Source organism: Bos javanicus, chromosome 7 (assembly GCF_032452875.1).
Source record: "Bos javanicus breed banteng chromosome 7, ARS-OSU_banteng_1.0, whole genome shotgun sequence".
Taxonomy (NCBI): domain Eukaryota; kingdom Metazoa; phylum Chordata; class Mammalia; order Artiodactyla; family Bovidae; genus Bos; species Bos javanicus.
In genome coordinates, this window is record NC_083874.1 from 5470278 (window position 1) to 5599447 (window position 129170).

Sequence of the window (129170 nt, forward strand, 5' to 3'; positions counted from 1 at the left end):
GGCACAGAGGGAGACACATTACCGAGAGAGACCGGGAGCCAGAGAGGAGAACAGAGAGACAGAGGCAAAGAGACAGAGAAATAGAGATACTCAGAAAGAGCAGAGAGACAGCCAAGATCTTGAGGTTGAGGGCTAAAGGAGAAACGAAAACACGTAGAATCAGAAGGGAATCTGCGTGGTGGCCGCCCTCAGCCCCCACCTGCTCCGGCCCTTTAAACCCCACCCCCACCCCTCGAGCTCGCTGCGCCCTCGCCCCATCAGGCGTCCGTGGGCTCCGCCCGCCAGGCTCACATCAGCACCACGTCAGGAGCTGTCCGCGCCCCCGGTGCTGAACCAAGATGGCCGGCGGCGGAGGCCGGGCCCCGGCGTGAGCTGAGCGAGCGCGGGCTGCAGCCCCCGCCATGCCCCACCCCAGCGGCAGCTAAACCTGACCTGACAGAGCCGGCCCGCCGGCGACTCTGGAGACATGTCTCTGCTTTGCGTTGGAGGTAGGAGGCGAGGCTGCGGGACGGGGAGCGATGTGGACCCTAACTGGGCTCGGGGTCCGTGTGGATGCGGCTGGGCTCCTGAGGGGGTGACCCGCGTACACGCGGCTGGACTTATGAGGGGGTGGCCCTTGTAGAGAAGTCAGGGTGCCTGAGAAGGTGATCCATGTAGACACAGCTGGGCCCTCAAGGGGTGCTGGTTGCCCCTGTTGGGGTCGTGTGGACATGGCTGAACGCGGAGGCCCGTGTGGACGCGGGCAGGGGTTCGGGGCTCCATCTGGAAACGGTCTAGTCTGGGTTGTCTGTGTTGAACAAGTTATTATAGGGTTCGTGTGGAAGGAGCTGTAGTTCGAATGAATCCTGCAGGGTCCTTGGAAGGAGTCTTGGACTGTAGGCTGGGCTGCGGACCCGCCTCGGAATTCGGAGGAGTGCAGGGGGAGCGGTCTCCAAGCCCTGGGCGTGTAAGATTTGGGTAGAGGGGCTTGACTGTTAGGACTACCGGTGCGCTCTAGGCACTCCTCACCCTGGGAGTGGAGCGGACTTGGGGAGGAGGCCGGGGAGACCCCTTCCAGCATCCTAAGAGAGCTGTGATGGAGGGGTCTGGAGGCGCTTTTCCAGTTACCTCTTTGGTTTCCCTAGTGGGGGCTGGGGGAGTCGCCTGAGGGCCTCACCCTCTCAGCCCTCTTTGGCCCCACGGAACAAACACCTATCCGACCTTCTCCGCAGGGAGCCGACCCCTTGGAAGTACAGTAGCCCCCTGCACCCCTCACAGCCCATCCTCACCTCACCCACTTTGCGCTGGAGGGAGGGAGGAAGGGAGAGGTGGGGTGGAGCTATTTTGGGGCCAGAACGCCATCTGCACCGAGGCCCACGCCCAGGCCCACGCTCTGCGTTTGGGTGGGTGGAGTGAGAGATTCCGGAGGGCCATGACTCCTTCCGCCCCCCCCCCCCCCCCAACCCGCCGCCGCACCCCTGAGGCAGGGTAGGGGAGAAGCCAGCCCACCTGGACCAAGGCGCCTGGGGCACTCCTGAGTTCTCAGCAGGGGGCCTTGGCGGCGGGGGTGGTGGCCCAACCAGGGTTCAAGGCTTATAGAGAGCTCAATCTTGGGTTTTAAGTACCGAGGTCCACCTCCCCTCACTTCTACTCCCTTCCAGAAGGCTGAGGTGGAAGAAGAGGTGTATTGGCCAAGCCTGAGCCAGCAGGCTTCAGGACACCTTAGGCAGCCCGGAGTGTGATGTGTGTGTGTGTGTGTGTGTGTGTGTGTGTGTGTGTGTGAAAGAGAATGAGAGAGAGAAATCTAGAGATGGGGAGAGAGAGAGAGAGAAGGATGATGAACCCCGGCCTTCTGGACCCTGGTGGGAAGGCCCAGGAGCCGGGAACCGCCCCCGCTGCCCTCCCCCTTTCTCCCCTCCCCCTGTGCTGTGACTCTCCATTCACAAACCCAGCCCCGCCCGCCCGCTCCCCGCCGCGGTGGCTTCCCGTGTACTGCTAGCGCGGGGCTGTGCTGGCGTGGACGCGGGTGTTCTTAAAGGGACAGGTGCCTCCTTTCCTTGAACTCATTCCTGACGGGCGGGGCTGGTGGTGGGCGAAGGGCCGGTAAAATCAAAAGTCAACTCGTTCAGCCCTTAACCTAAGGAGTTAGGAGAGTCGAGAGGCGGAGCAGACCACCATGCATCCCTCACAGTCTAGGCCCAAGGGGAGGGGGAGGTGAACATCCAAACCCCCTACTGGCCCCTCTCCCCTCCTCTGAACTGCCTAACACTTGAGAGGGGATAGCCCTGGAGGAGGGGGTCAATGGGGGTTCCTGGCTGACTCCTCCAAGCTCACTCTCCTCTGCCCCCTAGCCCCATCTCTTCTCTGAAATCTCACCCTTAACTCTGATGCAAACTGGAGTCTTGGCTACAGGGGTGGTGTGAAGCGGAGGCAATAAGAGGGGTGAGAAAGAATTGTATTGGATGACTTTGTGGAACTTATAGGGAAGGAGTCAGCAGAGTAGAGGGGGCTCGCTGGGAGGAGTAAGAAAGGGGATAAGGTGGGAAGTAGAGCCCTGAGGTGTAACACGAACAGCTGATGCTGGGAAAGGCTGTGTGTGTGGGGGGGGGGGGGGAGTGGGGGGGTGACAGGGAGAAGCAGGGAGAGAAAGAATTGCTGAATGGAGTGGGGGTGATGCCCAGAGTGGGACGTCTTGAAGGCTGAGGGGGAAGGGGGAAGGATCAGGGCTTTCCTTGGATCTGAGTTCATCCTCAGAGTTGAGGAAATACCTGCCCCTGACCCAGGGACCCACCCATGTTTGCCCACACCGGCACACACTGGGGCCAGTACATCCATGCTCAGGCTTGCCTGCCTTGTGTGAACAGAAGTGCTTAGGATTCACCAAGTCTCTATGAAGACCATGTGCCTGTGACTGTGCATTCATGGACACATGTGCAGATTTGCATGCCTATTGACACACACATACATATACACTGGACACAGTCTGTGCCACGGACATGGTCCCCATGATACAGGCATGTGTATCTGTACACACACACACACACACAGATATATCCACACATGTTTGATGCATGTTTATAGTATCCATGTCACCTAAATATCAACACATGCCCTAACACTCAGTCCTGTACCTATGTATACCTGTTAGGGCCCAAATCACAAAAGACACACATGTACACAAGAGTACATGCCAAGGCCATATATGTACACACATGATAACCCTTCCCTGGACTTTCAAAGCTGTCACTTTGAGCAGGTGGCTGATGCTGCACGCACACACACACTAGTATATGTAGCTTCAGAGGAGTCTGCACGTGTATGCAAGTAAACAAAAATACACATGCTATACAATTGCATAGTGCATACACACACACACACAACAGGTGTTTGTATTTAAGATATCACTCAAAAGCCTACACATACCTAAGCTCACACCAGCATGTCCCACATACAGCCACACCCCACTCCACAGCACATATGTGCAGGCCCTCACCTGCACTCAGATGGTGCACATGTGTAATTATCCCACCACACATGTACACACACACACTCATGTACACTCACTTGCCTGCCCTGGTAACGAGCAAATACACATTCAAGCACACACAATGCAATTCTTGTGTGCATATCCTGAACTTACATATGGGAGACTACCCTGTATAGACCTGGCCTCTGTCCCCTCTCATTTCATTATGTAGAGCCCCATTGCCCCTCCCCAACCTTAATTCACTTTCTAAGTCTTGGCAGAGTCCCGAGGCTGCTAATAGCAAGTGCCACTTAACTCCTTTGTGAATTTATTCATATATTTACTCAGCAAGCGTTGAGTACCCACTATATGCCAGGCACTGGTCCTGGCTCTTAGAACCTGGCCTTACTCCTGGCCTCATGCTGGTGGAGTCAGATTGGGAGGGATGGGGAGCTAAGGAGAAGGGTTTCCATGGCCCTTTTCCTCTGGCAAGCCTACCCCATTCCTATCATCACCATCTGCCTGTGTCTCAGAAGATGAGGGGAAACTGAGAAGAGAGATCTTGCTCTAGGTGGAGGGCATATGCAAAAACATGATGGTAGTACTTTGGTTCCAGACCTCCCTATATGCCTTGTGGCATTTTGTTAGGCCACTCAGTGTTTAAAAGGCTTCATAAATATTTGATGACTGAATGTTGCATATAAATTAACAATGCATTTGAAGGTGAGTTTGCCTCACAACTGATAATGATATCTACAACAAGTTCCACCTATCCAGCATTCCACAGGCATAGTTTTTAGGACTTTTATGCCCATTCCCCACTTTAATCCTCAGAGCAACCCATATTACAGATGAGGAAAACTGAGGCTCATGGAAGTTCAACAACTTGCCTGGTGCCACAGAGTCAGAGGTGTAGCTGCCTGACTCCACAGTCTACTAGGAGTGAAGGGTGAAGGTCAAGGCTACCCTCAGCCTTCAGGACCTGGAGACACCTAAGTCCTTGCCATGGGGTGAGAATCTGTCTCAGGTTCATCCTTTTCCTTCATCCACTCAGTAAACAGACACATCATGATTTCCCCATTCATCATGGCTGTTCCCCTGCCTCTCTCCCAGGAAGCCTTCACAAATCTCTCTGCCTCTTGCTGCCCTGTTTCTGATACCATCCAGCCAGGGGGTGGGGGAACTGCATCTGGGTATTTGCTTCTACACCCTCTTAGGCTGCCTCTGGGTTTGGCTCTGATTCATCTTCAGGGCTGCAATCTCAGCTATCTACCTATCTTGCACCTCACTTTCCTCCTGCATACAATGGGTTTCCTCTGTGAATTTATTTTATTTTTAGATTTATCAACTTACCTGTGAGGTGCCGACCAGGACATCCTGAGTCCAGAAGGCCTGGGTTTGAATCCCCAAATCCACCACTTCCTGGAAAGTCCCATAACTTTTTCATTCCTCAGTGTGTCTATCTGTAGAATGGGCACACTAATAGCGTACACTGCCTAGATTTACTGGAACTCTCCAGTCAGATGAGGCATGGAGAGATACCGGCATGATGCATGGCTTCTGGAAAGTTTCAATAAGTGTGAGCCAAAGGCAGGAAAAATCAATGACGGTGTTTTTATTAATGGGGACTAAAAGCTCCGTGAGTGTAGGACATTTCCTGAGAGCTCACTGCGTTCTCAGGCCTGAGGATGGCTCAGTGATACACAGAGGGGGCAAAAGAAGTACCAATTCTTGGAAGTACTTGGGTAGGGATGAAAAGTTCAGCACCACGGACAGTTCAGAGAGGAGCCATAGATTTCAGCACCGTGGACAGCACGGTTCCGCGTCACTGGACCCGCTCTCAGTGCTGGACTGCTGGAGGAGGCAATGACGTCATTCTTTCAATGACCAGTATTTAATAAGCACCTACTATATGCCAGACATAGTTCTAAGTGGTGCTTGGTAAGCAACACTGACTATCTGTCAAGGTTCTTGGTGTGTTTTTTTCACCTATGGCTTCAATTGGGTTCTGGCTTATTTCTGTCCATGGATGATGAGAGTCCTCATTTATTCTCTCCCAGATGCCAAGTCAGAGGGACCAATGTCCTCATCACAAAGCCCATGTCTGCTACAAACATTGCATATTAAATACCAGACTTCCTAGAATCTAGTTTTGAATTCTCTATGCTTCCCTTCTACCATGTGTAGTGTCTTCTGACACCCAATAAGCACCTCCTGTGGGTGGGCTTTTGGAAAGTGAAAGTCGCTCAGTTGTGTCTGACTCTTTGCGACCCCATGGACTATACAGTCCATGGAATTCCTCTGGCCAGAATACTGGAGTGGGTAGCCTTTCCCTTCCTTAGGGGATCATTCCAACCTAGGGGATCGAACCAGGGTCTCCTGCATTGCAGGTGGATTCTTTACCAACTAAGCTATCAGGGAAGAACCTCCTGTGGGTGGGCTTTTAGCCGCTTCCATTGATGGCTGGAACTCTCTATTCCTCCACTCCCACCACCAGGCCTGGCAGGTTAATGGACCCCAAGGACTGGAGTCTATCTCAATTAGAATCCAGAGTCATCTAGGCCAGTGCGTTCTCAGGCCTGAGGATGGCTCAGTGATACACAGAACCTGTGCATCTGACTACCCACCCCTCCATTCCCCTCCCCTTTCCTGTGTCCCCTCCCCCATTGTGAGCCGCCTCCAGCTCTCTGAGTCCCCATCCTTTAGTCCCGTACCTTCCTCCTCCTTACCTCATACCCTATTCCCCCGCATCCAGGGTACACTTAAAATTCAACCAAATAATAAAGATACTAGTGATGGTAATAATAATAGGAACAACAGTATAATAATGGTAATGCTAATAATGAAGAAGAAAGGGGAGAAGACAGAAGAGAAAGGAAGAAGAAACTGAGACCAAGCAGGGCCATTTCTAGATACAGAAACTGAGGCCCAGAGCCTGGCAGTGCCAATGCCTTGCTCCCACCGCCACCGGCTCTGCCCCCGGCAACAACTGCCTGTGCAACGACATTAATCAGCCAGCGCCGATGGGCGCTGGGGGGTGGGGTGGGCAGGGACCGAGGAGTCCGCAGGCTGCTGACCTGGCCGTGACGCGGTATCTCCAGCCCGCCTGTCAGTGGGCACCTCCCCCACTCAGCACTCCCCGCGGTCGCGTAGCTCACGCCCTCGGCGCCCACGTTATAAATAGCCCGGTGCTTGTGACCAGGAGCTCGCGAAGGAGGGGCGGCGCTTCCGCCCTGGTGACCCCGATACCGCGGGCAGGAGGAAGGCGGCGGGGCGGAGATGTGATGACAATGACTCGGTTCGCTGGCTGACGGGGAAGAGAGATGGGGAGAGAGCCGTGACTCTTTCTCGGAGCCCCTGCCTCCAAGCCCTCTCTTCCTACAGAGCCCCTCCCCCAGGCTACCCGCCCCTCCATTCCCCTCCCCCTTCCTGTGTCCCCTCCCCCATCGTGAGCCGCCTCCAGCTCTCTGAGCCCCCATCCCTTAGTCCCCTACCTTCCTCCTCCTTACCTCATACCCTATTCCCCCGCCATGAGCTTCCTACTTTGAACCCCCTTCTCTGATTCTCCATTCTTCTCTGAACTCCATCTCCCACCCTGAGTCTGACCCTCCTCCCTCTGAGTCCCCATGATGAACCAACACTGATGTCCTCACCCTGGATTTTCTGAAGGGGCCTGGGGCCCTGCTGTTAGAGCTAGAGCTCTCTGACAATCTTCCACTGCCAGTGGACCCCAGCTGAGCCCTTTACCCTCTGGCCTAGAAAGGATTAGGGAGAAGGGAAGGGAGAGAGACTGAGGGACTAGGAACAAGAGAGACAGAGACAGAGAGAGAAAGGGAAGAAGACAGACAGAAATATGACAGGAGTGGAGAGACACAGAATTGGAAGGAGGGAGCAGGGAGAGACCTTCTTCCTGGAGGAGAGGATGAAGGACAGACCTTGGACAACTTGCTTCCCCTCTGAGATCTGCCCCTCCTAGAACTGCAGGGACCCAGGTTGGGTCAGACACCAGTGAGCTCCTCTGATCCCTCAGGGCCAGGCACCTACCCCACTCTGGTACCTGCTCTCAACTTTTCTTTCCCAACCCTGCCTCTCCTCTCTGCAGCATCTCCCCTGCCCGCCCTCCCTAGTGCAAATCTGTGTGTCTCTTTCTGTCTCTCTGTGTCTCTGTCTGTCTGATTCTCATGTCTTATCGCCCCTCACTTCTTCTCGCTCATTTTCCTTTCTCTCCTGTTGATGCCCCTGTGTGTGCCTTTCTGAGCCTCTGTGTCTCTCCCATCCTTCTCCCTCCCCATCCTCCCCGTGCACCCTCCTCCCCCATTACAGAGTCATTAGGTTTGCCAGCTGAAGCTCCCCCAGGAGGGAGGCCTGGAGCTCCTGCTGGGCACAGTCCTAAGTGCCCCTAAGCCTCACTCAGTCCCAGGGGTGAGGGGCTAGGTGGGTGGGCTCTCTGTAGTCCGGGTGGGGCTGAGGGTATGAGAGGGGGCATGTGGGACAGGGGGAGGGACCTTGTGGGAGAGAGAACTTTGCATGTGCAGTTATGTGCCTCAAGTGGGAAGATTTTGGATGCGGAAGAAAGAGACAGGGAGAGACGGAGATGGAAGCCCATAGAGGGGGTTTCACTTGCCCAGAGTCACACAGCACCATAGTCTGAATCCAGCTCCACCTGACTCCATGCTGAACCAGGGCTCAACTTTCCTAATGCCCAGTCAAGGGCTCTATCTACCTTCTACTTTCCAAAACCAAATCCAGGTATAGTGGGCATTTGCATTTAAAATCTGGGTCTTAGGGTGATGGTGGTGTTGGTATAGGAAGGCGCTCATTCCCTCTTCTGCTCTGCAACTCTGGGGAGCTCACTCAGTGCTTCTGGGCACCAGTTCCCACCCCCACAGTCGATCTGCAATGGGAACAAGTAGTATTTACTGACTAGTGTTTAGAGCCACCCTACTTCCCCAGCCCTTGATGGGAATTCTCTTTTCACTGGCTCCATTCAGGTACTTCTTTGAGAAAGAAATTCAAGTGGTGAGGACAGAGAAATGAAATCCCTATGGGAGATTGAATCCCAGATGGGAGGCCATTGTACTTGCAAGGAAAAAGGCTGAACTTGACTCTCAAAAAAAAAAAAAAAAGGAGAAAGAATAGAAATGCAATTCTGATTGTAGGAATTTATCCTTTAACTTACTTGCACACACTCTTCAAGACATGCAGAGGGTATGAAATGTTACCATTTGTGTAGGAAATAGCACACACATGCACACAACTGCTGATGCATGGACTATCTGTCTCCAGTCCCACGAGGAACAGCTAATGTTGATTGCATCCTGGAGGGATAGTGAGAACTGGGGTAGAAAGAGCCTCATTTTCATCGTATAATCTTTGGGTTGCTTTGGATTTTGTAAAATATGCATGATTGCTTGCTCAAACAAAAATAGTCTCTTGAAAAGTTTAAAGGGAAAAGGAAATACAGAAACCAGGAGTGAGGCCTCAGTTTGGCAGCAGCTTTTGGGTGGGAGTAGAGAGTAATGGTAGAGAAACACATTGAGGGCAGATATAGAATCTGGGAGATATTGAAAGTGAAAGTTTAATACCCTGTAAGAAAGTCCAGTAATGAATGAAATTGCTTTGAATCACTCGGGGCTGTGGGGTTATGTAAAATATGAAGAGACTGGACCACCTGGGACCCTGAGGTATATCTGGCTTGCGCCTTTCACAGTCAAGTAGGGCTGGACAAACTAACAACCTACCTGGCCAGGACTGGGATGTCTCTATGTACACTGCAGCTTCAGCTCTCTGGGTTGATTTTTCTCACTTCTCCCAATCCCTTTTGAATATTGGACTCTAAACCCTGGGAGCATTTGATAGGACACACTGAGCTGGACAGTTAGGGGAGAAGTCTCACTAATCTAACTGGGGGATGGGAATCATTGGAGATTGATTCTCCTTCCTCCTCGACCTCCTTCTCCCCGACTCCCTGGCTCCTTCTAAAGAAATCCTGGAGGGCTTCCTGTAGGAGGTCTCTTCTTTTGAATCTTTGTTCAATTGTGAGTAAAGTCACCACTGGAGGGAGGGAGGGAGCTTTGGGGAAATTTGATGGGGAGGAGGGTGGGACAGAGAATATTCCCAAGGTCCAAACTTCCTTCCGTCACAGGTCTGCCTGTGCTCATCTCTCTGATGACTTCTCTCTCTCCCACTCATCCCTGCCTCCCTCCTCTCCTTATTTCTCTTCCTCTCGTTGTCTCTGCCTCTGTCTTTATTATTCTCTTTTTTTAATCTGGTCTCTTTATCTGCCTCTTTTGCTCTGTTTTTTGCCTCTCTTCTCTCTCTCTTTCTGCGTCTCTCTCTCTATCTCTCTCACTATGTCTCTATTTTCCTGTGTCTCTCTGTCTCTCTCCTCCCCACCACTCTCCCCGTCTCCCTTCCCTATTTCTGTCTCTCTCCACAGTCAAAAAAGCAAAGTTTGATGGTGCCCAAGGTAAGTACCCTCTATTCCTGTCCTGTCCTGTGTTGCCTGTCTGTCTCTTAGAGAGATGAGGGAGGGTGTCTGAGCCAGTGATGGGGAACTTGAGCTGCACGTCTGCGAGCATCACAAAGAGCATTGGAATTGGTCCGGGGTCCCCCAGCAGTCTTTCCGACCATCCCCTGAAAACCCTAATGGGAATAGGGCTCACCCTGAGCCAGTGGTGCTTCCCAGGATCCTAAGAGAGGGCAGGGACTCTTAGATTAGGCTACGGGGAACAAAACTGGGGCTCAGAGAGGCAAAGGAAATTTCTTATGTCCGTGGATATTGGACGTCATCATTTCTAAGCATAAGGATTAGGCATCCCCAAATTCCCAGTCTCCCTGCACCAAGGCCCCACCCTGGTGTGCTCTGAGGCACTGGGGTGGGATTCTGGGGGCTGACCTGGGGGTGGGAGGCACAGAATCACCCCAGTGTATTGGACCTGGGGTGGCCCCCAGGTCTCACAGACCCTTGGGGATCATAGTGGGGTCACTGAGAGCTTGGGAAGGGACACAGGGGGGTGCCTGAGCCCCTGCACTGACATCTGCCTTCACTGCCACAGAGAAATTCAACACCTACGTGACCCTGAAGGTGCAGAATGTCAAAAGCACGACTATCGCTGTCCGAGGCAGCCAGCCCAGCTGGGAGCAGGATTTCATGTTGTGAGTCTGCAGTGACTGGAACCTGCATGGCCTCACCCCCTGGCACAGTCAGGCCTGTCACTGGTCCCACAAGGCACAGCCGGACACTCGGGTGTCGTCTGGGACTCCCCTCCCTCCTCCTTCAGCCCCTTGTCCAGTCATCAGCTTTGCCTCTGAAGCGCTTCTCGAATCCAGTCACTTGCTTTTGTCTCCGAGGCCAGCAGCCAAGTCCCCGCTGCCCGCCAGCCTCCACCCTGGCCTCCTGCTGCCATCCGCCTCCCGCAATCTGTTCTCCTCCAGGCAGCCAGGGGGATATTTTTAAAACTGCAAATCATATCCTGCCACTCTCCAAACTTGCCCCTGGCTTGTGGCTCATCAACCTCGAAACAAAGCCCATATCCCTCCCTGTAGCCCCCTGAGACCTGGTCCTTGTGACCTCACACCAGTATGTGCTCCATTTCTCCTGGCTCACCTGCCCCAGATACACTCACCTCTGCATGGTTCTGCCAACATGTCCAGCTTGTTCCTGCCCGCAGGACCTTTGCTCTTGTCCTCTCCCCATCCCAGCTGGCTCCTTCTGGTCCTTTGGGTCTGAACTGTGTCACCTCCTCAGGGCAGTCCCCTCTGATCACCACCCTCAAACTGTAATTGAAGAGTAGTGTCATGCCTCACCATCAATTGTAATTTTATCCATTTGTGTGACATTTGATACATTTCTGGCCCCTTCCCCTGGACTATGACCTCCAAGAGGGTAACGCCCTATTGGTCTCTGCCCCTGTGACCTCCATGCCAAGCACAGAGGCTGACACATAATAGATGCTCAATAAATATTTGTCTAAGAACTGAATGAATTCATGATCTGGACCCTCTTCTCAACCTGGAGCCACTTACGACCTCCTATTAAGTGAAGTGAAGTCACTTAGTCATGTCCGACTCTTTGTGACCCCATGGACTGTAGCCTACCACGCTCCTCCATCCATGGGATTTTCCAGGCAAGAGTACTCAAGTGGGTTGCCATTTCCTTCTCCAGACCATCTTCCTGACCCAGGGATCGAACCTGGGTCTCCCACATTGTAGGCAGATGCTTTACCATCTGAGCCATCAGGGAAGTCTCTAGGAAGACCTCCTATTACATCCTTCCTACTCTGATGATGGCCAACATCTGCCGTGACCTCTTCCAAGGTGTTGATTAAATCAGTTTTGCCTTATAGCCCTGGGAGAGAGTGTGCTAACACAATCCTCATGTTACAGATGAGGGAACAGAGGACCGGAGGGGCAAAGCCACCTGCTCAGTGTCATATAGCCTCTAGCTGGCAGAGCTGGAATGGGGACCCAGGCAGCCCTCAACCCCTGAGCAGAGGCTGGCTGGAGACTGTGGGAGGCCATGGGAGAATCCAGAGTTGGGATTCTGGAGCAAGGGGTCACTTAGAGAAGGGGAGGAAGGTGCTAGTCCTACAATTTAGGGGAAAGGTGAAGGGAGAGGGAAACAATAGTCCTCAACTTCCCCTAAAGCCAGTTACTGAATGACCAGGTATATTCAAGGAGAACATTCCTTAAGATGAATCTTTGGTAAATTGGTAGATTCAGTGAATTGGACATTCATGAAGATTTTCCCCCCAAATCTCTACATTTCCTGCAGGGAAAGTGCTTAGAGGTGGGATCATTCATATGCTTAAGGGTGTCCCCGTATGATTGGAGAGGGATGACACTGGGAAGGATGAATTGCCCTTATCATGGGAGTAATAGGGAGCCATGGAGGGTGTTGGAGCCTCTTCCTCACTTAACCAGCATTCTCAGGGTCTGAGGGCTAGAGGAAGGGCCAGGTGAATTGAAGGTACATGTAATACTTGTCCCCACTCCTTCTTTCCCAACTTGGAATCCTGATTCTGCTGTGACACCCTAAGCATGTAACTTAGCCCTCTGGCCTCAGTTTCCCTCTGTAGAACAAGAACTACTGTGTCACCTTCCTGGCTGGCACTCATTCAGACCTGGGTTTGCATTCCAGTTGGTCGTGTGTCCAAAGGCTATTGAACTGACTTTTCTGTCCTCTCTCAACAGTGAGATTAATCGCCTGGATTTGGGGCTAACGGTGGAGGTGTGGAACAAGGGTCTCATCTGGGACACGATGGTGGGCACTGTGTGGATCCCCCTGCGGACCATCCGCCAGTCCAATGAAGTGAGTGGTTGGATAGGAGTGCCTGGGAGGGGCCTAGAGGCCAGTGGTCTAAACGAGACAGGCCTCTCTCTCCATCTCCTGACAATGTTCACATAGGCGTTCAGGGTGGCTGTGGCAGCTCCAGTCACCAGGCTGTAAAGTCCTTCCATCTTGTCATTCTGCCTTTCTCCCCACGTGGCTTCCATCTCATGGCCCAAGATGGCTGGCCAAGGATTACCATTGCATCTGCATTCCAGTCAGGGGAGGGAAAGGTGACAAGGGAGGGGGTTTGCACTCCTAGTCAAGGGCCCAAACTGGAAACTGCTCAAGGCACTTCACTCACATGTTATTGTCCAGAACTGGCATGTGGCCCCACCTACCTACAAGGGAATCTGGAGAATACAGTCTTTAGCTGCACAGCCCCACTAGAAATGTATCCCTACGGAAGAGAGGAGAAGGGATATTGTGAGCAACTAGCACTTTGTGCCCAGATGGGCATCCGGGAGGGAGGTTGCAGCCGTCCCAGAGAAGTACTAGAAAATAACCTTGGCCTCCTTCTCTAGCCGCCTGGCCTTAAATCTCACCCCCTCCACTTGACCCCTAGAATCCTATCCTGCCCTCCCTGCCTATCACCCTGGGAGGCCTTCCAGATGGCATCCACCAACTTTGCCAGCCTTATTTCCCCCACACCGCAACCTACACTCCTCACGGGTCCCACAGATGGCTTTTGAGCTTTCTTTCAGATACACTGTTCTCTGGGTTTCAAGTGTCCTCCTTTCCATCACCTTTAAGCCCAGCTCCAATGTCCTCTCCTCCAGGAAGCCCCCCTTGAATCCCTCAGCTCCCCTTCCAGCTTCTGGTCTTCCCATGGCTTTGTGGTGCTGGGAGTGTCTGTGTCAGACTCTGTGACTGTGGGCTTCTCAGGGATTGCCCAGTATGGCCCAGGCTTAGAGCAGGCACCAAGGAGGGTTTATTGTTTAATGAGTGAATGGAAAGGGAAGAAAGGGGTGCAATAGTCCAGGCAAGCGATTCCAAAAGGAAGCCTTGTGGCTGAACCACAATGTCCTCAGTGACCCCTCCCCCCAAGCATGAGGAGGGCCTTGTCATCTGGGACAACTGCGACCTATGGCCGGGGACCCTGGACTGCTCCCCTGACCCCTGCCAGCCTCTCCCTGGGGCTACAGAGCATCAGTCTCCTTTGAGAGATGAAAACTGAGGTTCAGAGTGGACCCCACTGCTCAAGAGCTCATTTCCCTGAACCAAGTGGGACTGGTTCATTCACTCAGGGGGTTTCCTCCCAGGATGGTGGTAAGATCAGGTCTTCTATCTGAAGCTGACCCCTCAGGAAGGATGAGCGCTGTGTGAGGCTGTGACCACCCCTACCTGACCCTGCAGGTCCCTCTCTCTGGGTTCCCCAGACCCACCATGATGCGTTGAATTTGTGACCCTTCTTCTTGGTTTCCTTATCTGAAGTGAGGATGTGGCCCTGTTCTTGGCCTAAGGGTGAGATGAAGGGAGAGAGGCATGGCACGTGAGGGCAGAGGCCTGCTGGCCCATGCACAGCAAGTGTGTGACTCACCTGGCCTCACGCGGGACCCCACCCCCTGTCACCCCACCGCCCCGCAGGAGGGTCCTGGAGAGTGGCTGACCCTGGACTCTCAGGTCATCATGGCGGACAGCGAGATCTGCGGTACTAAGGACCCCACCTTCCACCGCATCCTCCTCGACACCCGCTTTGAGCTGCCCTTAGGTGAGTGTGGTTGGGGAGGCGTTGGGAGGAACACTTGCTCAGCCCCAGGAGAATGACCAGGCCTGGGTGGATCCAGATAACCCTTCATGTCTATAGCCATACCATCCTGAACGTTCCTGATCTCATCAGATGACCCTTCATTCTGAGGATGAGGCTCCCCCTCCCCAGAAGAGAGTCTCCCAGATCATAGTCAGCAGAGATGTGTGCCTGCTGGGTACAGAGCACACTCCAGCTCCTGCAGGTCACGAATGGGCTGCCAGTGCTTTTCAACCTATGGGGCTCAGATATGAGCTGTCCTGGCTGGCCCTTGGTGAGGTCTTAGGCTGCAGCAGTGAGCTGGATATGGAGAAGATACAGACAGAGGCAGAAAGACAGAGAGAATCAGAGAGAGATGTAGAGATAAGCAAAGGCAGAGACACAGAGAAGCCTCTCTACCTTTCCTGGAAGCAGCTCAGTTCTCCCATGTCATCCTTCCAAGAACCCATGGCATCCCCATCCCCTAATGCTAGGGTGCGCCTCCTCTCCTGTCTTCCATTCATTCCCAAGGCAGCTCTGGGTGGCGTGGTGGAGGGGGTGTTTCTGTTTTCCTGTCCTCTCTCCCCACTCACTGGAGACCAGCCCCATAGGCGGGCAGGACACACTGGATGGAGGCTGAGGGGCAGGGAGGGGCTCCCAGGCTCACGGCCAGGCCTCTGCCTCCAGACATCCCGGAAGAGGAGGCCCGTTACTGGGCCAAGAAGCTGGAGCAGCTGAACGCCATGCGGGACCAGGATGAGGTGAGCGTTGGCATCATCTTCCTCTCTTTCCTTCCTCTCTCTCTCCTTGTCTCCCCATGTCCTCCACCCTCTATTTCTCTCTCCACTTGTCTTCCCCTGTGTCTGTGTCTCTAACTCTGTAACCTGCCTAAATTCTGTGATTCACGTGGTCCAGTCTCAAGCCAATGATGGCGTCAAGGAACAGACAGCCCACCAAGGACGTGATGATATCAATGGACTGAGGTTCTATATTTACTAAATACTCTTAAGGAGATGCAGAGGCCCCGTTACAGTTCTTAAAACCCCCTTTCTGCCCCTCACCCCTCAACTCCTCAAGTCACACTTTCAGGTTTTCTTAAAAATTTGCCTTTCCCACCAGCCCTTGCCCCCGTACCTGTTCTTCCCTGCCATCCCCCTTCTTCTGGGCTCTGTATTCTCACAGCTCAAAAACCCAGTGTGGCCCGGAAGACAGTCTTCAGAAGGTAAGGGCAGGGAAGAAAGAGCAGGCAAGTTTAGAACATTCTTTAGTGGGAGGCAGGGGGCAGAGGGAGTATCACTCACTTGTTAGTAATTTTTGTCCAAACTCAGCTCTCACCTTCTCCTTTCTTTAGCTCCCCGCTTCAGGGTTCTCTCTTCTCTCTCTCGTTCCCCTCTGGGTTTTCCCCTCGTCTGTGTTTCTTTTTCTGTTTTTTCTATATCTGTTTCTCACTGTCTTTGTGTATCTCTCTCCCTCTTCCTCTGTGGACAGCTGTATCCTTCTCCAGAGAGAGGGAACTTAAGAGGCAGGGAAAGTCAAGAGGGAAGAGAACAGAGGGCCACGGCTTCTGGCAGCCCACTGAGATGAACCCTCTCTCCTTCCCTCCCCCACAGTATTCATTCCAGGATGAGCAAGACAAGCCTCTTCCTGTTCCCAGCAATCAGTGTTGTAAGTACTTCTCAGCTCCTTCCTGGGCACCAGATGAAACTCTCATCCTTCCTCTACCCCATGACTGTGCTCTGTAATGAATGGGTCACTCCCCTCCAATGATACGGGTCCTAAGAGTGAGCAGAATCCAGTCACAGTGTAGTGGAAAGAGGAAAAGATCTGGCCCTTGGGTTTGAATCTTGCCTTGCCATGTGGCCACTGGCATGCCAGGGTCTTTGTCTGATCCTTAGAGTTCCTGTCTTTGAAACAGGGGCATCTGATAGCCCCCCGCATTCTGATCTTTTTTGGAAGAATGCAGGACATCTAGAGGGTTGAAAAGCATTTTGCAGAGTCTTCAGTTCCGTTCCTTAGGTCCTGGATGAGGACCCATAACTCATTCAACAAACTTTCTTGAGGCCAGCACAGACCCCCAAGCAGCCCACAGTCAGACGATGCAGACAGACAATCCTGCCGACACATGTATAACAGGCTCCTATTTTCTTAGATAAAGAAGTGGAGGTCCAAGAGGAGGGGTGACTTGCCAAGGTCACACACGTGGCAGGAGGCAGAGCCCGGGTTTGAACCCAGGTTCCAGGGACTCCGAGTTGTCTTCTCTTTCCACTCTGCTGTATCTCTTAATGATGATGATGGTCACTGTATTCCTCTACACACTGCTCCTTCACCAAAGGCTGGACTTTTCAAGAGTGTTTATCCTCCTTGGTTGGCCCTGTAGACACTCGGATGCCCCCGGACCAGGTCTTCAAAGATCTAGGAGATGTCTTTCTCCTTAAAGCGCCCTCCAAGTCCTCTGAGATGGGGAAGTGAAAATTATAGTCTCTGGGCAAAACCCAAAGCCATGACACTTTGCCTCCACCCCACCCTTCAACCTCTTTCTCCTCTTCCATCTGCTTCCCCATCCTCCTCTCCTCCCCTCTCATGGTCTCTCCTGTATCCGTCTTCCCCCTGCCCCCCCCCCCATATGCCCAGGATATGTGATGATGGAGATTGGTGGAGGGAGGAGCTGAGCAACTGCAATTGAAGGACCCCATTCCTACACTCGCTTGGGGTGTGAGATGGAGAAGGTCCCTTGATTTCCACACCTGGGAAGGGATCACCACTGCTCTGAAGAAATTATAAGCCCCCTCTCTGGTGAATGGGGTCATTGAAGGATTGTGGTGGGAGCAGGGCCAGGCAAGGTGGGGGCAGGAGCAGATGACAAAGAGTACCTGGGCCGGTGACCTGAAGCCAGAGGTGGGTTCGGTTTAAGAATGGAGACCTACCACCCAGCATTTACTGCCAAGGTCTCCTGGGACTGTTTTATCACACTTATTTCACAAAGGAGGCAGCCGAGTGTCAGAGGAGTCAGAATTCTGGTCCAAGCTGTGTTTCTGAGATGCCAGAAGATGAGCTGAGGGAGTGAAGGTGTAGTTCTCTCCCTGGTTCTGACGCTCGGGCTCTGTGACTTTAGGCTGTTCACTCTGCCTTCCTGAGCGTTGTTTCTTCACTTATAAAATAAGAATCGTTAAAATAAAAACTCACACAACAGGGATGTTTCAAAGCTGAAGATCTCCAGTGCAGTGTTTCCTTCATTATCTGGAGGATGGGGAGGTGGGGGGAGAGGAATGAGGCGTGCTGACCCCAGACTTCAGAGATGGAAAACCCTGGGTCCAAATGGCTTCTTTATCACTTCCTGGCTGAGCTTGTGGTCTTGTCAGACAATGAGGATATGCTCCCTTCTTCCCAAGATGGTGAGTGAAGCTATAACAAAAGTCAGTGGTTACAGTGATACTCGGGAAAGATCCTCAGGGCAAAAGGGCATGGGGTCCTGGGTGGGAGGAGGAGATGGGGAGAATGAGGAGGATGGGGGAGCCCCCCTCCCCATGCCTCCCCCTCTGTCTGCTCCCTTTTATTATCTCTGCCCTTCTCTTTGTAGGCAACTGGAATTATTTTGGCTGGGGTGAGCAGCAGAGTAAGTACTCAGCTTGATGTTCTGGGAGGCCACGGGGAGGTAGGCCCCTTGGAGACCATGAGGCCCCTGCCCCTTCGATCAGGGAAGTGGGGAGCCTGTGGCTGATGCATTGAGGCCAGAGGACCGGCAAGACCACTCTTGTGCCCTCTGCCCCCCCATCACTAACATCTGCTTGAGGGTCATGATCTGTCTCATGGGGAGTGGGTCCCATCATTCGGGTGGGGGGATTCAGCTGGGAGGAGTGGGCATTTAGACAGGAGACCTGCCTGTCTCCAGCTGGGCACTGTGATCTCCCTACCACCTTGCTCCCCATGTATAACCTCATTTCCTCTCCTGTGATTCCTTCCTCTTTTTGTCTCCCCATCTTCCTCCTCCACCCGGAGCCCTCCTCCAGCCCCAGTGTCACTCAGAAGCTGGTGGGTGGAGAGGGGAGAGGGTCTCAGACAGAGCAGCTGGGCAGAGAACCCCCCAGGTAGATAGCACTCTGAAGAACTCAGCTCCCAAAGCCCCCCCACCCCCAACACACACAGCTTCCTCCAAGTTGCCCCCAGGAAAAGGAAACAAGCCACCTCTCCCCAGATTAGAGGACTGTGTTCTCTCTAAGGAATAGCTCCCTTTTCCCCATGCCTTTTCCCCAGAAATCTAGCCCTCTAGTCTGACCATGTATCTACCTCCTGATTTCTACTCCATCAACTGGAGGCTCCTCCACCCCATCCCCACATCCCAATGGGCAAGTTCCACCCCACCCTCCCTTCAGGATCAGGAAAGTGTAAGTTACTCAGTTGTGTCTGACTCTTTGTGACCCCATGGACCATAACCTGCCAGGCTCCTCTGTCCATGGAATTCTCCAGGCAAGAATACTGGAGTAGGCTGCCATTCCCTTCTCCAAGGGATCTTCCTGACCCTGGAATCAGGAAAACTGTTTACAGATACAGCTGACCCTTGGACAACATGGCTTTGAGCTGCACAGGTCTACTTATATGTGGATTTTTTTCAGTAAATACTACTTCAGTGCTACACAATCCCAGTAGGTTGAATCCACGGATGCAGAAGTGTGACTATGGAGGGCCAATTATAAAATCACACGTGAATTTTCGACTGCCCAGAGGGTTGGCGTCCCTAGCCGTTGTATTGTTCAAGGGTCAGCTGTATTTTGACCCAAAAGAATTTGTCAAAGCAAGTTGATCAGAAGCCAGTTTAGCCAAAATAGACATTTGGCAGACAAGAAGGCTTGGTCACAAGCAGTTTCACACAAACAAGCAATACAGTTAAAAAAAAGAAAGAAAAGACATTCTGGATTAAAACCAATTTAGCAAAAGCCTGTAACAATAATTGGGTCAAGAAGAGCAAAGACGATGGGGCCCAAAGCAGATCATTTTGTCAAAACAAAAGTGGCTGAAAATGTCTTATCCAGAAGCAGGCAATTTGGTCAGAAACAATTTGGTAAAGAGCAGAGTCTGGGCAAAAGCAGAAAGAATCCAACAGAGAGCAATCTTCCCCTTAAAAACTGATAATCTGTCGAAAAAAAAATCAGTGTGGTGAACATGCAGAGAGTCTCATGTGATTTGACTGGAAATATTTAAGCCTGGTCAAGGGCAGTTTGGTAGACTCCAAACCCAAATAACTGTGTAGAAAACAAGGTGGTGAGAGGGGCAGTTGGGTAGCCCTGCCACATTGTCCCCAGTCTCAGATGCCCCACTGCAGGCCTGAAGGCCCATCAGTTTCACCCTGACGCTCATACATCTAAGCTGTGGAAATTCACAGCTGTGTCTGCCTCTGACGCCCCGCAGCAGGTGGCGGTGGTCGCACGGCAGGGACAGGATGAAAAGCTCGCCGGTCACAGCGGCCCACATCAGATGAGAGATCGGGAAGCCAGAGCTATGCTGCTAAAGCCAGCACCGCTGCTAAAAAGGACTTTAAGGTTTTTCTGGAGGCAAAATAGGGACTGAATCAGATAGCTAGTTCTAAGCAAAGGATGAAACTAATATTTTAATTGTTTACCATATTAAAAAAATTTGACCTTTTTTTAGTATAAAGAAATAGACTCTATTAGAGGGAAAAGGAATTAGAAAGTTAAAATAATAAAGCAAAAAAAAAAAAATCTAGGAGATGAGAAAAAATGTTTAAAGACATAAAAATAAGTATAAGCCAGGGACTTCCCTGGTGGCCCAGTGGTTAAGACTCTGCACTTCCAATGCAGGGAGTACAGGTTCAGTTGGGGAGCTAAGATTACAGATCGGAAAAAAAAAAAGCAATATTGTATCAAATTCAATAAAGACTTGAAAAATGGTCCACGTTAAAAAAAAAATCTTTAAATAAAAAGTATAACCCACCCTCTTGGTGTTTAAAATCACCAGTAAGTTGGTACCACAGCCTAGTGTACCATGGGGGACCCAATCAGGAAGTTAATTTGGGGCAGGCAGCTCACTTCTTTTCAGCTCAACTATTGCTTTCCAAATAAATTGAGTCTCTCCTGTTCGCACCACAATTTAACATCCTTTGAGACGGTTTCTTTTTTACTGAGAAAGAAAATCTGTTTTGTGTTTACTAAGGAAAGCAAACTGAACTGAAGTACTCTTTAATTCTTACTAAACACTTGGAGTTTGGCAGCCCTACCTTGTTCTATCTGAGCGATAGATTCTGGGCTTGTGATGGTGCTGCCAACCCAATAATCTAATCTTTCTGAGGGAGACAATACCTTGTCAGAGCTCCTCCCTATACATGTGAGTTCAGGTCTGGGTCTGAAGGATATCAAGAAATCTCTGAAGGTTAAAGGGCATTTATACTCTACCTTGTCTTCCTGATCTCCCTCCAACTTCCCCCTAAGTGTCTGGGTGACTCTCATTATGGGAAACTCATTACCTGATGGAAAAACCCATATTGTTTTCAGAGAGCCTGGACTGGTCCATTCTCACATCTGAGCTGAAAGACACCTTCCAATTTGTTCCTGTCCTCTTCACATTGTAGGACCTACCCTCGTCCCCAGACTCTAGGTCCCATTTGACCCACATACAGAAAAGCAGGGTTTCCACCTCCTTTATTCTAAAACCTATACCTCTAGTAATATGACCCAAGATCCTTTATTCATTTTGGTAGATTCCTCTTCTTGGGTTAGCAGTCAATGAAGACCCTCCTAAGTCTGCAAGGCTGTGTTGGCCTCTAAGTCCTGCAAGGCGTGCTCACTCTCTCTCTCTCTCTGCCTCCCTTCCTCGCTCTCTCCCCTCACCTCCTCTCTCTTCCAGATGATGACCCTGACAGCGCAGTGGATGACCGTGACAGTGACTACCGCAGTGAAACAAGCAACAGCATCCCGCCACCCTATTACACTACGTCCCAGCCCAATGCCTCAGTCCACCAGTATTCTGTCCGCCCACCACCCCTGGGTTCCCGGGAATCCTACAGCGACTCCATGCACAGCTATGAGGAGTTCTCCGAGCCGCGGGCCCTCAGGTAGTCACTGTGGGATGGAGGGGGTGTGTGTGTCTGTGTGTCTGTGTGTCTGTGTGTCTGTGTGTCTGTGTGTCTGTGTGTGTGTGTGTGTGTGTCCAACTCTATCTCCTGGAGTGGAGAGAGGAATAGGAGGCTGGAGGGAGCTGGAGGCAAGTGGGTCTAAGGAAGCAGCATCCATGCTTTCTTGTAGGCACGAGAAATTTTCTTTACCCAAAATCTTACCAAGAAAACCCCGCAAGCCTGATAAAAAAAGGGGTTTGCTTTGGTTGAAGGAGGAGAAGGAAGTCACAAATCCCCTAAGAGTTTCCCCTGCAAAATGGGGCTCCTTGGCACTCCAATTCAAAGCCTCTGGTCCCTGTGCACTCTCTAACTGCTTAGGCGAGCAGGTGGATGAAGAGATGGGCATTACCAGGGATGGGGAGGGGATGAGGGTGGTTTGAAACACAGTTGTGCTAGAAAGACACCCAGCAAGTGGGTGGCTCGTGGTCCTGCTCAGCCTTCCTGGTGGCCCCTGACTCTGTGTTCCTGACCAGCAGGCATGGGCACTGCTAGTCAGGCATGGGCATGTGTGCGACTCTTTGAGACCTTATGGACCATAGCCTGCCAAGCTCCTCTGTCCATGCATTCTCCAGGCAAGAAGACTGGAGTGGGTTGCCATGCCCTCCTCCAGGGGATCTTCCTGACCTAGGGATCAAACACGCGTCTCTTACAAATCCTGCATTGGCAGGCAGGCTCTTTACCACTGCGACCCGGGCGTGGTGACTTAGGAGTTACCCCTTCTTAGCCCAGCCACCATCACTACTCTTTTCAAAGTAGGCTGTCCCCAGACCTACCTCATAGATTGGTCCCCTGGCTTACATGGGCATGGCGTGTTGGCCCTTGAGCCCAGGAGACTGAAACGTGTGCCTGCAGCTCCCCTCTTCGCTGACTTGATCTCCCCAGTCCTGGTTTCTTAACAGCAGCAAACATGATATTAAACAGGTTGGATATTTGTAAAGTACTTTGGGTGGCTTCTGAAAGTGCTGTGTAGTGACTGTTAGGTAAATAACACAAATAATAGTATTCGGAGCTAACTGGGTGCCCAGCTCTGGTCCAACTTTTTTCCTTCATCATCTTATTTCATTCTCTGGGTGGGAATATTATTGACTCCATTTCACAGATGGGAAATCAAGGCCCAGAGGGGTTAAGTCACTTGCCTGAAGTCACACAGTTGGTAAATCATCATAAGGACAAGTATTTGTGGTGAACCTACTGGGTGGAAGCAGTGGCTTGGTGAATTACTGGTCGTGGGTCTTCTTCTAAAATGTTTGCTTCCCAGAGAATACATTTCCTTCACTAAAAGATGTGCAGGATGAAAATTTTGAGTGTTCTCTACTCTCTTGTTGAACCTATACTTCTATTAATGCATGTGCGTGCTAAGTTGCTTCAGTTTGTGTCTGACTCTTTGAGACCTCATGGACCGTAGCCTGCCAGGCTCCTCTGTCCATGGGATTCTCCAGACAAGAAGACTGGAGTGGGTTGCCATGCCCTCCTCCAGGGGATCTTCCTGACCCAGGGTTCAAACACACGTCTCTTATAAGTCCTGCATTGGCAGGCGGGTTCTTTACCACTATCACCACCTGGGAAGCCCAATTCTATTAATATGACCCCTCAGATCTCTGTAAGATATTAGATCAGAGACTTCCCTGGTGCTCCAGCAATTAGGACTCTGCACTTCCAATGCAGGGGTTGTGGGTTCTATCCCTGGTCAGGGAGCTAAGATCCCAAATGTCTCATGGCATGTGGCCAAGAAAATTAAAAATAGAACATATAAATAAGTAAATAAATAAGATATTAGGCTCAGTTCACACATACACCAGGGCCTCCAATTTGTGTGAGACTCTGATATAGCAGCGGAGAAGGCGATGGCTTCCCACTCCAGTACTCTTGCCTGGAAAATCCCATGGACGGAGGAGCCTGGTAGGCTGCAGTCCATGGGGTCACGAAGAGTCGGATACAACTGAGTGACTTTACTTTCACTTTTCACTTTCATGCATTGGAGAAGGAAATTGGCAACCCACTCCAGTGTTCTTGCCTGGAGAATCCCAGGGACGGGGGAGCCTGGTGGGCTGCCGCCTATGGGGTCGCACAGAGTCAGACACGACTGAAGTGACTTAGCAGTTGATATAGCAGAGTTGAAGGTTAAACCCTGTAAGATAGGTCCAGGACTAGGCTGGGGCAAGTGTGGTACACTTGAGGTTGCCTCAAGTACAAAATTTAGAGGGTGCCAAAAAACTCAGTCATCAAGATCAATATGTCAATGCAATATTTTAAAAATCAAAATGAGTCCCAAAATAGCCCATGACAAAAAATTCACCAAAATACATCTTCGTAAGAGTGAATTTTGTTGTGTGTAAGTTACACTTCAGTGAATTTTCTAAAAAATCCATGCTGGGGAAAATACACAGTTTAAGTAAAAGCAGGAGCTGAACCTGCACTCGAAGGACTCGGCTGCACCTGCCTCATCCTGTCTTGGTTCTGCCATGTCTATAAGCAAGAAAAATAATGCTGGTTAATTGAACACTTGTTAAGTGCTAGATTTGTTTTGTTTTGTTTTTTTATGAGACTTCCCGGGTGGTCCAGTGGTTAAGAATTCGCCTTGCAGTGCAGGGGATGCAAGTTCGATCCCTGATTAGGGAACTAAGATCCCACATGCCTCAGGGCAGCTGTGGAAAATGAAGCAGAGAGATTAAGTGACTTTCTTAAGATCACACAGCTAGTAAGTGACTGAGCCAGAATTTAAACACTGTCAAGCAGACTTCTGAGTCCATAACCACAGACACAATGCCACACTGCCTATCAGCCCTAAAAAGACACCTGGGAACCCATATGCCGCAAAGTTAGCCTCCCAAGGTCCTACAGCTGGACAGAAGTGCTGTTCTTTGTACATCAGCAGCAAGGACACCCACCAAGGAGATGGTCCATTCTCTCTGCTCCCAGCAGCGTCTTAGAACCACCCCTGGGTTGACCACATTCTGGCTGATTCATGTTGATGTTTGACAGAAAACAAAATTCTGTAAAACAATTATCCTTCAATTAAAAAATTCAGGGACAAACCCTGAATTCAAAAATTCAGGGGCAAACCTGGTATTAAACATAGCCATCCAGCCTCCTGAATGGCAAGACTTCTCAACTCTCGACAAAAACGTTAATGATGCAAACAAGTGTTTACATCCTGGTTGAGATTTGGAGAAACCCTCAGAATCACTTTATTTTGAATAAAGCAGTAAGAAAAGAAATCTTAAATGGTTTCTCTTTGTGCCATCGAAGTAAATGAGCTTTCAGGGTTGTGCCATCCAATACGGCAGCCCCAAGTGGCTTTTTAAAGTTAAATTTTAAATGCTGAGCACTGTGCTTTATCGCTCAGTTGTGTCCAACTCTCTGCGACCCCATGGACTGTAGCCCACCAGGTACTTCTCTCCATGGGGATTCTCCAGGCAAGAATACTGGAGTGGGTTGCCATGCCCTCCTCCAGGGAATCTTCCCAAGCCAGGGACTGAACCCAGGTCTCCCACATTGAAGGTTAATTCTTCACCATCTGAGCCACCAGGGAAGCTCAAATTTTAAATAATAAGTAAAATAAAAGTTCAGTCCCTCCAGCATACTGGAAGCTTTTCAAATGCTCAACAGCCATGCACGTATGGCTACTCTGTTGGATAGTATGGACAGAAAACGTTTCCATTGGACAACACTCTAGAGCGTTTGGGTAGAACATAAGTTGGAGAAAACCTTGATAAGCTCCCTACTCAGTCTTTTTTTCTTAACGTTTATTTTCTTATTTCTGGATTTGCTGGGTCTCCCTTGCTTTGCATAGGCTTTCTCTAGTTTGCAGTGGGTAGGGGCTAGTCTCTTGTAGCTGCGCTCTGGCTTCTCATCGCGTTGGTGTCTCTTGTCACGGAGCACAGGCTGTAGGTGTGAGGGCTTCGGTAGTCGTGGCCTGTGGGCTCTAGAGCGCGGGCTCGGTAGTCGCGGCACGTGGGCTCTAGAGCGCGGGCTCGGTAGTCGCGGCCAGTGGGCTCTAGAGCTCGGGCTCCTTAGTTGTGGCGCAGGGGCCTGGTTGCTGCACTACATGTGGAATCGTCCCAGACCAGGGATCGAACCTGTGTCTCCCGCCTTGCCAGGTGGGTTCTTATCCACTGCACCACCAGGGAAGTCCTCCCTACTCACTCTTTAGCACCATCCAGTACAATGTTTTGTTTTGTTTTTTTTTTTTGCAGGTATTTAAACAAGTTTTATGTTAAACTTTTCTATGTTTTGCACATACCATAGAAAGTTCAGATAGTTTATAGATGACATGTGTTAGAAGGAACTTTTTCCAGAGTATTTTTGGATGCAACTAGGAATTATCATAAGAAGTAAAGTAACTCAGAAGGAGAAAACAAATATTTAATATATGATACCACTTATATGTGAAATCTAAAAGACACTAATGAACTTTATGAAACAGAAAATTTCAGGCATAGAGAAGAAACTTATGGTTGCCAAAGGGGAGGGGTTTGGGGGAGGGATGGGGTGGGAGTTTGGCTTAGCAGATGTAAGTTATTATATATAGAATAAATAAATAACAAGGTCCTACTGTACAGCACAGAGAACTATATTCAATATCTTCTGATAAACCATAATGAAAAAGAATATGAAAAGAATATATATGTATAACTGAATCACTTTGCTGTACAGTAGAAATTAACACAACTTTGTAAATCAACTGGACTTCAAAAAAGAGAAAATGAGATTGAGCATTTAGTCCAACCTCTTTATTTTTTAGGTCCAAGGAAATGAAATGACATACTCAAGGTAAACCGCTTAGTGATATAAGAGGGAGTAGAATTAGTCTTACCCTGGATTTACTCTAGTATCCTTCATTTAACTCCTTTGTGTGTGAGCCATCCTGAAAACAAAGAATTAGATCCCTTTCTGTTTGTATTAGTGACTTCGTTATTCCAAATATCTTCAGAAGCATTCCTGTCTCCCTAACAGCCTCTCCTACCATTTTTTCCACCACTAACATTTGTAAAGCATCATTCACTTGCATATTCAAACTGGCTCAGACTCATGCAATTATTGGAACAAAGTTTCAACATATGGGAAACAGCTGAAAGGAGAGTAAGATATCAAATATAATGAAAATATGAGCTCTTTTAGTAGGTGGAAGAGTCTTCTCTTAGAGGAAAAAAGCAGAAGAGTGCCCTTCTTACAGATAGGGAAACTGAGGCTCAAAGTGTAGGAGCGAGTTGCCTGGGTCTCAAAGCAGGGTGTGCACAGAGCTGGTCCCGGACTGGCTCCCATTCTGTGTTCATGGGCTTGTCTTGTCCTTCTCCAGCCCTGGGTGTACCTGTATGTCCCAGGGAGAGTCTGTTTCTTGTAAGCATTCCTGGGATGGAATGGGGGGTGGGAATGGAAAAGAGGGAGCCCTCTCCACTCTCCCCATGAACAGGTCACACAGCAGAGACTGGGTGCATAGGCAGAACAGCCTGACAGTGACTCAAGACACCATCCTGTGCCACCCTGGTCTTGCTGCCCAGTGTGGGCACTGCGTGTCCCCAGAGGAATAGACATTCCATCCTGCAGGTCAGGGCTTGGCTTAAGGGAGGGACACAACTGGACACCCTGGTGGTGGGAAAGGGCAAGGTGGGCTTCCTGGAGGAAGGTGCCCGGGAGCTAGCCCTCGAAGGATAAATGAGGAGTCTGAGGAGAAGAATTCCAGGCAGAAAAAACAGCTCAGCTAAAGGTAGACTTGGCCAGATCATACAGGGAGGTTCTTGGTGGCTAACTCAATGGGATCCAGGAGAAGCGTCTGGGATCAGAGTTGTGTTGGCTCCCGAATGTCAGAGCTGGGGTGGGAGGAGTCTTGGGCACCATCGGTCCCACCATCTTGTGGCCTGGAGCGATTTACATGGTGCCTGGTGTCACAGGAGGGAATTTCCAGACCTGTGTGGGGACCCCAGTCCTAGGCACACTCCTCACTTGGGAACCCAGAATGTGCCGGAGTGGACTTTGGGAGTATTCACCAGTAGAGGGAGTTGGGAGTCTGTTCCAGCCCAATAATACCTGAGGATTCCTCCATCCTTGCTGTCTATAAGGACAGGCAATGAAAAGCAGTCAACCACACACATAGCTGAGCAAATAAGGATGGGGCGGGGGGTGGGGGTGGGGAGAAACCCCTGTTTGATTCCTAAAGCATCCCAGGGGCTAGTTGAGAAACAGGATCCTAGTCACTGAGAGTGGAGGAAGTGTTTAAGACAAGGAACACTGTTTATTAAGTGTCTGAATGAGTGGTTAGAAGGGGCCTGTGTGTCTGCCCTCACGATGTTTTTTCCTGGTTACATTGAGTGTGATCCAGGGTGCATATAAGGAGCATATAATGTGGATGGGGGTAGGTTTGACCTGACTAGAGGTTGAAGGAGACTCAACTCACCCAAAGAAGTGCTATTTCAGTGGGCACCAAAGGAATTTTCCAGGTAAAGCAGGCAAGGAAGGAGGTTCCTGGGGGAGCACAGCAAGTGCTAGGGCCCAGTTGCTGTTTAGTTGCATTCTGCTCTTTTTGCAACCCCATGGACTGTAATCCGCCAGGCTCCTCTGTCCATGGTATTTCCCGGGCTAGAATACTGGAGTGGGTTGCCACTTCCTTCTATAAGGGACCTTCGTGATCCAGGGATCAAATCTGCTTCTCTTACATCTCCTGCATTGGCAGGCAGGTTCTTTACCACTGGTCCAGAGGTGGGAGCGGTTTAGGGTGTTGGAGGGACAGTCGGGAGGTCAGTGTGGCTGGAGCAGGGGGAGAGAAGGGAGGATGGAGGCGGCTGAGGGTAGGGAAGTTGGAGGGCCTGGGCCACACACAGGTGCAGAGATGGCATGGGGTTTTAGAGAATCTGCCTGCGATGTGGGAGGCCTGGGTTCGATCCCTGCGTCGGGAAGATCCCCAGGAGGAAGAAATGGCAACCCACTCCAGTATTCTTGCCTGGAGAATCCCTTGGACCCAGGAGCCTGGTGGGGTACAGTCCACGGGATCACAAAGAGTTGGACATGACTGAGCGACTAACTTTACTTTTATGGTCGAGTTTGGAACAGAGGAGGTCTGTGATTGGGTTTATGATTCCGATAAACCCATAGTGGCTTTCATGGAAAATGTTAATGTCCAGGAGAGAAGTGGACATTGAGTAAGACAGCATCTAATGGAGATGGCAGAGCCTGGACTAACGTGGGGCCCAGGATGCAAGGAAGTGGATGCATTGCACATATGTCTTTGAGCTGAGGGGGAGTCCTGATGAATGGAGGGGGCTCAGCAGGGGGAGAACCAGGCTGAGGCGGGGGTAGGGGAGACATCAGGAGACAGGGGCAACTATGTTTGTTGCAGGAGGGCTAGGTCTCCAAGGGGGCTGTGGCAGGGACACTCATTCGGGGTCCTCAACATGTGGGTGAATGCCTTACAGCTTCCACAGTGCCTGGATAGGCGTGCAGTAGGGCACTGATTTTGTTGTCAATCTGACTTTATTGCCTGCCCCCCAAGATAGTCAATGACCTAAGAACAGGTGTTTTGTCTCTTTGGTTCATGGCTGTGTTTTCCTGGTGCCCAGAGGTGCTCCACCAATGCTGGGAATAAAGGGAATGACCAACCCAAAGAATGACTGGGTGAGGGAACCTGTGTGACCAGGGCTGGGACAGGCAGCAGCTCTGTGCTCCAGCCCCTGAGCCCTGGCCCAACCCTGTAGCCCCACAGGCAGCAGCCGCTACGCCTCCTCAGGGGAGCTGAGCCAAGGCAGTTCACAGCTGAGTGAGGACTTTGACCCGGATGAGCAGAGCCTGCAGGGGTCTGAGCTAGAAGATGAGCGGGACCGGGACTCCTACCACTCCTGCCACAGCTCGGTCAGCTACCACAAGGACTCGCCGCGCTGGGACCAGGACGAGGACGAATTGGATGAGGAGCTGGATGAAGAGCTGGATGAGGACCTGGAGGACTTCCTGGAGGAGGAGGAGGAGCTACCTGAAGACGAGGAAGAGCTGGAGGAGGAGGAGGAGGTGCCAGATGACATCCGAGGCTATGCCATGCGAGAGGAGGTGGCCGTGGCCGAGCCCAAGGACTTCAAGCGTGTCAGCCTTCCACCTGCCGCCCCCGAGAAAGAGGACCAGGCCCCAGCCATGCCCACTGAGGCCCCCGACATACCCAAGGTGGCCCCTGAGCCAGCCGTGCCTGAGGAAGTGCCTGCATCTGAGCAGGAGCCTGAGGCCCCCAAGGCTGAGGAGAGGTAATGGGAAGGGGTTGAAAGGTATCACAAGGTTACAGGGTCAGTGGTGTCATGGTAGGGTCAGTGCAGACCTGGGGAATAGGGAGGAGGGCTCTCACAGAGTCATGGGTCTAGGATGGGATAGGAGGGTCTCGGTGATCAGAAAGGGCTCAGTGGGGTCAGAGTGGGTCAAGCAGGGTCATGAAGGAGTCTTGGGGGTTGTGAGGGACTGGAGGGCTTTCCAAGGTTGGAGGGGTCACAAAAGTATCAGAAGAATCTTGGGCAGATAGGATTACAAAGTTGCAGAAGGTCCAGGAAGGTGGCAAGGGGACATAGGGGGACCCAAAGGTGTCAGAGAGGTGATGGGCATGTGGGAAGTGGGGAGGGAAACAGGGTGGCCGGAGGGTCGTGGGTGGGTCATTGTATCTCTGAAGTGCCAGGGAGGCCACGGAGGGCCCAGCATCACTTAGACAGTGGAGGGCGAAGAGAGTGCTGGCCCTGGAGCATCATGAAACCCTTTGCCTCAGTTTCAGGCCCCGAGAAGATGAGGAAGGCCAAGAGGGTCAGGACTCCATGTCTAGAGCCAAGGCCAACTGGCTGCGAGCCTTCAACAAAGTGCGGCTGCAGCTGCAGGAGGTGAGTGGCAGCAGTAGCCTGGCCACGCCCACGCCTCATCCACACCCGCGACCAGGCTGGCCACGCCCACGCCCCACCCACACCCGCGACCAGGCTGGCCACGCCCACGCCCCACCCACACCTGTGACCAGGCTGGCCACGCCCACACCCCACCCACACCCGCGACCAGGCTGGCCACGCCCACGCCCCACCCACACCCGCGACCAGGCTGGCCACGCCCACGCCCCACCCATACCTGTGACCAGGCTGGCCACGCCCACACCCCACCCACACCCTCGACCAGGCTGGCCACGCCCACGCATCACCCATACCTGTGACCAGGCTGGCCACGCCTACGCCTCACCCACACCTGTGACCAGGCTGGCCATGCCCGTTTCCCCACTCCTTCCAAGCCCCAATCTACTACTGTGGTCCTTTCCCTGGCCCTGCCCACGCAAGCCCATGCCACCCACTTCCCCCTTCCTTAGCCCCACCCACGCCTGCCCTGGCTCCAGCCCCACCATTCCCAGCTCAGCGCCTGCCCAATCTGACTCCTCCCTGGCCCTACCCATGCCTACCTACTCTCTGGTGCAACCTGCTGCCTCCACCAAGCCCCAGTCCAACTTCCCCAGGGCAGCCCTGGATTTCTAAGTGGGGAAGAAGGAGAGGTGAAGTAGAACCTGGAGCTGAAATTAAGCTGAGAGCATGGCTATGGCCAAGTTCAGGGGCCAGGTTCACGGACGGGGATACAAGCCAGAGATAGGAATGGACACCAGGGTTAGGGCAGCAGCCAAACATTAGTGTTCAGGGTTAGACTTGGTGTTAGGGGAAGAGGTCAGTGCTTGGGGTCATACTGGGTGTCAGTGTTGGGATTAGGGAAAGGTCTGAAGTCTGATCAGTATTGGAAAAGGAATTAGATGAAAAATAGAATTAATGTCAGGGTCAGGATAACTGTTCTAATGGGCAGCAGGAATGAGGCCATTCATTTACTGCTTTATTCATTCAGCCTTCTCTGGGCTGGGGACAGAGCAGTGTTGTTATCCAGAGCGACCTCCCAAACTGGGGTGAGGCTGGCAGGAGGAGGAGATCCTAAACAGACTCCCAAAGTCTCAGACCATCAATTATCAGAGCTACAAAAGTTTCAAGTCAAATTTCTTATCAGTTGTGCAATAGAATTTTCTTTTACTATACACTCCCATGGCTCTAGATTCAAAGAGTAGCAAAGAATATGCTGTGAAAAGGCTATTGACTAACTTTCCCTAAGTCAACAAATGAAATGAAAAAATGCAGCAGCTACCCTTGTAATGAAACTAATAATATGACAAGAAAAAATAAACATGAGTGGGACCTCTGGGTTTCATAGAAGGGGCATAAAGCTAATCTGGCAATTAGGAAAACTTACGGAAGGAGATGATACTTAAAGTGAAGTGATATTCAAAGTACTTTAACAGTATTTCAGGAGAAAGTGCCAGACCATTCTCCCTGCCCTGCCCGTCGCCCCCTCTCCCTGACCCCATGATGCCACCCTTTAGTTGCATGGCGGGAGGTGTTGACTTTGGGTCTAGCTGAGACCTAAATGATAGATGGAGGCTGGTTGAGAATGAAGATGGGAAAGCATACAGAGAGGTAGTGCAGCTTGTACAAAGGCCCTGGGGCATGAGATCAAATAATCAGGTGACATAATCAAATGACAGGCTCTTATGAATGTTGAGCCAGCTTCTAAGAATTCCAGGACTATAGAGCATGAGCTGTTGCTTGAGATGATGCTCAAAAAACCCTCCATTTTCACAGACAAGGGGACTAAAGTTCACTGCAGTTGGTGGCAGAGAGTATCTCCTTTCTTCTCATTTTACAGATGGATAAACTGAGGCCCAGAAAAAGTCAGTGAGCTCCCTAAGGATACACAGTGAGGACTAGGACCCAGGCTTTGTGACACCCAGCGCAAAGGGGAGACGGTTGTGGGTGTGGTACCTGTGCTGCCCTGGGAAGGGGCAACCACACCGACTCTATCTATCTGTCCTGCAGGCCCGGGGAGAAGGAGAAATGTCCAAGTCCCTGTGGTTCAAAGGCGGGTGAGTAATGGATCTTGGTGGGGAGAAAGAGGAAGTTTTGAATCCAGAGCCTGAGGCTGGTTTGCATCATAGCCTCAGCCCAACCAGAGCAGGGAGAGATTCCATTTAGACAGGAGACAGATTGAGCATGAGTGAAATAATGTAGCCACTGTCATAAGACACTCAAGTCCAGCATGAGCCAAAGATAGTAACACATCAAATCCTCACAATGAACCCATGGGGGACCCACTACCCCTATTTTACAGACGAGAAAACCGAGTCCAGAAAGGTCTTGCCCAAGCCACTCATATAATTCAAGACCGTTTCCCCCTAGACAAAATGTAAGGTAAAGAAGAAATCCACTTCCTGCATGATACAGCTGCAACCTTGGAGTGAATTTTTTGCTTCAATTCTGCATTTCTCAGATTTTTGCTACAGTTGCTGGCTGTTTGATGACACTAGTTGTTCTTACATGGAACATTTTTCATGTCTAGTTTCTTAAGTTACTGATTTTCCAGGGTGCTTTTTCAGCATTTGTGCATTCCAGCACAATTCAACCCTTAATGCCTGGGGAGATTAAGCGTGGTTAGAGGATGTGAAAGATGTTTGTAAATTACACTAATATTTTAAATGGCAGCTGGAGGGTTACTACTTTCCCTTGTACAGACTTTGAAGCTGTGACTCCCAGGTGGGCAAGTGTCCCAGGTGGGGAGCCCTGGAAGCAGGGTCTGAAAGTGGGGCTCCTGTGTGCATGATTTATGCAGGAAGCGCTCTCAAGAGTGCTTCCCTCACAGGCAGGGCCAGGCAGGGGAAGCAGCCAAGCAGAGACAGAGTTCAGACGTCTCCAAGCCTCTGTCTGATCCTTCAGGGAGTGCTGGTACCTGAATAGCACCCCAGGGCTTGTCCTGGTGTCAGTGGCCGCAGGCATCACTCTCATTGGCCAGTGGGAACATTCAGGAGAGTAACCACACCTGAATTGTCTCCGGGATTAGTCTCTCAGTAAAGTGAATTTGGACTTGCCGCCAGGCATCTGCCACAGCCCTCATTCCAATTCACCAGCTATGCCAAAGCAGCAGAGAGGAAATAGCACACATATCATTTCCTGTTTCCTCCTTCCCATGGGCTTTGAAGTCCCTTCTTCCAGGATAGACTTTAAATATGCACATACATTTCCAATTTTGAGCATAAAGTTTTCATTGATTTCTTAAATATATTTTTATTTAGATTTGCCTTAATTCGAATTTTCATTAAATGTGGGCAACTGCATCTCCCCATTCCTCAGACCAGGAAGTTGAGGCCCAGTGTCTTTGTTTCTTAGGGCTGCCGTAACAAACTGCCACGGGGCCCTTAAAGCAACAGCATTTATCCTCTTGTGGTTCTTGGAGGCCAGAATTCCAAAACCAGCGTTGGCAAGGGTCATACTGACATCTGTAGGGGAGAATCCTTGCTTTTCTAGCTTCTGGTAGTTAGTTGTTGGAAGTCCCTGGTATTCCTTGGGTGGTAAACGAGTCACTCCAGTCTCTGCCCCTGTTATCACACCACCGTCTCCTCCTCGTGTGTCTCTCTTCTTATAAAGATACCACTTACATTGAATTAGGAATGAATCCTACTCCAGTATGATCTTGCCTTAACTAATTACTCCTGCAATGACTCTGTTTCCAAATAAGGTTCCATCCTGAGATACTGGGGGTTAGGTCTTCAATGTATCTTTCGAGGAGACATAATTCAACCCTTAGTATCTGGGGAGATCAGGTATCCTCCCCAGGGCTAAGATAATGTCTGTTGAAGGAAGGGGGACTTCCCTGGGCCCTTGACATTCCTGGATGTCTTGCAGCCCTGGCGGTGGTCTCATCATCATTGATAGCATGCCGGACATCCGCAAGAGGAAGCCGATCCCACTCGTGAGCGACCTGGTGAGCGCCTGTGCCCTCCCCTCCCCCAACAGAGCAGCCCTGCCTCAGGCAGTGCTCAACCTGTACAACTGCCCATGGCAGACCTGGGGCTAGGGGCTGACCAGGCATTCTCTGAGACTAATGTGATCTGATTTCTATTCTGCGTGCTGCCTGGACACTTCAGGCCATGGTGAGTGACGGTGACCCAGGCCCTTGAATATCCTCCCCAGGCCCCCACCCCGCACTGGGATCTTCCAGCTGGCCCCCAGCACATGGGTTCTGGGGAGGGAGCCTTGCCATGTACTACATACAGTTCACTGGTGGGAAGAAAGCAGGTGACTCCCCACTTTGGTTCATGCTGTGGCTGGTGGTTTTGTTCTGTGGCTGGTGACCACGGCCAAGTGTAGTTCCCTAGTCTGGTCCATTGTGGTGAGGGATGGCTGAGTCAGAGATGTGGAGCTGCTCCCCTTCCAGGGTCTCTTCTAACCTGGAGCTTCTGTTACTTCCCTTTTTTTTTTTTTTTTTTGCCATATTTGCTCTCACTGCTGTGACCTGTTTCCTGTTTGTGGCTGTGACCTGAATCGGTGGTTGGTGGCCTCAAACCGTGGATTCTGCCTGCGGTGATAACCCTGGGTGTCAATGGACCCTTCTGACTCCCTCGGTGACTTCCCTGTTTCCAGTCCCTTGTCCAGTCCAGAAAAGCAGGCATCACCTCCGCCTTGGCATCCAGCACTTTGAACAACGAAGAGCTGGTATGTGGGGCTCTTTTCCCCAGATTGGAGGGTGGACTGGGCTGGGGGCTCCTGGAGGAAAGGAAGTGGGGTGTGGCAGAGACAGGCACTCCTCACTTTACAGAATTCGACAACACAGCAGCATAGTCTATACACAGAAACCGTGGATTCCTACACTGTGGAGGTGGGGGAGGGACGGGGACTTTACCGTACTCAGCAAGCCGAGGAGGTGGAAGGCGGAGAGGGAGAGGGAAGAAGCCAGTGCCCCCAGGTTAGGGCTCTATGTCACATGCCCTGCTTCCCCCGCAGAAAAATCACGTTTACAAGAAGACCCTGCAAGCCTTAATCTACCCCATCTCGTGCACGACGCCACACAACTTCGAGGTGTGGACGGCTACCACACCCACCTATTGCTACGAGTGTGAGGGACTGCTGTGGGGCATCGCGCGGCAGGGCATGCGCTGTACCGAGTGCGGTGTCAAGTGCCACGAGAAGTGCCAGGACCTGCTCAATGCAGACTGTCTGCAGCGTGAGTGCTGGACGCTGGCGGGAGCGGAGCGGAGACCAAGGGGAGGGACTGTTAATGATAGGGGCGGGGCTCTGACGAGTGGCGGGGCGGGGCGGAGCTATGCTGCTGGAAAGTGTTGGGGGGTATTGGGAAGGGAGAAGTGCAGGAGGTCCTAGAGAGGTGGGGCAGGACTCAGGGAGGAGCTAAACGGTACACTATGGAAGGATGAGCGTGCGTGCTCGGTTGTGTCCGACTCTCTGTGACCCCACGAACTGCAGCCCGCCAGGCTCCTCTGCCCATGAAGATTCTCCAGGCAAGAATACTGGAGTAGGCTGCCATGCCCTTCTCCACGTTTGGAAGGAGGGTTCTTTACCACTAGCGCCACCTGGGAAGCGAATAAACTGTACAAGGGGTGGGCTTAATGGGAGGTAGAGGTTTTTTCACGGAGAAAAATGGATTATGGTTAGGGTTAACTCAAAGGACAGAGAGGACTCAAGTTGGGCAGAAGAGTAAGAGAAGGGGGGGTACTGGGCGAGGGCTGGGGTCAGAGCAGGAGGGGACTCCCGCGGAGAGGAGGGGCTAAGACAGAGGGTGGGAACTTTAGAGGGAAAGGCCTGTTTGGGGGAGAATTCAGAGAGCTGGTAGGAGCTCTGGTATCTCTTGAGCGCTTCCCAAGTAGCTCAGTGGTAAAAAAAAATCTGCCTGCCAATGCAGGAGACTGGGGTTCGATCCCTGTGTCTGGAAGATCCGCTGGAGAAGGAAAACGTGGATTGCCACCCACTCCAGTATTCTTGCCTGGGAAATCCCATGGACAGAGGAGCCTGGTGGACTACAGTTCATAGGGTCTCAAAGAGTCGGACACAACTGAGCACGCACTCTAGCTTGGGGGCAGTGACTCACCTGAACCCCGTATCCGTGACAAGGGACGAGGAAGCCCTGGAATGAGAATCAGGGCTGTCGCTTCTGGGAGGGGGTGCACTGTGTAAGGTGACGCCTGTCTGCATCCATCCTCAGGGGCGGCGGAGAAGAGCTCCAAGCACGGGGCGGAGGACCGGACGCAGAACATCATCATGGTGCTCAAGGACCGCATGAAGATCCGGGAGCGCAACAAGCCCGAGATCTTCGAGCTCATCCAGGAGATCTTCGCGGTGACCAAGACTGCACACACGCAACAGATGAAGGCAGTCAAGCAGAGCGTGCTGGACGGAACATCCAAGTGGTCGGCCAAGATCAGCATCACTGGTGAGGCCTCGGAGTGGGGGAGGGGCTGCCACGGGGTTCCATCTTAGCCTCCTGCGGTCCCTCCCACGCTCCTTCCTTCCCTTTGCTACACGTATCTGAGGGTTTCCCTGACTTTCTCATGGCTGTGTGTACGTGTTTGTGCCCACAGTTGGGCATATCTCCAAACGTGTGTGCATGAAACGGTTTCTAGGTGTATCTCGGTTGGTAGACGCTAGAACCAGACCTGAAGAAGAGATGAGGGCAAGCAGTTTATCTGGGAGGTGAACCCAGGAAGCACCCAGGAATACTGGGAAGTGACACCAGGAGGGAATAAGTCCTACAAACTGGCTCTAGTGGTAAAGAACCTGCCTGCCAATGCAGGAGACATAAGAGATGCAAGTTTGATTCCTGGGTCGGGAACACCCCCTAGAGGAGGGCATGACAACCCACTCCAGTATTCTTGCCTGGAGAATCCCATGGACAGAGGGGATGTAGGGCTACAGTCCTGGAGGTCTACAGTCCATAGAGTCGCAGAGTCAGACATGACAAGCGATTTAGCATGCGCGCGGGGTGCCACCTAGCAAGCGATGTAGTGGACGCATGCAACCACTAGGGGAGCAGTACTGAGCTCCCAGACCTGAGAGGTCCTTCCCAGGGGCCGGGGCCTTGTGGTGTTTATCCGTTCCTCATCCTCCTTGGGATTTCCCGGGAAACAGATGACAAGATGAGGATTTCAGGGCAGATGGGTATCCGGGATGCTGTCCCAGAAAGTCCCAGTGGGAGATGGAGACTTGGATGGAGTGGGAGATGCCAGCAGGAAGGATTTAAACAAGTAGTTAAGCAGGACTTCCAGACCCTCCCTCAATTTGGGAGCAGGGAGGTAAGAAGCTCAGAGGAGGATGCCGATCAGGTCATACTGTGGGCAACTGGCGGCTCAGTCCTTCTGGGGACTTTATGGGGGCTGTGTAGAGCATATGCATGAGAATGACCCGCCCCAGGGGTGACCATGGGGCACCTTCACCTTCACCGGGTGAGGTTTCCCCGGGTTGTTAAAGCGCGAGCACGTCGCACATGCGCAGTGGGTATGCTTACAGTTCCTGTGGCCAGAGCAAAGCCGTCAGTCCTCGTCACAGGGGTTCCCTGCGGAGCCTGTGGGCGGGACTGTTCTTGGCCTGCCTACTCCTGGAGCCCACATTTATATTTGTTTTGTGTGTCTTCCAGTGGTCTGTGCCCAGGGGTTGCAGGCAAAGGACAAGACGGGATCCAGTGACCCCTATGTCACCGTCCAGGTTGGGAAGACCAAGAAACGGACAAAAACCATCTATGGAAACCTGAACCCCGTGTGGGAGGAGAACTTTCACTTGTAAGTGTCTGGCTGGGGCCCCCCATACGGAGCTTCCTGTGGGGGCAGCTTAAGGCGGCGGGGATGGAGGGAGGCAGCTTCAAGAATCCTGCCCTGACCTCCTCCTCCCCTCTGCAGTGAATGCCACAACTCCTCAGACCGAATCAAGGTGCGCGTCTGGGATGAGGACGACGATATCAAATCTCGCGTGAAGCAGCGGTTCAAAAGGGAATCCGATGACTTCCTGGGTCAGACGATCATCGAGGTGCGGACACTCAGTGGCGAGATGGACGTGTGGTACAACCTGGGTGAGCAAGGGTGGGGTTCGGTGGGAGGCAGGGGAGGGGGAGTCCCAGCCGAAGTGGGGAGCCTGGCTGGAGGGAAGAGACAGTGTCTGGAGGAGTTAGTCTAGGAGCCCAGTCTAATGAAGGGGGCAGGGTCAGTGGGGCCCCATCTGATGAGGAAGGCAGAGTCTGTGAGCCCAGTCTGATAGGAGCAGGAAGCCCCCAGGCTGAGAGGGTGAGCAGAACCTAGGCGTCTCTTAGTTCAGTTTGGGAGATTGAGGGAGGGGCAGAATCTCCATATCCCATTCTGATGCGGGAGGCACAAACAAGACCAGAGGATCCTAGTGCAAGGAGAGAGGCACAGAGCCAGGCATCTAAACTAAGAAGGGGAATTGAACTTTGAGAATCCAGCATAAGGGAAGAGGGAAGAGGTGGATTTGGGGATTCCTAATCTGAGAGCGGGAGCCATAAACCCAAGAAGTCTAGGAAGATGAGTAGGATCTGTGAGCCCAAACCAAGGGCAGAGGAAGAACCCCAGTCTGAGAGGGGTGAGCAGAGTCTTGGAACTTCTTAGTTTGGTTAGAGGAAATCTAGATCTCCCATTCTGATGGGGGAGCCAGGAAGCAAGACCTGAAGATAGTAGTCTGAGGAAAGAGGCACAGATCCAGGAATCCTGTCTAAGAGGATAAGTAGATTCTGGGGAGCTTGATCTGATGAGGAAGACAGAGTCTGAGAGCTCAGCCTCGGGAAGAAGCAAGGCTCTGAGTATAAAGAAGGAGATGGAGACCAAGGCATTTAATCTGGGAGAGGAAGCAAGATCTGGGATCCTAGTTAGAAGGCAGACACAGGGCTTAAGAATTCTAGTCTAATGGGAGAGACACAAGTCTAGGGAGCCAATCTAAGGAGAAACTCCTAGGTCTCATCAAGGAGTCTGGGAGGCCTGCAGTTATGCATATGTGAAAATAGCCCGGGGCTATAGTTCCGACACTGCCATCATTTCTGCTCTGCAGACAAGCGGACTGACAAATCTGCTGTGTCAGGTGCCATCCGGCTGCACATCAGTGTGGAGATCAAAGGTGAAGAGAAGGTGGCTCCATACCACGTCCAGTACACCTGTTTGCACGAGGTGAGGCCCGCTGCTCCACCTTGCCTTTGGAGTCCACCTTCATCCCCCACGTTCCCTCCGCTCACCACTCCTACCTGCCCCAGCTGCTTCTTCCTCTTTCTGACCACACCACCCACACTCCTCTGGGCCTCTAAGACTGTCCCCCATGCCATTCTTTCTGCTCCGAAAACTCCTCCCCATCAATCAAGTTCCATCTTCAGGCCCCTCTCCTCTGGGAAGGGGAATGGACCCCCACCAGCAAACTCCAGGGCTTCCATCTGTCTCAGCCCTGAACACTCACAGTTAGGTTCTTTGTGCCAAGGTTTGTCTCTTCTAACTGCCTGGGGGTTCCTGGAGAGAACTCAGTTTGTTGATTGAATGGATGAAGGAGTGCTGAGTGGATAAAAAGTGTGTGAAAAGATGAAAGGATGGGTAGATGGATGTGTGGTTGAATTGTTGGAAGTACAGATGAGTTGAATTGGTGAATTGGAGATAGTTGGATAGATAGATGGGTGAGTAGATGGATGGACAGATGGATGATGGATGGAAAGATGGATGGATAAATAAATTGATGGGTGGATAGATGGGATAGATGGTTGAATGGGTTGATAAATTATTAAATGGAGAGATTAAGCTGTGGGTAGTTAGATGGGATAGAAGGATGTGTGGTTGAATTAGAGGAAAGTTTGAGTATAGAGGTGAATTTGGGGGTTGTTGGAATGGTGGGTAGGTAGGTGAGTGGATAGATGAATGAATGGAAGGAAGGGTGGGTGGATGGATGTGTGGTTCAACTACTGGAAGCATAGGTGTGTGGATGGGAGAGTTTTGAGGTAGGTGGGTGGATGTGTAGGTGCACAGACAGGTGAGTGATAGATGGGTGGATTGATGGTTGATGGGTAGAAGGATGAATTTTTGGATGGACAGTGAAGTTGTGGGTAAATGTATGGGATGGATGGATGTGCAGTTGAATTATTGAAAGAGTGGATATGTGAACAGGTGGGTTTTGGGGTCGTTGTATTGATGGGTAAATGAATAGATGGATAGCAAGATGGACGGGTGGGTAGGTGGCTGGATGGACAGACGAACAGATGGATCGGTGTGTAGTTGAACTGTTGGAAGGATGGATGAGGGATAACTGAAATTTGGGGTAGTTGGATGGATGGGTGGGTGGTGGATGAATGAATTAGTGAGTAAACAGATCAGTGAATGAGGTAAGTTGCCCTCTACCTGGGATCCCTGACCCTTTGTGTCCCCTTATACTCTCGATGACACCTTCTCCCTTGTGGTGGCAGAACCTGTTCCACTTCGTGACAGACGTGCAGAACAATGGGGTCGTGAAGATCCCAGATGCCAAGGGTGATGATGCCTGGAAAGTTTACTATGATGAGACAGCCCAGGAGATTGTAGATGAATTTGCCATGCGCTACGGTGTCGAGTCCATCTACCAAGCCATGACGTAAGGCTGCAGACTGAGGTGGACGTGAGGTGCAGGAAACGTGGCGGGGTGGAGGGATGGTTACTAAGAGGCCACTGGCAGGTCTGGGGTGGAAGGGGCTCTTGGGAGGGAAATCCAGGGAGAAGATGAGTGTGGTCGGGGTTCTGTAATTTCCTGGAGGCTAGGGAAGTGTCATTGGTGGGAACCTGAGTGACAAGGATGAGAGCTGGAGATGGAGGCAGAGATAGGGCAGTTCAGAGAAGAGACAGAAACTCAGGGCAGAATCAAGCAGAGGGTAAGGGGATGGTCTGCGAGGTTGGGGGCTGTCTTGGAGGCATTCTGGGGTCTGGACACCAGGCCCAGTGCTTCCCATTCCCTCCTACCAGCCACTTTGCCTGCCTCTCGTCCAAGTATATGTGTCCTGGGGTGCCTGCCGTCATGAGCACCCTGCTTGCCAACATCAACGCCTATTATGCTCACACCACCGCCTCCACCAACGTGTCTGCCTCTGACCGCTTCGCCGCCTCCAACTTTGGGGTCAGTTCCAGGAGCCTAGAGATAAGGGAGAGCTTGACCCTGTGCTGGTCAGACCTCATGTGACTCCCAGATCCCCAGTCTGGACCTCACTTGCTGTGTGACTTTGCACCATTCAGTTCCCCTCTCTGAGCCTAAATTTGCCCCTGTGTTGAATGGAAATGGATGTTATGAGGGGTCAGTTCAACAGTGGATGGGGTGTTTGAGTATATAGCAACCTCTTAGCCAATATGTCAGCCAACTTTGGCTGGTGCGCTTGATCCCCAAGTCCCTGCTTTCGCCCAACCTCCTCCTCCACCTCTGCCTCCTCAGAAAGAGCGCTTTGTGAAGCTCCTGGACCAGCTGCATAACTCCCTGCGGATAGACCTCTCCATGTATCGGGTGAGAAGTGCACGTATGACGATTCACTCAGCATATGCATGTGTGTGCCTGGAGGAGACTGCTGCCAGCAAGCATGCATATCGGAGGGCCCATCTTAACATGTGGAATGTGTTCCTCCAACACATGTGCACATTTGTGGGCAGCACCTGCTCAGCACATTTAGTACATCCAAGAAGATACCCCCAGATACTTCAAGATGTTCTCAATTGCCCCTAACACACCTCTTGAAACTTGGAGGCTCTTGTGTCTCCCCTAAAACATGATCTCCCATCAACCCCTAGCCTTCTTCCATAACCCCACCTCCCTTCCATAGAATAACTTCCCAGCCAGCAGCCCAGAGAGACTCCAGGACCTCAAATCCACTGTGGACCTTCTCACCAGCATCACCTTCTTTCGGATGAAGGTAGGTAAGGGGACCTAGTTCCATTAGCTCTCCGAGAAGGATACTCCAGGACTGTTAGGTCCTAAACAAGTAACATTTCATCTGGAAAGCAGGGCCCTTTCTCAGTGACCCTGTGCTTCCATATTGCTACATCATTTCCTTAAACACAGATCCACCTGTAGCCACTTTCTAGGTACCTCCTGTCCCAATTTTGCACAACCATACCCTTCTCCCTTCCTCCTCCCTCCAGGTACAAGAACTCCAGAGCCCACCCCGAGCCAGCCAGGTGGTGAAGGACTGTGTGAAAGCCTGCCTCAACTCTACTTATGAGTACATCTTCAACAATTGTCATGAACTCTATAGTCGAGAGTACCAGACTGACCCGGTGAGAACCCCAGATGAGGCAGAGGGGACCAGGGGGCTCCAACTAGACCCTGGTCTGAGTCTCACTTCCCAAGTGATTTAACTCTTCTCAACCTCCGTATCTTCCCCTGTAAAATGGAGTCATAAACCCACACCTCAGGACTGAGGAGGAAATTCAATGAGATGCAATCTTTAGATAAAGTATAGTTAAGTACTTAGCATCTGGTACACAGTAGGAGCTCAATCAGTTTGGTTTTAGGGGCTTCCCAGGTAGCTCAGTGGTAAAGAATCTGCCTACCAATTCAGGAGCCGCAGGAGTCAAAAGTTCAAACCCTGGGTTGGGAAGATCCCCTGGAGGAGGAAATGGCAAACCACTCCAGTATTCTTACCTGGGAAATCCCATGGACAGAGGAGCCTGGCAGGCTACAGTCTGTGGGATCACAAAGAACCAGATATGACTGAAGTGTCTGAGCACAAACTTAGTTGAGTCTGGCATAGTACAATGTGCCTGCAGTAGAGTACCTGTTCAATAAATGTTGAGTTGAATTGAATTTCTTCAGTTCAGTCTTGAACTCAATTTATTTGAGTATTTATTTATCTATTTGAGATCTTTCAACACACTGTTTACACATATAATATCCCAGGATTGTCAATGAGGTTTCAAGGAGTTTATAGTCTCTTGGGGGGAAAGTGTATAAATTGGAAATTTACAACCGGAGTTATTAGCATTGGGATGGAGAAATCACAAGAGGCTGTGGGAGCTGAGCCCTTCCATCAGCTTGGGCTTCTGATACGAGATACAGATGCTGAATTCCGCTCAATTTTCTTTTATTCCATTCATTTACATTCAGATGACTTGAGTTGAAATCAAGTAGCTCTTAACTGGGTTGGGATGAAGTAGATTAAACTGGATTTGGTTTAGTTCAATTATTAATATAATAATCAGTTTAGGTCTGTTTATTTCTATTCACTTGACTTAAGTTAAAATTGCTCTAGGCTAATCAGGTGAGCATCACCAAGTTGGACTGAGCTGAGTAAAAATTTATTCATTTCCAGTTAGTTTTATTTGAAATTGTTCTTGACTGGGTTGAATTGGCTTGAGTTAGGATGAGCTTGGCTGTTGGATTAGGTATAGTTGAGTTCAGTTGAGTCGGACTTATTTCAGTTGAGTTTATCTACCAATATTTTCTCGTTTCCATTGATTGACCAAAGTTGGATTGAGTTGGCCTGAGTATGTTAGGCTAAGCAGATGAAGTTGGATTGGGTTGACTTGGTTGAATTGAATTAGATTACTTTAGGTTGGATTGAGTTCAAGTTGGTATATTTCCATTATTTTGATTTAGATTGATGTTGATCTTGGGCACATTGGTTAGGTTCAATCCAATTGGATTCATCTGAGTTTAATTCAATCCTGTTAAGTTTAATTCTATTCATTCAGTGTAACTGGCCCTGTTCCACTGAATTAACTCTGAGAAGTGCCATCTGTTAACCTAAGCAGTCCTGATTTGCATTTATTTCGATTCTGTTTGGTTTAGTGGGCTTGAGTTTGTTCAACTAAATTCAGTTCCACTTATTCTTATGAGTCTAATTAAGCTTCGTGAGCTGTGTGGACATGAGCTCTCTTGAGGCCTGTTTTGTTGTTGCTGTTCAGTCGCTAAGTCGTGTTTGACTCTTTTTGACCCCATGGACTGCTGCATGCCAGGCTTCCCTGTCCTCCACTGTCTTCCAGAGTTTGCTCAAACTCATGTCCATTGAGGCCAGTTTACATGAGTTTAATTCCTTTTTCAAGAAGACCTCCCACCTGAATCATACACATGTTAGTTGGGCCCTTCCTCCCTAACCTCCTGCCCCTCAGTAATGAACTGTCTGAGCTCCCTACCCCTGAACCCTTTGTGACCAACATCCCCACTGTTCTTTCCAGGCCAAGAAGGGGGAAGTTCCCCCAGAGGAACAAGGCCCCAGCATCAAGAACCTCGACTTCTGGTCCAAGCTGATCACTCTCATAGTGTCCATCATTGAGGAAGACAAAAATTCGTACACTCCCTGCCTCAACCAGTGAGTTCTGTGTCTGTGTAATTAATTATCTGGAGGTCGTCATGAATGTGTGTCACAATTTTGTGTCTTGTGTGTAAAGGCAACCCTATCTAATTATATACGAAATGTGTATATGGGGGCAGCTGTGCACGTGGTTGTGCATGGATGAAATACAGCATAATTTGCAAACAGAATTGTGCGTGTATACACAACCACTGGTCTAGTCAGACATGTATTTTCTATGCGTTGATGTGTGTAACAGTGTGTACCTATATATGTATAATTTTATGTGTCTGTAGGTTCATAAATAACAATAGTGTTGCTCGAGTATTCCCTGTGTGTTAGATACTCTGCTAAATCTTTTGCATGTACATTGCATTATCTCTTACATGTGTGAATGTAATTTTCTGTATCATTGCGGTCTGTGGGTTTAATTGTTATTTGTGTACAGTTGTGTACTTTAATATGTGATGTGAATTGGGTAATTATGTATGAATGTGCGCACAGTTTTGGTTTGTGGCTTTACATGTCTGTAGAATTTTCATCTGTGTTAACTGAGTGAGCTATTGTGTTTTCTTGCTCCCTGAGGTGAATGCTAGAAGGGCTCCTGACTCTGGAGTGCCAGCATCTCTTGGTTACTTAAATATTAAGTTAAGATCAGGGATTTTGGATGAATGGACCAAAGGGTGGACAGATGAAGGGATATATGGACAGGTGAATGGAGATGGATAGATGAATAGATGGATATATACACAGGTGGATGAATGGATGGGTGAATGAATAGATGGATGGACAGACAGATGGCTGGATGGATAAACAGATGGATTAATAGGTGGATGGATGAATAGATTGGTGGACAGATGGTTGGGTGAGTAAAGGAATGGATGCAGGAATAGATGGGTGGTGAGATGGGAGGATGGGTGACTAGACAGATGGGTGTGTGAATGGATGGGTAGACAGATGGATGAGTAGGGTAACGAATGAATGGAGGGATGGGTAGGTGGAGGCTCAGAGAGAAGCAGACCTCAGTGCAGAGTCACTTAGCAAGTCAGTGGCTATGAATGAACTTGAATCCAGACCCCTTGCCTGTCCCACACTACCCTCTAGGACTGGGAAGGCCAAAGCAGCCGATCTGCTTCTGTCCGCCAAGGTTTCATACTTTATGACCTTCACTAGGTTTCCCCAGGAGTTGAACGTGGGTAAAATCAGCGCTGAAGTGATGTGGAATCTGTTTGCCCAGGATATGAAGTATGCAATGGAGGGTGAGTGACCCCAACCCCTACATCTCCCAGCCTGGAAACAGCGGTTAGCTTTGCCTCAGTGTCCCTACTAAGGTTGTGAGTTCCCCTGGTCCCTCATATTGGAGGTCAGACCTCAGTGATGGCCAGAGTGGGCACTGCCAAAGCAGAGAGAGGTAGACACCTCCGGCTAAGTTGCCCCCTTGCTTTCCCCACCAGAGCATGATAAGCATCGCCTGTGCAAGAGTGCCGACTACATGAACCTCCACTTCAAGGTCAAATGGCTCTACAATGAGTATGTGGCTGAGCTGCCTGCCTTTAAGGACCGAGTGCCTGAGTATCCTGCGTAAGTCCCCTGTCCTGAGCCCAAGCCAGAACTGTAGTGCTGACAGCTAGACTGAAGTCCCATATGGGAGAGTTGACGTCCTCAGAGTTCCCTGGGCGTCAGACAGCTAGACTGAGGTCCTGGGCGGGAGAGTTGACGTCCTCAGAGTTCCCTGGGCGTCAGACAGCTAGACTGAGGTCCCGGGCAGGAAAGTTGACCTCCTCAGAGCTTCCTGGGCATCAGGGGGGCACAAGTGAGGTACAATCCCAGTGTTCTCCATTCTCAGCTTTTGAACTATGGACTTCTCTAGCCAGATAGTTAATGATCAGAAGATCCAGGAACCATGCTGAGCAGTCCCACTTGTTCTTTCTCCTTTAATCCTTTTGCCAATTCTATGAGATAGGAGTATTGTCATTTCTACTTTGTGGATTGAAAAATAGAGGATAAAATACTGAAGGATTTGCCCAAGATGATGTCCAATTAGTGACAGAGCCAGGATTTGAACTTGGGACGTCTGACTCTTGGGCTCTGTTGGAGAGTGGGATGGTCACCATTTACCAGGACCTACTGTGTGCTATATCAGGATCTCAGAGAATAAACCCACTTGCCCAAAGGCAGTTTATCCACCAGGATCCCACATGTCTGGGCCTTGCTCCGACAATGGTCATTCAGTCCATTTCAAGGGTGAGGTAGGAGGGGAGCTGGGGAGTGGCCACCCAGGCCATAGGTGAGTCTGAGCAGAGGATTAGGGAGACAAGAGATGGTAGGGCCCCATCTTGGCTGTCCATTCCAGGTGGTTTGAGCCCTTTGTCATCCAGTGGCTGGACGAGAATGAGGAAGTGTCCCGAGATTTCTTGCATGGAGCCCTGGAGAGAGACAAGAAGGATGGGGTAAGAAAACTGATCCACCACCAAGCTTCCAGTCTGCCCGCAGTGGCCTCACTACTTCTGGGGTCCATTGAGATCCAATCTGGGGGCAAAACTGCCCTTGGGATGAGACCAGTCTCTGGAAAACATGTCCATCTTTGTCTTGTTCACAGTGTTGATGGGTCTTTTGTTCCTCTATCAAATGAATGAGAGTTTATCAAGCCTGACCCATCCCCCTGCATCCACCTCTGAGGCTTGGCTCTGAGTTCACCTTGCCCACTATCCATCTCACTGTCATCCCAGGGCATTCTGGTTCTCCCTGTAAAGCAGGAGGGTTGGACTGTGGGGACTATCTGGCTCTGACCTCTCTCCTCTCTCCATCCTCCATTCCAATGCAGTTCCAGCAGACTTCAGAGCATGCCCTGTTCTCCTGCTCTGTGGTGGATGTCTTCTCCCAGCTCAATCAGAGCTTTGAGATCATCAAGAAACTCGAGTGTCCTGACCCCCAGATTGTGGGGCACTACATGAGGCGCTTTGCCAAGGTTTGGGGGTGTGGATGGGGTCCAGGTGGGGGATGGAATAGGGTCAAAGTCGGGGTTGGTGTTGAGGTGGGATTGAGGTCAAGGTTGGGGTTGTTGATATCACTGGTGTTAAGGTAGGGGTTGATGCCAGTGTTGGGATTGGTCATGCCATAGACATTGGAGTCATGGTTGGAGTTTGGGATTGGGATTCGAGGTTGGAGGTTGGGTTGAGGTTAGGGTTGAGGTCATTGAGATTGGAGTTGAAGTTGGGATCAGGGTTTGGGTTGAGAGTTTGAGGTTGGGGTTAAGGTCAGGGTCATAGTTAAAGTTGGAGTTGAATTTGGACCTGGGGTCAGGGTTAGGGGTGAGATTGAGATTTGGGTTACTTTTTGGATTAATATTAGGACTGGGACTCAATCAGACATTGAGTTTGGAGTGAGTATTGGGATTTATATAGAATGTGAGCAGGTACTGAGGTGAGTTTGAAGGTTGGGGCCATTGACCTGGGGTTGAAGTTCAGCTGGATTGACTTTAACCTGGGGTAAAGTTGAGGATTGTAGATAGGAATTGGGATTCAATTTGGGACTGAGTTATGCTTATGCTTGGGGTTGGGTTAATATGACTGCTGGGTTGCTCTGAAGAGGAGCTATGTCTGTGTGAAACAATCATCTTCATTGGTGGTGTCTCCCCTTCGTCATGATAGACATTCTGGGTGGAGAACTTGCCCAGCCCGGTGGTCCATCTTAGGTGCTGGTAGGGGTTCAGGTTCATCCCTGATCTCACTAACGGTTCTTGCTGGGCCCACCAAGCCCAGCCCCTTGTCTCACCCACCCTCTGTGTCCCCTCCAGACCATCAGTAATGTGCTCCTCCAGTATGCAGACATCATCTCCAAGGACTTCGCTTCCTACTGCTCCAAGGAGAAGGAGAAAGTGGTGACCTGCGGGGGTCCCTGTCCTCTTTCCCCAAGCCCATTTTGTACCCCCAGAGCATCCTTCCCTGGGCTCTGATACCTGTGTCTGCATGTATGTCCAACTGTGTGTGCGTGTCTCTGTGTCTGGCTGCATGAGTCCAGGGGGATCTACAGGTGAGGGGACATGTCTTCAATGTGTCATCGTCTGGTTGTTGTGAATGAAGTCCTCAGGGAGTATGTATGTGAGCTTACAAAGTTTTGAGCCCATGTAGAAGAATACTGGTGTGTGACAGAAATGCCCCTTTCTGCTACTCCCAGAGGTCCAGCCCTTCTGGACTCACCAGGTCCAGCCTACCCAGAGGGGAAGTTCTCCTTCCCCCTCTTGATCTCTAGAGATCTCCCCAGGACTCCCAGGGACCTGATCCCAAATGCTGTCTTCCATGCTCAGATGACCTTATGGGACCCCAGCTTCCTCCAGACACAGACCCTGTGACCATCTGAGGTCCCTGGCCGTGGGAGGGTCAGGGAGGCCCTGGGGGGAGGCCCTGGGGAGAGGTCCTAAGCCCTGACTCCCTCCTCTTTTCCCATCTGCAGCCCTGCATCCTCATGAACAACACTCAGCAGCTGAGAGTTCAGCTGGAGAAGATGTTCGAAGCCATGGGAGGGAAGGAGGTGAGCCAGGGTCTGGGCAGGGTCACTATCATCCCCATGTCCCCACAGGCCCCAGAACTCGTACCTGATGAATTCCAGCTCAGCGACTTCATCAGACCCAAGCAAGCAGCTTAACTGTCTGAGCCTCAGTTTCCTCTCCAGCTCCTTTCCCCTGAATTGGATGGGAAAATGCCCCATCCATGCGGATGCCCTATGAGCCTGACCTGATGTTCCTTCTCGCTCCTCAGCTGGATGCCGAGGCTAGTGACATCTTGAAGGAGCTACAGGTGAAACTCAACAACGTCTTGGATGAGCTCAGCCGGGTGTTTGCTACCAGGTGGGGGCATCTCCAGAGCTGGGAGCAGAAGGGAGGGGACAGCCCCCAGCCTGGGGCATCTGGAGACTCAGCAGATGTAGTGGCGAAGACCTCAGGCCCTTAGGAGCTATACAAAGCTGAGTTCAAGCCTAGATTCCCTGCTTACTACTGTGTGGCCTTGGGTGAGTTGTTTAACTTCTCTGAATGTTAGTTTAACCATCTATAAAGTGGGGATGATGATAACAATGTGAAAGTGTTGATCACTCAGTCGTGTTCGACTCTTTGTGACCCCATGGACTGTAGCCCACCAGGCTCCTCTGTCCACGGAATTCTCCAGGCAGGAATACTGGAGTGGGTTGCCATTCCCTTCGCTAGGGGCTCTTCCTCACCAAGGGATTGAACTCAGGTCTCCTGAGTTGCGAGCAGATTCTTTACTGTCTGAGCCACCAGGGAAGCTCAGATGGTAAAGATGATTAACAGTAGTACCTGAGTAGGACCATGTGATGAAATAGACAACCCAAGTAAATATCTTAGCCTGATGCCCAATTCTGCTATTAAACCCCACTCCTGTTATATGCCATGGCTCTCTGATGCTGGTGATAAAAGGTCCACAGATCAGCCTCATCCTGCCCTTCTTCCAGAGGCCAGGAAAGTCTAATCTGAGGTCCTCCTCTCTGTGTCCCCAGCTTCCAGCCACACATTGAAGACTGTGTCAAGCAGATGGGTGACATCCTCAGCCAGGTGAAAGGCACAGGCAATGTGCCAGCCAGTGCCTGCAGCAGCGTGGCCCAGGACGCTGACAATGTGCTACAACCCATCATGGACCTGCTGGATAGCAAGTGAGCCAGGCTGGGTGGCCAGGGTCCACAAGGGAGGGCTCCTTGGGTGGGGCCTCAGTAACCTTGGGGCTGGCCTGGAGAGGATAGTCAGGGTATGCTTTCTGGGTGGTGGTTGAATGGTTTGGATGGGCGGGTGAGCAGAGGCATGAAGAGATGGAAAGATGGGTGGGGTAATGATTGGAAGGATCAGTGGGTCAATATTTGTATGAATGAATGGATGGTGAAAGCCATGAGGGATGGATGGGTGGATGGATGAGTGGATTAAAAGAAAAATGCTTAGAAAGCTATATGGAGAGTATATGGATAAAAGGATGGATGGACAGATGGATAAATGGATGGAGAGTTGGGTAAATATTTGGATGGATGAATAACTGTTTGGAGGATAGGTATATGGATGTATGGGTGGGAGGATGGAAGAAAGGAAAGAAGGGAGGTAGGGAAAAGTGATGGTTGCTGTTGTTCAGTCACTAAGTCATGTCCAACTCTTCTCGACGTCATGGACTGCAGCATGCCAGGCCTCCCTGTCCTTTACCATCTCCCAGAGTTTGCACAAATTCACGTCTATTGAGTCAGTTCACTTTCACTTCATTTTTTTCAAAAAATGATAGAGGAAGCATTAGGGTTGGGGGAAGGATGATTTGGTGGAGGGTGGCTAAGTTGTTGGAAGGATCATGACAGATTACCCTCTGTCAACCCCATATAGCCAGTCATGAACTCTGTCGTTTTCCCTCTCAAGGTTGTCCCCTTCCCTAGCATTCCCTTCTTCTCCTGAGCATGGCCCCAGCCCCCGCATAGCCCGTCTCCAACCTTCCTATTCTAGTTCATCCCCGACTCTATTCGTTCAAATAGAAAAATCTGGCTCTCTCTCTTGAACACTCCACAGCTCCCCCATTGCCCTCATGCTAAGGCCCAGGCCTTCCTCCTAGATTTTGAGGCTCCTTCCCAGTCCTGCTCCTGCTGATCTCTCCAGCTGCCGTTCACTCTTCCCGCTGTGCGTCACACACTGTAGCCCCATCAGACCACCTGGGGTCTGTGTACAGGCTCTGGACCCTCTTGCATGTCCATGGCATGCCTTCCCACCTTGCCCATGTAGTGAGGGGAAGGGGTTCCTCAGGTTGGGACCATCTGGGCCCTTTCTCAGACCTATCCCTTGCCCCCAGCCTGACTCTCTTTGCCAAAATCTGTGAGAAGACGGTGCTGAAGCGGGTGCTGAAGGAGTTATGGAAGCTGGTCATGAACACCATGGAGAAGACCATCGTCCTGCCACCCCTCACTGACCAGACGGTGAGGCCTGCAGGGGCCCAGAGGGGACACCTGGGCCACTCCTCTGTGAGAGCCCAGAGAGCTTGATGTCAAAGGCACTGGGGCTTAGAAGTCATCCAGGCACAAGGGCCATTTGAGAGGTCACACATGGGTGAAAAGTCATAAAAGGGTCAAAAGGTCACTCGGGTCAGTTATTTAAGGGTCAAAGAGGTAAAGTAAAGAGACATCTAGGGGATATAGGGGTCATAGGAGGAACAAGTGATTGTTTAAAGGTCAGAGATTACCCAGAAAATAGATCAGCTTGGGCATCAAGGCCATCCATGGGTCACAGAGGTTATAGAGGTCAGTGGGTTCATCAGGGGGCTGTGGAGGTCAATCAAGAGGCAAGTAAAGGACATACCCAGGTTTCAAAGCTCAGAGGCCAATAAAACAGAGTTCCAGGAGGTCAACCAGAGGTTATAGAGAGCTCGGAAGTTAACAGATGTCAAGCAGAAGTCCGTGGTCATCTGGAGACCAGGACCGTGCCCCTGGGACTCTTCTGGTCACAGCCCAGGGATAGTGATCTGCAGAGTCAGGCTGCTGGGTAGGGGTGAGGGATTGTGTCACCTTCAGAGGGGTGTGGCTGGATGTGGCTTCCCCTGGGGAGGTGTCGGGGCCTAAGGACAGTGAGGGCATGTAGTTAAAGGCACAGCATAGAGTGGGAGGAAGTTTCTGGGTGGATGAGGGAGGCGTGGGAGGGGCGGCGGGGGCAACCGAGAGGCAGGGATGGTGGGGGATGCTGGAGACCTCCAGCTGTCCGCCGGCCCGCTCCTCCCCTGGACTGGGCTGGGCTGGGACACGGGGTCCGCCCTTTGGTGCCGTCTCCGCCCCCTCCCTGGCTTTTCCGGGAGACTCATGGTGACTTATTCCCCCCTCCCCCACCGCCCCGCCCCCATCACGGCTGACAGATGATCGTAAGTAGAGGCCCCTCTGTCCGTCTGTCTGTCCGTCCGCTCTGTGTCTGGACTCGGCCCACCGCGTGGCTGCACCCTCCCCCCCGCCCCCGCCCAGCGCCCCCTCCTCACCTACTGGCCCCCCACCCACTGTCCCACCTTCCGCCTAGATGTGCCTGTGTCTGTCTGGGGCGGGGCATGGGGAGGGGCAGGGCCGGGAGGGAGGGAGGCCACGCCCCACCCCGCCCAATTAGAAGTACGGAGGAGGGGCCTTCCGCCTTCCGAAACCGGGTCCACCACCTTCACTCTGCTGACATGATTTAGTTAGAATTCACCCTTACTGCCATGCTGAGACGCCACCAGGATATCTGGGTCTCTCCCTGAAGCTTAAAGGATGTTCAAAGTCAATGGAACTTCTCTGACCTCCCTTTTCCACTCTGAACTGTTAGTAACCATAGGAACTACACCCTCACCACCCCGGTTCCCAAAGCTATCGGATCAGGCAGACCGCCCATCACCCCTGCCCACCCGACTCCCACCACACATGCTAACACACAGGAATCCCAGACAGGCACCCAGGTGGGGACAATGTTGTGACTCCTTGGTGTCAGGCAGACTTGGCATCAAATCTCAGCCCAGCCGTTTTCTCTGTGACCTTGGGAAGTCATTTCACCTCCCAAACTCCATTTCCTTGTCTGGGGGGAAAAAAAAGAGGTTAATTGTAGCAGCTCTCTGAGTGTTGTTTTCAGAACCAAGTAGGATGATGTGTTCAAGTGCTCAGTGACTGACTAAGGCAGTGCTCGCTAAGTTAGAGCTAATATTATTGGTGGTGGTGGTTGGGTGTAGACACACGGAAGGGCAGAGATCAGTTAGAACCACTCTAGAGTCCTCTTTTTGGGCAAGACAAGGCTGTTATAAAATTCAAGTTTTGTCAAAAACTTGCTCGGGCTCATCTCACTTCTTGTGGCTGCAGTCTGACTGTAACCACGCGGTGGCAACCTATTCAGCTAGACAGTGCGTCTGTGGGTAGAGAGCTAAGGGAATATACATTTGCTGAGGATTTCCTGTATTCCAGACCTCACGGCTATTGTTTCAGCTCGCCTTCATGACACACGTTTGAGTGAGATAGATATTATTATTTCCATTTTACAGATGAGGAAAGTTGAGGCTCAGAGAGGAAGAGTCATCTGGTCAAAACCACATAGTAAATATATGCCAGGATTCAAATTCAGGTCTGTCTGAACACGGAGCCCATTTACTTTCCTGTTGACTCAAAAACCAACAGCCTCATATATACAGTAAATGGATTATATTTTGGCAGTGACTTCTCTCTTTCTCTCTGGCTCTGTATTTCTATTTCTCCTTCTCTCTCTCTTTCCTGCCTCTCTGGCTCTCACACCTTTTAAGTCAGTCATTAAGGCACACACATTATTCCCCCCAGCAACTGTCTCCAGCCCACTGTGCAGTGAAGATGCCCTTTACTTCCTATCCCCATGAGTGTGTTTTCTCGCCCTGGGTTCCCACCCCACACAGCTTGCTAGGTTGATCACCCTGTGACATTGTCTCTGCAGGGCACCCTCTTGAGAAAACATGGCAAGGGATTAGAAAAGGTAATGAGGGCCTCGCCTGTGCTGAGGCCCCAAACTCTGCTGTGTGGGTGTGTGTGTATGTGTGTGTGTCCATTTGCATGGGCAGGGAGGTCAGCTGGGGGTTTCATGGGTAGGAGGTGGGTGCCCTAACCGAGTCCCACAAAACCAGGAATCAGAAACAAAGTGGATCCCCAGGGACATAGCTTGGAGCATGTGTGTTTGTGCACACACAGCCCCTGTCCTCTCACAACAGTGCCCAAAGGGCTAATCCCAGTCCTGGGCTCAGCTGAAATTCTTTGGCCTCTAGAAGGGCCCAGACACTGGACTGCCCTGAACTGAGACATGTTTTGTTCATTCTAATGGGTGTTTGTTGTAAGGAGATGGGAGCTGTGGTAATACATGAACGGTTACCCTTGCTGTGCGCTCATGCAGGAGCTATCGTGCCTCTGTGCACACAAGGTGTGTCTCCACTTCATGAACAGAGGTTGTAGGGCTTCCAACTCACCCATCCAGCCCTTTGGAGGGCATATGTGTTCAGTATGTTCAGGCACTCTATGCATGTATGTGCATCCCTGTCAGGGTGGAGAGTGTGGGTTTATGTGTGTGATTGTGCACATGTGGGCAGGTGTTTAGTAGTACATGTGTGTATTTTAGCTCCTGAGTTCTTTTGCATGTGTGTGTGTCTTTGTATGTCGATCCAGGTGTGTGTGCGCGTCAACGTTCTGCATACCCGTGGATATGCCTGGGTGTGTGTCTGGGTATTGTGTGAACTTGTGATACTTGTGTTAGTATGTTTCTTTAGAGTCAGGCCTGCTGGGGTGAGGTCTTGGGAGTTGCGGAAGGAGAGACTGCAAGCTCTGTCTCTCTCTTCCCCACCTCCCCAAGGCACCCAGTCTTGGGGCAGGCTGACTGTGGGATTGGATACCTGTCCCAGGTGATGGGCTGACTCTAGTCTCCTGGCAGTTCAGAGTCTGACCCCGAATCCCCACCAGGGGAGGGGAGGTGCCTAGCTGGGGAGGGGGTCCAGCATTGGACCCAGAACCTGGGAGGGAGCTTGTGGGCTGTGTGTTGAGGGGGACAGGAAAGCCCCACTGAATATCTTCTCAGCAGCAACCCAAACTCTGACCCTCACCTGATTCTCTCCACAGGGCAGGGTGAAATTGCCAAGCCACTCAGATGTAAGACCGGCCTCTCACTGTCTGTCTGGCTCCCACCCTCACCCCTTCCCCCGCACCCCACCCACGCCTCTTTCCACTTCTGTGATCCGTGCCGTCTGGGGGTGTACTGTGACCCTGTCTGTCGGTCTCTTCTTCCTCTGTCTGTCTGGCTTGCTCGTGAGGGGTGGCAGGGGCGGGTGGCAAGTGGGGAGGAGGGTGTGGCAGGGGAAACCGAGGCCCAGGCTGGGCTCCGGAGTAACTGTGCCTTGTGACAGCCTCGGGGACCACAGACAAGGACTAAGAAGAGTAGCTACAGCCAGGATGATAATGCTAATACCACTAGTGGCAGGGTGGCCGGACCCCATTGGCCAGCTTGGAAAAGCATCAGTGTGATTCCAAATACTCCAGCTGAAAATGGCCTTTCTCCCTGCTTAGCCTTGCCCAGGTCTCCCAGGCCACCCCAGGGCCAGTAATTCAGGGCTCATAACCTCAATGGTACTCAGCCCCACCCCCCACCATCCCCTAAGCTAGTGTAGGTGCCCCTAGCGGCCAGGGGAGGAAACTGAGGCCCAGAGAGGGCTTGAGACATGTCTCAGTTCACTCAGCATCATGATGGGGGGTGAGGGGCAGGATATATAGCTTCCAGGCCAGGGCCCCATCTCCCCTAGCGCTGCCCATGACCTTGATACCGAGTAGTAATAACTGTGAACACTGAACAAAGACATGTTTAGTCCCAGCTAAGCCACAAATGGAATAGGATTTCCTCCATCGGAGATGGGAAAACTGAGGCTCAGAGAGGTTCAGTGACTTGCCCAGGACCACACAGCAGAGCTGGGATTTGAACCCAGGCCCACCTGGCCCATCGGAGCCATAACCAGGATGTCATCTTGCTGATGTCTGTTTTGGGGAGGAATGGGAGATGGGTCCAGAGGTGGGTGTTAAGGGGGAGGATTCTTTCTTTAAAAGTTCAGGTTAACAGTCCCCTACCCACCCCCTCAGATTACTGGGGAAGTTTTCCCACAGAGGGAGTTGGGCCCATGGTGGGTGGTAGGTTTCACCAGAGTCCATCCCGTGGTTTTTTCAAGGCTCCGTGGCCCGGGCCTGGCAAGTCCCACTCATACCCATAAACATCAAGTTGGGCTTCCCCCTCCCACTGCCCTGTTTTCTTCTCTGTGCCATAAACCTGGGGCCATGGTGGAGGTGGGAGGATGGGTAGTGCCCCTCACAGGACTGAGATTCCTGGGGACAAGGTCACCATCTCCTCCTCAGCACTTTCTGGGGGATCCAAACGTCTGTCTCCAGGGTGCAACCTGGGGACAAGGTTGTCCAGAGCCTTTGGACAAGAACCACGATGGCGTCCAGGGCTAGGGTGTCAATGGGGGCTTGGGCACTGGGCAGGAGGGCCCCACCCTCACCAGGGTTATGTCGGTTATTACCCACAGGGAACCCAGATGATCTTCAATGCAGCCAAGGAGCTCGGTCAGCTATCTAAACTCAAGGTGAGGCCAGGGGTGGGGGGCTTCCTGGGGAAGAGGTCTGAGAATAGTGGCGTGCTTTGCAGGCTCAAAGGACAGAAACCCTATTCAGACTGGCTTAAGCACAATTTATTTGCTCAGTGTATTGTAAGGTTCAGCTTCAGATACAGCTTGATCAAGAGGAAAAATAATTATTCAGCAAATGTTTATTGAGCACATGTCGAGTGTCAGCCACATGCTAGGCACTGAGAGCACAATGACGAAAAGAAAGACCCTCTTGTCCAACTCCTTGGAGTTTAGCGAAGATGAGACCCATAGATAGGCAGATCTCCAGGGAAGAGTTTGCACTGCCCACGTGGCCCCTCTCTCCATCCATCCAGGACCACATGGTACGAGAAGAAGCCAAGAGCTTGACCCCGAAGCAGTGTGCAGTTGTTGAGCTGGCCCTGGACACTATCAAGGTGAGAGGCCTCCCCTGCCCATCCCAGGGGGGGCAAGCAGAGGATGTGGCTAGTGTGGACATGAATCTAGGCTGCAACCCACCTTAATCCATTCCATTTATAAACACTCCCTGATCACCCTTCTTTGTCAGTTCAAGGCTGGCTGAGGGCAGACCCCTGTGGACATCCCCAGCTCTGTGGGGTCAGGACAGGGTACTGGAAAGGATGGGAGAGCCCAGGGAGGGCTTTCTGGAAGACAGCACATGGGAGGTGGAGTTTGAGGAATAGAAATTCACAAGGCAAAACAAATAGAGCATTCTTAGGCAGGGAACCAGCCCTTGCGATAACATGGAGCCGTGAAAGGGAGCTGTGGTTTCCATGAAATAAAAAGTGTGAAGACTACTCTTGTAGAAGGAAATGTTTTGTTGAAATGGAGAATTACAGCGAAATATGGTTGGCAACATATTAAGGAGGGGTGGTTAAGGAAAACCCTTTGAAAACTTAATCAAAGAAAGACAGGGAGCCAGCCATGGCAAAATGGAAAATTAGGGGTGGGGACTGGGAGGACCTTCTCACCAGCAAACATAGAAAGTGAAAAGGCCATGAGGCAAGGGAAGACTTTGGGAAAGGTTAGGAGATTGCAGGTTAGAGCTGCAAAGGGCCAGGGAGGGGGTGCAAGACATGGGTGTTATTCTGAGGGTGCTGGTAGCCCACCTCTGGGTTTGGGGCAGGGGTAAGGGTGGGAGTAGCAGGACCTGGGTTTTTTGTTTGCTTGTTTGAATATTTATTTTTATATATTTATTTATTTGGGTGTGTTGGGTCTTACTTGCAGCTCGCAGGGTCTTAGATCTTCAGGGCAGCATGTGGGATCTTTAGTTACAGCAGTGAACTCTTAGTTGCCCCACGTAGGATCTAGTTCCCTGACCAGGGATCAAAACCACACCCCTTGCACTGGGAGCACAAGGTCTTGGCCACTGGACCACCAGGCAAGTCCTGGGCCCTGGGTGTTATGAAGACCCGCCCTGTCACCCCACCCATCACAGTAGAGGGCAGCAGAGTGGGGGAGGGGCGTTGGGGCTGCCCAGCCAGAAGGGCAGGTCGAGGGTCCGAGCCTGACCTCTTTCTACCCTGCTCCCCACAGCAATACTTCCATGCAGGTGGCGTGGGCCTCAAGAAAACTTTCCTGGAGAAGAGCCCAGACCTGCAGTCCCTGCGCTATGCCCTGTCCCTCTACACGCAGGCCACCGACCTGCTCATCAAGACATTCGTGCAGACGCAGTCGGCCCAGGGTAAGGAGCCGCTGGTTAGCGCGAAGAAAATCCCACCTCCCGTAGGGGCAGCCCAGCCCCAAGCCCCGGCGAGGCGGTCGCCTTGGACTCACCTCTGTGACGTCACGAGTCCGGGAAGAATTGACAGCTCCGGGGCGCACGTGAGGTCCATGATGTCACCGGGCCAATGAATGATCTACACCTTGTACGAGCGGGACCTCTGACGTCAATGGGCCAGGAGGGAATACATCTCCTGGGAAAACCCATGACGTCAGGGGGTCAGGATGTAATTGAAATCTGTAGAGCGGGACCTCTGTCCGCAGGGACCAGGAGTGATTGACAGCTGTTGGGGGGGGGACCTCGACTCCTTGGTTCCAGAGAGTGGTTGATAGCTTTAGGGGAGGGACTTTGTGACAGCGGAGACAGTGATTGACATCCATGGCAGGGGCGGGATCTCTGACGTCACGAGACCAATGAATGATTGGCAGTTCCGGGGGAGGGACCTCTGGAAGAAAGGTTGAAAGTACCCTGGGAGGGACCTCTGTACTGTCGGGGGCTAAGGAGTGACAGCACCAGAGACGGGAGGGACGCCGACCTGGAGGGGGCGGACGGAGAGGGAGTTCTTATTTCTCAAATTCTCTCTTTCTCTTTCTTCTCTTGCCTCTGTCTCCTGTCCATCTCTAAGTTCGCACACAGCAGCTGGGGCTGGGGGGCAGGACTCTAGGGTCCTAGTTCCCCTCCCTGGGGACCCTCCTTTTCAAAATTGGCCCTAAGAGTGCAGACACGGGCGAGAAGGTTGGCCGCTAACCCAGGCTTAGTACCGGCAGTGGAAGAGGAGGCTGGGGTGAGGGGAGCTAAACCCTGCGGCCACCAGCTGCCCCCTTCCCCCCGAGTCAGCCCAGGGCTTAGGGCCCTCCCTGGGCGTCGGGCCTCTGCGCTCAGCTTCGTGCCCAGCCCACGCTGCTGCTTTTAGTGTTCCTGGTGTCCCCCCGGAGCGGGAGGCTGTCTGTCTGTCCGTCTGCAGCTGACGTTTCTCTCTCTCTTGTTTCTCCTCCCTCTCACTCGCCGCCCCCTCTCCGCGCCTACCCTGCTCCCCGCCACGCACACTCGCCCTCCATCCTCGCCTCTCTCTCGCTCGCTCGTCTTTCCCCTCCCTCCTCCCTCCCCTCCTTTCTCCACCTCCCCACTCCCGTGATTAGTCCATGGTGGAAAAGGGACTAGGTTTATCCTTAGTGAAGACATTTATCCTGAGAAGGGTACGTGCTTCCGCCGCCCGCCCGCCCGCGCCCGGTGCCCGGTGCCTGCACCCCTCCTGGCCCGGCTAGTAAAAGGCCCGTCCTTCCGCCTCCCAGGCCTGCGGGGCCCCTCCCAGGCCCGACTGGCTTCAGGGGTGCCTAGGCGGACCAGGGGGAAGGACGGCTTGCTGGTTCCACGTGGGGAAGGAGTAGCGATTCGAGTCGGAATCTGTTTCTCCCTAGGTGCTGCTCTTAACCCAGATCCCGGGTCCCCCAGACAGGCGCTTGCCCATCTCAGATTCCAGCTGTGCCACTCCGTGGGTGGGCGCCTCCCGCAACCGGCTGCCTCCTTGAGCCTCAGTTTTCTCATCTGTAAAATGAGAACAGTCAAGGACCCTAATTCATAAGATTATTTTTAGCACTAGATGAATTAAATTTAGAGCAGTTCTTGTTAATTGTATTATTATTTATTATTTTTATTGATGTCACTTTTATGAGCAAAGAAAACGAGCATTTTTCAGGCTCTAACTCTGAGCTAGCCTTTGTGCCAAGTATTTCTCGGTATTCTAGAAGACATTCCTTTAGGTTGCTCCTCAGGGTGATCCGTTATTCCATAGATGAGGAAGCTGCCTCAAAGGAGATTAAGCCCCTTGCCCAAGGAACCTTCCCCCTCAAGGGGGCCTGGGATTGGGGGAGTGGGGGTGGGGTTGGGACAAGCACAGAGAGGCCTGGGAAAGACACTTCCCCTTGGAGCCAGCAAACCATGGGATGGGGGCGCCCAGCACTGCCCCCCTCCCCCTTCTTACTAGCTTTGGCCGTGATCTGACCCCTCACCCCACCCACCACTGTCCGACTCCCCCCTGGCACCCCTCAGTCTGGCCCGGATTGAGCTTGCTATGAAGCATCAGCCTGGGGTGGAGGTTGGGGGGGTGAGGCTGAGCATGTGACTGGTTGGGGGAAGTGGGGTGGGAGCCTGAGATGACAAGGAAGGCAGCCTGGGGTGGGTGGCAAAGATGAGGGGGTGCATACTCCAATACTGGGGCAATGGGGGACTTCTGCCCCCTGAGCCTTGGTCACTAACCGCACAGAGCCAGGTAACCTGATCAACCTTGGACTGACCCATTCTCCTACCCCACCCCACCCCAACTTTCCCCCTGTTCCTCCCCCCATGCATGGGGTGCTCCAGGCGTGGTAAGCTTCCTGAGGGGCAGGGGAGGGGCCTGGTGGAGGTGCTGGCGGTCACAGGTCCCCAAGCCTCACAGGATGCCCTTCCCAAGAGTCACGGAAGGTTGGGGACAGAAGCTTCTAAACTGCTCCTTCAATGATCCCCATCAGAATCAATCAATGAGGATGCTTGTCGTGGCTGAAATTGAAAACTACCTTACCTTGATTCAGGCAGACTAGAGAATTTGTGAGCCTGTAACTGAAAGCCTATGGATTGATTTGCCATCAGTAATAGCTGGATGTAGAGTCTCCAACAATGCCATTGGTCATTGGTCTCTGTTGAGACCTCTGTGGGATGAGCTCTCCCCTCACTGGGCCTTGGAGCAGCTTAACCAGAGAGAGACTCTTTGCTAAGAGTTACAGCAAAAGTCCCGGGCCAGTTCCTATTGGCCCAGATTGGGTCACATGACCATCCCTGAGCCAATCACTGCAGCCATGGTTGGAGAATGCTCTGATTGGGCAGCTGTGGTTCATTTAGCCATACCAGAAGTATGAGAGGGAGCCACACGGTTGATGGGGACTGAACCAGGATGGAGGCTGTGGAGATGGGCCAGAGTCTGGATGTATTTTGAAGGCAGACCTGGCAGTATCTTCCACCATATCAGTACTTAGCAAGGAAGTGAAAACAAAAGAGGGGTTGAGGACTGAGGTACAGGGTGCCCCAACAGTTTGAAGATCAACAGAGGAGTAGGAAATGGAAAAAGAGGGTGAGAAGGAGAGACTAACTGTAAGATGAGAACTTGGAGAGTGTAGCCTTGTTGCAGCCAAGAGGAGAAACTGAGGCACAGAAAGCCAAAGTGTCAGATGCTACCAAGATGGTGTGAAAGATGAAGACTGAGTCTGATGACAGGGAATGAAGAAGAGGACATTAGGCTCAGAGAAGTTAAGAGATGTGCCTGAGATCACAAAACAAAGTAGTGAAAGGCTGAGGATTCCCGGCCTCCTTATGAGCACCCATCTTCCCAGCCTGTCTTCAGTGCCAACCTGTCATGGCTGATGACCTGATGCCGCCAGCATATGGTGGGTGGGAGGCGGTCCACGTCCTTTCTGGTGGGTGGGAAAGAATGAAGCTCATGCCAAGCATCCTCCCCTGCCCTGCCCAGGCTCGGGTGTGGAAGACCCTGTGGGTGAAGTCTCCGTCCACGTAGAGCTCTTCACTCATCCAGGAACTGGGGAACACAAGGTCACAGTGAAAGGTGAGTAGCCTGACTGAAACCAAACTCAAATAGGCTTAAGGAAGAAAAAAAAATTTTTTTTTCATTAAAAAAAAGTCTTCATAAAACTGAAATGTTCAGAAGTATCCACCTTCAGGCACAGCTGGATCAAGAGGTACAAAGAGTGTTACAGGACTCATTCCACTTTCTCTCCCAGCTCTGCTTTCCTCTTGTGGGCTTTAATTTTCTAGTTAGAACACAGATTGGTCTGTTTTATCCAAGACCTAAAATAACAATGGCTTAAACAAGATATTATTAGATGGAATGAATCTTCCTGTGGGGTAACTCCAAGAACAATCAACCCAGAACTCATGTGGGGGCTGTGTTGGGGATCCAGGCTCCAAACATCTTTTGCTGTATTTTTATCTCTAATGTGTTTTCTTCCTCTATAGGGTCCCAAAGAACTCAGCCCCCATCAGCTTCCCAGTCTGCAGCTAGGGGAAAGAGAAAATGTAGGGCATTCCCCCTGCCTTTGGGGCATTCCCCTGCTGAAAGTTGTTTGCGTCACTTCCTCTTACATCTCATTGGCTGGAAGTTAGTCACGTGGTCATATTTAGCTACAGAAGCATGCTGGGAAATGTAATCTTTCAGCCAGGTTTCAAAAACCACAGCTATGTAGTGGGGAACCCTAAGCAGTCTTACCTTTTAATTCTCCCAACAGTGGTGGCTGCCAATGATCTCAAGTGGCAGACTTCTGGCATTTTCCGGCCATTCATCGAGGTCAACATCATTGGGCCCCAGCTTAGTGACAAGAAACGCAAGTTTGCGACCAAATCCAAGAACAACAGCTGGGCCCCCAAGTACAATGAGAGCTTTCAGTTGTAAGTCTGGGATGCTTTGGGGAGCATGGCTAGGGGACATGATCCTATATGGACCTCAGGGCCCAGTAGGCGGGAGGGATGTCTGGTGGACCAGTGGTTTCTGGGGACAGGAACAGGAGGGATTACATCGTAAGTGGGGATGCTGGGAAGGGAGACACCTTAGTGCAGGAGTGATACCAGGATGGAGTTGACCACCTTGGGGGACACACAGGTCAGGGTCGGGGACAGTGAGTATGATATAATAGCATAATGAAGGCTCATGAAGGGGAGAAGATGTCTGGCCAGAAGGAACATGTTGACCTGGGGCATTTTGGGGCTAAAAATTCTGGTCTGAGAGGTGTGGGTGGTCATGATGAGGCAAGAAACTTGGGGCTGAGGGGCATAGGGGTGGACCTCCTGGAGTCAGCAATGAGCTTTGTTGGTGCTATTGGGATAGGTCATCTGGAGAAGTCTGCTCTGGGGAACAAGATTGGAATGTGTCTTGGTCCAGGGCATGGGGATATGTATCATGTGGGTAGGGCTGAGATCACATCTAGATGGGGCTTCGCAACAAGCAAGAGTAATCTTGGTCAGAGGCGTCAGGGACCTAGAGGAGTGGATGATTTATAAGGAACATAAATAAGTCTGATCAAGGTATACCTGGGGTGAGGGTGAGGGTTGGCGGATCTTTGGATCATGTGTGAGCCCCACTGGGGCAGGGTAGCATTGGGGAGGTGTTCTTGGGGGACAGAGTGCAGCAGGGGAAGAGGGAATCAGAGTTGAAGGGAGGGGGCCCCGGAGCCTGGCCAATCCTATCAGAGAAGAGCTCCTGGTCAGAGGACTTTGGAGAGGTAGGTCACCTAAAGCAATACCTGGGAACAAGAGCACCGCCTAGTAGGGGCAGATACCTCCTGCGGGTGGGCCCAAGTAGTCGAGGGCTAGGAATGCAGCCTGGGAAGGAGATGCAAGAGATCAGTGCGGGTGTAGCCGGAGAGAAGAGAGTTCTTGACTAGCCAGCATCAGGGCAGGACCCAGCAGCAGGAACTTTGTAACCTGGAGGAGGGGGAAGAGCGCTAGAGTGGGTAGTCACTCATGGTGAGACATCAGGGCAGGGTTATACGGAAAGGGCATCTTGGGGGTAAGAAGAGTAGGCTAGGGAGCATGGGGGAGGGGCCACGTCAAGGGGAGAACTTGGGTTCAGATGGGAGCCTGGTAAAGGGTCTTCTGGGTGCCACATCTGGGTCAAGGTGGTGCAGGCAGCAGTTCAGCCGGCTGTGGGTGTGGGCGCTGGTATCACGGGGTGGGAGCATGGGGCTCTTGGGGTGAGGATGTGGCTTGGCTGGGGGCTGGGAGTAGTTTCATGGGGGTGTCCTTGAGTGAGGAGTGAGAGAAGGAAAGGTAGAGAGAATGGGCAAGGATCATGCTAGGGAGAGGAGTTGTCAGCTGATGTGGCCGTGGCCCAGCATGGGGTTGTGAGGCAAGACACCTGGGGCAGGGGCAGAGCCAGGCTCATTCTCTTGGAAGGCTATGAAAATCAGTTAGTCACTCAGTCGTGTCGGACTCTGCGACCCCATGGACTGCAGCACGCCAGGTTTCCCTGTCCATCACCAACTCCCGGACCTTACTCAAACTCATGTCCACCGAGTTGATGATGCCATCCAACTATCTTATCTTCTGTTGCCCCCTTCTCCTGCCTTCAATCTTTCCCAGCATCAGGGTCTTTTCCAATGAGTCAGTTCTTCGCACCAGGTTATGAAAATAGGATCACTTAATGTGGGCGTGGCCCAGCCTCGGAATGCCCAGGTGTGGGCGTGACCCGGTGAGGGAGGAGGAGTCACCGGTGGGGTTGGTTGGCCAGGGGGGCGAGGCCTGTCCTCACGCTTCGCCCTCCCGCAGCACGCTGAGCGCTGACACAGGCCCTGAGTGCTACGAGCTGCAGGTGTGCGTCAAGGACTACTGCTTCGCGCGCGAGGACCGCACGGTGGGGCTGGCCGTGCTGCAGCTGCGCGAGCTGGTCCAGCGCGGGAGCGCCGCCTGCTGGTTGCCCCTTGGCCGCCGCATCCACATGGACGACACGGGCCTCACGGTGCTGCGCATCCTGTCGCAACGCAGCAATGACGAGGTGGCCAAGGAATTCGTCAAGCTCAAGTCGGACACGCGCTCCGCCGAGGAAGGCGGTGCCGCGCCTGCCCCCTAGTGCGGTGCACGCAGGCAGGCACCATTGCGCCTGCGCAGAGCGCGCAGGGCGGGGCGGTGCCTGTGCGCTTGGACCTCCCTGAGGGCGAGTCTCCGGGCTCTGAACGGAAGGCATCCTGCCTCTGCGCCTTTGATTTAGTTTCCCATTCTGGGGAAAGGTGAATGGCAGCGCCCTACCCCCTCAGGAGGCCTTGCGCCAGGGCAAGAGGAAGGAAGAAGCCACATCCCCCCTACTTGAGGCTACTCCCCCAGCGTTTAGGGGCTTTTCGAGCTGGAATGGGAGGAAAACCAGCCCCTGGAGAGGAGGCCAGGTCCCAGAGCTGTGTTACCGGGACGCCCTGCCTCCTGCCCCCTGGAAAAGCCATAAGATGGGTCCCAACCTTTGGGGCCCGAGACCAATTTGCCAAGTATGGAACTCTCAGCTCCCTTGAGGGGAGAGCCTTGGGCAAGGGGCAGGGTTTCCTGGCGCGCCCCCTGGGGTGGTGTGGGGACTGGAGGGGCTAGGGTGGTGGTTCGAGAGCCCCCCCCACCAAGGTGGACCAGAGTCCCTTTTGATGTTTGTGCAAAAAATAAGGAAGCGGGGGAGGATGGGATTTCAAAAGCACATGCGCTCTTGGGCGCCCAAACCCGGCCAAGGGGTCTGCTCTGGGACATCCACGCTGCCCCAGCTTCCCTACGGGGTTTTGCCTCCCCCGTTCCCCACCACATATCATAGAGTTCAACCCACTCGTTTGACAGATGGCAAAATCGAGGCCCAGAGAGCTGCTTAAGACAATGCCGAGGGTTCCAGTACCACATCCCCTCCCCATTCCCTTTGGCCTGTGTGCCCCTTTGAAGGGTGAGCTGACATCGGATAACCCGATACAGCTCCCCATTGCTGCTAACCCCCCTCAGGGGACTGCCCCCAATCCTTAAAGAGGTGGGGGTTCAGGGCAAAGTCCCCCAGTGCCCCCTTCCACCTCTGGCTGCCACGCAGAACCCCTGCCTTCACTGCTTTCCATTGGGACACCAGGGTTAGATACCTGAGAACTCTTGATCTCCCACCAAAATAGAGTGAAGATTTGGGATTCCCTGGACCCAGTTCCCTGCCCCAACCACTTCCTCCCCTAGAATGCTCCAGTCAGGAAAGAACGGAAAGAGACCAGAAACTTGAGAGGGGTGTGTGTGTGTGTAAGTGAATATACAAATTTGCTGGGGAGCTTACTCCCCCCCAAATTTCATTCATTCATTTAAACACACAGGCCACAGGATACCCCAGGTGGAGCCTCTACCTGCCTGAAACTCTTCCTCCACCAGGGATTTTGGGGCAGTTTGGACACATTTCTCCATTTTAGCTCACACAGGCATCTGGGGAGACGTTTTGGGAAAGTTTGGCATGGCTTGTCTTTGCTCAGGATCTTTTTCACGTTGGACCAGTATGTGTATGCTGTGGGGTTTTTTCCCACCAGATTGATGAATACAGGATTGTGCTGTACTAGGGAAAAATTTAAACAGAGGGATGAGAAGATAGTTAACTAGGCTCCTGGAGTGATGGGGGCTACCTCAGATGGGGAAGGGCTTTCTGCGGAGGTGAAAAGTGTAAAGGAACCACCCATTGGAGAGAAAAGAGCTCCAGGCAGAGGCAACTTCGGATGCAAAGGCTTGGAAGTGGGCTGACTTGAAGCATAGCCAGGTCAGGTGGCTGGAGCTGAGTCAACCAATGGGGTGGTGGGAGATGCTGATGAGGTTGAGGAGGTCTGCCGAGGTCTCAGGCCAGGTGGGATCTGGTATAAAGTCCTGAGGAGTTTTGATTTTACCCTAGAGACTTGGGAGGCCCCAGGAGATTTTATATCTGGGGAGAGTCTGGATTTCAGGTTTTGACTCTCCCTCTGGCTACCTCATGAAGAATAGACTGATGTGGTGGTGGGGGAGGACAAAATGCTTTCAGGACACTGAAATTAATTCTTGGAAAGATTTTGGAGGATATATTAAAAACTATGCCTTGGATGAGCCCCAGGGCCCCTTGGTACAGATGTCCCGATTGTGCACTGCCCAGGGGTTGAGCATCTCTAAGGAGGCCATGTGCAAACTGAGGGTTGTATATTTATGGTAATGGTTTCCCCATCTGTGAACAAGAGTTTGGATGAAGCCGCTGTTATTTCTAATTTACCTGAAAGTATTTGTGTGTCCCCTAAATTCTCTGGTGGCTCAGACTGTAAAGAATCCACCTGCAATGTGGGAGACCCGGGTTCAATCCCTGGTTTGGGAAAATCCCCTGGAGAAGGGAATGGCTACCCAGTCTAGTATTCTTGCCTGGGAAATCCCATGGACAGAGGAGCCTGATGGGCTACAGTCCATGGGGTCACAAAGAGTCAGACATGACTGAGCGTTTTGAGTGTGTGTAAATTCAGGCAGTTTCAGGTGACTGACGGTTCAGAATTAGAGATTAGGATGAAAGTTCTCATTCAGGATGGTGGGGCGGGAGGGCCCCCCCGCCCCAGGGACAAGGGACAGGCTGGAGGTGTCTTGCAGGGAACTTGGAGTCTCCGTCATGAGGCCCAAGAGGGAACTTTGAACTTCAGACCATCCAAGAGGTGGCGGTGGACTGGATGGCTGACTTGGAGATGCGGAGAGGAGCAACATCCAAAGGGGAGTTAATCTGTGATTTGGAGTAGGCTCTGAAAGACTTCCTGAATGACTGGCAGGAAAGGGCAGGGGGAGCTGAGCTTCTGCCAGAGAAAGCCAAGGTGTTTCCCAAAAGCTTTATTGGGAGGTGCTCTGGTCTAGGGTGTGTGAGTGAGTGAGTGTGTGTGTGTGTGTGTGTGTGTGTGGGCTTCCCCAGCACCGGGCCAGGCACATGGAGGGAGCCTCAGGGAGTATTTGTCAAATGACGTTTTCTGACTCCCAGGCTAAAACTGTTGGGGAAATTTTCTCTCTCTTTTTCCCCCCAGAGAACTGGTAGTCATTCCTCAAAACTCATCACAAATATTCCCTTCTGTGGAAAACCTCTGATCCCCTTCAGGACTTCCCCAGCCACTGTCCCTCTGTCCGCCCCTCCCCCAGCCTCTGTCTCTGATGCCATGGAGCTGAGGGTATCTGTGAAAGGCTCTCTTTCCCTGCAAGATGGGGCTCTGAAGCCCCTCGAGAGCCCCAGTTTCAGTGAGCAAAGGCTGGGCCCGGGGGGAGGGGATGTCTAATTGAATTATGTCTCAGGAAGGGAGTTCTGTGTGTCCCCACACATTCACGTGTGTCTGTCCATACCAACCTTCCCCTCCCACACAGATCTAGGCACCCAGGAGGTATTCCCAGAAGACTGGCTGAGCCACAGGGCAAAGAGTAAAGAGAGGACAGGGGGGACTGGAAGTGTTTGAAATCACAACGACAAGGCTCAGAGAGGAGCAGAGGGCCACCCAGCATTGGACGATACCTTTGGGCTTCCACCATTTCACCTGGGGTGCCCGGGGTTCTGAGCGCAGGTGGGGTCCTGGCATTGCATTTGGAACTTGTTCCATGCGGGGAACTTGCCCCAGATTTTCATGGATCAGGAAAAGGATAAAATAGGCTCGTAGTGGGATCAGGGTGGGGTGGGGAGTGACACTGAGGGACATAGCCAATCCCCCCTCAAAAGGGAGGAGACAGTAAGAACCCAAAGAACAGAAGGGAGGGAAGGAGAGAAAAGAGGGGCGGGCAGACAGACAGAGGAAGAAGTCAAGAGGATCAGATCCTGCCTGGATGGGAACAGCCAGAACTTTGAAATGAAGAGAGAGCAATTCAGAGATGGGGCTGCAGAGACAGGAGAGAAAGGGCAAAAACAGAACTAGAAGGAAGAGGGACCTCCTTGCTCTCTCCAGTCTGTCCTCAAAAGATTTACCTAAAATAAGGAGGTGCCCAGTGGCATCCCCCAATCCTGGTTCTCCGGCACTACATCCTGAAACCTCACCATGCCCCCATCAGAGATGCAAAAAAAAAAAAAAAAGACTTAGCCAACTAGAAATCCTTGGGACCTCTCCAGCTGGGACCTCAAAGACCTTTCTGTCCTTCACCCCCAGCAATGTCCATCTTACAGGTGGGAACACTGAGACACAGGGGCAGAGGGGAGACAGCCCAGAGTTGCCCCAACTCTGCTGCTCAGGCAGAGAGGGAGGGGAACTCACTGCGGAGCTGCTCTACATCATGACCCCTGCTGTCTCCTGAACATCCTTTCCTAATAATTGTCAAGGACCAAAGTCATTTTCGCTGACACGTGTTGCTTTTCTCTTTGCCTTTTTTTTTTTTTTAAAGAGACAAATCAAGTTGACAGTGTCAAGTAAGACCCCCTCCATCTGCCCCCTCACCCCCCGCCCAGCCATAGTGACTCTTATGCAAGGCATAGGTCACTGGCGGACGGTCCCTAGGCATCCCTGGCTACACAGTCAGGGAAACTCAGACCCCACTTCCAGCCCCGGCCCCTTGAGACCCTGAAACCTGGCCACGCAGTCCAGGGAGGTTCTTCCTCCACACACCTTCTCTTAGCATGTGATTGCAAATGTGAACTCAAAATGCTGTTTGTCTGTTTTAATTCCATCCCGTCAGTCTGGCATCTGCACAGATGTCCCCATTTCTCTGTAAATATTGGAACAAATGTTTAAAACCAACGAGAAGTGGTCATGAATGCATGGTGTTGAGATGTTTTGCACTATTCTGACTTTTTGGTCTCTGTAAAAATATTTTATTAACAGCAGACATTAAAAGAAGAAAAAGCACACAGCCTCGATGTGTGGTGACCTCCTTGTCTTCCTAAATTGGCCAAAAAACCACAAAGCACCTACTGTGAGCAGCCACTCTTCAATATACTTCCCACCCACGAATGCAAATCATTACAACTACCATGGTCTCATTTTACAGAGAAGAAAGCAGGTCGAGGGAAGGGAGATACTTCGGAAGGGATGGAGCCAGGCTCTGAACCCAAGATATTGGGCAGCTGTCGCTCTTTGCTCAAACAAGACACAAATGCCAGAGGCACATTTAAATTCCACCCACTCACCCTTGTTTGGAAGTATTTTTGTTTTGTTTTCTGATGTAGCAGGTGAGAATCTCATGTTATCAACTTGGATGGGCAAAGAATGAAGCTTCATTTTTCTGTATATCTGAGTTTGACTTCTCTGTTGATCCCCCATCCCACCAGGGAGCAAAAATGGAATCTTACTCAACTCAGGGTTTCCTCGGTAAAGTCTGGAGATTCCTCTTGAGGTTTCTTCTATAGGTTTCCTCCTAAGACCCGGAGTTGTCTCTACATTTGAGTGGCCAGGGCAGGGGCTGTGGGATCCACCCCTGGAAGCGAGTTTGATAAGTGCATTTGGCTGCAAGTAACAGTCAGAAAGGCTAAAAGTAAGGGACTTCCCTGGTGATCCAGCAGCTACGACTCTGTGCTTCCACTGCAGGAGGCATGAGTTTGATCCCTGATTGGGGAACGAGCATCCTGCATGCTGCATGCCAAAAAAAAAAAAGGTAAAATATAAAAGAAAAAGTGGCTAAACCACAGGGGTAACCCATAGCTCAGTAACTCTGTCCTCAAGAGAGGCTTGCATGTGGGCAAGATTGAAAGCCGCGTCAATGACATGGTATCTTCACATAGTGGAGGAATATTATACAGCTATGAAATGGATAAGGCACACGTGTCTGCCTGACCTCTCTGCAGGCAGCCTGCAGGTCCTGAGCACCCTGCAAGTTCTTTTTTTAAAAATGAATGCTTTTTAAAAGTTATCTGTTTTGGTAAAAGACTCCTTACTTCTATTTCTGCAGACTCCACCTGGCTTTCAATTATTCTGATACACTGTCTTTTGCGGTTCTTCACTTATAACAGTTTCTTCAGCAACGTCCTTTGCTGGTACTGTTAATACTTGTTGTCCATCTGGCCCGACCACAATGATGGGCTGACCTAGTCCACTTGTTTGAGTGGAGTGCAAATTTCCAAGCTGAATTCCATCTGTTAACTATTGTGATGACCTGAGGAATTTTTGGTCTTTGTTACATCATGCTGGTTCCTTAGTTGTGGCATGCGGAATCTTTAGTTGTGGCACTCAAACTCTTGTGGCATGCAGGATGTAGTTCCCTGACTAGGGATTGAACCCAGGCCCCCTGCACTGGGAGCTTGGAGTCTTAGCCACTGGACCACCAGGGAAGTCCACCTGCAAGCTTTTGCTGACTGTGCCAGACTGCAGATGCGTACTTCTCCCAAGACCAAGCAGTTTCCATAGCTAAGCACAAAGGCTACACAACATGACTTTCTTTTCTTTTTAGCTGGGCCATGAGGCATGCGAAATCTTAGTTCCCAGACTAGGGATTGAACTCATGCCCCTGTGGTGGAAGCAAGGAGTCTTAACCATTGGACTGCCAGGAACCCTGCCCCCGCGCCCCCTGCCCAGCATGACTTCTGCGTAACTAATTCGTTCCTGACAGAGGGAAGCCGGCTTGTTTACCGCTTTCTACAGAAGGTGCTCAGCCCTTGGCCCCCTGCCTCTCAGCATGTGAGTCCACTGTGTCCCATGAGGCTTGGGGGCTGAGGCTCATGCTTGCTGAACTGTGAGAAAGAAACTGTCTTGCTCTGATGCAGTGAGTCCCACAGTTGACTCCATACCAATGGGTGAAGGACAGGCTTATTTCTGCCATTCTCTAGGAAGTGAGCTGCTTCATTCTGACGAATGAAATGTGATGATGAGTGAAAAAAAAAGTCCTAGAAGGTTTCAAAGAGCATGATACTACATTTATAAAGCTCAAAAGACCTACCAGGTACACCCACAGAGATTTTGTCTAGGGATAATTAAGGGTGAAGGCAATGGCACCCCACTCCAGCACTCTTGCCTGGAAAATCCCAGGGACGGAGGAGCCTGGTGGGCTGCCGTCTATGGGGTCACACAGAGTCAGACATGACTGAAGCGACTTAGCAGCAACAAGGGTGATTAATAAAACAGGATAAGCACAAAACTTCCCCAGTGTCTCAGTGGATAAAGAATCCATCAGCAAAGTGGGAGACATGGGTTCAATCCATGAGTTGGGAAGATCCCCTAGAGAAGGAAATGGCAACCCACTCCGGTATTCTTGCCTGAAAAATCACATGGACAGAGGAGCCTGGTGGGCTACAATCCAAAGGGTCGCAAAGAGTTGGACACAACTGAGCGACTAAGCACAGCACATACAGCAAGGTTGAAAAATTGAGAATTCTACCCTTATATACATTGGCTGTTATCAAAAAGCAAAACAAAACAGAAAACAAGCATTGGTGAATATGTGGTGAAACTGGAACATCTGTGCACTGTAGGCGGGAATGCAAAATGATATACCTGTTGTGGAAAACAGTACATGGTTCCTCAAAAGATTAAACATGAAATGTAAGTTGGTGCAGCCACTATGGGGAAGAGTATGGAGACTCTTTTAAAAAAAACTAAACACAGAGTTACCATATGATCCTGCAATCCTACTACTGGGCATATATTTGGAAAAACAAAACTCTAATTCAAGAAGATACCTGCATCCCAATGTTCACAGCAGCACTATTACAATTGCCGAGACACGGAGAAATAGCAACAACCTCAGATGTGCAGGTGACACCACCCTAAAGCAGCAAGCGAAGAGGATCCAAGGAGCCTGTTGATGAAGATGAAAGAGGAGAGTGAAAAAGCTGGCTTAAAGCTCAGCATTCAAAAAATGAAGATCATGGCATCCAGACCCATCACTTTATAGAAAATAGATGGGAAAAAAGGTGGAAACGGTCTCAGATTTCATTTTCTTGGGTTTCAAAATCAGTGCAGATGGCGACAGAGTCATGAAATTAAAAGACACTTGTTCCTTGGAAGAAAAGCTATGACAGATCTAGACAGCGCATTAAAAAGCAGAGACATCATTTTGCAAAGGTTCGTATAGTCAAAGCTATGTTTTTTTCAATAGTCGTGTATGGATGTGAGAGTTAGACCATAAAGAAGTCTAGGCGCCAAAGAATTGATGCTTTGAACTGTGGTGTTGGAGAAGACTTTTGAGAGTTCCTTGGATTGCAAGGACATCAAACCAGTCAATCCAAAAGGAAATCAACCCTGAATATTCATTGAAAGGACTGGTGCTGAAGCTGAAGCTCCAATAGTTTGGCCACCTGATGTGAAGAAATGAATTTATTTACAAAAGAGAAATAGACTCACATATAGAAAACAAACTTTTGATTGCCAAAGGGGAAAGGAGGGTATAAATTGATAATTTGGGATTAAAAGATACATACTACTATATATAAAAAAGATAAATAACAAGGACCTACTGTATACACAGAGAACTATATTCAATATCTTGTAATAATTGAAAAGAATCTGAAAAAGGAATATATATGTATAAATATACATATAACTGAATCACTTTGCTGTATACTTGAAACATTCTAAATCATCTATACTTAAAAGTCAAAAATAGAATTACCAAATGATCCAGCAATTCCACCTCTTGGCATATGCCCAGAAGAATAGAAATCAGGGTCTCAAAAAGATATTTGTACACCAATGTTCATAGCAGCATTATTCACAATAGCTAAAACATGGAGGAAACTCAAGTGTCCCTCATCAGAAGAATGGATAAGCAAAATGGGATCCATCCAGTCAGTGGAATATTATTCAGCCTTAAAAAAGAAAGCAATTCTGCAGTATGCTACAACTGGATAAACCTTGAGGACATTCTACTGAGTGAAATAAGCCAGTTACAAAATGACAAATACTCTACGATTCTAATTATATGAGGTACTCAAGACTAAGCAAAATCACAGAGACAGAAAATATAGTGGTGGTTTCCAGGGACTGGGGAAGGGGGAATGAAGAGTTAGTGTTTAACAGGTACAGAATATCAGTTTTACAAATGAAATAATTTTGGGGATGAAGGGTGGTGATGGTACGCAACACTGTGAATGTATTTAATACTACTGAGCTGTACACTTAAAAATGGTTAAAATGGTAAAATTTAGGTTATATGTATTTTAACACAATTTCTAAAAATCAAGGATTAAAAAAGGAAACATAAAAACCAAGGACAGTGGTTGCCTTGCGGAGTGGGGAGGGCAGGGAGGTGGGAGCAGGGAGCAGGGAAAAGTGGGCGAGATATCAATAAAAAGCTGGTCCTTTAGTGGGCAGTGGCTTTGTAGGGGTTTATTTTATAATGTACAACATATATTTTTGTGGTAGAGGTAGATGGTTACCCCTCCCCCAGCACTTTCTTCCCTCCTTTAGTACAATAATAGAAGCATCATTTGTGGACATGGCTAATCAAAGGCTACATTTACCAGCCTTCCCTGTAGCTTGTGGTCATGTGACCGTTTCTGGCCAATGAGGTATGAGCAGAAGCCACATGGACAAAACTAGGTCATATCCTTAAAAAGAAGGCTAGACAGGTCCTGTGTTGGCCAGTGTTTGCTGTCTTTTCTCTGTCTTTAATGGCCTTTTTCCCAATCCCAGAATGGCTGTCAGAGCTCCAAAACTCCATTTGTGTATATCTCTTTTTCTAAGGCAGTTAAAATTTTCTGGGACTCTCCTTTTGCACACCATTGGCCAGAAATGGGTCACAAGCCTACACCTAAGCTGACAAGGGAGATGGATCACCAGGGTTGGTGTAGACCAATGAGACCTTTAATACTGGTTCCTACCTCCCACAAGGCTACCCAGCCCATGAAGCAAATGGTGGCTTCCAGGTAAACAGCCCCCAGAATCAGCCACGTTCATTGTCCTTGCTCCACTCTGGGATGGCCTCTGTATTAGTTACCTAACACTATGTAACAACTGCCTTCAAATGCACCAACTTAGAACAACAAATACTGGGACTTCCCTTATGGTCAAGTGGCTAAGACTCTGAGTTTCCAATGCAGAGAGCCCGGGTTTGATCCCTGGTCAGGGAACAAGATCCCACATGCTGCAACTAAGAGTTCATATGCCGTAACTAAAGATACCACAAGTCACAGCTAAAAAAGATGCAGCATGCTGCAGCTAAGGCCTGGCCCAGCAAAATAAGTACATATAAATACTTTTAGAAAAAAAAGAGCAACCAATATTTATCATCTCACGGTTTCTCTGGGTCAGGGATATGCCTCTTCCTCAAAGTCTCACACAGGCCACAATCAAGATGTTGGCCAGACCTGTGGTTTCATGTGAAAGCTCAACTGTGGGAGGAGCTACTTCCCAATTCACTCATGTGGTTGTTGGCTGGTTGATGGCTCCTTGCTGGCCATTAGCTGGGGGTTCCCTTCAGTTCTATGCCAGGGACCTCTGCACAGGACAGCTCACAACATAGCAGCTAGCTTTATCAGAGAGAGACATAGATGTTCCAGTCCTTTGTAACCTAATCTCAGATGTGACATCCCATTACTTTTGTTATAATCTATTAGTTAGGAGGGAGTCATTATGTCCAGCCCGCATCAAGGGGAGAAGATGACACAAGGGCTTGAAGACCAGGCAGAGATCACTGGGGGCCATCTTGGGGGTTCCCCAACTATGACCACACTCCCTTTGGTTTTAAATTCCCACCCTAATCCTGAGGCTTACAGGAGTTTGGCCATTTTGGTCTGCCTTTTTTCTGCTGGAAAAAATGCATTGGAACTGAATGACAATAGAGTATAATCCAACATCAGAAATAAATGGAAGATAATCCTGCCAGAAGTTTACAAGGGCTCCACTGATGATTTTCATAAAAACAGAAATGGGGTTTCTGTGTCAAAAATTAAAAGCAAAGCATTTGAGGGCCCTGGCTTACCCAACATGAAACTACTCTTGTTGAACTTCTAAGTCATGTCCAACTCTTGGTGACCCCATGGACTGAAGCCTGCCAGGCTCCTCTGTCCGTGGGACTTCCCAGACAAGAATACTGGAGTAGGTTGCCATTTCCTTCTTCAGGGGATCTTCCCAACCTAATGATCAAACCTGTGTCTCCTGCTTGGCAGGCAGATTCTTTCCACTGAGCCACTTGGGAAGTCCCTACATGAAATTATATACAAAACCCAACTCTGGGCATATTAAACATTGTGAAAAGCAAAATGATAAAAGATTTTAGGAGTCAGTGTAAGAAAATAGCTTTATGACGTTGGCACCAGGAAAACTTTTTAAAGGAGACACAACAAGCATGAAAAGGAAGATACAGGAAAAGATGATCAACTCAACTTCATTAAAATGAAATATTTCAGTTCATCAAAGACACCGTCAAGAGAATGAAATGACAAGCCAAATATTGGGAGCATATGTGTGCACCACACCTGACCAAAAAAAGAATAGTATCAGGACTTCTCTTGTGGTCCAGTGGTTAAGCATCCACCTTCCAATGCAGACAACTTGGGTTTCATCCCTGGCTGGGAAGTTAAGCTCCCATACGATGTGGGGCAACCAAGTCTGAATGCTGCAGCTGGAGAAAGCCAGAGCCCCATAACAAACAGCCCTCATGCTACAACAAAGACCCAGTGTGGCCAGAAAGAGAAAGAAAAGAATAGGATCTGTGAAGAACCCTGAATTAGTAAGGGACAGATCACACCCTATAGAACATGCACTAAAACATGTATAGGAATTTCCTGAATGGAAAACTTGGTGGCTGATAAACATATGGAGAGGCACACACTTCTGGTAATCAGAGAATGAAACTGAGAGCCACAGTGGGCTCTCATATCACATTACATTATATTATTACCAGGGCTGATACGGCCATGCGGAACCATCTTTTCATCTTGCTTCTTCTCCCTCAGGGTCCAAGATGTCTGCTCCAGCTGGTGGTAAAGGGGGAAGGCCGGAGGAGGTCAAATCTCATCCCTTCAGGCAAGACCAAGTGGCTGTGATCATTGCCTCCATTAGGAGTCCTCCGTCCAGAACCTCCTTATGGCGTGTACCTAGTTGCAAAGGATGCTGGGAAATGCGCTCTTTGCGGCCATTTTCTCAACCATAGTTACAGTTCTACAGGAGAAAAGAATGTTATTGGGGCAAAACCAGAAGTTTCTACAAGCACAGAGAACTATATTCAATATCCTATGATAAACCATAAGAACATCCCTGGCGGCTCAGATGGTAAAGAATCTGCAGCAGTGTGGAGGACCAGGGTTCAGTCCTTGGATATGGGACGTTCCCCTGGAGTAGGAAATAGCAACCTACTCAGTATTCTTGCCTGGAAACCTCATGCCCGGAGAAGCCTGGCAGGCTACAGTCCATGGGGTCACATGGGGTCACATGGACACGACTGAGCAACTAACACACACATAACACGATAAACCATTGTGAACAGAATATTTTTAAAAAAGAATATACATATATATGTATAATTGAATCACTTTGTTGTACAGCAGAAATTAACACATTGTCAACCAACAATAAAAAATACATATTGAGTAAAAAAAAAAAAAACCTAGCAGTTTCTCCCAGGTGACCCAGCTCCCAAATTCATTCACTCAGAAGTCAACAAATTTTTTCTGTAAAGAGTCAAATAATACATAACTTAGGCCATACAGATTCTGACACCACTCTTCAACTCTGCCACTGTAGCATGAACGCAGCCCCACGTGAATGATGGCGAGGGTTCATCGGCGATAGAACTTTGCTCGGAAAAGCAAGCCGCTCTAGTTCAGGGGAGCACTGCTCACAGTAGTCAAGGGTTGGAAACAACCCCAGATGTCCATCAACAGATGAGTGGATGAACAATGCAGTCCATCCATACACTGGAGTATTACTTGGCTTTAAAAAGGAAAGAAGCACTGATGCATACTACAATGTGAATGAACCTAAAAAGCATGGTGATGAAAGAAACGAGCCATAAAAGACTGCATAGATATGATTCCATTCATATGAAACGTCCAGAGGAGGAGACAGAAAGCAGATTGCCAGGGGCTGCAGGGAGGGGACATTGGGGAGTGACTGCTCAAGGGTACCCGGTTTCCACTGGGGTGATGGAAATGTTCGCATAACTTGGTGAATGTATCAAATGTCATTAAATTGTACACTTTAATTGGTTAATTTGATATTATGTGAGTTTCACCAAAATGAACAATAATAAATAATTTTTTAAAAAGAAATGGGCTTCCCTGCTGGCTCAGTGGTAACGAATCTGCCTGCCAGTGCAGGAGACACAGGTTGGATCCCTCATCTCGGGAGCTCCCACATGCTGCAGAGTAACTAAGCCCGTGAGCCACAACTACTGAGCCTGTGTGCTGCAACTGCTGAAGCCCTCGGGCCCTGGAGCCTGTGCTCTGCTACAAGAGAGGCCACCACAGTGAGAAGCCCGCACACCGCAGCTAGAGAGGAGCTCCCGCTCACGGCAACCGGAAAAAAAGCCCTCGAAGCAACGAAGATGCAGCACAGCCAAAAATAAAATATGTAATTTTTTAAAAAAGAAATGGGGAGGGAAAAAAGGAAATTTGGGCTTCCCTGGTGGTCCAGTGGTTGAGAATCCACCTTCCAATGTAGGGGACAGTCATTTGATCCCTGGTTGGGGAACTAAGATCCCACATGCCATGGGGCAATGAACCCTGTGTGCCACAAGTACTGAGTCTGCAACAAGGACCCTGCATGCTGCAACTGCTGCTGCTGCTGCTGCGAAATCACTTCAGTCGTGTCCGACTCTGTGCGACCCCATAGACGGCAGCCCACCAGGCTCCCCCGTCCCTGGGATTCTCCAGGCAAGAACACTGGAGTGGGTTGCCATTTCCTTCTCCAATGCATGAAAGTGAAAAGTGAAAGTGAAGTCGCTCAGTCGTGTCCGACTCTTAGCGAACCAACGGACTGCAGCCTACCAGGCTCCTCCGTCCAACTGGGACCTGATAAATAAATAAATGCTTAAAAAAATTTTTTTTAATGTAGCCATTATAGAGCATTGGATGAGAGTTCCTCAAAAAATTAAACAGAATTACCATATGATCCAACAACACATTTCTGAGTGTATACCCAAAAGAACTGAAAATAAATATGGAGCAGATACTTGTACATCTATGTTCACAGCAGCTTTATTCAGAATAGCCAGACGGTGGAAGCAATCCAAGTGTCTGAATAGGTAAACAAAATGTGGTCTGTACATACATGCAGTGGAACTGAGGCAGGAGAGAGATGAGCTCCAGGCTGAGCAGCTGAAGTCTGTCCCCTGTGGACAGATATTCCAAGATAAAGACAATGTCAGGGACAGAGAAGAGCTGTGTCCTGTCCAGATAAAAGATAAAGAGATCACTTAGGTCTTGTTCTTGAGGTTGAGGAGACCTTTCCAACTACACACGTACAGAGAGGCTCCTTGGGGGCCAAAAAAAGAGGCCACGCCAGCCCATTATAGGCGGTGTCAACCTTCCCATAGGCCTCTGCGCTGGAGTCCATCTTGGCTAAGAGATGCGCACGCACACAGAGGAGGGCCCTGAGTTATACTAAATACAGGCTCAGAGCCAGGGAAAGCAGTGATTGGCCAGAGGAAACCGGGAAGAAAGGGCCCCGTATAAATGATTTAGACTACCACAAAGGAGAGATTCTCCAAGTCTATTCACACGTGCTCTTATTCTCCTCCTGATACACACTTTACTTGTTTCACCACTTTCTGTCTCTTTAAGAATTCATTTCCACAAAGCAGAAAAGCCAGGGCCTTGTCACTGGCCACTGGCCCTCATAGTCTCGTAGTTAGCAGTCAGTGCTCTCGCTGCTGCAGCCTGGCTTCAGCCTCTGGTGGGTGAGCTGAGAGCCTGCTTCAAGCCGCTGCCGGCCAAGGCCACCCAGATCAGAAAATTGCTCAGCCTTAAAAAGGAAGGCAATTTTCAGACTTCCCAGCAGTCCCGTGGTTAAGACTCTACACTCCAAATAATGGGGTCCCCAGTTCAATCCCTGGTCAGGGAACTAGAGCCCACATGTAGCAAGTAATAAGAGAAAGATGAAAAAATAATCCCACATGCCCCAGTGAAGACTGAAGATCCCATGTGCTGCAACTAACACTTCGAACAGCTAAATAAGTCAATAATTTTTTTTTAAAGGAAGGCAATTCTGGTTCTTGCTACAACATAGATGAACCTGGACGGTACTATGCTGAGTGAAAGAAGCTACATACAAAATGACAATCACAGCATAATTCCACTTATATGAAGTCACTAGAGTCATCAGATTCATAGAGAGAGAAAACAAGATGGTGGGCGCCAGGGGCTGGGAGGGGGAGAAGGGCGAGTTAGTCTCTACTGTGGACAGAATTTCAGTTTCAGAGGATGAAAATGTTTGGAAATGGCTAGTGGTGATAGTCGCACAACAACGTGAATACGGTGAATGCTATGAGATTGTACACTTTAATATGACTGATTTTCTGTTACCTGCGTTTCATCTCAATAAAAATTTTATTTTTATTTTTTAATATTTATTTATTTATTTTTGGCTGTGCATGCGTGCTCAGTCATGTCCGATTCTTTGTGACCCCATGGACTGTACCCCACCAGGCTCCTTTGCCCATGGGGATTTTCCAGTCAAGAATACTGGATGGGGTGCTATTTCCTCCTCCAGGGGAATCTTCCCAACCCAGGGATCAAGCCCATATCTCGTGTCTCCTGCATTGGCAGGCAGATTCTTTACCTCTGGCGCCACTTGCTGTGGCTCAAAGGTTCAGTAGCATCCCCAGGGCATGTGGGATCTTAGTTCCCTGACCAGGGATCAAACCTGAGTACCCTGTACTGCAAGGCAGATTCTTAACCACTGGACAACCAGGGAAGTCCCAGTTTTTAAAAAAAAACAACGATGAAACATGGTTGGCCAGATTTGGCCCTCAGGCCATAGTTTGCCAACCCCTGACTTAATCCATTTTTTAAAAAATATTTATTTTTTATTTATTTGGCTGAGTTGGGTCTTAGCTGAGACACGTGGGCTCTTTTGTTGTGGCATTCGAACTCTCAGTTGCAGCATGTGGGATCTAGTTCCCTGACCAGGGATGGGAACACAGGCCCCCGGATTGGGACCTCAGAGTCTTAGCTACTGGCCCACCAGGATGCTACATGACTTAATCCATTTTTCTTCAACTTCCCTCTGGTTCTCCTCACTTCTCCCAACCTTAGGCTAAACTGTATCACCTCCCTTCCTTATACTCACCCCACCCTCCACTCTCACCTGAACCCTCTGCTCCCCCTTAAACTACATAATCCCACCCTCTCCCCATTTACCCACACCTCTTCGTCATGACACCTGCCACCACAGCAGGCTCTCTCAGAGAAAGTCAGCAAAATGCACACTTAGTTCCTGGAGGGTGTAACATGACTATGTGATTCCGGATCTACGTAGGATTACATTTCATTCTGTAATTTGTTATACTGCATTATAATTATTCAGTTCCTAATCCTGCAATTACATAGCATGGTTTCTATGATTATGCAGTCTGCAATTACACAGTCATTCTTCCCACCATCACAATGGACAGTCACTAAATGAGAGGGAGTGCTGGGTTGGCATCAGCACCCGCCCCCACCCAACTCCTTTCTGGGCAGAGGCTGCAGAGCTGTAGCCACACTGCGAGAAGTCCCTGCATCAGTGTCTGCGCTCAGGTCCACAGGCCAGAGGAGCCCTCGGGCGGGGGCGGAGGGTTGGAAGGCAGAAGCAATCGGAGATGTCTTGGTTTTGCTTTCACTTCACACTGTCGGCAGTGGGGCATGGAAACATCTGATATTTTGGAATTCAAATTCCCTTGTTCAGTGACCAATTTGGAAGGCATTGAAAAGCAGCTGTGGGACGTCCCTGCCAGTCCAGGGCTTAAGACTCCATGGTTCCATAGCAGAGGCACAGGTTTGATCCCTGGTCGGGGAACTAAGGATCTTGTATGCTACATGGCATGACCAAAACTCAAAACAAAACCAAAAACAACAATAAAAGAAAGGCAGTTCTGATGGAGGTGCCCCAAGTTGGAGGTTTCTAGAATCTCCCAACTGCCCCTTCTGTGAGTGTGGGGAGCCTCAGTTCCCCCTGGTAAGCCAGTTCTGTTGGAATGTTCTAGAAGGATGCCGTTCTCCCAGTTTCAGAGAGCAAAGGAGAGATCCAAGTTAGATAACAAGATGCCTACGTATGTGCTCAGTCACCCAGTTTTGTTCAACTGTTTGCGACCCCACGGACTATAGCCCACCAGGCTCCTCTGTTCATGGGATTTCCCAAGCAAGAATACTGGAGCGGGTTGCTAGTCCCTTCTCTAGCAGGATCTTCCCAACCCAGGATCAAACCTGAGTCTCTTGCGTCTCCTGCATTGGCAGGTGGGTTCTTTACTGCTGTGCCACCTGGAAAGCCCCATAGACAATTGGACTGTTGTTGTTCAGTGGCTAAGTCATGTCTGACTCTTTGCAACCCATGGATGTAGCATGCCAGGCTTCCCTGTCTTTCACTATCTCCCAGAGTTTCTCCAAATTCATAGTCACTAATGCTATCTAACCATCTCATCCTCTGCTGCCCTCTAAATAAAATTCTGGTTCTTAGGCATCACCTCCAAGATTCTGACCCCTTCAGTTTGGAAACAGAGCCTAAGAATCTACATTTGAATCAGAGACATTTCATAGCAAAGGAAATTTTACTCACGCCAGGAAGAAGTCTCTTCTAGAGGCTCATGTCTTCAAGAGGCTGAATGGAATTGGGTGTGACTGTGGACTTTTGGGGCCAAATCATTCTTTGTTATGGACCTTCTCCATGCACTGCACGGTGTTTAATTTCTGTCCACCAGATGCCAATGGCACCCACCCCCAGTCATGACAACCAGAAATGTCTCCAGACATCACCAAATGTCCTGGAGAGACACAATCCAATCCAATAGTGACCCACCAAATTTTAAAATCTTAATTTAACCCCTAAGAGTTAAAAATAAGATATGGAAACATCACTTGCAACAGTAACACATGAGAAATGATTCCAGTGTTTGATGAGAGGGGACTGGACACCCTGGTAGACAAACGATGAATAGTTAGGCTTTAACAAGAGTAAATAAGATAGTCTCTACTGAATCATCAAGCGTTCATTTCTGTTAACCCAGCAATCTCATCTGTATCAACTTACCCAACTGAAATAAAAAATCCAGTAGGAAGGATGTGTTGTACAATGCTGTTCACTGCCGGACTGTAATGTTCTTCAGTCAGGATGATTAAGTAAATGGCGGTCCATCCTGATTATGGTATTTTTTATTATATGTAACAATCCAAAAAGAGCTGGTAGGTGCCTGAGCTGATTAGAATGTCCACAATATGCTGTTAAACTTAAAAAGAACCTTGACAGGAGAGAAAAAAAAAAAACAAAAACCTGGGTACAATTTGATCCTGTGTTTCTGAAATAAAAATGTGTTGTGCGGGAGAAAATACAAGCAGGTTGTAACAGAGTTTATGTAATATGAAACTTCTTTTTTCAAAACATGTATATATTTGCACCATGCACATGGTAAGACTGAAAAGGTTTGTCACCAGAAAGTTAAGTTGTTGTCTCTGAGGAGGTGTGATTTAATTTTGCTTTTTTCAGTTTGCTTAGCTGTAAATTCTCATTTCTTCACTAGAATCACACACCATCTGTTATTTTGTAAAAGCCTCTGGTATATGCCTGCAAGCCCTAAGGGCTTAAGAATCTTGAAAACTTTTAAGTATTCGACCCAGAAAATGTACATGTTGTTGAGGGTTGATAAATGCCCCACCTCCCTCATCTGGAGGCCGGGACCACTCTAAGGTCGATGCTATATATTGTTCAGCCTCATCTAAGGTCCCCAGTTACTGGTAGTTAAATTAATGGCTCACTGTCAGAGTCGGACACAACTGAGCGACTGAACTGAATGGCTCACTGGCGACCCCTGCAGGACTCCTTCCCGCTCTTCTTTACGTCACCCTGGGGGCTACCTGGGGGTCATCTCTTGGATAACTCAGGTCCTCATCTCAGGGTCTCTTTTTTGGAGACTCCAAACTATGACAGCGCTCTCCTCACTCTGTCATCTGAGACAGTCCTGCAGCTGCCCCTATAGGCCAGAGTGCGGCTGGCCATCTGTCGTCCCTGCGCTATTCTGGGTGTTTCACGGGGCGCCCTGGGATACCGGCTCTCATTCCGCCCTCACCCGCCTCACTGGCTCCCCGCCAGCACCTGGTCTCCTCCCACATCTTGGTCTGAAGCAGGGGGTGGCGAGTGTGGGTGGTGTGTAGGCGATGAGCAGACCATCGGGCCAAGAAGGGAACACAGATGTATGTGAAAACCCAACCAGGAACATTTAATAAAAAAATAAGCAAGTTATCCAGGACCTGACCGGGACAGCAGTTAGTTACCCCTCAGAGGACAAGGCACTGCTGGCCGGTTCTGACATTCGTCTCAGGCTTGAAGGCACGGTGAGTCCTCCAGGCTATGCTGGGGGACGTCCTGCCCAGGCCATGGAGAGCGCCCCAGTGCAGCGGAGCCCGTCCGAGGCCCCAAACACATGATCCCACCAGAGGCTTGGACAAAAGAATGCCATCAAGCAGGTAGACCACACCTGAGATGCAGGGCAGGGCGGCCAAGCAACCGAGGACAGGGGCGTCCTCACCCCCTCCAGGGGGGCTGGGTCTAGGGGAGCGTTGCAAGAGGACATGGGGTCACGGAAACACGTGGCTCTCCCTCTTGAGGGAAGAGTCACCCCTGCTCCTGGGCAGTGGCGGGGGGGATGTTATATACACACATTCCAGGTGACGGGGGTGGTGCACCAGAGGAGTCAAACTCAGCCCCACCGGGAGCCCGCGAGGTCAGGCACACAGCAGGCACTCAATAAGTGCTTGCTGCATGAAGAAATGGAAGGACTCATCTATCTCTGTGGGGGTATCAAATGGTGACTGAACAGTTGTCATCCTGCTTTCTGCATCACTACTGCAGGAGATGCTCTCTGGATGTGTGGAGAAGAAACCAATTAGAGTGAAAAGCACCTTGATTATCTTCAGCCCTAGCACCACGCTCAGCTCCCGGCACACAGCAGGCACTCCATAAATGCACCGAGTCAGTAAGAGCTTTTGTGTCACAAGTACCGGGCACAAAGTCGGTGTTCAGTATGTGTTCAAATAAGTGGAAGTCTGCCTCACTTGTCCCAGAGCCTGGGATGGTGCCTTGCATACAGTAGGCACTCAATAAATACTCGCATGAATTGAAACAGTGAATGTGTATCACTAGGGCGTGATTCTTGACGGGGGATCGATAACGCTTGATGACTGACTCCATCACTGATGGAGGGAGTAATCAAACCTCATTCACTGCCAGAGCAAGGGAACCTGGCACCCTGTGACCAATCCAAGTGTTGGGTGCACCCAGAGATGAACAGTTCCCACCCAGTCCGCCTGGCATACAGTAGGCACTCCATTAATGCTGCCTGCGTGCACGTGATTGCTGAGCAAGAGCCGGCTGGACGCTGCCCTGTGCGGGGAGCCCTCCGGGGCCTGCCAGGGGCCACAGGGGCCCCACCGTCCCCAGTGGGCGTGTGGGGGCCAGGCCAGCGACCGCTGCTTTGGCTCCACGGCCACCGCCCCTCAGAGCTCTCAGAGCTCATCCCGGGCGGCACTGTCCAGCGGGGACTGGAGCACGTCGGAGTTCTTGGCCTCGCGGCTCAGGGCCTGCTGTTCCCGCATCTTCTGGGACTTGGCGCGGTCCCAGTCGGTCTTGACGTGCTCGTTGTTCCACACGACTGAGGTCTCTGTGTCGCTCACGTACCCGTCGTCCCCTGTGTAATGCGTGGGGTAGATGAGCAGGGGCTCCACGGAGAAGGCGCGTAGGTCCCGAGGGGAGAAGTGGGCCTTGTATTCAGACCTGCAGGGGAGGAGCGGGGTGGGGGTGAGGCAGATGGAGACAGAAATGCGTGGCGAAGGGGACTCATGAAGGAAGCGGTAGAGAAGCCCCCTCCTGGGGCCCGCGAGCCTCACGCCCCCTACCCAGGCCAGCTGCACAGCAAGACCCCAGCTCCCCTTGCCCACTGCTGCCCCCTCTCACACTGGGTGCTTGTCGAACATGACTGGCAAGAACTCGTCCACCGGCAGCATTTTGGAGAGCGGCCGGGCAGCCAGCAGCTTGCGGGCGCCTTGCAGGGAGATCACGTAGGCCAGGGTCCAGTACGAGTAGTCGGCCTCCACCAGGTTCCTCACGCGGGGCACAGCCTTCTCAGGGTGCTCCACCTGCATCCGCTTCCGGCCCACGTAGCTGGGGTGCAGAATGGGGGCTCTGTCACCCTCCGCCTGTCTACCTGCCCAAGAGTGCTAACGCAGGGAGCCACTGAGCCGCTGTCAGACCCTGGGGTAGGGGGAGCTGGGGAGCACTGAAGAAGCTGGTGTGACTGGACTGGGTGAGAACAGGCCCACAGAGGTCTAGGGCCCACAAGGAGGAGAGTAGGACTGGGAAGGAAGTTTCTCTGGGTTCAGGGGGCAGTGGGACGGGTGAGCAAGGTGGTGGGTTCAGGTGAAGCGGTCAGGAGTGAAGGGGACCCATTACTACTCATTTTAATGACACTCTGGTGAGTCTGAGGCTCAGAACCTGGATCAGGGCTCTGCACAGCAGCGGGGGGAAGCAGGGTGGGATGAACCAACCCACCTACATGAGACTGTTCTGGAAATACGTTGGCCACCCTCCACCTAGTACTGGTCTAAGACCCAGGCTCCCTTGGCCACACCCCACACTCGGCACCAAAGGCTCCGCCCTGCTCCCAAGCCTTGACCACACCCACCCAGGCCACACCCCCAAGTCCTTTAGCCACACCCACAGGGTTCCAGGTTAAATCTTAGCCACACTGGCTAAGTAAGAGGAAGGCCCCAGTCAAGTCTCCAAGCCCTGAGAAACAGCTGGCAGGCTTCCAAGACCCCCGACTTCCAGGTCAAGTATGAGTCCTCCTGCCAACCTCCCACAAGACCCAACCTATTAACCTGCAAAGGCCCTCAGAGCTAGTCTCCAGGCCACCACGCAGGCCCGACTCACATGAGGTCCCAGTCCAGACCCTCCCGCTCCACATCCTCCATAAGGTTCATCAGTCGCCTCTTGAAGAAGATCTCGAAGCGTAGGTCATCCTCAAACACGAGTGATTTCTGCAGCCCGCGGTCCACAACCTGAGGGAGGAGGCCCACTGAGATCCTGGACAAATCAAGCCCAGGCCTGACCCCAAAGCCAGTTCTGCTTAAGAGGTCTGGGGCACCAGGAAAAAAGCAAAACACACACACACACACCACCAGAAGTTCAGATCTACCTCTTGGCCAAAACCTTCTCCTTACAACTTGGAAGCAGATTCCACAGCCTCAGCCTGGCTGCCCCTTCCCACCCCAGGGCCTGGGCCTGGGCCTGCCCTGTGCCTTTGATACAGAGCACCCTTCTCCCATGCAGCAGCAGGCAGGATCCCTCTCACCCTGCTGGCCTCAGTTCCAATGTCAACTAAAGAGATCCTTCGTGACTATCACCCAAAGCAGCTAGTTGAGGACGATTCATAACCCTGGACCTCTCCTGTAGGTGCCTCTCACTCATTTCAACGTTAGTCATTTCTCTGTGGTTTAGCATCAGTCTCCCCAGCTCCCAGGGCTGTGAATCCCCTGTGGGGAGCTGGGTGTGTCTTGGGGGCTGTCGTGTCCCCTGGACCAGCACCAGGCTGGGCACGCAGTCAGTACTTGACAAATCTTCCGTGAACTAATGAACTTGATAAGCTTCATGACTGAAGAAGACTCTGTCTTCTTCATCTGGGAAAACGAGGCTGAGATTGGGAAATGCCTTCCTTGCTCACAGAGCTCACCCCGCTCAGAGGCAGGGCTGGACTTGAACCTGGATCCCCTCTGGCTCCATAGCTGCCTGGACACCGCAGCCTTTGCCCCGTACCTTCCATGATCAATGTCAGAAAAAGAGAGCAACCTGGGCGAGAATGCACTGCCTCAAATACCAAATCTGACCTCAAGTTGGATGGCTCCAGGTTCGAAGCCCCATCTGGCATCCTCGCCCATCATAACCTTTCCCTCCCAGGGTGTCTGATGAGCCTCTGTGGCTAATGGGATACCAATGTGTGGGGTGTACATTAGTTAACATCACCATGGCTGGTGCTCCAATTAGTAAGCTCTGAGCACGGTGCACAGACTCTAGATACTTGACAGTGGCTGGGTATGAAGAGGCTTCACTTGGAGGTCCAGGGCCTCAGACCCCACCGTTTCTAGAGTCAGGCTCACCCCTCCTCAGACTCAGGACTCACATCTGCACAGTGGGAGGATGGCAGCTGCCCCACCTGGGGTTCAGGGGCCACATTCACCCAAGAAGAGAGGCTGAGTGTCCTTCAGTGGTTTTGGAAGCCTGCCTGGGGTGCAGGGGATTCCCTCCCTGAGCTGTTAAGAAGCCCAAAGAGGGGACTTCCCTGGTGGTCCAGTGGTTAAGAATCTGCCTTGCAAAGCAGGGGGACACGGGTTTGATCCCTGGTCGGGGAACTAAGATACAGCATGCCGTGAGACAACTAAGCCTGCGAGCCACAACTAGAGACTCCGAGTGCCGCAACTGGAGAATCCCCCAGCTGCAAGGAAAAGCCCCCACGTGAAGGGAAGATTCTGAGTGCTGCAATTAGGACTAGATGCAGCCAGATACATAAAAATCATAATACATAAGATGTTTTTAAATAAAAACAAGGGCTAAGGAGGGTCCTGACCCCCTGCCAGACGTACCTCCTTCCAGATGTTATAGTGGCTGAGGAAGCAGCCCAGTTCGCCCTTGGTGAGGGGCCGCCCATGGTAGGGGTCCCGGTAGCCCGGCAGCATCTGGATGCCCAGAGCCTCCACCTGGCTGGTGTTCATGGCTCTGCAAGTGTGGAGGGGTGGGGGGCAGAGGAAGACTGTATCTATCCACAATCCCACCAGTGAGCCTCCCTCCCCCACCCTCCCCCACCCTCCCCCACCCCATCCCGGACCGGATGTGGCCTGCCTGGGTGTGGCCTATACCCATGCGTACCCAGCCAGCGTCAGACCCACGCCGCCTCCGCGGCCATCAGGGTGGTCTACACCCACCCGTGGCGCCACCCCTCTCCAGACAGGGCTCAACTCACTTGCCGTCCACAGCCTCCACCAGCCGGCACGCTATCTCCTGCTCTTCCAGGGCCCGCAGCATGCGTTCCCGCCGGTCCTGCCGCCGCTTCAGGTTGATCATGAAGACCTGCGGCCCACAGCCTCTGTTGTACCCTCCGGGCTGGCCCCCGGCCCCCACCCCGAGGGAAGGCCCGGCCTACCTCGTCAAAGCCCATCTTGTCTGGCGTCTTGGTGGGCACTGAAATGAACCGCGAGGGCTCCGAGGGTGGGTGCTTCACTGCGGGGCAGCAAAGCCGAGGGGTCACCAGGCGGTCATGGAGACGGAGGGCTCCAGCCTCGCTCCTGATGGCCCCTCCCCAACCTCTGCATGGTTCCGTGTCACCCCGGGCTCCTCAGCCTGATGCTAGAGACCCTGCCTGACCCAGCCCCGCCCACAGAAGCAGTGCCAGTCTCTCTCCTCTGCCTCTTACCCACTCTGGCTGTTGGCACTGCTCCAGACTTACCCATCCCCTCTTCCTGCCTCTGGACCTTTGCACATGCTGTGCCTCTGCTGAAACCCTGTTCCTCCCTTGTTTCCTTTCCCTGAGTTATCAGCTAAGATGTCTTCTTGGGGTAGGGGGCGATGCACCAACAGGAGTCTCCTGACCTCCCCAGGCTGAGTCAGGTACCTCTCTGGAGGCCCCCACAGCACCCGGCCTTCCATCAAAGCCTCATTCCGCAAAGCCTCATTCTGCTCTAAGTCCCAATTCTCTGATTATCTCCCATGAGCTCCACCAGAGGGACACCAGGTCCACCCACCCGCGTTGGCTCCCTGGCACCCAACAAGGAGCTCGGCACAAACTCATAAAACAAGCAAAGGAATTACATTCCTCATCTGTGCTGTTGTTCAGTCGCTCAGTCATGTCCGACTCTTTGCGACCCCATGAACTGCAGCACACCAGGCTTCCCGGTCCTTCACCATCTCCCAGAGTTTGCTCAAACTCATGCCTAGAGTTGGGGATGCCATCCAACCATCTCATCCTCTGTCGCCCCCTTCTCCTCCTTCCCTCAATCTTGAAAGTGGACTAAAAAACCTCTCAGAGGTTTCTATCATGAGACGATCCCATGAAATCACATGTTATTTTGGGTTAAATTGTGTCCGCCCTCCAAAGATATGCTGGCATCTTGATCCCCAGTACCTCAGAAGGTGACCTTATCTACATATAGGATCTTTAATGAGGTCATTAGGGTGGTGGGCTCTAATCAATATGGGCGTTCCTGGTAGCCCAGGCGGTAAAGAATCTGCCTGCAGTGCAGGAGACCCAGGTTTGATCCTTCGGTCAGGAAGATCCCCCGGGGAAGGGAATGGCTACTGACTCCAGTATTCTTGCCTGGAGAATCCCATGGACAGAGCTGCAGTCCATGGGGTCACAAAGTGTCAGACACGACTGAGCCACTAACATATACACGTGGCTGTGATCAGTATGATTGGGGTCCTTATAAAAATGGGAAATCTGGACACAGAGACCTCCACGGAGGGCACACGGGGTGAAGATGCACAGGGAGCTGGTGCCGTGTGACTGGAGTGACACATCTCCAAGCCCAGGGATGCTAAGAAGCTCAGGGTGGTCATGATCGCTCCCCTTTTAGCTGCTGTGGGCAGTGCTCAAACCACATCCCCAGGGCCCTGTCTTGGCCCATCCCTGATGGTTTCCCATAGAAGGAATAGATCCACAGGGGACTGTGAGCCTGCTGAGGCCCAGAAAAGCCCAGCATGCCAGTGAGTGTAGCATCCACCTCCCCAGGAACAAAGGCCCCGTGTGAGCTAGCAGGGCAGACACAGGCCCCTCTGTCTGGGAGAGACCTGGGTGAGGCCCAGAGTCCACCCGGAGCCTCCCACCTCGCAGCCTGGGCCTCCTCCTCTAGGGACACTGCACCCTGGGGCTTCTTCCTATTCGGGACCCATCACAGCTCCCTGCCACCTGCTGCCATCCTCAGGGGACCTTGGGACCCAAAAGGGCAAGGCTTTGGGATCTGAGAATCCGGCTGCAAAGCACGTTCCCTCTCTTTCTCAGTCTCCGCCTGCCTCCTTGGGGTATACGTGTGGGAAGGATCTGCCTGTGGGAAGTGGAGGTATCTCTTTATCCTGTCTTATCAGTTCTGGGGAAATGGAACATATTAAAGTCCAGAAAGAACAAGGCAATGCAGCTATGTCACAGTGACAGAAAAATGCAACACCCCTAGGGACTTCCCCTGTCATCCAGTAGCTAAGAATCCGCCTTCCTGTGCAGGGGATGCAGGTTCAATCCCTAGTCGGGAAACTAAGATCCCACATGCTCGGGGCAACTAAGCTGGCACACGGGCAACTACAAAGCCCGTGAGCTACCGTGGAAGATCCCACAGGCTGCAACTAACACCAGACGCAGTCAAAGAAAAAAAAAAATTGTAACATTGCTAGACCTATTATAGGGTGAAGGATTAAACTTGACCACAGAACAGTCTGGCCTTTGCTCTCTGCTCCTGGGTAGTTGAAGACCTTGGAAATATCTTTATTTCAGGCCTTGGGCTATAGTGGGTATCTATGCCAACAGTGTAATTTAGGGTGGGGGTCTTGGCTCAGTCTCTACAGTGACTGGAGATGGGGGTCAGCCACGTGGCAGTCAGCTGTATCTGTAAGAGCCCCAGCATAAGCCCTGGACGCAGAGGCTTGGGGAGCAGCCTGGCTGGAAGTACACCATGCGTGTTGTCACGCGCTGGTGCTGGGAGAAGCAAGCACTGTCCACGCGACTCCACAGAGAATGGACCCCAGGAGTCCCTGTGCTTGGAATGCTCCTGGACGCTGCCCCACACGCCTTTTCCCTTTGCCAAGATGGCAATTTGTGTCTTTTTGCTGTAATAAATTGTGAGTTTAATAGCTTCAGCTCTGAGTACTTCTAGTGGATTATCCAACCTGAACATGTTCTTGGGGACTCCTGATGTAAGAAGTGAGAGCAATCTTGTAGGTATCTCCTAACTTTGCACCCACAGAAGCATGTCTAGAACTCTCTGCAATGCTGGCAAACAAGAAATGCCCTACATGCCCCAGAGAAGATGGGTGAAGTGACATATGGCACAGCCAAGAGTACATAAATCTGTAGCTGAACATCTACATGGAGTATGAGACAGCAAGGCAAGGGAATGAGTCACAGCCACACTCAGCAGCCAGTGGCAGCAGACAGGGACGCTGCGTGGACGACACCACGCTTGAGCAGCACACGGTGTGATTCCACTGATGTGAAGCACAAAATGGGAAAGCCAGTCAGCTGGAGGATTCAGTGGGGACACTGGGGAGGGTCAGGGCTTGGTCTGCATCTGGATATAAAGGGATATAAAACAATCATCACACTGCACACCCATGACCCGTTACTGCTCTGTGTGCTAAAACTCAGAGAACAGCCCTTATACTGAGCCAAGTGTATGGGGCCAACTGGGAAAGACACCCCATGAGCAGGCAGGGAAGGAAGCAAGTTGCTGGATTCCCCATAAACAGAGGGCATCTCTCTGAGGTTTTCTGTAAGCTTGAAATTTTATTGTAAGAAAGATCTTTGAACACATGTAAAATCACATGCATAGCCTGGGACCAGGTACCCACACACAGGTAGAGAGAAAAGATGGTTTTCACAAGAACTGTGAAGAAGGATTTGCACAAATATCTGAAACTTCCAGACCCCCTCCTTCTATCTGTCCTGCGTAATCTGCTCGAGCCCTCAAACAGGAAAATATTCATGCCTCTGTTGTGTGTGAGTTTATAACAGTGGAGTGAACGGTTTCCTAACCAGAAACAAGAATATATGTGAAAATTTAAACTAGGACCATTGATAGTAGCCACAGAGAAGCTTCTCAGGGCCCAGTCACAGAAAGGAGTTGGCAATAAGCAGAGATCCACCTCTTGTGACTATGGTGGGGTTGCCATGCTGGGCCTGGACAACCACATGGGACAGACACTTGGGTGTTGGGGGCGGGGTGGGGGGGTCTTCGCCCTGGTGACCTTGCAGCCTCCAGGTGTTATCTCAGAAGACCCAAAGTGTTAAGTGTTAGTCGCTCAGTTGTGTCTGACTCTTTGTGACCCCTGTGGACTGTGGCCCGCCAGGCTCCTCTGTTCATAGAATTCTCCAGGCAAGAATATTGGAGTGGGTAGCCATTCTTTTCTCCAGGGGATCTTCCTGACCCAGGGATCGAACCCCGGTCTCCCGCATTGCAGGCAGATTCTTTACAATCTGAACCACCAGGGAAGACCCCAAAGCCCCCTCCAGAGAGCAGAGTGTCATTCCATCTTCAACCACAAGGGGGAGCCATAGACAGAACCTTCTAGAAATGGATGGGGTGATGGGGACTGAGCCCCGGGAAAGGGGCCTGGCCCTCCAATCCTCTCTCTGTGCAGTGGAAGGAATCGCTGTGCTGCTTCACAGGCCTTCACAGGGAAGTGGGTGCTCAGCACAGGGCCAGGCCCCCACAGAAGAGGATGTTGCTCCATTGTCTGGTTGCTTCAGAGACTCCCCAGCTGGGGGAGAGGCCCCTTCCTCAAGCAGCCTCAATGGTGACTCAGCCCTGCGCACTCAGCCCACCTCACCAGAGGTACAGGTGCTAACATAATAGCCTATGGATTTATTTGTATATGCATTAGAAAGACATCAGCTTGTAACCACAGTAAAAATACATATTAAAGTTTCCTTTTCAAAGTGTATTCAAATAAAAGAAAGTGTCCGATAAGATAAACATTAAACAAACAGTGGGTCTGGGGGCTGGCAGGGGCATGGGTGATGAAATGGCTGACCCGGCCATGCACGCAGGGTCATCAGTGAAACCTCCTACCTCCCGTGCTCCCACACCCTCCACGGCTCCTGCCTACCCCTGGGGACAAGACCCACTCCTAAGTCCAATGTCTGATGCCCCCACCGTGGCCCTGCCTGCTGGCTCTGTACCCCTTCTGCCCCACCAACCTTGCCTGTTTTCTGAGCTCACAGCCCTTCCAGCTGCCCAGCTCCTGCACGTGCTGCTCCCTCCGGCTGCAATCTCCCTTCCAGTAACTCACCCTGCATCTTAATACCACCCCCACCAGAAAGCTCACCCTGATTTCCCCAAGCGTGCCATGCATAGCTGCTTGCAAGCCATAAGAGTGGGGACAACTGTTCACACTGGATTCTCAGTGCCTGGCAAAAAGACTGATGCCCAACAGACACTCAATCAGTGTTCACGGATAGATGAGAGATGGTGGGGAGAGGGAGACAACGTGGCCCTCCTGGGGTGGTGCGAACAGACTCACCCATGACCTCCAGCTGCACGTGCATGAAGCTCTCGGCCTCGTCCTGGAGGGTGCTGTGTGACCGCAGTGGCACCGGCAGAAAGCCATACACTTCCTTGTTGCAGACATACATCTGGACCTCTGGGGCCAAGCAAACAACCATGAGAATTGAACACAGAGCAGTAAGGCCTCGGAGGCAGCCTCTGAGCAGCAGCATTAGCCTCACTGCCCGGCGTGGGGCTGGGGCATAAATGGGTCCAGCTGTTCCCAGCAACCAGCAGAGACCACCCCAGCACTCCATCTGGGAACTGGAGTCAGAAGAGGGGTTCACAGTGCCAGGCGAGAAGACAAAAAAAAACTCCACCTTGCATGGGTACTGACAGTCCCTGCAGGCTTCCATGACAAAGCAAACCACAGAACGGTGGGTGGACAGCAAATACTCACATTTATGCACAGAAATGAGATGCAGTCGGACAAACCATGAATATCATTACCTCTGTCTGTGTTTGTCCTCCTCTGAATAGCTAAAACATTTTTTTGAATGGTTTAAAACTTTACAACAAACATATATATATTTTTAAAGTGATGATCCCAACGAAAATGATTTTCATTCAAGGTGTGTGGGTGCTAAGTCGCTTCAGTTTCGTCTCACTCTTTGTGACCCCATGGACTGTAGTCCATCAGGCTCCTCTGTCCATGGGATTCTCCAGGCAAGAATACCGGAGTGGTTGCCATGCCCTCTTCGAGGGGATCTTCCCAACCCAGGGATTGAACCTACATCTCCTGAGGCTCCTGCATTGCAAATGGATTCTTTATTGCTGAGCTACCAGGGAAGCCCTTCATTAAAGGGCCAGATAGTAAATGTTTAGGTTTGTGGGCCAAACTGCTCTATCTCAATAACTCAAGTCTGCCTTCAGAATGTGCCCAGAAAGGGCATGGAAGCTCTGCACCCCTCGCCACACCTTGCCCCATGCATCTCTTCCTGCAGGTTGTTCTGGGATTATATACAGTTTTATAATAAATAGTAACCTAGTGAGTAAATGAGTTTCCTGCATTCTGTGAGCTGCTCTTGCAAATTAGCAGAACCCAAGGAAGGAGTTGTGAAACCTCTGATTTATAGCCATTTGGTCAGAAGCATGGGGGCTTCCCTGGTGGCTCAGTGGTAAAGAATCCACCCGCAATGTATGCAGGACACGCAGGAGATGTGAGTTCTATCCCGGGGTTGGGAAGATCCCCTGGATGAGAAAATGGCAACCCACTCCAGTATTCTTGCCTGGAGAATCCCATGGACAGAGGAGCCTTGCGGGCTACAGTCCATAGGGTTGCGCAGTCAGACACAACTGAGCAACTGAGTATGTAGTAGACACAGGTGACAACTTGAACTTGTGACCAGCATCTGAAGCAGGAGAGGGGTCAGTATTGTGGGCCCGAGACCTTAACCTGTGGAATCGGATGCTATCTCCAAGCAAACAGAGTCAAAATTCAAATAGAATTGAGCTGAATTATCAGACACCTTGCTGGTGTCCTAGAATTGCTGGTTGGAGTGGGAAATTACCCATCTCCAACACACACACATGGGAGTTGGATCCTAGAACCCAAAAGACATTCTAGCCTGTGTCCACATGAATACAAGTGGTGGGCTGGATTTGGCCCACGGGCCATGAGTTGCTGACCCATGTTTAAAATAAGTGACAAGTCAGCATTCAGTGTTCTCTTTCTCGTAAAAAAAATTTTTTTTTTGCCCTAAGTATACAATTAGAGAGCAATTATGCTCAACTATAGATAACTGGAAGAATATAGGGAAATATCAATAAGGAGGTCTTAAAGACCTGGGGAGTGAAGTCACCCAGCAGAGCTAGGGCTGGAGAGAGAATGGGTCCTGAGGATATCACCTGAACACCTGGATACAGCTGCACCTGAAGTCATCGCTGTACTCTATAGTGCTGGTTCTGTGAAACTTCTGTGGGCTGATAATTGGTCCCAAAGAACCAGACACCCCATGATGGCAGATCCCCCGTGGGCTCACCTGCCTGCTTGCAGGAGAAGGCAAAAACAATGATGTCATCAAAGGACCAGGTGTAGTCAGGGTGCGGAGGATAGAAGGCCAAGTTCCTGGATGCCGCCTTCCGCAGGTCGATCAGGAAGGTCGAGTGCACCATGGGGACTGCAAAGCAGCCCCGGCGTTCCCGCTTGCGGATGGGGATGTAGGCAGGCGTGCGCTTGTAGTAGCCCTGCGGGGAGTGGAGGCAGAGTTCTGTGTGGGGGTCCCTAAAGGGGAGGCTGGAGACCAGGACAATGGGAGGCCCAGAACACCTGGAGGGTAAGACCAGGTGTCAGCTTCTGGCTGTAGTGGGCATCCCCTGAGTGCAGAGCTCTGGGCAGGGCCAAGCAGTCTCCAACCCCCAAACCTCAGTTGCTGGGCAATGGCAGAGAACACAGGGAAATAGTCACTCACAGACCCAGATCAATACTTCTGATCTGAAAGGCAGCATTTGGGAAGGGAAATTAAAAACCTGAAAAGGGACCAGATACCTGAGCTTCTTTAATTTTATAACTAAAACACCAGAAGTGGGACTTCAAAAAAGTCAGGGGGAATCTTTTAGAAGTTCTAAAAGCTTCTGGAACAATCTGGAATTGTTATCTCTCTTCCTTGTACCCTTTACAAATTGGAATTGTTAGCATATAAATTTAGACTTCTATGAATACTTTAAAATATAGACACCACTGAATTATTCACTTTTAAAATGGTGAACTTCATATTCTACAAATTATATATCAATTCAAAACAAAAAGATAGGAAGAGATAAGATAGGTCAGCATCCTAGCTCTAGCCACCTGGCCCGCTTCCAGTGCCACAGCCCTGCTCCAGCTCCTGTCCCTCACTCCCTCTGGCTTTCCCTACAACCCCACCCTCAACTCTGGGGTGGGACGATCAGAGCCTGGCATTTTAATGGCTTCAGTAATTGGTTCAGGTGAAGGAGATGGGACAAGGTTCAATCATAGTGAACTAGCTGAATGCTGCTGGAATTATTCCCCAGGAGTTTGAAAATGAAGTCACTCAAGGGAGGGAGGAAGAGGAATGTTGGCTGAACACATAGATCAAGCCATGCCTGAAGTCCTGTCCTGGCACTACCCCGTCATAGCTATGTTTGCATAGGCAAGTCACTCCCCCTCTCTGTATGTGTGTTTCTGCCTCAGAGTACTGGTGCCTGGGGGCAGCGGGCAAGGTGGAAACAATCGCAGACCATCCCCTAATTTGAGGATTGTCACAATGGTGTTTATAAAATGGTCACGAAGAGGCAGCATGGTAATAAGCTAGATTTCAAACCCAGCCCCTACTTGCTCTGTCTAGCCCCCACCACCCCCAGGCCCCTGCCCTACCCCAGCAGCCCCCTGACCTGGGATGTCATCCCACACCAGAAGTTGGAATACGCAGCTCGGGAATCCAACATGGGGGCCACCACCGTCTTGTTCTCTGCGATGAGCAGGGTCAGTGTGTCAGGGTTGAGGATCAGGTTGTCGGCGTCTACAAACTGCAAAACACCCAATATGGCATCAGCGTGGGCCATCAGAGTCACCTGGGCTGACATCAGCGTGGGCCGGCAGAGACACCTGGGCTGACATCAGCGTGGGCCGGCAGAGACACCTGGGCTGACATCAGCGTGGGCCGGCAGAGACACCTGGGCTGACATCAGTGTGGGCCAGCAGAGACACCTGGGCTGACATCAATGTGGGCCAGAAGAGTCACCTGGGCTGACATCAGTGTGGGCCAGCAGAGACACCTGGGCTGACATCAGTGTGGGCCAGCAGAGACACCTGGGCTGACATCAATGTGGGCCAGAAGAGTCACCTGGGCTGACATCAGTGTGGGCCAGCAGAGACACCTGGGCTGGGCCATGGCTTGGAACAGCTGGGGCCGAGGCTAGGGTCCCGGGGGCCTGGGGTACCCTGAGTAGCACACGCAGCCTTGGAAGCCCCCGTGCTTCTCAACAGACAGCTCTGACCTAAGTCACCAGCAGAGTTACGATCACATGATGAAATACACTACACGGCAAGAGAAGGGATGGGCCACACGGCACAAAGCAATACAAACGGGCCCCATGCACAGTGCTGGCGCGACCCCGGAAGTGACAGCGGGTACCACACGGCTCCATTTGTGGGAACTTTCAAGATGGGCAGCGCTGGTTGACGAGGAGGACGGCTGGGGCAGGAGCCGCCTCTGCAGGGATGGGCCGGGAGAAAGACACTTTTTTCTGTGTGAGTTAAATGCCAACCAAAAATTTTGTAAAAATAGGATCTTTACGTAAGGTTCTTTTTTTCCTTTAACACTTTGAACATTGGAGTAAAACGATGATCACTTGTTTGTGGAAACCTGGAAGGAAATTCACCAACCCACAGACAGGGTCATCACAGTGGGGTGTGCGCCTGCTGGTGCCCCCCGTCAGGCCACATGACAGAGCTGTTCATCACACGAGCTGGGAACAACTCAGGAATCTAGCCGTGGAGAATCAGCTACAGAAACTCTGGCCCTGTCCCACTGTCTGGCTACAGAGTCGAGACAAGTGAGAATCAAGCAACAAAACACACGTAAGGATCTCTCTATTGACCCGGATGTGAAAACAGATCACAGTATATTACAGAGAGCTGTCAAGAGGTGGGATTCTTGGTTTTTCATTGTTTTTTTTAATGCATCTAGTCCACAGAACATGCTTTCCGTTACCCACGCAGGGTTTTCAGAATGCTCGAATCATTTGCTGCAAACAGCAAACACTAGAACCCCAGCCTTCTCCAGCAACACGGGAACGGCATTCCCACAAGGCGAGGCGCAGCTGCAGGTGGGAGGCGGCTGCCCAGCCACTCTGGACATTTGAATCTGCGACCTTGGAATTACACACAGTGAAAACGGCCAGTCTGGTGGTTTCTCCGCAAGTGGAACATTGAGTTACAGCAAGTTCACTCAGAGATACAGAATGGGGAAACTGGAAACGTGGACTTGAAGGGACATTTGTTCACCATGTTTAGCAGCATTATCCACAGAAGCCAAACAGTGGCAACAACCACGGGTCCATCAGCGGAGGAAAAACAGAATGTGTTCCTTTCACGCACAGAACATGACTCAGCCGTGACGAGGCATGAGGCAGGGATACAGGCTGCAACACGGGTGAGCTCTGAAAGCACCAGGCTGAGGGAAGTCAGCTGCATAGCTTACGAAATGCCCTGGACAGGCCAGACACAGAAACACTCAGCAGATCACTGGTCCCCAGGGACTGGGAGAATCAGGGGTGACTGCTCATGGGCACTGGGTTTCCCCTGGGGGTGATGTAAGCTGGTTTTGGAACCAGACAGAGGCTGTGGTTGCAAAGCATGATGAATGTACTAAACGCCACTGATCCGTACACTTGAAAAGGGCTAATTTTATGTTATGTGACTTGTACCTCAAGTAAAAAAACACAGTCAGAAAGTCAGTCTCTCTAGGAGGTGACATTACAAGGTATGTTTTTTTTTCCTCTTAAACTAATTCTTACTGTTTCTTGTGTATTTTCTTACACGTAACACCCACAGTATCCATAAAAAAGAGAAAGAGGGCTTTTTAATAATAATTTTCAAACACTAGGGACTTCCCTGGTGGGACAGTAGATGTGGATCTGCCCGTCAGTGCAGGGGGTGGCGGGTTAGATCCCTGGTCTGGGAAGAGTCCACGTGCCGTGGTGTAACTGGGCCTGTGTGCTACAACTACGGAGCCTGCCACCCTCAAGCCCATGCTCCGCAAAGAAGAGTAGCTCCTGCTGGCCGCAACTAGAGAAAGCCCACGTGCAGCAATGAAGACCCAGGGCAGTAAAAAATCAACAAATAAATGCATGTACTCAGGTACTCAGTCATGTCTGACTTTGCAACCCCATGGACAGAAGCTCTCTAGGTTCCTCTGTCCATGGAATTTTCCAGACAAGAATACTGGAGTGTGTTGCCATTTCCTCCTCCAGGGGATCTTCCCAACCCAGAGATGGAACCTGGATCTCTTGAGTCTCCTGCATTGACAGGCAGATTCTTTACCACGGCACCATCTGGGAAGCCCCAAATAAACGCATAAAATTATTAAAAAAAAAACAACACTCAACAAATGATTTCACATTCCAATATGGATTACCAAAGCCCTCAGTTACAAAAATACATCCGTGTGTCAAAAGCTGCTTTGAGTTCTGAAGCAGATTCCTGAGTTCCACCCAGGTTTGCTGAGGGAAAAAAGTGAAAACCAGCCAACCTCAAACCATGAAAGCGAAACCCAGGGAGGCAGACAAGGTGGCCCTGGGCTGGATGGTGCCAGGAGGTCTGAGCCCACCTCTGTCCCTCACTGATTCTGAGACACCACCCAGCAGGCTGTCACTTCTCTAAGCCTCCATTTTCCCATCTATAAAATGGTCTGATAAGGCACCAAGTCACAGGGCTCCCAGGAGGAGCCTGTCACCTCCTTCCTCCTCCCAGGAGGTGGCTCTGTCCTCCCCACAAGGCTCACGCCAGGATGTGAGGTCCTTCTGGCACCCAAACATCCAGCAGGGACTGTTCTCTCAGCCTCAGAGCACATCCTGAAGCCACAGCCCCACACCAGCGCCCACCCTGGCCTCCTGCTGCCGCTATTCCTGCCCAATCGGCCCTGCCCCCAGGGCAGCCACAGGAACTTCTAAAAATCAGAAATCAGAACCAAGCCCTCCCCTGCTCACATCCTCCATGGCTCCCCATTACCCTCAAAATAAAAGCCACATCCCTCCCTCTTGGCCTGTACAGTCCAGCCCCCACCCACCACCTCAGCATCACCCCCTCCATCGCTCCACTCTGGCTACATTGGCTTCCTAGCCAGTCCCAGAATGTCCCAGACTTGCTTCCTGCTCTGTTCGCTCTGCCTCAGACATTGGCCCCCAGCTCCCACTGAGGCTGGCTCCTCTGCTCCTTCAGGTCTCTACTAGGGCCCCCTCCTAAGGGAGGTCCCCAACCCCCGGTACCTGTGACTGTGACCTTATTTGGAAGCTGGGTCTCTGCAGATGTAATTAAGATGGAGTTCATCCCTCTTACGCTGTTGGTGGGAATGTAAGTCGGTGCAGCCACTATGGAAAACTATGGAGACGGCTCAGAAAACTAAAAATAGAATGACCGTATGATCCAGCAATCCCAGATCCGGGCATATATCCAGACGAAACTCTAATTCAAAAAGACACATGCACCTCCCTGTTCACAACAGCACTGTTCACAACAGCCAGGACACGCAAACAGCCCGCATGTCCATCAGCAGACGAGTGGATACAGAAGACATGCATATACATGATGGGACCATGCCATGCGCAGCAACACGGATGCAGCTAGAGAGGATCATACTGAGCAAGGTAAGCCAGAAAGAGAAAGGCAGACACCGTATGATATCACTTACATGCAGAAGCTAAAATACCGTACCGATGAACCTGTTCCATAAAACAGAAACAGATTCACAGGCTTTGAGAGCAGACTTGCGGCTGCCCAGCGGGAGGGGTGGGGGTGGGAGGGGCTAGGGGTACAGGATTAGCAGATGTCCACTATTATACAGAGAGTAGATGAATCCCAGGGACGGTGGAGCCTGATGGGCTGCCGTGTCGGGTCGCACAGAGTCGGACACGACTGAAGTGACTTAGCAGCAGCAGATGAACAAAAAGGTCCCACTGTATAGCACAGGGAACTATGTGCAGTATCCTGTGATAAGCCACAATGGAAAAGAATATAAAATAAACAAATAAAACAATAATCACTTTAAAAAAGAGATGGGATTCATACTACATTAGTGAAAGGGTCAGTCTCCAGTCTGTCCGACTCTGTGATCCCGTGGACTGTAGCTGGCCAGGCTCCTCTGTCCACAGGGAGTCTCCAGGCAAGAATACTGGAGTGGGTTGCCATTTGCCTCTCTAGGGGATCTTCCCGACCCAGGGATTGAACCTGGCTCTCCCATACTGCAGGCAGATTCTTGACCATCTGAGCCACCAGGAAGACCATACTAGATTAGTGCATGCATGCCAAGTCGCTTCAGTCGTGTCTGACTCTTTGCGACCCTATGGATGGTAGCCCGCCAGGCTCCTCTGTCCATGGAACTCTCCCGGCAAGAATCCTGGAGTGGGTTGCCATGCCCTCCTCCAGGGGATCTTCCCAATGCAGTGATCGAACCTTTGTCTCTCTGGAGCTCCTGCACGGCAGGCAGGTTTTTCACCGCTGAGCCACGGGGGAAGCCCCATGCTAGATTAGAGTGGGCCTTAAATCCAGTGACTGGTGACTTTATAAGAAGAGATCACGTGATCACAAAAGCACAGACTGCAGGGATGTTGCCCGCAAGCCAAGGAACACCTGAAGCCTCCAGAAGCTGGAAGCGGCAAGGAAGCCCCCTCCCCTAGGTTTCAGACTGGACTGCGGGCCTCCAGAAGTGTGAGACAAGAAACTTGCATCATGGTAAGCCCCTTGGTGTTGACCCTTTGTTACAGGAGCCCCTGAACGCTGACCACGCTCTCAAGTGTCTTTCAGGGCACTGGCCGCCTTCTGATATTTCCTCGTTCGGTTTTGTTTGCTTTCTGGTCACATTCACCTTTCCTGGGAAGCTAGGAAGGTGGGGCTCAGCTTGTGCTTATCGTCACTGTGTCCACCAGGCCTGGCACGAGGAGGGCACAGGGAGTGGCTGATAGACATACGCTGATTGATACATTAAGAAGGTACAGACCAGAGCTTCCCTGGTGGCTCAGCGGTAAAGAATTCACTGGCCAGTGTAGGAGACACAGGTTAGATCCCTGATTCAGGAAGATCCCACATGCAACTAAGCCGGGGCACCACAGCTATTGAGCCCGAGCTCTAGAGCCCATGGACGGCACCTACCTAAGCCTGTGCGCCCTAGAGCCCGCGCCCCACAACAAGAGACGCCACCGCCATGAGAAGCCCGTGCACCTCAACGAAAAGTAGCTCCTACTCGCCACAACTAGAGAAAGCCTGCATGCAGCAACTAAGACCCAGCGCAGCCAAAAATAAATAAAGAAGATAGAGACCAGCACTTTCCTGGTGGCCCAGGGGCTAAGAATCTGCCTGCCAATGCAGGGGACACAGGTGCAGTCCCTGGTCCAGGACAATCCCACATGCCACAGAGCCACTCAGCCAATGTACCACAACTACTGAAGCCCACGGGTTCCAGAGGCCGTGCTCCACAACGAGAGAAACCACGGCAATGAGGAGCTCACGCACCGCAATTAGAGAGTAGCCTGCACACAGCGCAGCCAAAAACAATTTTTTTAAGACAAGGAAAAGATCTTGGGGTCTGGTGCATAGATGGGAAACCACCATAGGCACTGTTAGTCCGACATTATTACATTTAACCTCTAGAGAGAGTTAAGCTCAGTGGTCAGTGCCCCCTGCCCATCACACCAAGTGAGGGGACCACGCCTGGTCAAGGGGCCAGGCTGAAGGAGCTCACAGAAGACTCGTGATCTGTGGGTATGTATCCCAATATTGCACTCAAACCTCAACCAGCCCCTTCCTGCCAGGGGCCCAGGAGGGGGAAGTGAAAGTCAGGGGTCAGCAGCTCAGTGTCGCCAACATCCCCCAGGCCCCACCCCATCCTCCTGCTTCTCGGAGTCACCCAGAGGTCATCACTGTGACTGGGCAGAGATATCAGATCACTGGTGATGGTGATAAAAGGGGAGATGAACAAGTGTCCAACCACGGGGGACATAAAAACCCACTCACTTCTGATGATTAAGAACCAAGGTGGCCTAGGATCAAGACCCAGCTCCTCCACTAACCAGCTGTGTCACCTCTGATAACTCACTTCCCCTCTTAGAGTCTCAGTTTCCCCCTCTTTAAAATGGGGTTAAGGTTGGTCTCTGAATTCCACGGCTCCACCTTCCCTTGGAAACGCCAGACCTTCCACCGGGGACCCCTGGGTTGGGCGGCCGAGAAACTCACCAGGATGTAATCAGCCCACATATCCCGGGCTGATTTCAGAGCCGCCTGGCGCAACTTCATGACATGCTCGTAGCGTGAGTCAGACCAGTGTTTGGGGCCCTCCTCATCTGGGTAGGACCTGCGGAGAGGCAGCTGTGATGGGAGAAGCACAGGGCACTGTCGGAGCCCAGAGAGGCCTTGAGCTGGCTGAACTCGGGTAGTCAGAGAGGGCCTCCCGGAGGAGGGGATGTGTAAGCTAGATCTGAAGGCTGGGAAGAAGCAAGGACAAAATAGAGGAGGACGGAGGTATGGTGTGTCCCAAGTAGGGGACACGATGTGTGCAAAGACCCAGAGGGGAAGAATGCTGGGAGAGGGGTGAGGGGCAAAGGGGTCTCTACTGCCTTGTAGGGACACGCCCCCATCTCTGAGGGAGGGGGAGTCGAAGAAACCTGGGAGCCTGTCCTCCTAGACTCCTAATCTGGTTTGGGCAGTGGGTGGGTACAGAACTAAAGCCTAAAAGAACGAAAAGAACTAAGTCCACGTCAGCCAAGGGCTCATGGGGAAGGTAAACAGCTGAGCTAAGAGAGATAAGGAATAAAGCAGCAGGCGTCCACCACAAAGCCCAGGGAATGAAGGAATTCCAGGTGGAATAAATAGAGGGGGTAAAAGTCCAACCGGAGGATTATGGCCCACTGGGGAAGCTGAAGGCGAGGTGGGTAGGTAGCCAGAGCCAGTGCTAAAGACTGCAGAGCTGGACTGGAGCGTCAGGGGCTGGAGGCAGGGGGCGGGCATGTCTGTCTCGGGACAACGGGAGCCATAGAGGGTGTGTGAGCAGGGACACAGCCAGGTCCAACTGGAGGAGGGATCAGGGCAAGGCCTGGCGCTTACCTGGGCTCCTCCGATGGCCGCCACTCCACAGAGTGGTACAATCCCTTCACAGCCACCAGCCACTCCCGAAGCACTGCCGAAGTGTTGTCTGCATTGTGGTCTGTGGCCACCCTGTAGGCAGAGCAGGACAGGGAGTGAAGCGAGGGAGACGGAGGCAGGACAGGCAGCAGGAAGGCCCCAAGGGCTGCCACACACCAGCTGGGCCTCACACCAGCGACACAGCCCTGGGCATGACACGCCCCCCACCACGCCGTTTCCTCATCTGTAACACAGGGGGTGAGGACTGGGCCCACTTCCCTGAGTTGCAGAGGGGACTATTTTACAAGATCATTTTGGAAAAACACAGTAGACATGATGCCAGTATTCTAGGGCATCTAGGATCTTACAACCATATTCGCTACTAAATATGAACAATTTAGTAAAAATACATTTATATCACACAGTCCGGTCCTGCCTTCTTCAACTCTCTCCTGTGAGTAGTGGGGTTGCTGTCACTCATTCAAGAAACATTTCTTAAGCACCAACTAGTGCTTGGATTATCTGGACTGGAGGGAAAAGGAATATTTGGAAGCCATCAGCGGATAACTATTCTCCGAAATGAATTGTTCTTTAGTTGACGACAACAATAACACTGATGACAGTAATAACAACAAAATCGAACAAAATTATTATTATAATATTCACAACTCGGGTCACTGATGCCCAGCACAAGGGCTTCACACTCATTAACTGGTTCATCTTCAAAAACAACTCAGAGTTATCTTAGTATCCCCACTTTTCAGAAGAGAAAACTGAGGTAGGAAGCAATGAGTCACCAGCCAGATTTGTTCCTGGCCCTGCCCCATTCCGCTTCCAGGAAGGATCTGCTCCCCCCCTACCCTCCGCCAGCCGCCGGGCACCCCACCCACCCACTCCAGTACTCAGGAGGCAGGAAGTCTGATTGAGGCTGGGCTCAGGGATCAAAACGGCAGCAGGAGCGAAAAGACGTTCAGTTAGTAGAAGTGCAATGTGGGCCACGGCAACGCCCCAATGCAGGGGGTGGTTCTCAGGCTTCCCATCTTTCAAGCTGTGAGTGCTCCCAAGTGGGTTAAGGGGTTAGTCTCGGGCTGCGCGGCACGGGTGATCCCGGATATGTCCTAATGGGAGTGGGGGCAGGGAAGCCAGTAGGCGGCAGAGCAGTGGCTCGCCCCACCCTCAAGGGGCCAGCGGGCTCAGCGCGGTTCCGCCGGTGCTAACGCGGCGGAGAAAAGCAGGCAGGAAGGCACACGCAGCTCTGGTCCGCTCTGATGCGGGACAGCAAGCAGGGCGCGCGGCGCGGTTCTGGCCCGCCCGCCCGAAGGAGACAGCAAGCAGAGAGCACGCGTGGGTCTGGTCCGCCCTCCCCAGTGCGAAGACAGAGAGCAAGGCGCGGCGTGGACCCGCCGGGACGGGGACAGCAGGCCTGATGCGGAGCCGGTGGGCGCCGCGCTCACCACAGCGCCGTGCGCTCCCGCGGATGCCGCAGCCGCTCGAGCGCGCCCAGCGTGGCAGGCAGCGCGTGGGCCGCGTTGCGCGCCAGCAGCGCGATCAGCACTCGCGGCGCCTGCAGCGGCGACTCAGGGCTCCAGCGCTCCTCGGGGAAGTAGGCGGCGGCGCCGGGCGGGCCCCCCAAAGGCGGCAGCGCCAGCGCCAGCAGCAGCAGCAGCAGCAGTACCGGGAGCGGCCGCCCGTGTCCCCTGCACGCGCGTGGGGCCGCCGCCATCGCGCCACGAGTCGCCTTTAAGCCGCTTTTCTGCCGGCGTACGCGGATCGCGCCTTAAAGGGGACGTCAGGACCCCGCCCCTGCTGCGCGCCTTAAAGGGGAAGAGAGCTCCAGGCGGATTCAGGCTTTAGGGCCTGCCTCCAAACGGTCTTAAAGACACAAAGTGCCTTGTACCCTCAGCAGCAGCCCCCTAGGAAGAATGACGTCAACCTATAGGCAGGCTCGGGATCCCCCGCCCCCTCATAGACTTGGAGCGCTCTGAACTTGGGTCTGTGCAGTAAAGGTGTCAGAGCTCAGAATCTGCCTTGCCTCAGAAACTGCTCCCCTCCGGGATCAACCCGATTCTCTGTCCCACTCCTATTTGTGTAAGACCCCGATTGTGTCACGAGGCAGACCTGGATAGTTAGGATCTGGGTTGAGACTCCTGAGGTCTGAATCTCAGTTTCCTCTGCTGCAACATGGTTTTACCGTCTTAGTTTTCCACCTCCCAGAGATGTCCTCAGGGTTTGTTGAATACTAAGAGCATGGGCCCTGGAGTCCCCAGACCTGGCTATAAATCCCGCCCGCGCGTGGGGTCGCTGTGTGAGCCTCAGTTTGCCCATATGTAAAATGGAGTCATAACGACCTCAGGATTGTCAAAGGATGGAACTCGCTGAGCACACGCTCTGGAGACAAGGTGGGCGTTTCCCTAGAAATGCTACAAGGGGATTGTTTTTCAATAATCTATTTTTTTCCAATAATCTAATTTTTTCCCAATAATTAATGTGTTTCTAATCACTTTTTGTTGCTGTTCAGTTGCTAAGTCGTGTCCCACTCTTTGCGACCCCATGAACGGCATCGCACCAGGCTTCCCTGATCGTTTTTGTGTCGTTATAAAAAATTGTTTTAAGAAAGATACTCAGATGTCTGTTAACGTGAGCGGTAGGGGGAGGCTCAATATTGTGAAGTAAAATTCAGAGCACAGATTGCGTGTCCTCAATGTGCTCAAGGGACATGAGGCAAAAGTTTAGGAGGGAAAGCTAAGGAAAAGCTCATTCTCCTGGGGGAGGATGAACATTCCAGGGCAGAATGGGAGAAAATCAGGGAGTCTGCATGTCCTCCCTCTGAAAGCTGAACTGAGAAAAACACTGGGGAAATCCCTCTCGGGACTGGCGCCGGAAGCAGCTGGAAGGCTTGTGATGTGCAGAAGCTGCCAACCTCCAGTGGATTGATGGCTTCTGGCAGGCAGGGGGAAACCAGTAAAAGCTCTAATGTCAGCTGGGAAACTTGATACTAAGTTAAGATTTGGAGCAAGTAAACAATCCCAAAGGCACACAGAAATCTGAGGGGGAAAAAAATCTATAGCTTGTAATACAAAACTGTTAATATCCTTAATATATAAAGAGTTATTAGAGATCAATAAGAAAAAGATAAACTCTCCTGAAGACAAAAGTAGGTAAAAGCTCTGAACAGGCAACTCACTAAAACAAAGAAAAACATAAAAACACACAAACATATAAATGGTCAGTAGAGATATTTTTAGGTGATGCTCGCTAGTGGTAAAGAACCCCCCTCCCACTGCATAAGATGTAAGAGATAAGGGTTCCATCCCTGGGTCGGGAGGATGCCCTGGAGAAGGAAATGGCAACCCACTTGAGGATTCCTGCCTGGAGAATCCCATGGACAGAAGAGGCTGATGGGCTACAGTCCAAAGGGTCACAAAGAGTCAGACACAACTGAGTGACTTAGTATGCATGCACGTAGTCATCAAAGAAATTAAAACAATGCAATCTGTGTGTGTCTATCAGATTGGCAGTCTTTCTTTCATGAAAAGTCCCAGTGTTTGGAAAGGATAATATGCACAAATACTGTTGGTGGGAGTGTTAATAAAAGGCACAGCCTTTCTGGAGAGGAGTAGGGGTCATAATAAGCCTTGAAACGGTACATATGTTTTGACTCAGAAATTCCACAAGTAGACATTTATCCGCTGAGAATGATGATAAATGTGGGCAGAGCTTCAGCGCTGGAATGTCCCCAGAGGAGGCCGTGGGCGTAGTGGCTAGACCTCGGTGCTGGGGCCTGGTTGCCTGGAGCAAGTCCCTCTCTGAGCCTCAGTTTATACATCTGTAAAATGGAAAAGTATCGTAATGATGCCAAAACATTTGGACATATCAAGTGCCTAGCATATAATATATACCTAGGAAATGGAAACTTAGTGAGAAAAGCTTAATACAAACGTAAAAGCACCCAGAAGATACGTACGTGGGCCACCGAGAGAAATAGAGTTTCACAGAGAGGCTCCTAAACACATGAAAAGACTCTCCACCTCATTCCCAATAAGATATGTTCACTAAGAAGATCTGAGAAACCCCAAGTCAGCTGACAGCCTGTGGGGAAATAGTCCACCTCCAGGTGAGGGGGTACCAGGTGGGACCACCTTGATGGAGAGCACTCAGGAAACTGCTACTGAAATGACAAACATATATGCTCTAAACCCTGAGATTTCACCTTGGGGGATTTACCCCCTTACAATGAAAAGTACATGAAAGGTCATTCACAGTGGCATTAGCTATCAGTGCAAAAGACTAGAAGCAAAACCCTATCATCAATTATATTCTGGTTAAATTGATGCTGGGAAAGGTTGAAGGCAGGAGAAGGGGACAACAGAGGACGAGATGGTTGGATGTCATCACTGACTCAATGGACATGAGTTTGAGCAAGCTCTGGTAAATGGTGAAGGACAGGGAATCCTGGCATGCTGCAGTCTATGAGGTCGCAAAGAATCAGACACGACTGAGCAACTGAACAACAGTAGGTTAAGAAGCCCATCCACAATCCCTCATCCTAGCTGCAAATCCCCAAATATTCTGACATTTCAGGATAATTTTAATCATTTAAAAAGTGTCCAATCTTCATTCATCCCAGTGAGTGAGAATATTCATCAGTTTATCTACAGCGATTGACTCTGAGTTCATTAAAAGGCACAGCCTTTCCAGAGAGGAGTGAGGTGAAGGTGTGGGGGTCATAATAAGCCTTGAAATGGTACATATGTTTTGACTCAGATATTTCACTAGTAGACATTTAAATCTGTTGAGAAATGACCCTGAGCTCAGTCACTTCAGTCGTGTCCAACTCTTTGCAGCCTTATGGACTATAGCCTGTCAGGCTCCTCTGTCCATGGGATTTCCCAGGCATGAATACTGGAGTGAGTTGCCATGCCCTCCTCCAGAGGATCTTCCTGACCCAGGGATTGAAACCATATCTTCTGCATTGCAGACAGATTGTTTACCCACTGAGCTACCTGAGAAACCCAATTGACTCTGAGATGCTGTCCCAGATCAGCTGGGTTGTGTATTAGCTACTGCCACATAACAAAGGACCCCAAAAGTTAGCCACTGAAAACTACATTTATTATCTCAGAGTTTCTGTGGGTAAAGAATGTGGGAGCCACGTAGCTGGGTGGATTCACAAAGCTCTCAAAACAGTGATACCCAAGGGAGTTGAGGAGCTGTGAGCCACTCCAGAATCCCTACATCCACCCTGGGCTCTGAGCACCCAGATTATAAACATCTTGCCCATTGGTTCGCTTCCAGTTGGACCAGCTGTTTTCTGTCCCATTTCAGGGAATTCCCGCCCTACACGCATTTACTGTTCCAACAAGGAGCTTGCTGTAGGGTCCTATAGCAGGAGGCCAGGCTGCCCCAGCCCTGGGGCAGTTCCTTGCATTGTTTGAGGTGAACTCAAAACTCCCATCACCACTATCTTCCCCATCAGTGTTGGGAACCAGTGGCTGCTGGGAGAGGCCCTATAGGGTCCTGACAAGAAGAAATGGGACACAAATTCATACGCATGTCAGAGGAGGCCTCTGTCACTCAGGTACACTCTGTGGCTTCCCATTGCCCTAGTTCACTATGAGCCTGGCCAAACCGGCCAAGTCAGCAGACAAGGTGCATGCTGCTCCATCCAAGAACCCACACTCACAACCCCCTGAAGACCCTCCTGCCTGAGCCCCAGCAATTCACTGGCATGGGCCAAGAACCTCTGAGCGCCTCACCTGCTTCTGCCTGGTCCCATGGCTCCTCTGAGCAGTCATCCAGAATGCAGGATATGTTTCTGGCCCCAAGGGCCTTTTTCAATTCTAAAATAAAACAGAAACCCCTGGGCCCACGTGGATAAACCCCGTAATCCCACGGCTTCCATGAATTTTCCCTGAGAGGCCACAAGAGGGCAAAGGATGGGGGATGTATCTCAACCAGGAACCCTAAAGGAATGGCTCATACGAACCTTTGTCCACACCTGTGCCCATGGCAGGCATTTCTAGCCAATCCTCACACCTTCACTGAGCCTGAATGCGACCTACTCTACCTTCCAGCCCAGCCCTTCAAACAGACATCACAAATCAATTCAGGATGGAAACCCCGCCCCCAGCTACCCACCATACCCCACCCACATGACATGTAAAGCCTCTAGGAATAGAAACTTGTTTTCTAAAAACTTTTTTCCACAGAACAGCCTTTTTCCATTTAAAATGTCCCCTATTCTAAGATAACTGGGTTGTTTTCGTTTGGCCATGCACAGAACAAGGAAACTTCTTACCCTTACTTCCTGGCTCCCAGAAATTTGCTATCTCTGAGTTTCTCCTCTGAGATTCTCTGAGTTTCTTCTCACCCTTACTTCCTGGCTCCCAGAATTTTGCTAACTCTGACTGCTCCGTCTGCATCCCTTCTTACTCTTTTTTTTTTTTTTTAAATACATATACATATATATGCGTTGAATTTTATTTATTTATCTTGGTTTTTGGCTGCACTGGGTCTTTGTTGCTGTGTGGGCTTTTCTCTAGTTGCAACGGGTGGGGGCTTCTCTCCAACTGCAGAGTAGCTTCTCGTTGCAGTGGCTTCTCTTGTTGCAGAGCACAGGCTCTGGGGGGCTTCAGTAGTTGCAGTGCATGGGCTTAGTTGCCCTGAGGCATATGGGATCTTAGTTCCCAGACCAGGGATCGAACCTGTGTCCTTGCACTGGCAAGCAGATTCTTAACCACTGGACTGCCAGGGAAATCCCCTTTCTTCTTCTTTGTGTCCTTCAAATCCAGGCCCTTTGGGACGCCTCTCCAGTCTATCCACACCATTTCCAGGGTTGTGGTCCCTCCCATGTACCTAGTAACACCCAAGGCCAACAACAGCCTCTGATTTCTGCCTCTTCCTCATGCCTGGGCTGTGTCCCCTTGGTTTCTGCCCCTGCTCAAGTCCATCGTTTGCTCCCAGGACCAGGTCCTCAGCCTCCTCTCTAGCTGCCAGTTTGGCCTCTCTTGCCCTCTGCTCACACACTCTCCATGGCTCTCTATTGCCGGCCACGAAATGTCTAAACTCCTCTGCCTGTCATGCAAGGCCCTGCACATCTTCCCTGACAGGCTCCAGCCTCCTCTCCTTCCGTCTGTGTCAGCGGTGGCTTTCCCTGAATAACCATTACACGTTGCTCATTACCCTGTGAGTACACACGTCTCAGCAGTCACAGGCATTGGGTCAAGAAGGAAGCAACAAGGCAGGAGGGAGAAGAGACCATTCAGGAGCCTCTTCCCAGTCCAGGAAATCCTGAGAGGCCTACTCCCAAGTCCAGGTACACTTGGGGCCTCAATGCCAGCTCAGAATAAAACAGGGAGAGGTTATTTGAATGAATAAATGTAAATATGTATCCCAAGTTTTTAAATTTTCCCTCCCTCCTTTCAGCCTAAGAACTCCTACACATCCCTCACAGCCCCACTCCAGTGCCCCCTCCTTCAGGGAACTTCTATCACTGTCCCTATAGCCTCTCCCACCCCAGATACCTTCTTTCCCAGTCCTGGCCCTGAGTCAAAAGGCTAGTGTTCACAGGAATTGAGAGGCAATGGGGACTCTAGTAGGGCTCAGTAGATACAGCAAGGAGTCACCAGGCTCCCCTGAGCTGTAGGGGGAGGGGCTCACCTCGATTGATCCTCTGGAGCAGGAACCCCCGGACAACATCCTCGTAAATCCCCTCGATGGTCAGGGCAGGGCTGCCCACAGCAAGGACGTCCCCTTCAAACTTAAGCAGCTCCTGGAACCGAAGCAGGTGAGGGGCTGAGCTAGAGGAGTGGGCTGTGTGTGACATGGGTTCCAGCCCCAGCTTTGTCACTGATTAGTCAGGGAAATTTGGGCCTCAGTCTCATCTTTAAAATGGACTCCTTCCCCAGCTTTGTCACTGATTCAGTTCAGTTCAGTTGCTCAGTCGTGTCTGACTCTTTGCCACCCCAGGGACTGCAGCACGCCAGACTTCCCTGTCCATCACCAATTCCCAGAGTTTACTCAAACTCATGTCCATTGATTAGCCAGGGAAATTTGGGCCTCAGTCTTGTCATCTTTAAAATGGACTCCTTGGCTCATTATTCCCTTGGTTGTTGTGGGGATTGGTGAAACAAAGCACATCACAGCTCAGTGGGAACAGTATAGGTTTTCCTGCTGGGTCCCCTCACAGCCACTTTCTGCCTGACCCCTGCTGCAGACCGCTTTCCAGTGCCCCTAAGCCGCGTGTAGCCAGGTGCCTGTGACCTCTTCCCTTTTCTACTTCCCACCTTCTTGCTCGCCAAGCTCCAACCACACTCGCCTTTTCACTGTTTTCCAACATACCAGGAACAGATCTACCTCAGGACCTATGCACATGCAAAATACACCCTTCCCCCGAATATGGCTCATGCCTTTAGTTCACTGCTTCTCAAGCATCGTCTTCTCAAAGACAGCCTCCCTAACCTCTCAGAACCCTCCCCACACACACACTCCCTCTCTGCTTCCTCCTTTCTCTGAAGCCTGTATCACCTGCTGATATGTGATACATGGGACCCCATGCCAGCTCTCAAATGGCAGACATCGAGCTTTGTCATGGGAGAAGCAGAAACGTTATGGAAGCCCAGAGGAGCCGTCTGACCCAGCCTCAGGGCTCAGGGAACCAAAGCCTTTAAGCATCAGGGTGGCTCTATGATGCTTGGTTGTTCTGTAGGGCCTGCCCCCCATCAGCTCACCGCTTTGCAGCTTGGCTCCAGCTGGCTCAACACAAAGGGCAAGAAGATGCAGAGCAGCCAGCTGTGGATGAATGTCCTCCGCGCCGAGCTGCTATCCGACTGGAATTTCTGCATGACACACACAGCAGCTGGTCCCCCAACCACCTGAACAGGCAGGCCCATTGCCATGCCCTCCTCGCAGACCTCACCTTCAGCACGCGCCCCCTGACTTTCTCCAGCTGCTGGGTGGCCTGGTCGCAGTCCAGAGTCGTGGTCAGACACTGGTCAGCCAGCTGTAGGAAGGTGGTCACGGCGTCAGCCATGAGCTGTGGGAGGAGATGCTGAGATGAGCCTTGGAAATCTATGCTCTCTCTGGGCCCTGCGCCTGATCAGTTGAACCCTTCTCAGTATCCAGCCTGCCCTGAGCACCTACCTGCCCCCAGGTTCCTTCTTGTCCCAAGATACAGTACCCTTGAGCCTTCCTTGGTGGTTCAGTGGCTAGGACTCTGAGCTCCCAATGCAGGAGGCCTGGTTTGATCCCTGATCAGGGAACTAGGTCCCACATTATGCAACTAAGAGTTCGCCTGGCACAACTGAAGATTCCCATGTGCTGCAACTAAGGATCCTGCGTCCACAACTAAGACTGGGAACAGCCAAATAAATATTTAAAAATACAATTTTAAAAAAGAAAAATATAGCACTCTCAGGATCTGAGCCTCATCCAGTCAGTGCCAGGAGGCCCAGCATGGGGAGCAGAGAGTTCTCCAGAGTCCAGGCTGCATGACTGAGCCCTCTTGTGCAGTATGCAGACCGAACAACCGGGCCAGGCAGTACTGGGTCTTCTCAATCTGTCTCTCTCACTTACCATGTCCATTAGCAGGTCCCATCCCCTTGGCCTTCAAAACCCCTGGCTTCTCTCCACCAACCTGCTCTGGTTCAGACCTCCTTGCTTCCATTCCTGCCACCAACAGCCACTGCTCCCCATGGCAGGCAGGGTTTTCTAAAAAACTTTGAATTTGCTCGTGCCCCTCTCCTGCTCACACACTTGCTGTGGTTCCCATTGCCCTTGAAAAGAACCCAGCCCCTGCAGCCCCATTACTCAAGGCCCTGATTCATCTGCCTCCCCACCTCTCTGTCATATCTCTCACATCATTGCCCACTCTTGAAATCTACAACTCAATGTCTCTAAACTGTTTTACTTTCCTGAAGGTGGACAAGCTCTCTCACCTTCCAGGGCTTAACCACATTACATTGTTCATTACGCCCAGGACATACCCTAGTCCCATTCCTCCCATGGCTGCCCCAGCCTGGCAGTCCTCTCCTGCTGGAAACTCTCCCGACCCTGGAGATGAACCAGGTGCCCCCTCAGGGTTCCCATAGCACCTCGGGTGTCCCCATCACAGCCCTGTCCATCAGATGAGGTTACTGCCTGCTCATGAGTTCATGTCTGCGTGACACTAGGAGCCCGGGCAGGGAGGCTCAGGTCTGTCTGGGTCATTGTGGTCTCCTCAGCACACACGTAGCACCTGTTAAGTAGGGGCTGCCATCCTTGCCTTGTCTCCTCCCAGTCTTCCACTAACCCTTACCTGCTGTGCGAGATCCTGGGCCCCAAACACTAGGCTCTGTATTCCAAAGAAGCCAAACAGTGCTGCCAGCTGCCCCAGCTGCCCCCGGCTCCTCTTGGCCTCTCGGTAGCAAATCTGCATCAGCTCTGGGTCCCATGGCATCTCCCCAAATGAGTACACCTGCATTCCAATGACAGTCAGGTGAGAAAAACACCACCAGTGGAAAAGCAGGGCTAAGGGCCTCACAGCCAATTCATTGAAGGGGAAACACAACTTGGAACACATCCCAACTCAGTTGTTACCAAAAAAAAAACAAACAAACAAACCACAATAAAGGTGAGGTATGGTGTGATGGACATAAAATGGTGAAACTTGAAAAAAATGATAATGTGGTGATGGCGTAACTGAGGGGAAATGGGCACACCCAGCCCTTGTCCCACCAGTGCCAACACCTGATGTTCTCTTTGTGCTAGATCCTGGGGCTGCAGAAGTGGAATAATCCAAAGTGGTATTTTCCCTCAAATTGTCCACGCAAAAGTTGGAGGAGACAGAGTTTAGACAAACAACTATAGTAGTGTGTAAATGCTCATATGAGGGAAGGATAAGCAGCTGCAGAAAGGACCAGGGGAGATTTCTGCAGGAGGTGACTATGAAACAGAGATGTGAAAATTAATAAAGGGAGTGTTAGTGTTAGTCACTCAGTCATGTCTGACTCTTTGAGACCCTATGGGCTGTAGCACACCAGGCTCCTCTGTCAATGGGATTCTCCAGGCAAGAATACTGGAAACCTCATTTAAAATGAAGTCATGGGAGTTCCCTGGCAGTCTAGTGGTTAGGATTTGGCGAGTTCACTGCCATGGCCCAGGTTCAATCCCTGGTCAGGGAACTGAGATCCCACAAGTCGAGTGGCTGGTCCAAATAAATAAATAAAACGAAGCCATTAAACCCTAAAGGGAGAGCTCTCATGCACTGCCACTCCTTGTCCTCTGCCCTCCCCTCCAAACAGGGAAAAGAAAATTACTGCTTTACCACTCCCACAGGAGGAAGATTTTCTCCTTACCCAGTAACAGCCCCAACCAATGAGAAACTACCACCACTCAGCCAATGAGAAAGTGTCACCATCCTGAAATACTTTCCTTTAAAGTCACCCCTCCCAACTTCCTCCTTTTTCTCTATAAAGTAACATTCCTCCCCTTTGTCAGACTTGCCTATGGTTTTGCCCTAGCTTGCATGTCCCAAATTGCAATATGGAGGCTGTCTCTCTCTCCCTAAAATGTTTTGTTGGTAAAATAACTGGCTGTTTCATTTTAAAGGTCAACAGACAGTGAGTTGAATGTTTCTTGGCATGTAGTATGCTCTCATTTCATAGCAGAAGAACTGAGCTGACCTGCATAGAGCAGAATTCTGTCTTAGGAGATGGGGTGGGCTGTGGCCAAACAAGTGAATGGGAGGAGGAAGAGTTTTCAGGTGCGGTGACTCCAGATGAATGTTACTAAATCGCTAATCTTGTCCTCTTACTCCTCCCCGCCCCATCGTGGCCCACCCCGAGTAAAATGCAGCCTAGAAGAAAGTTCGGAGATTTTCAAAAGATGATTTTCAAACAAGAAAGATGCAAGGTTCACGTGACTCTTCCATAAAGTTAAGACACTGCCCATAGGCCCGATGAACCCAGAGCCCCGGGAGCTCACCTCCTTCCGCAGCTGGGTGCTGGAGGAACTCCCACGAAGGAGGCGGAACAGGCGGTCCATACCCTGGGTTAGGAGGGTCCGCACCGCCGCGAGTTCGGCTTCCACAGTGCTCAGCAGCGTTTGCGTGATCCGGGGCAGCTGTGCATCCACCTTCCCGCGCAGGCACGACTCCAGGGGGCCCTGGACCTCCGCTACGAGTGGAAGACACTGGCCTGGATCTCCTCCAGGTGCTCAGCAAATGGGAGAGGGGAGGGGAGGAGGTGTGAGACTATTCCCTCAACAGGGTGAGGAAGATGGGAGCGCAGACTCTTGAGCATCCTCCTCTACCCCTATTTTACGAATGAGAAAACTGAGGCTTCAAGTGCGATGAGGATCAGCTCAAAAGTCGCACACTGGGAGGCTGAGTCCGGATTCAAACCCAGTTCTCTTTGTTACTGCGCTGAGTAGGAGCCATCTCCGCCGTTTGACCGGACAACCCCCAACCCGGGTCAGACCCCGCTATTGCCAAAGCCTCGGCGCATCTCCCCACCGAGTCAGGGTCTGGAGTCTCACCCTCTGCATCCCTGGCTCCCCCTTCCGAGGCCCAGTTCTTCCTCTTGACTCGGCCCTTGTCTCGCCCCTAAACCTAACCCTAACCCTCACCCTAAACCTCAAAACCACGTCCATTCTCCCACTTCGGCCCCGCCCTTTCCTTTTCTGGCCCTGCCCTGCTAGGTTTCCGGGTTCCAGATCATTGGCCCCCACCACTTACACCCAACCAGTTCCCCTTCTTTCTCTAGGGCTCCCAGCCCCGCCCCCACTCAAGCCCCGCCCCTCTGGGCCACGCCCCCGGACCGCACCCTTCAGCCTCGAAGCCACGCGCGCCCGCAGCAGCAGCATCTGATCCACGTCTGGGCGGATTGTCTTCTCCAGGGCCGCAAGCAGCTCTTCCTTTTCTGGCTGGAAGGCGCGGAGCCCCGCGGTGGCCCCAGCCAGGACTGCAGCGTGGACGGCGTCCAGGAGCTGCTCAGACCAGCGAGGGGACCCGACAAAGGCCAGGGGCGCGGTAGACAGCCAAGACGGGGCGGAGATGAGAGGAACGGAGAGACAGAGACAGGCACAGAGAGACGCGCAGAGAAACTGGGCACTCAAGTCCGACTCCTATCCCACTCCTGGCCTCCCGAGAATCCCTACTCCACCTCCTCGACCCTGTGCCTACCTTGGTCCAGGCCCAGGCCCGGGCGCGGCCGGCTCCTCGCAGGCGGGGCAGAGTCTGGGCTCGCAGCGCTGGCAACAGCTCCTGCATCAGTACCGAGGTCAGCACCTGCGGGAGAGGTGGCCATGGGTGCTTCGGTGGGCCGAGAGGGGTCCTGGGGGTCCCGGGTGCGGCCTGATGGGGCACTGACCTCAGCGTCGGAACCTAGGGTCACGTCATCGTTGCCAAATTGGCCATGTTGTTGCCGGTAGAGCCGTATGGCATCTAGGAAGGCACGGGCTGCCGGCGCTTGACTTCGCTGCAGGACTGAGGGGGCGACTCCTAAGTGTCCACCCATCCCTCCCCTGCTCTCCTCAGGCTGCCTGGCTCCCCATCACTTCAGGAGGAAGCCCTCCACCTCCTCGCCAGGTTCAAACAGCTAGGTCAACCACTTTCAGACCTTTGCACAAAAAATTGCCCTCCGCAGGAAGCACACCTCCCTAAGACCATCATCAGCCCATAAGCGAGCTTTATGTTTTGTTGTTGTTCAGATGCTCAGTCGTGTCTGATTCTTTGTGACCTCGTGAACTGTAGCACACCAGATTCCTCTGTCCTCCACTATCTCCTGTAGTTGGCTTAAATTCCTGTTGATGCCGATGCCATTTAGGAAAAGACGTCCCCTACAGGCAGTCACTACCCAGGTCCAAGGCAGTCTCCAATTGCCTCTCCAGTTAGGTACGCTTGTTCAGTCAACAACCTGCCCAACTGTATGTGTCAGTTCTGTTCCTCTTCTTGACCTGGCTGGTCCCTCATCTTTTTGAGACTCCAGCTTTGACCTCCCCTCCCTGATCCCCAGGCTAAGCTCCCACAGGCCTGTGCCCTCATCACAGCCCTGGCCATGCATAATTGCCTGTTTCCCCTCTGTCCTTCCCCACGATCCATTTTATAGATAAGGAAACTGAGGCTTGGAGAGGATTCCACAGCCAGCAGGAGCAGAGCCATCTGACCCTAGATTCTGCACCCCACCACTGCCTGCCCTTTGCCAGGACCCACCTGTGCCTCGAAGCCGGATGCCGCCCTGCAGGGCTAGTCTCCAGGCACGCTGCGCCTCCCCTGTGGCTGCAGAGAAACAGAGGTGCTGGCGGAAGGGATGCTGCAAGAACAGGGGGAAGCTAACAGGCATTTCCAAGAGGGGATCAGGCTCTTCCTGTGTATGGTCTCCTGAAAGCAGACAGAGAAGCTCGCATCTTCATTCATTCATTCCCTTCATTCACCATGAAATCCTTCTCTGTGTGTGAGCTCAATTGCTCAAGTCATGTCCAACTCTTTGGACTACTCCCATGGACTGTAGCCCACCAGCCTCCTCTGTCCGTGGAATTTTCGCAAGAATACTGAAATGCTTAGAAGATCCTTATTCCAGCTCAGTCCCAGGAGGAGGTGTGCCCAGGGCAGATATTAATAATCCACCTCAGCATTCTCCTCAACACAGAGGCCTGGGCAGCCACCAACAACTGTCTGAATTGGCATGTGATCTGAGTCCTGCTTGCTGGAGGGTGCTGGAGTCAGCTAGGCCCAGATTCATACCTGGCCAAACCATTTTCTAGCTCTTTGCACAGATTTCCATCACCCTAAAAAAAACCTCAGTTTTCTTATCTGTAAAATGGACTAAAAAGTGATACCAATGACCTAGAACTATTGGGAGGACAAAAATGAGTGAATTTATTTCAATTAATTAAATTGGCAGTGGTTTAGTTGCTAAATTGTGTCTGACTCTTGTGGCCCCATGGACTGTAGCCCACCAGGTTCCTCTGTGCATGGAATTTTCCAGGCAAGAATACTGGAGTGGGTTGCCATTTCCTTCTCTAGGGGATCTTTGCTACCCAGGGATCAAACCCAGGTCTCCTAGGCTACCTGTGGTCTCTTGCACCGCAGGCAGATTCTTTACCAACGGAGACACCAGGGAATCCCAGATTACTTAAATTGGGATCTCGTAAATCCTTAAGTGTTTTGTTCAGATTTCCAGAATGATATATATAAACTGCAGTAAAATACAATAATGCAAAAAGAAGTGGACATTCCTCATCATGTGGCCCTTTAATCGCAGCCTCCAGAGATGAGAATAACTGTTAACAGTTTGGGAGACATTACTCCAGATTTTAAAATCTGCACGAAGCTGTATGGGATGCATTTTTAACAGGATGGAGTTTTCTGATGTATAACTGGCCTTTGGCTCCTGTGTATGTCTGGGATACATTCAGAGGCTGCACAGATTTCCTTCCTAAGGGTCAGGCCATAGTTTATTTAATCAACCCCAAAGGATGAGTATTTGGGTGGACTCCCATCTTTTCAACATCATCATCAACATTTCTGCAGATGGTTTCTATTGCTACATCTTTGCATCATTAAGCAGCAGAATAGCTCTGCAGTGAAGCAAAGGGTGGAATTCTAGCTCTATCTCTTACGGTGTGGTAGTCCTCAGCCACAGTGTCCCCTTCTACGAAATGGGGTGATTAGTGATGGGACTGCCTCCTGGGCAGAGTCAATGAGATGACGCAGGCCCTCAGTCAGATGCATGCCAGCCACTTATGTTGCTCCTTACTCTATTCAGAGAGAGGAGGAGGAGGAGTGGGGAAGAAGGGGAGGTGAGGGGAAGGGAGGTTGGAGGGGCAGAGTGGGTGTTTCTCTTCCAAGAGACAGAGTGCTCACCAGAGGCAATGCTGCCCCTAAGGACACTTGGCAGTTTCTGGAGTTATATTTGGTTGTCACATTTGGGGTGCAGAGTGCTATGGGCACCTGGTGGGTGGAGGCCAGGGATACTATTTACCAGTAGTAAATAGTGAATAGGATACTATTTAACTGTGGTGCAGTGGGCAGCCCTCACTGCAGAAAAAAGTGATCTGGCTCTACCACCAGTGCAAAAGTTGAGAAGCCAGCTCTTGGGGTCCCCAGGAGCCTTACTTGAAGAGTCTGGGCAGAGAGCATCCAACAGGCAGAGATATTCACGTTGGGAAGTCAGGACTGTGTACCCCGTCAGGGTCGTGGAGCCCAGGGGACGGTCCCCATTTTCATATTCCTGCAAAAGGCATCCAAAGAACTGTCTTGAGACAGATCTAAACGGTGGCTTCTATGTCCCAACATGGGATCAGGGAAAGATTTGGGGTTAACTGGGGTTAACCCACCTCCCTGCCTCCACCCCTCCCCGCTTCCCCACAGTGGAGCACCCAGTACCCACTGTGTGTTAGGCCAGTCCTATGTGAGGACTATCTCATTGAATCCTCACAGCCCCACGTGGCATAGACCATCATCATCCCATTTCACAGAGGTGAAAACTGAGTCCCAGGGAGACAAGGATTCCCCAGCTGGGAAGCAGGACGCAAGTGGGATATGCAAAGGCCTCGCATGGTTTCAACCTCACTCTGCTGATGACCACAAGTGAGCCCCTACCCTGGCCTGGGCCTCAGTTTACCCACCTGGCACAGCAGGAGATGGTTGCCCATCCAGGGGCCAAGCACACAGATGACCTTGATTCATATTTGATGACTGAAGAAAGGAGGGGGGCTATGCTAGGAACTGGACCCCAAACCCACACTGGGGAGGGTGGGATGGAGAGGTAGACGGACTGTAAGCCACTCACTCACCTCCCTGTGGCTGAACCACTCCAGGCGGCCATCCCCATGCAGAACACAGAAGCTTGGCTGCCACTGGGGTGGGTGGCCCCACAGCTGGGTCAGGGGCCCTCGGTGCTCACGGACTCGGGGTAGCTTCTGCGGGAGGATGGGCAGGCAGAGGTCAGAAGCATCAGATGGTGCCCCAGTGTCCAAATCCCATGGACAGCTCGTGCTGTGAGCTGGGTGCCCCCAAGTACGAGGGGCTTGGGAGCTGCTGTTGTGCTGTTTTATTCTTTATCACACGTGCTCACAGCATTCACTTCCAAATATGAATCGAGGTGGACACTTTTGTTATCTCCAATTTACTTGCAAGGGAATCCCCCTACTTGAGCTTCAGATGAGACCCCAGCCCTGACCAACATCTTGATTGAGAAACTGAAAGAAGCCCCATCTGGACTCCTGACCCAGCGTAACTGAGATGATGAATGTGTGTGGGGACGTCCCTGGTGGTCCAGTGGTAAAGAATCCGCCTGCCAATGCAGGGGACGTGGGTTTGACCCCTGGTCTGGGAAGATTCCTTGCCATGGCCCAGCTAAGCCTGCGCATGACAACTCTGGGCCCACGTGCTCTGGAGCCCATAAGTTGCAATTACTGAGCCCGCCCACCCTATAGCCCCCACCCTGCAACAGAAAAGCCACTGCAATGAGAAGCCCACGCACTGCAACTGAAGAGTAGCCCCTGCTTGCTTGCTGCAACTAGAGAAGCCTGCACATTCAACGAAGACCCAGTACAGCCAAAATTAAATTTAAAGACATATTTTTAAAGATAAATGTGTGTTGTTTGAAGGAGTGATTTTGCAGTGTATTGTTATGCAGCATAGCTGATATGGGTGGGATTGCTAGATCACGGAACAGGTGTTAGTTTAAGTTTATGAGAAATGGCCAGGCCTCTTGTCCACAGGCCCCTCCCTCAGGCAGGATGGGACATTAACTTGTTTCGTTTTCTTTATTGCTCATCTCACTACCTGTCCACCTGAATTGTGTTGTCCACGACTGGGCCCCAGAGTGGTGCCTGGTGCATAGTTGGCACTCGGTAAATATTTGATGACTAAATGACCAGCATTTGTGATGTTTTAATTCTTTGGGAGAGTAGTGGGAACTAAGATGTTTGTTAAAGGATTCTCCATCCCTCTTCCTAGGTCTGACATTTTTCACAGCAACAGAAATGATATACCTAATGCAAATAGATAAAAATAAATATTAAAGAAAATGTTCCAACTGAAGCAAGAGGAAATCCCTCCATGCTGCTTGAACCCCCACATCAGCTGTGCCCTGGCCAGGTGGCTGGGACCAACAGGTGGTGGAAGGTGCAGGTGGGGGTGACACCCAGACTCCGTGGGGCCCCAAGCGGGGCAGGTGGCATCCCAGGTGGGAGTGGGCTCTGTGTCCACGGAGCCCTGACCCCAGGGCAGACACAGCTAGGAGATGGGGTGTCCAAGAGGAAATCTCAGAGCCCTGGTTGGGACAGATGACCCAGTGCCATAAGGACTGTGGGCTCTGGGTCCCAATCTCGCCTCTGCCTCTTGCTGCCAGTGTGACCTCAGGCAGGTCACTTCACCTCTCTGTACTTTGGTTTCCTCAATAGTCAAAGACTCATCTTCTGAGGCTGGTGAAGATGGAGTAACTTGGGCAGGACACATGGAGATCCTGGGCACTGTCGTCCAGCTCAGAAGACATTTGGAGCTGAGACTGGGCGGCTCCAGGCTCTTTCGTTCCATCGACACACTCTTCCTGAGCCCCTACTAGGTACAGGCACCACGGGGTCAGGCGAAATAAGACTTGAACCCTGTCCTTACAGAGCAGACAAGTGGAGGAGGCAGACCTGTGACCCTGGAGCTGCGCTGGAGAAGCAGACAGATGGGGGGTTCCAGAGGAGGTGCCCAACTCAGGCAAGGGTGATGGTAATCAAGGAAGGCTTCTTGGAAGAAGTAGCAGCCAAAGTATGGGATGGAATAGGGAGGGTGGCACGTGAAAAGGCCTGGGGGTCCAATGGGCTTGCTGTGCCTTTGGGAACCACACTCAGCCAGGTCACACCTTTTCCAACTGCTGGGCTTTTGTATTGGCTGTGCCCTCTCCCAAAATGACCTTCTGATGTGGGCTCCAGAATGCTCTGGCTCTGCCTCATCCTTTACATCTCAGCTCAGAAGGGCCCTCCTACACCCCAGCTTCCCACCCTCAACACCACCTTTCATTTTGTCTTCCTGGCACCTGTCAGGGGTTATCCTGCATCATGATACATTAACTTGATAACTAACTTGTCATTTCTCCCAATTAGACTGTGAGCCCTGGAGGGCAGAGGGAAGTCTCTCTCAGTTACTACTGTGTCCCCAGCATCCCCGGTGGGGCTTCCCAGGTGGCACTAGTGGTAAAGAACCTGCCTGCCAATGCAGGAGACATAGGGATGTGGATTTGATCCCTGGGTTGTGAAGATGCCCAAGGGAGCATGGCAACCCACTCCAGTATTCTTGCCTGGAGAATCCCATGGACAGAGGGGCCTGGTGGGTTACAGTCCATGGGGTCGCAAAGAGTCAAACATGACTGAAGCAACTTAGCACCCCCTGCACCCCCGCATCCAAGCAGGGATGTGGCAGGCCGCTGATGCTTAGTGAATGTTTGTTCAAAGGATGAATCTTTTTTTTTCTTATTTGTATCCTTTCTGCCCCCAAACTCCTCTCCCATTCAGGCTGCCCATAACACTGGGCAGAGTTCCCTGTGCTATACAGCAGGCCCTCGTTGGTTTTCCACTTTAAATAAAGCAGTGTGTTCATCCCAAACTCCTCGACTATCCCTTCCCCCCATCCTTCCCCCTGGCAACCATAAGTTCCTTCTCTTAAGTCTGTGAGTCTCTTTTCTTTTTGCTAAGTTCACTTGTGTCATTTCTTTTTAGATTCCACATATAAGGGATGTCATACGATACTTCTCCTTCTCTGACTTACTTTACTCTGCATGACAATCTCTAGCTTCATCCATGTGGCTGCAAATGTCATTACTGCATTCCAAGAATGGATTTTTAACAGTCACCCTAGGTCGTGGCTCCAGCAAGGGCAAATAGGTGAAGAGGGACCCTCAAACAAACGGCGTCCCCAGCCTTGCCTGCTCTGCGCCCCTCCCCCTTGTGGCACCCACTTTGCTATGCAGCAGTTGGCATCTGGCTGGCTCCTGGGGGCCCAGCTCTCTGGAGATTTGCCGCAGGACCGAGGCCGCCAGCTGCCCGCGGTAGCAAGGCAGGAAGTTTCTCAGCAGGGTGTCCACCTGGCCTGCAGGGACGAGAGGGTGGTGAGGTGGCTGAATTAGGTCCTCTAAGCCTGCCCAAGTGGAGGCCAAACCGGCAGAGAGGCTACTTACGGATTCCCACCCACACCCCAAAGCATCCCCGAAAGACAGGCTCCAAATCCATTCATCCTTAACCCTCTACGACCTGTTTTTATCCACAGGGGGGTTGGTGGGGGGCAGGGGAGTTAAGGGACTCAGGCTTAATTTATAACCAATATACAACAGAACTTAATTGTATAAATCACAAACGTTAATGAGTCTGACACACGGGCACGTCTGTTAAATCATCACAGATAAAGAACAGACCATTGCATCTGAAAATTTCCTTGTGCCCCTTACCTGAGGAGACTATCAAAATCTTTAAAAACCTCACCCAGCACAAGGGGACTTTCTGGGGGTGATGGACGTGTCCTGTAGCCTGATCTAGGAGGTGATCACACTCCTGTTAAAGCTCTTCAAGCTGTTCTAAGATGTGTGCACTTGACTGTGTCTACAGCACATCCATCGAGCAGACTGGAATGTGGATCTAATGGCTGGAACTTGAGCAGCAGTTCTGGGCCAGATGGTGACTCAGGCACAGAAGCCACGCGTGGCAGAACCGTGAGATGGGAGGGGTTGGGTTGTCTGTGATCAGCCTGCCTCCACTGTTCCCCTCTGTGTTGTTGCTGTTCAGTCACTCAGTCACTCAACTCTTTTGCAACCCTGTGGACTGGAGCCCACCAGGCTCCTCTGTCCATGGGATTTCCCAGGCATTGCCATTTCCTTCTTCAGGGATTCTAACCCTCTATGAGAGAGAGAATTAAATATCTCATTTAAGCCACTACAGAAAAAATGTCAAAACTCTGCAGAGTAGCTTATTGAATCCATTCATGTAGTGATAACTTGACCTTGTTTCTTGGTCTCTGTGAGCCCCCCCTGCATCCCCAGTGCGCATGACACAGTGAGTGCTCAGCTGTAGGTATGGAGTGGGAAGGACACTGGCCCTTCTTTGTCTCAAAAGAAGATCTGTGACTCAGTCCCTGAGGTCCACACGGAGGGGCCTATCAGTCCCTGCCCGCCTGAGAGATCATTCCACATCTGGCCAGGTTCTGGGCACCTTCCTCCTGGCCCCATGCCCACACCGCCCCCCCCCGCCCCCACCACCAACTGAACCCATGGCCCAAGTAAGATTACATTTACCCAAATAAAAGTACATGACACCAATTAAATTTGAATTTCAGGTAACTAAGGAATACTTTTTTCCAGCACAAATATGCCCTCATGCAAAATTTGAGACACACTGATACTAAAATAAGTATTCATTGCTTTTCTAGAATTCACATTAACAGGACATCCTGTGTAGCTGACAACCCAGCCCTAAATCCAACCTGCCAATATTGGGCTCCTTCCCACCTCACTCACCCTTCAGGTGCTGCTGCTGCTGTTTGTCCAGGGGGCTCGAGGGGCGCCCGCCCATCCTGCTGCCGTCTCCTGGGCTCCGCTGAGTGAAGTAAACACCCCTTTGTTCCCCACAACGCCCCAGGTTCCTCAGCTCAGGGGCCACCCTGGGAGCAAGGTGACCTGCGGGGCCCGAGTGCTGCAAGGCCAGCCGCCTGGGATCCAAAGCCAGAGCACAGTCCTAGGGTGTGTGCGCGGGATACCTGCTCCCCACTCTGCCCTGCCCCCTGCCCCGCCCGCCTCACCCTGCACCTGTGTCCTCCCGCTTCCCCTGGGCCAAGTTCCCCAGAACCGGTGGTTTCTGTAGGGGCTGCCCCAGGGTGCGGGTGGAGAAAAAAGACCTAGCTGGCCTTGGAGGGTGGATGAAGGGCAGACATCTGGCAGCACATGAGAGCAACTGTTAGTGTGGGGAGGGCAGGGAAATGGGGAGAAGGCAGGGATAGGGCATCTAAATCATGTACCTATCCACTCATCTGTACCCAGGCAGAGTGATTCTGGGACCCAAGAGGATTCAGGCCTAGTCCAGCCCCATGTTGGGAAGACAGAACTGGACTGACACCTCCAGTCCTGGGGTCCGTGCTAGGGCAGGAGTAGGTGGGGTGCCACTGTTCTGCTGAAGACAGGTGGGACATGTCCCTTCAGATCCTGCTTTACCCGTCTCCAGCAGAGGACTGTGTTGAATTAGTTGGGCCTCCTTACCCCTTCACTTGTTTTTCCACTGCCTGGCACAAAGCAGTCCTCAGTGTTTGGCAACGGAAGGAAGAGAGGGAGGGAGGAAAGACAGAAAGGCAGACAGGGAGGAAGGAAGGTCTACATTTCAGACTGAAATGTGATCAGAAGGGGTTTTCACAGGATTTCAGATGAAGAGAGCATCAAATTCCAGTGGGTGCAACATGGACATGATGGCTGGAGCATAAGCAGCCACTTTGGACCACGAGGTAAAACTCTTGTGATGACAATGCACAACTATGATGTCAGTTGCAGAGTCCCCAAAGAGTTCACGACATTGCTCCACCAGTTCTGGGTGGCCTCCCTCCAGAGGAAAAGCTAAATCTCCATTTTGTTTAAACCAGGAACATCTGACTGTAATCTTCACCAATTCCCCAGAATTCCTGTTTTCAACATCACTCCATAATAGCCTGAGTGCCATCCCTGAGCAGGGGATGCAGACATGGGCAAAACAGACCACACGGCAGCCCCCGTGGGCCACTGGTTAGAACAACAACAAAACTGTCAGACAGTATGGATAAGGGAGAAACATGGAATGGGAAAACATAGAAAATGCTAGGGGCAAGGAGGGGTCAGAGAGGTTATGGTGCACCATGATCTGAAGGAAACAAGGGTCAAGCCATGCAAAGGCCCTGAGGTGGGAATGGACTCGGCTGGTTCCAGGAAGAACACAAGGTGGATGGATTGGAGGAGAGTGAATGGGGAGTAGATATTAGGTAGGAGGGTGGGGGATTGCAGGGGCCACATGGGGGCTTGTGGGTTGAGTGAGAAGGATGGGTTTCACTATGAAGGCAAAGGGGAGCCACAGGCAGGTCTGGAGCAGGAACAGCTGCTGCTACCGGGAGAGGGGCACAGGAGAAGTGACGTGCCTCAGGCAGGGCCCTCCACGTGGGGTCTTTCTAAATGTCTAATCACTTTCCCTCCACTTCTCAGCCTCTGCCTGCGGCTTCAGGGGTCATAACACCTGCTGTTGTCCAAGGTCACGGCTGGGCAGCTTTCCTTCCAAACCTCTCCTCGACCTTCCTCGGTTTCCGCTCAGAATCGGTCCCACTTCCTCACTCTCACATCTGAGTGATCAACCCAGACAAGATGTTGAAAGAAACTTAACTTTCTGTGGTTTCGGATTTGAGGTTTCACTTCCCACGCCCCTCGCCCACTCTGCTTGCCCTGGCCCCTGGAGCCAGGTGGGCCATAAGCGGACACACTCTGGGGAAATGCTGTAGCCCTGAGGCAAAGAAGCAGTGCCTTGGCACATTCAAGGTTCTCAGCAGACCTGCAGCAGGGCCAAGTGCAGAAGTCACCCTGGCCCTGGGTTTGCAGCGGGAGTTCAGCCAAGTGAGAGTGGAGAGGGTTGAACTGTGTCCCCCCCAAAGGATAATGTCTACAGGCCACTATCAAGAAACCAGAAAACAAGCGTGAGCCAGGATGTGGAGAAATGGGAATCCTTGTGTACTGTTGGCGGGAATATAAAAATGGTACAAGTGCTATGGAAAACAACAGAAGGTCCTCCAAAAATTAAAACTAGAATTACCATATGCATATGACCCAGCAATTCCACTTCTGGATGTCTGTTGAAAAGAATTGAGAGTAGGCTCTGGAAGAGATATTTGTCCACCCTTGTTCACAGGAGCATTATCCACAATAGCAAAACACAGAAGTAACCCGAGTGTCCGCCGATTGATGAATAAATAACTAAAATGTGCTATGATCGTATTTTAAAGAGGAAGGAAGTTCACACACACT

At 51.3% G+C, this 129170-nt stretch overlaps 3 protein-coding genes across 7 annotated transcripts; 1 reads left to right on the plus strand and 2 right to left on the minus strand.

The window, feature by feature from the left end:
- Window positions 1-381: 381 nt before the first annotated feature.
- On the plus strand, window positions 382-69889 carry UNC13A (unc-13 homolog A). Of its 5 annotated transcripts, XM_061421628.1 has the most exons (44): window positions 382-488; window positions 9885-9914; window positions 10504-10603; window positions 12641-12758; window positions 14364-14487; window positions 15190-15263; window positions 16113-16167; window positions 18080-18115; window positions 21358-21565; window positions 29314-29847; window positions 30354-30462; window positions 32467-32513; window positions 34327-34405; window positions 35065-35136; window positions 35425-35644; window positions 36638-36865; window positions 38066-38207; window positions 38325-38494; window positions 39481-39596; window positions 40868-41031; window positions 41397-41547; window positions 41857-41925; window positions 42239-42328; window positions 42558-42692; window positions 44592-44725; window positions 45881-45966; window positions 46162-46288; window positions 47061-47157; window positions 47532-47675; window positions 48504-48587; window positions 49160-49237; window positions 49465-49553; window positions 50219-50371; window positions 51532-51655; window positions 52582-52587; window positions 54138-54176; window positions 55304-55333; window positions 56755-56811; window positions 57168-57248; window positions 58369-58516; window positions 59695-59751; window positions 62058-62150; window positions 62830-62989; window positions 64865-69889. In XM_061421628.1, exons 1-44 carry the CDS (start codon window positions 467-469, stop codon window positions 65163-65165), a joined length of 5181 nt encoding a protein of 1726 aa, XP_061277612.1. In that variant the 5' UTR covers window positions 382-466; the 3' UTR covers window positions 65166-69889. The 5 variants fall into 5 exon arrangements, with proteins under 5 accessions (XP_061277612.1, XP_061277608.1, XP_061277609.1 ...); XM_061421624.1 differs by lacking the exons at window positions 52582-52587; window positions 54138-54176; window positions 55304-55333; XM_061421625.1 differs by lacking the exons at window positions 52582-52587; window positions 54138-54176; window positions 55304-55333 and having other exon boundaries at window positions 48504-48584.
- A 14402-nt stretch (window positions 69890-84291) lies between these two features.
- COLGALT1 (collagen beta(1-O)galactosyltransferase 1) lies at window positions 84292-107003 on the minus strand. Its single transcript, XM_061421630.1, has 12 exons — window positions 106641-107003; window positions 105169-105279; window positions 104302-104419; window positions 97746-97880; window positions 96374-96578; window positions 94369-94488; window positions 89288-89364; window positions 89108-89214; window positions 88731-88863; window positions 87025-87152; window positions 86050-86256; window positions 84292-85869 (listed from the first exon to the last, which is right to left on the minus strand). Exons 1-12 carry the CDS (start codon window positions 106907-106909, stop codon window positions 85602-85604), a joined length of 1878 nt encoding a protein of 625 aa, XP_061277614.1. The 5' UTR covers window positions 106910-107003; the 3' UTR covers window positions 84292-85601.
- Window positions 107004-107110: 107 nt separating this feature from the next.
- NIBAN3 (niban apoptosis regulator 3) lies at window positions 107111-126872 on the minus strand. The gene is given in 16 exon segments (XM_061421631.1): window positions 107111-108120; window positions 108123-108201; window positions 110945-111026; window positions 112846-112957; window positions 113916-114023; window positions 114104-114220; window positions 115481-115639; window positions 117148-117338; window positions 117987-118149; window positions 118346-118450; window positions 118533-118648; window positions 119375-119542; window positions 121280-121394; window positions 121960-122085; window positions 125115-125245; window positions 126663-126872. Coding segments are annotated over 16 exon segments (1959 nt in total). The 5' UTR covers window positions 126718-126872; the 3' UTR covers window positions 107111-107988.
- Between the last annotated feature and the right edge of the window lie 2298 nt (window positions 126873-129170).

Coding starts and splice junctions, on each gene's coding strand:
- UNC13A (XM_061421628.1), top strand. CDS start 467: ATGTCTCTGCTTTGCGTTGGAG. Junction 30,463..32,466: donor TGCGGCTGCAGCTGCAGGAG/GTGAGTGGCAGC, acceptor TCTGTCCTGCAG/GCCCGGGGAGAAGGAGAAAT. Junction 32,514..34,326: donor TCCCTGTGGTTCAAAGGCGG/GTGAGTAATGGA, acceptor GATGTCTTGCAG/CCCTGGCGGTGGTCTCATCA.
- COLGALT1 (XM_061421630.1), bottom strand. CDS start 106,909: ATGGCGGCGGCCCCACGCGCGTGCAGGGGACACGGGCGGCCGCTCCCG. Junction 94,489..96,373: donor CTTCTCCTGCAAGCAGGCAG/GTGAGCCCACGG, acceptor GCTTGGCCCCAG/AGGTCCAGATGTATGTCTGC. Junction 88,864..89,107: donor GTGGAGGCTGTGGACGGCAA/GTGAGTTGAGCC, acceptor CCACACTTGCAG/AGCCATGAACACCAGCCAGG.